The sequence below is a fragment of the Pristis pectinata genome, unplaced genomic scaffold, assembly GCF_009764475.1.
Source record: "Pristis pectinata isolate sPriPec2 unplaced genomic scaffold, sPriPec2.1.pri scaffold_111_arrow_ctg1, whole genome shotgun sequence".
NCBI lineage: Eukaryota > Metazoa > Chordata > Chondrichthyes > Rhinopristiformes > Pristidae > Pristis > Pristis pectinata.
Window position 1 is genome coordinate 1 of NW_026262461.1, and position 107,337 is coordinate 107,337.

General features: G+C 60.7%; 3 protein-coding genes and 1 non-coding gene across 7 annotated transcripts; 1 reads left to right on the forward strand and 3 right to left on the reverse strand.

Annotated features, from left to right (window-relative positions):
- Window positions 1–535: 535 nt before the first annotated feature.
- Window positions 536–14,145, reverse strand: supt16h (SPT16 homolog, facilitates chromatin remodeling subunit). The gene is made up of 12 exons (XM_052009785.1): window positions 13,979–14,145; window positions 10,282–10,374; window positions 9,711–9,881; window positions 7,692–7,844; window positions 6,586–6,732; window positions 5,717–5,868; window positions 3,916–4,088; window positions 3,576–3,666; window positions 2,797–2,870; window positions 2,383–2,495; window positions 2,114–2,179; window positions 536–871 (listed from the first exon to the last, which is right to left on the reverse strand). The coding sequence occupies exons 1-12, from the start codon at window positions 14,042–14,044 to the stop codon at window positions 536–538; spliced, it is 1,635 nt and encodes a 544-aa protein (XP_051865745.1). The 5' UTR covers window positions 14,045–14,145.
- An 8,636-nt stretch (window positions 14,146–22,781) lies between these two features.
- LOC127567106 (chromodomain-helicase-DNA-binding protein 8-like) lies at window positions 22,782–83,497 on the reverse strand. Of its 4 annotated transcripts, XM_052009784.1 has the most exons (39): window positions 83,445–83,497; window positions 66,546–67,787; window positions 65,863–66,207; window positions 62,650–63,005; window positions 61,656–61,773; window positions 60,385–60,546; window positions 58,874–58,942; window positions 56,824–56,879; window positions 55,776–55,893; window positions 55,602–55,685; window positions 54,699–54,836; window positions 54,348–54,469; window positions 53,310–53,553; window positions 52,820–52,996; window positions 50,005–50,148; window positions 49,641–49,896; window positions 49,114–49,324; window positions 48,262–48,457; window positions 47,984–48,151; window positions 47,267–47,446; window positions 47,070–47,180; window positions 45,971–46,167; window positions 43,421–43,620; window positions 42,578–42,737; window positions 42,126–42,215; window positions 41,731–41,834; window positions 40,761–40,890; window positions 40,526–40,601; window positions 39,024–39,099; window positions 38,547–38,751; window positions 37,397–37,605; window positions 36,475–37,029; window positions 35,453–35,616; window positions 33,028–33,288; window positions 32,189–32,617; window positions 29,096–29,290; window positions 25,590–25,709; window positions 24,664–24,768; window positions 22,782–23,795 (listed from the first exon to the last, which is right to left on the reverse strand). In XM_052009784.1, the coding sequence occupies exons 2-39, from the start codon at window positions 67,575–67,577 to the stop codon at window positions 23,193–23,195; spliced, it is 8,166 nt and encodes a 2,721-aa protein (XP_051865744.1). In that variant the 5' UTR covers window positions 67,578–67,787; window positions 83,445–83,497; the 3' UTR covers window positions 22,782–23,192. The 4 variants fall into 4 exon arrangements, with proteins under 4 accessions (XP_051865744.1, XP_051865740.1, XP_051865741.1 ...); XM_052009780.1 differs by lacking the exon at window positions 83,445–83,497 and having other exon boundaries at window positions 38,547–38,745; XM_052009781.1 differs by lacking the exon at window positions 83,445–83,497 and having other exon boundaries at window positions 38,565–38,751.
- On the reverse strand, window positions 39,239–39,356 carry LOC127567108 (small nucleolar RNA U6-53/MBII-28). Its single transcript, XR_007955845.1, has one exon. It is a non-coding gene; the product is annotated as a small nucleolar RNA U6-53/MBII-28 (small nucleolar RNA).
- An 11,527-nt stretch (window positions 83,498–95,024) lies between the features above and the next one.
- tox4b (TOX high mobility group box family member 4 b) lies at window positions 95,025–107,313 on the forward strand. Its single transcript, XM_052009779.1, is given in 9 exon segments — window positions 95,025–95,100; window positions 96,247–96,315; window positions 98,478–98,705; window positions 102,472–102,711; window positions 103,147–103,371; window positions 104,065–104,145; window positions 104,727–105,068; window positions 105,071–105,247; window positions 107,134–107,313. Coding segments are annotated over 9 exon segments (1,548 nt in total). The 5' UTR covers window positions 95,025–95,094.
- The last annotated feature ends 24 nt before the right edge of the window (window positions 107,314–107,337 follow it).

The window sequence follows — 107,337 nt, forward strand, 5'->3', positions numbered from 1 at the left end:
TGGGGGGGGGGGGGGGGGGAGAAGGGTGGAAGGGGGATAGGAGAGGCAATGAGTTTAATGGAGCAAGGATTGAGGTACCGATAAATAGCACAGCATCCCCCCCAACACTGCATCTCCCTCGGTGCACACTGCAGCCACCGTGGGCTGGCGGTGGAGGGATGGGGTGTTTCGGGGGCGGGTGGGGAACTGATCGAGCGGCTGCTCTGTCCTGCGTGGGGTCAGGCTTCTTGGGAGTTGTTGGGGTCACTCCTACCCGGCGGGGAGTGTTCCCTCACACCCCAGGTTTATAGATGGGGGAAGAGGTGATGTGGAGTGCACGGACTAACCCCTCACACCCGGCGGGGAGTGTTCCCTCACACCCCAGGCTTGTAGATGGGGGAAGAGGTGATGTGGCGTGCACGGACTAACCCCTCACACCCGGCGGGGAGTGTTCCCTCACACCCCAGGCTTGTAGATGTGTCAGAAGAGGAGCTACTTGGGGTGTCAGGTGAGTCACTCCCAGCAGGACCCTCACCCTCTGACCTGTAATTGTAGCCTACGGGGTTTCTGAGGCTGGTCTGGTTGAGTTGCTGGTCAGTGGGGAACCCCCCCAGGATGTGAGTGGAGATGGGGTGGGTGAGGGGGAACTGCTGGGTGTCAAGGGGAGATGGTCAGACTCTCCCTTGAGAGAGAGAGAGTCACTGTGTGAGGGAGAGGTGTGGAACTTGACACACACAGCCCTGCCGTGGGCACACACAGTTCTACAGCCCAGGAGTGGGGGGGCTGGAGGGCTCACCCTGGTTCTCTCTGTCAGCAGGCTGGCCTTTGCTCCACGGCCCAGTAAATCTTCGGCCTCGTCCTTCACCTCGTCCTCTTCCTCCTCATCTTCATTCTGGAAGAGAGCCAAATAATGAGGCAGCAACACAGACCCTCCCTCTGCACCGTCCCATCACACACCTTGGGGCCAGACACAGGGTGAAGCTCCCTCCGCACCGTCCCATCACACACCCTCGAGGTCAGACACAAGGTGAAGCTCCCTCCGCACCGTCCCGTCACACACTCCCGGGGTCAGACACAGGGTGAGGCTCCTTCCACACCGTCCCGTCACACACTCCCGGGGTCAGACACGGTGTAGTTCCCTCCGCACCATCCCGTCACACACTCCCGGGATCAGACACAGGGTGAGGCTCCCTCCGCACCGTCCCGTCACACACTCCCGGGGTCAGACACAGGGTGAGGCTCCCTCCACACCGTCCCGTCACACACTCTCGGGGTCAGACACAGGGTGAGGCTCCCTCCGCACTGTCCCGTCACACACTCCCAGGGTCAGACACAGGGTGAGGCTCCCTCCGCACCGTCCCGTCACACACTCCCGGGGTCAGACACAGGGTGAGGCTTCCTCCACACCGTCCCGTCACACACTCCCAGGGTCAGATACGGTGTAGCTCCCTCCGCACCATCCCGTCACACACTCCCGGGATCAGACACAGGGTGAGGCTCCCTCCGCACCGTCCCGGCACACACTCCTGGGGTCAGACACAGGGTGAGGCTCCCTCCGCACCGTCCCGTCACACACTCCCGGGGTCAGACACGGAGTGAAGCTCCCCCTGCACTGTCCTATCACACACTCCTGACAGCGTGTTCCAATTATCAACCACTCTGGGTAAAATAAAAACTTACCCCTCAGGTTCCCTTCAAGTCTCCTTCCTCCAACTTTAAACCTCTGCCCTTTCGTTTCTGATCCCCCGACCCTGGGATAACGATACCAGCCGTCTACTCTATCTATGCCTCTAATCTTCTACCAGGTCTCTCCTCAGCCTCCGCCGCTCCGGAGAAAACAACACAAGTCTGTCCGACCTCTCCTGGTAGCTCACGCCCTCTGATCCAGGCAGCGTCCTGGTGAACCTCTCCTGCACCCTCTCCAAAGCCCCCCCACACCCTTCCTGTAACGGGGCGACCAGAACAGCACACAATGCTCCAAGTGTGGCCTGACCAGAGTTTTATACAGCTGCAACGTGACTTCCCGACTCTGAAACTCAGTGCCCTGACCGACGAAGGCGAGCGTGCTGTACGCCTTCTTTACCACCGTCCGCTTGAGTGGCCACTTTTATATTTCCCGTTCATGCTCCCTCACCTTGAGAAAGATGCCAATGTTTTTGATTTTCTTCTTGACACTGGTGATGATAGTTGCGGCTCCGTCCTGCAGAGAGTTAGCCGAGAGTTACAAGGTGCTCCAGCCCCACTCCATCTCCCTCCACACCGCAGCAGATGTGAGTGACACTGCAGGTACACACCGGGTGTACGTAAAGGTCAAGGGCCCTGTGGAAACAACAGGCTGGGGACAGGGACAGGGCCCCTCCTGTGGGTGGGGGGCCCACAGTCCGGGGAAAGGGGCCGTGTTACCTCGTTGATCTGCACGGTGTCCCCTATGAACAGGGCGTAGGTCTTGGCTTCACTCGTCCGTCCCTCCTTGTTCTCCATGGATGAGAAACCCACATTGATGCTGAACACCATACCTAGGGAGAGGCCGTAGGGTCAGCGAGTCCCTAACACTCCACCCATGATCCCCCCCCAACCCCCGTCTCCGCGACCCCCTCCCTCCCCCGCACCCCTCCACGTCTCCGCAACCACCTCCCTCCCCTACACCGCTCCCTGTCTCTGTCACCCCCTCCCACCCCCACACCCCTCCCCGCCACCCCCCCTCCCCTACACCCCTCCCTCCCCCGCACTGCTCCCTGTCTCCATCACACCCTCCCTCCCCATCTCTTACCCCCACCCCAGCCCCACACCCACCCGTCTCCAACCCCCGGGACATACCTTTCTTCAGCCGGTATTGGTTCTTGGCATTGATGACCAGTGAGCCCTCACGGAATTCGATGCCCATTGCAAACCTGGAAACAAACTCCGTGCTGTCAGCAGACCGGCCCCAGGGCAGAGAAATCAGGTGCCGGAATGGACCACTCGGTCCCTCACACACGTGGTGTCAGACCACAGCTGATCCGGTCACAGAGACTGGGAGGGGTGTAGGGGAGGGAGGGGGTGACAGAGACGGGGAGGGAGGGGTCACATTGATGGGGAGGGGTGTAGGGGAGGAATGGGGTGACGGAGACGGGGAAGGGTGTGAGGGAGGGAGGGCGTCATGGAGATGGGGAGGGGCTGTAGGGGGTGACAGAGACGGGGAGGGGGGGTCAAAGGGATGGGGAGGGAGTCACAGGGATGGGGTCACGAAAACGGGGAGGGGCTGTAGGGGAGGGAGGGGTGACGGAGACGGAGAAGGGTGTGGGGGAGGGCGTCACGGAGACGGGGAAGGGCTGTAGGTGGTCACGGAGACGGGGTCACACGAATAAGTGGGAGGTGTTACATTTTGGGAAGACAAATGAGGGTCGGACTTTCCCAGTGAACGGCAGGGCCCCGGGGAGTGTTGTCGAACAGAGGGACCCAGGGGTACAGGGACACGGTTCCCTGAGAGTGGGGTCACAGGTAGACAGGACGGTGAAGAAGTTGTTTGGCATTGAGACTCTGCTCCCATTGGTGAGGAGGTAGGGAGCGTCGCGGGAGGCTCAGGGCGAGGAGGGAGGGAGGGAGTGCCCCCTTACCCCAGGTTCTTGGTGATCTTTGTCAGGACCTCTGGTTTCTCCTGCTTCACGAAGGCCATCACGTTCTGGTAGACGTCGGCGATCTTGACTCCTGCAACACATTGGAGGTCAGGGAGGGATGGCTGACAGCCAATGAGGCCTCGCGTCCGCCGGTGGGGGGTGGGGGGTGGGGGAGGGAGATGGCTGAGGGAGGCCTCTGCGGCCTGGGAGCTGGTCAGGGTTGGGCCAAGTCCCATGGTAAGTGAAGGGGAGAGTGATTATTCCTGGGGGAGGGAACCCAGGGGTGTGTTCACTGGGTACATCACCCCCTCCCCACCTCCCTCCCTCCCCGCCGGCTCACCGCTCTTCATCTCCTTCAGCAGCTCGTCCTCGACCTCGAGCAGGAAGTTGTAGTTGTCCTGCATCTCCTGAGGTGGGTCCACCATCAGGGTGCGGACGATGTTGGAGCAGTATGACTTGTAGCGGATGCCCATGGCGCAGGTTATGGCCCCAAAGTGCATGTGGTTCTTGTCACTGAGGTAGGGAAGAAGGCACAGGGTTAGTGGGGCACCTCCCCCCCACCGTCACCACACCTCCCACCAGAGTCGGCAGTCACTGTAACCACCCCCGCACTGTCCCGTCCCATCACACACTCTCTGTCAGACACAGGGTAAGGCTCCCTCCGCACCGTCCTGTCACACACTCCCGGGGTCAGACACGGTGAGGCTCCCTCCGCACTGTCCCGTCACACACTCCCGGGGTCAGACACGGTGAGGCTCCCTCCGCACCGTCCCGTCACACACTCCCGGGGTCAGACACGGTGAGGCTCCCTCCGCACCGTCCCGTCACACACTCCCGGGGTCAGACACGGGGTGAGGCTCCCCCCGCACCGTCCCATCACACACTCCCGGGGTCGGACATAGGGTGAGGCTCCATCCGCACCGTCCTGTCACACACTCCCGGGGTCAGACACAGGGTGAGGCTCCCCCCGCACCGTCCCGTCACACGCTCCCGGGGTCAGACACAGGGTGAGGCTCCCTCCGCACCGTCCTGTCACACACTCCCAGGGTCAGACACAGAGTGAAGGAGGCTGAGGGGTGGAGGTTGATAAAACCACGAGGGGCACAGATAAGGTGGACGGTCACAGTCTGTTCCTCAGGGTCAAGGAGTCTATAACCAGAGGGCACAGGTTTAAGGTGAGAGGGGAGAGATTTAAAGGGGACCTGAGGGACAGGTCTTCCCCCCGGAGGGTAGATGGAACGAGCTTCCAGAGAAAGTGGTGGAGGTGGGTACGATTACTACTTTTCGTAGGGCTCGTAGAGTGACTAGCACAGAGACAAGCCCTTCAGCCCAAAAGGTCCGGGCCGACCCAGATTCCCATCAGAGTTGGTCCCACCTGCCCGCGTTTGGCCCATATCCCTCTGAACCTTCCCCGTCCACGGACTTGTCCGAGTGTCTGTTAAACGTTGTTGATGTTCCTGCCTCACCCACTCCCTCTGGCAGCTCGTTCCACACACGGACCACCCTCTGGGTGAAGAAGTTGCCCCTCGGGTCCCCATTAAATCTCCTGCTTGTTATTTAAAAGACAATTGTACGGGTGCAAGGATAGGAAAGGTTGAGAGGGATGTGGGCAGTCAGGACTGGCTCAGGTGGGCAATGAGGCTGGCACGGACAGGTTGGGCCAAAGGGCCTGTTTTTGGGCTGCAAATTGGTGAATTATTGCCCCATGTGCTGCAGTCCAGTGAGAAACCTTGCCCCGTCCATACAGATCATTTCATCACATCAGTGTGCAGAGGTAGTACAAAGGGAAAGACAGCCACAGAATGCAGAGTAAAGTGTCACAGTTACAGAGAAAGTGCAGTGCAGACAGACAATAAGGAAGGGCACAACGAGGTAGATTGTGAGGTCAAGAGTCCATCTTATTGCAATAGGGAACCATTCAATAGTCTTGTAACAGCGGGACAGAAGCTGTCCGTGAGCCTGGTGGTACGTGGTTCCAGGCTTCTGTATCTTCTGCCCGGTGGGAGAAGGGAGGTTAGAGAATGTTCGGGGTGGGTGTAACTCCGTGTTGAAGTGCACCTGCCCCGTTCCGGCCCACGGACTCTGTGCCCGAGCCTCCCGCCCCGCACGATCCCCACACCCGGTGGTGGGCAGCATTGCACCTGACCACGCTGAACTTCAGGTTGTAGTTGCCTCCGCTCTGAATGATGGGCGGGTAGCACATCTCCACGGTGGAAGGGTCGGCGCCCGCCAGATACTTCTTCTCCTCGATTGCCTTCTCCACCGACTCTGCCAGCTTGCTGTGGCGCACTTTCTGCCGAGAGGGAAAACAGGCGGGTGATACGATGATCGAAAGGTGGGGGGTTGGGGGGAACGTGAGGAGATCCTGAAACACAGGAGGCAGGCAGGACCTGGCTCCGGGCAACGGAGCGAGCACAAGGGATCTGTCAGCGAGGATGGGGAAGAGTGATCATAATATCGCCACCAACAACAGGAAGGACACGTGCAAATGTGAGAGGATGGACTCAATTTCCAAGGGAAGGTATAGAGGCCACTGAGGGGTATGGATGGGCCGAGGGAGCGGGGGAGATGGCAGACGGAGTATAATCCGGGCAAAGTGAGGGCACCCACTTCGGAAGGAAGTTGTTTGAAGGGAGCGAGACCACTGGGTGAAACACCGAGGGGTGGTCTGCAGGGTAAGCAGGGTTGATAAGCAGAGGAGATGAGAACGGGAACCATCGGGGAGAGCTGTATGGCAGATGGATCCAGAACAGAAGAGGGGAGCAAGCCTGTGGGTGAAACATGTGGGCAGTGGGTGGATGGAGCCAGGAGGGGGAGGGGGGCGAGCATAAGGAAGGGGATAAACCTGGGAGGACCAGACCATTTGTGCATGGAGGAAGTGTGGGGGGGGGCGGGAAGGTGTGCTGAGGCCATCTGGACCTTACCGGATGGCGGAGAAAGTGGGACCAAGTGTTCCTGAGCCCACCCCAAGCTGGGAGATGCGGGCTGGAGAAAGGAGAAGGTCCTTTACCTCATCAGCGTCCACAATCTCCATCACCCGCTCTTTAAAGAACTTATTGAAGACCTCAGAAGTGATGGAGGCCGCCTTCTTCATGGCGTTAAGCTCCATGTCTTCCTTCACCGCCAGAGTGTAGGCCACCGAGGCACTCATGTCCACCTGGGAGCAGATAGGCACAGGGTGAGGCTCCCTCCGCACCGTCCCGTCCCACACACGGGGTGAGGCTCCCTCCGCACCGTCCCGTCCCACACACAGGGTGAGGCTCCCCACGCACCGTCCCACCACACACACAGGGTGAGGCTTCCCCCGCACCGTCCCGTCACACACTCCCGGGGTCAGACACAGGGTGAGGCTCCCTCCGCACCGTCCCGTCACACACTCCCGGGGTCAGACACAGGGTGAGGCTCCCCCCGCACCGTCCCGTCACACACTCCCGGGGTCAGACACAGGGTGAGGCTCCCCCCGCACCGTCCCGTCACACACTCCCGGGGTCAGACACAGGGTGAGGCTCCCCCCGCACCGTCCCGTCACACACTCCCGGGGTCAGACACAGGGTGAGGCTCCCCCCCGCACCGTCCCGTCACACACTCCCGGGGTCAGACACAGGGTGAGGCTCCCTCCGCACCGTCCCGTCACACACTCCCGGGGTCAGACACAGGGTGAGGCTCCCCCCGCACCGTCCCGTCACACACTCCCGGGGTCAGACACAGGGTGAGGCTCCCCCCACACCGTCCCGTCACACACTCCCGGGGTCAGACACAGGGTGAGGCTCCTCCCGCACCGTCCCGTCACACACTCCCGGGGTCAGACACAGGGTGAGGCTCCCTCCGCACCGCCCCGTCACACACTCCCGGGGTCGGACACAGGGTGAGGCTCCCTCCGCACCGTCCCGTCACACACTCCCGGGGTCAGACACGGTGAGGCTCCCCCCGCACCGTCCCGTCCCACACTCCCGGGGTCGGACACAGGGTGAGGCTCCCTCCGCACCGTCCCGTCACACACTCCCGGGGTCACACACAGGGTGAGGCTCCCCCCGCACCGTCCTGTCACACACAGGGTGAGGCTCCCCCCGCACTGTCCCGTCACACAGGGAGAACATGGGGACCAGCTGCTCCCACCTTCTCCAGTCCCTCCTTGTTGAGGCTGTCATTCCAGCTCTTCATGAACTCTCCGGGAAACTTGTCCTTGCTGAAAACGCCGATCACCTTCCCGCCCTTGCTGCTCTTGATGGCCTCGATCATCTTGTCGAAATTTGCCTTGTTGCTCTCGTTCTGGGGAGGGCGGAGGGGGGGTGGAATGAAGGCGGGGGGTCCCGACTGACCAGATCCCTTCCACACCCAAATTCTGCCCCCCCAGCCATGACCAGAATCCCCCTCTCTCCAACCTGGGACTCCCTGCTCACCGACCCACCCCCCACCCTCTCTCCTGTCCTATGGTCAATAGAACAGAGCCACTGCCCCTGAGCTCTGGAGACCCAGGTTCTATCCCGATCTCCAGCGTGTGTGTGTGGAGTCTGCACATTCTCCCTGCGACCGCGTGGGTTTCCCCCGGGTGCCCAGGGCCTTCCTCACTGCCTCCTCCAGCTGTGCAGCCACTCAGGGGGAACCATGGACTTGCACTCCCAAGGTCCCACTGTAAGTCTACGCTCCGAATGTTCCTGCCAGCCAAAACCCACTGCCTCGCACATTGGTAAATGAAGTATAACTCGGGCAAAGGTTGAAACGTTGATCTCGGCAGGAAATTTAAAAAGCTTGTGGACAGGAGAGCGGAAAGCTCCAAGACTGAGGGATCTAGGGCCCCGAGTGTTTGATTCACAGGACAGCCAGTCCATGGGTTCAGTAAGTGTTAAGGAAGCTTAGAGTGACTGGGAAGTGACTCGGAGGCTGTGGTGCAGCTGTAAAAATTGGTGAGGGTCAGAGGGGACATGGCAAATTTCTTCAGCCTCCTGAGGAAGAGGCGGCTCTGGTGAGCTTTCTTGGCCGTGGTATCTACGTGGTTGGACCAGGACAGGCTATTGATGACATTCACTCCCTGGAACTTAAAGCTCTTAACCATACACCGACCGCGTGTACAGTGTAGGTCTCATTTAAGGAAGAACATCAACGTGCCGTGAACAGATTAGAGAAGGTTTGATCTGGAACAGGTGGGTGGTCCCATGAGAGAAGATCAGACAAGCAGGGCTTGTGTTAGAAGAAGGGATTAGATCAGAAGGTGTCAGTCCCTGAGGGGACAGGATAGAGTGGGTGTGGAGAGGACGTTTCCCCTTGAGGGAGAATCAATACAGTTATTCAATACCTTTAAGTATGAGGTGATGCAGTTTGGAAAGTCAAACCAACGTAGGGCTTGTACTATGAATGGTGGGGCACTGGAGAGTGTAATGGAACAGAGGGACCTACGACTACAAGTGCGTTGTTCATTGCAGCGTCACAAGTAGACGGGGCGGTGAAGAAGGCGTTCGGCACGCTGGCCTTCACCGGTCAGGGCCCTGAGAACAGGAGTTGGGAGGTGATGTTGCAGTTGTATAGGACGTCAGTGAGGCCGCACTTGGAGAACTGTGTTCAGTTCTGGTCGCTCTGTTGTAGGAAAGATGTCACTGAGCTGGAAAGAGCTCAGAGGGAGACTTACCAGGATGTTGCCCGGACTTGAGGGACTGAGGTATAGGGAGAGGTTGGGTAGGCTCGATCTTCATTCCTTGGAAGGTAGGAGAATGAGCGGCGACCTTATAGAAGTTTAAAATTACGTGAAGCACAGATGAGGTGTACAGTAACAGTCTTTTCCCCAGGGTAGGTGAGCCCAAAACAGGGGGGCAGAGGTTTAGGGTGAGAGGGGAAATATTTAAAAGGGACCTGAGGGGCAACTTCTTCACCCAGAGGGTGGTGAGTGTGTGGAACGAGCTGCCAGAGGAAGTGGGAGAGGCAGGAACAACAGGATCATTTATGGAGCACTGGATGGGTATGTGGCGGGGGGGGGTGGGGGGGGGAACGCAGGAGACTGGAACTAGCTGTGTGGGCACCGTGGCTGGCACGGACTGGTTGGGCCGAAGGGCCTGTATCTGTGCAGTGTTGCTCTATGAACGGGGGGGTGGTGGGGGGAGGTCTCTGGTCAACAACACGAGGCCCTCACTCGCCCCACCTCACCTTCTCCCGGACCAGCAGCGTGACGGTGGGCACTCCGTTGGCGTTCTCACTGCCCTTGGTGTTGGCCACCTGCTTGAGAAACTCCACCTTCTTCTTACTGGCCATGAAGACGATCCGCTCCTCACAGAAGACCATGATGGTGTCCGTCAGCTCGTAGCCCAAGAGCCAGGTCTGGGGGTGGGGGTGGGGGTGGGGTGCACAGCAAGAGGTCAGCAACGGGGTAGGGGGCAATGGGCCCGTCAGCTCAAAGCCAGGTCTGGGACTGGGGAGGGGATTATGGAGGGAATAGGGATGGGAGGGGGTGAAAGCTGGCGGATGGGGGGGGCGAGGGCCGCGGGATTGTGGGGGGGATGGGGGGTGAGGGCCGCAGGGAGGGGGGGCTGCGGGGTGGGGAAGGGGGGCTGCGGGGTGGGGAAGGGGGGGCCGCGGGGTTGGGGGGTAGGGAAGGGGGGGCCGTGGGGTTGGGGGGGGAGGGGGGTAGGGAAGGGGGGGGGCCACGGGGTTTGGGGGGGGAGGGGCGCGGTGTTTGGGGGGATGGGGGGGAGGGCCGTGGGGAGAGGGGGTCTGGTACCTGCAGGGCGGTGGACTTTGCGTACACGATCTCCTCGTCCACACCCACCGCCACAACGATGGCGTCCACCTTGCCGTACTCATCCTCTCCTTTCTAGGGGGTGGGGGGACAGGTCAGCAATGGGGGGACAACACCCGTTCCCCTACCACCCACCCTACCCCACCCTCCCCTCCCCACCCTCATCCCCTGCCCCATCCCTCGGGATCACTTTCCCCTCACCCACCTGCCCAACCCTCCCATTCCCTCCCTCTGCACTCCCGCCACCCCTCCTCCCAACCCACACCCCTCCACCCCCTTCCCACCCCTCCCATCACACCCTCAGATCACCCTTCCTCACCCATCTGCTCCTCCACCCCCTCCCAGACCTCCCCTCCACATTCCTTCCCTCTCCTCCCTCACCCGATTCCCCCACCTTCTTCCCTCCCCCCACACAGCACCCTCGAGTAACTCTCCCCTCCGCCACGCGCCTCCGTCCTCCCCAACCCTCCCCTCCATCCCTCTCGCATCACTCCCCTCCCCCCCACCATCCCCACCTTCCCCCAACCCTCCCGCATCCCTCCCCTCTCCCTCACCATCCTCCCCCTCGCGCCTCCACCCCATCACATTTACCCGTCCCTCAGCCCCACCACCTCCCACTCATACCACACTCCCTCACCCCACCTCCTCCCCATCCACCCACCGCCCCCACATCACCACCCCCTCCCTCACCCCCCTGCCCCATTACGTTCACCCCTTGCATCACACCCTCCCCAACTCCCTCTCCCTTACCTCGTACCCCCTCAGATCATACTCCCTCACCCCATCACTCCCCCCTCCCTCACCCCCTCTGCCCCACTACATTCACCACCTTCCATCACTCCCAACCCCTCCCCCACCACCTCCCATCTCCCTCACACCCCTCCAGATCACTCCCCCTCCCTCAAACACCTCCCCCCTCCACCACCCCAGATCACCCCCACCTCCTCCCCATCACTCCCCTCCCTCACCTCATTCCCCTCAAATACCTCCCCCCACCTCCTCCCCATCACTCCCCTCCCTCACCCCATTACATTCACCCCCACCCATCAGTCCCTCCCTTTCCCCCACCACCTCCCCTCTCCCCCAAACACCTCCCCCTGCCTCACCCCACCCCCTCTCAGATCCCCTCCATCACCCTCCACCTCCCCCTCCCTCTCCTCATGCCCCCAGATCACACTCCCTCACTCACACCTCCCCCTCCCCCCACCACCACCTCATCCCCCAGATCATCTCCCCCCTCACCTCACATCACTGCCCCTCCCTCACCCCTACCTCTGCCCCATTAGATTCACCCCATCACTCCCTCCCCCTCCCTTACCTCAGACCCACTCAGATCACACTCCCTCACTGCACCCCCCTCGGATCACCCCCCATCCATCTCCCCCCCTCATCTCACCTCCTCTTCAAACACCTCTTCTCTTCCCCCACCAGATCACCCCCTCCCTCACCCCACCACCCCATCCCCCGGCCACCACCCCCTCCATCACCCTTGCCTCCGCCTCCCCTCTGCCTCACAGACGCCTCCAGATCACCCTCACTCACCCCCACCCCCCACATCATACTCCCTCACCTCCACCTCCCCTCTCCCTACCCCATCCCCCTCAAATACCTCCCCCCACCAGATCACCCTCCACCTCCCCCTCCCTCAACCCCCCTACCCTCTCAGATCACACACCCTCACCTCCCCTCCCTCACCCCCACCTCTGCCCCATTACCTTCACCCCTCCCATCACTCCCTCCCCCTCCCTACCACCTCCGCTCTCCCTCACGTACCCCGCAGATCACTCTCCCTCCCTCACCCCCCTCTACCCCCTCAGATCCCCTCCCCCATCACCCTCACCTCCACCTCCTCTCCCTCAGACCCCTCCAGATCACCCTCACTCACCCACACCCTCCCTCCTCAGATCACCCTCCCCCTCCCTCACATTCCACCTCCCCCCTCAGATAACACACCCTCACCTCTCCCTCCCTCCCCCACCCCCCTCAGATCACTCTCCACCTCCCCCTCACCACCTCCCCTCTCCCTCACAGACCCCTCCAAATCACCCTCACTCACCCACACCTCCCTCCTCAGATCACCCTCCACCTCACCCCCACCTGCTCAGATTACACATCCTCACCCACACCTCCCCCTCCTTCCCCCACCCCCTCAGATCACCCTCCACCTCCCCCTCCCTCACCCCCACCTCACCCTCCCTACCCCATCCCCCTCAACACCCCCACCACCTCACCCCCCAAATTACCCTCCACCTCCCCCAACCCCCTCATCCACACCTCACCCTCCCTCCCCAGATCACCCTCCCCCCCACCCCCTCAGATCACACTCCCTCACTCACACCTCCCCCTCCTTCACCCACCCCACTCAGATCACCCTCCACCTCCCCCTCCTCACCCCCACCTCCCTCTCTCCCCAGATCACCCTTCCCCTCTCTCACCCCACCTCTAATCACACTCCCTCACCCACACCACCCCCTCCCTCTCCAGATCACTCTCACTCACCCTCCACCTCCCCTCTCCCTCACGTACCCCCAGATCACTCTCCCGCACCCCCAACCCACCCCCCCACATCATACTCCCTCACCCCCACCTATCCCTCCCTACCCCATTCCCCCTCAAACACCACCACCTCACCCCCAGATCACCCTCCCCTCCACCTCTACCCCCTCAGATCACACACCACAACCCACACCTCCCCCTCCTTCCCCCACCCCTTCAGATCACTCTCCACCTCCCGCTCACCCACCCCCTCCCTCCCCCCTCTACCCCCCCACCCACACCTCACCCTCCCTCCCCAGATCACCCTCCACCTCATCCTCCCACCTCCCTCACCTCAGATCCCCCTCATCCACCCCCTCCCTCAACCCCCTCTACCCCCTCCCTCACCCTCCACCTCCCCCTCTAACCCCTCAGATCCCCTCCACCTCCCCCTCCCTCACTCCCCTCGCCCCCCCTCCACCTCCCCCTCAGATCCCCCTCACCCACCCCCTCTCTCACCCTCCCTCAACCTCCCCCTCACCACCACCCCCTCCCTTACCCTCCACCTCCCCCCTCAGATCCCCCTCACCCACCCCCTACCTCCCCCCTCTACCCCCTCAGATCCCCTCCACCTCCCCCTCCCTTACCCTCCACCTCCCCCCTCAGATACCCCTCACCCACCCCCCTACCTCCCCTACCCCCTCAGATCCCCTCCACCTCCCCCCTCAGATCCCCCTCACCCACCCCCTCCCTCACCCCCTCAACCTCCCCCTCACCACCACCCCCCCCTCACCCTCCACCTCCCCCTTAGATCCCCCTCACCCACCCCCCTACCTCCCCCCTCTACCCCCTCAGATCCCCTCCCTCACCGTCCTCTACCCCCTCAGATCCTCTCCACCTCCCCCTCAGATCCCCCTCACCCACCCCCTCCCTCACCCTCCACCTCCCCCTCTACCCCCTCAGATCCCCTCCACCTCCCCCCTCAGATCCCCCTCACCCACCCCCTCCCTCACCCTCCACGTCCCCCCTCTACCCCCTCAGATCCCCTCCACCTCTCCCTCCCTCACCCCCCTCAGATCCCCTCCACCTCCCCCCTCAGATCCCCTCCCTCACCCTCCCCCCGATCCCCCTCAACCTCCCCCCACATCCGTCCCCCCCCCAGGCCTCAGGCGGCGGCCCCCGCTCCCCCCGCCGGGCGCCGCACCTTCCAGTGGCCGTAGAGGCGCTTGAGCCGCCGGTAATAGGCCTCCTTGTCCAGGCTGACGGCCATGATCCGCCGCCGGGGCCTCCGGTCGCTGCAGCGGCAAATGGCGGCGGCGCCGGTCCCGGTCCCCGCCCCGCGCAGGCGCGCCCGGCCTCCCGCCGGCACCCCGCCTGCGCACTCCGCCCGCCGCCGGCACCCCACCTGCGCACTCCGCCGGCCGCCGGCACCCCACCTGCGCACTCCGCCGGCCACCCGCGCTCCCGCCGGCACCCCGCCTGCGCACTCCTCCCGCCGCCGGCACCGACCCGGCAACCCCGCCTGCGCACTCCGCCCGCCACCCGTACCCACCCCCGCCGGCACCCCGCCTGCGCAGTCCGCACACGGCCGGCTCCCCCGCCTGGGCTGGGAGCATGCGCAGATGCCGGCCGCCGGCCGCTAAGCCAAGGCGCAGGCGCCTCCCGCTAGGAGAGGGGCGGGGCCAGCTGCCGGCCCCGCCCCCTCCGGGCCGAGCGGCGGGAACCGGGAGCCGTCAATCACCCACGGCGCCGGCCCCGCCCACCGGCCGGGTGCACTGCGATCGCTATTGACGGGCTGCTCCCCCTCGGCCGGGACCATCCCAGCCCATTCGGCCCCTCACGTCCCTGCTGGCCACCGAGCACCCGCCCACACTCCACCCCGCTCCCCGGCGGGGTGAGAGGGGTCGTCGCCGTGTCGGCCCTGCCCGGCTGACCTCTCCGGCCGCCTCTCGAGGGGTGGGCAGGGCGGCGGAGGAGGCAGCCGGTCACACCGGCCTCCGCGGGTGGGGGCACCGAGGGCAGGAGTGGGGCGGCGCCACCGCAGCTGGACGGGACGCGGGGCGAGGATGCGGCTGGAGCGGGGACTCCCTCGCCCGCTCTTCCCTGCCCACCGGTCACCCCACTCCCCCTCACCGGCACTGACCCCCCCTCCCGCCCCACTTGTCACCCCCCTCCCTCCCCACCGGTCACCCCACTCCCCCTCCCCGGCACTGACCCCCCTCCCGCCCCACTGGTCACCCCCTCCCTCCCCACGGTCACCCCACTCCCCCTCCCCAGGCACTGACCCCCCTCCCTCCCCACCGGTCTCCCCACTCCCCCTCCCCCCCCAGGCACTGACCCCTGCAGCTGCACCCCCTCCCTCCCCACCGTTCGGGGCCCCAGGTGGGGCAGCGCTTCCCCCGTGAGTCCGAGGGGGCCACTTACCGCATCCAGTGCTGCCTCCTCTACGTGGGTGAGACCCGACGCCGGTTGGGCGACCGCTTCGTCGAGCACCTTCGCTCCCTCCGCCGCAGCAGCCGGGACCTCCCGGTGGCCGCCCACCTCAATCCCACATCCCACCCCCACACCGACATGTCCGTCCGCGGCCTCCTCTACTGCCACGTTGAGGCCAGGCGCAGGTTGGAGGAACAACACCTCGTATTCCGCCTTGGGAGTCTCCAACCTGACGGCCTCAACATCAGTTTCTCGGACTTCTGGTAACCCCAACCCTCCTTTGTCTGCCCTTATTCCTGTGGCTCCCTCCCCCGGCTTGATGACCTGCCCATCTCCTCTCCTCCCCTCCTCCATCCTACCGGATCCACGGTCCACTGCCCTCTCCTACCGGATTCCTCCTTCTTCAGCCCTTGGCCTCTTCTACCCATCACCTCTCAGCTTATTACATCTTCTCCACCTCCCCCCACCCACCTACCTTCCCCCCTCACCTGGAGTCACCTCTCCCCTGCCTGTGTGTGCTCCTCCCTCTCCCCCCACCTTATTCTGGCTTCTGCCCTCTTCCTTTCCAATTCTGATGAAGGGTCTCAGCCCGAAATGTCGACTGTTTATTTCCCTCCACGGACACTGCCTAACCCGCTGAGTTCCTCCAGCACCTCATGCATTGCTCCAGATCCCAGCATCCGCAGAACATCTTGTGTCACTGACAGGGTGAACGCGCATGGTCTTTTTCCAAGGGTTGAATCATGAACTAGAGGGCACAGGTTTAAGGTGCGAGGTGTTGCGTTTTGGGAAGACAAATGAGGGTCGGACTTTCCCAGTGAGCGGCAGGGCCCCAGGGAGTGTCGTAGAACAGAGGGACCAGGGGTACAGGGACACGGTTCCCCAAGAGTGGGGTCACAGGTAGACGGGGCGGTGAAGAAGGCGTTGGGCACGCTGGCCTTCACCGGTCAGGGCACTGAGGACAGGAGTCGGGAGGTGATGTTGCAGTTGTACAGGACGTCGGTGAGGCCGCACTTGGAGAACTGTGTTCAGTTCCGGTCGCCCAGCGACAGGGAGGGTGAGATTCAGCAGGAAAGGTTCACCAGGACGTTCCCAGGACCAGAGGGCTGGAGTTAAAGGGAGAGACTGGACAGGCCGGGACTATTTTCCCCGGAGTGAAGGAGGCTGAGGGGGGACCTTACAGAGGTGTATAAACCCACGAGGGCATCGGTAGGGTGAATGCGCACAGTCTGTTCCCCAGGGTTGGGGAATCAAGAACCAGGGGGCACAGGTTTAAGGTGAGAGGGGGGAGATTTAATGGGGACCCGAGGGGCAACTTCCTCACCCAGAGGGTGGTCCGTGTGTGGAACGAGCTGCCAGAGGGAGTGGGTGAGGCAGGAACATCAACAACGTTTAACAGACACTCGGACAGGTCCGTGGACGGGGAAGGTTCAGGGGGATACGGGCCAAACGCGGGCAGGTGGGACCAGCTCAGATGGGGATCTGGGTCGGCACAGACAAGTTGGGCCAAAGGGCCTGTTTCCGTGCAGTGTGGCCCTTGTGAATCTGAATGTTCTGAAGGTCCCCTCCTTCTCTCGTCCCTCAGGCGGTGCCCTCCAGCCCCCCTAACCTGCCCCACCACTGACCCCAACTCCCCTCCTGCCCCGGAACCCTGTCACCCTCAGTCCCCCATCTCCACCTCAGGTCCCCCAGTGATCCACCCCCAAGGGCAGAGAATCCCAGCCATTTCCCCTCCTAGGGAAGACATTTGCCCCCCCCAGTGTTAAATGACCACCCCTTCACCCTGTAAACTCTGACCCACCGTCGGTAACTCTCAACGTACCACCGAAACATCCCAACATCTGCCCAGGGTCTGAGACGCGTGGACAAGGTCACACCCCTCTGTCTGACCCCCCCCCCCCCCCCCCCGACGGTCTATCTATCTGCCTCCATCCGCCAGGTTAACGAACACGGTGGGGACTGATGGGCTGCAGTGCATTTATTTCAATGCAGAGCACCACAGGTAGGGCTGATGAACTTGGAGCCTGGGTCAGTACGTGGTACCATGAGACTATGGCCATTACAGAGACTTGGTTGAGAGGGGCAGGACTGGGGGCTGCGTTCCATGACAGACAGGACAGAGGTGGGCGAGTTGCACTACCGATGAGGGAGAATGTCACAGATGCACTCGGAGAGGATGTACTGGGGGGGGGATAGGTGGGGCTCATCCGCCGGGGCAGTGTGGGTGGGGATTGGGAATAGGAAAGATGCCAGCGACTTGGGTTCGATTCCGGCCGCTGTCTGTGAGGAGTTTGTACGTTCTCCCCGTGTCTGCGTGGGTTTCCTCCGGGCGCTCCGGTTTCCTCCCACATTCCAAAGACGTACGGGTTAGGAAGTTGTGGGCGTGCTATGTTGGCGCCAGAAGCGTGGCGACACTTGCGGGCTGCACCCAGAACACTCGACGCAAAAGATGCATTTCACTGTGTGTTTCGATGTACATGTGACTAAAGATATCTTATCACTGGTGGGGTTGTCCTGCAGACCTCCCAGTAGCCAGCGGCTGACAGAGGAACAGATGTGCAGACAGATTGTGGGAATATATGAGTACGTTGATGGTGGGTCAGTAAGTTTGCAGATGATACCAAGATTGGTGGAGTTGTGAATAGTGTAGAAGACTGGCGACGGACACAGTGTGACGTAGATCAGCTGCAGATGTGGGCAGAGAAATGGCAGATGGAGTTTAACCCGGATAAATGTGAGGTGCTGCACCTTGCTAGGACTAATGTCAAGAGGCAGTACATTCTGAAGGGCAAGACCCTTAACAGTGTTGAAGAGCAGAGAGACCTTGGGGTGCAAGTCCATGATTCAGTGAAAGTGGCTACACAGGTAGACAGGGTGGTTAAGAAGGCTTATGGAAAGCTTGCTTTCATTAATCGGGGTATTGAGTACAGGGGTCAGGAAGTTGTGATGCATCTCTATAGAACTCTGGTTAGGCTGCATTTAGAGTATTGCATGCAGTTCTGGTCACCTCACTATAGGAAGGATGTCGAGGCTTTAGAGAGGGTGCAGAGGAGGTTTACCAGGACGCTGCCTGGATTAGAGGGCATGTGCTATCAGGAGAGGCCGGACAAACTTGGGCTGTTTTCTCTGGAGCGGCAGAGGCTGAGGGGTGATCTGCTGGAGGTGTGTAAAATGATGAGGGGCACAGACAGGGTGGACAAGCAATATCTTTTTCCCATTATTGAGCGATCCAATACCAGAGGGCATGCATTGAAGGTGAGAGGGGTAGGTTCAGAACAGACGTGAGGGGTATGTTTTTTACTGAGAGAGTGGTGGATGCCTGGAATGTGTTGCCTGATGGGGTGGTGAAGGCAGATTCATTGGGGGCTTTTAAGAGGGGCTTGGATGGGCACATGAACGAGAGGAGACTGGAGGGATATGGGTATTCTGTAGGTAGGAGGGAATAGCTGTCAGCACAACATTGTGGGCCGAAGGGCCTGTTCTGTGCTGTACTACTCTATTGACCTGGGCTGAAGGCCGAGGTGGGGCAGAACTTGTTCTGTGCATCCAGGAGGGCTGCTGGACACAGTGTGTAGATAATCCAACCAGGAAGGGGCCGTATCAGACCCTGTGCTGGGAAACGAGCCTGGCCAGGTGATCGGGGTTTCAGTGGGAGAACATTTAGGGAACAGTGATCATAACTCTGCAAGTTTTCAGGTAGTTATGGTCAAGGGTAGGACTGGAGCTCAGGGGGAAAGTGCCGAATTGGGGAAAGTCAATGACAATATTGAGACAACAGGTGGTTCTGTGGATACCGGAATCTGGGGCAACACACACACAAAGTGCTGAAGGAACTTGGCAGGTCAGGCAGCATCTGTGGAGGGAACTAAATGTTCCTTCTTCTTCAGCCCTCTGCCTCTTTTTATCACCTCTCCCCCCTCCTCCTACCTTCCCCCCTCACCTGGACTCATCTGTCACCTCCACCCATTTATTCTGGCTTCTGCCCTCTTCCTCTCCAGTCCTGATGAAGGGTCTCGACCCGAAATGCTGACTGTTTATTTCCCTCCACGGATGCTGCCTGACCCGCTGAGTCCCTCCAGCGTTCCGCGTGTGCTGACAACGGTATGAGGCAGGAGCCGGGGAGGGTAGTTTGGGAGCGGCTGTTATTGGTTAAGTCCACATCTGACATGAGGGAACTGTCCAAAGGCAGCCGGTCAGAATCCAGGACCAACATGTCCCATGGGGAAGGGAGACCAGGACAGGGAGGTCAGGGATCCTTGGGTAACCAGGGATGTTGCAGATTGAGTCAGGAGGGAAGTGCACGTGAAGTCTGACAGGGCCCTGGAGGAACACGAAGGAGGAGAGAACATCAACAGGGAACCAGGAGGCACGAGGTGTCCTTGCTGAGTGGGATGGAAGAGAATCCCGAGGTGTTTTACGAGAGGGTGATGAGGGAGAAGGTAGGACCACTTGAGGGGATTTCTGGCTGGGGCCGGAGAGTGGGTACTCGTTGACCTAGGAGAGGGACATGGAGGATGCTGAGACCAGGGAGGGGTGTGCTGATATTCTAGGGCACCAGGAGCTGGTGTTGGGTCTATTGAAGAGCATTGGGCTGGGCAAGTCCCCAGGGCCAGATGAGATCTATCCCAGGTTATCGGGAGAGATCACTGGGGCCTTGACCGAGACCTTCGTGTCCTCACCAGCCACAGGCGAGGTCCCAGAGGACTGGAGCGGGGCCAGTGTTGTTCCTCTGTTCGAGGGCAATGGGGACAAACCAGGGAATGAATGGCTGGTGGGCATCACATCGGGGAGATTATTGGAGAGGGTTCGTGGGATTGGATCTACTCAGCTGGAAAAGTATGGATTAGGGACAGTCAGCATGGCTGTGTGTGTGTGGAGGCAACGTCTTACTAACTTGTTTTTTTGAGGTGCTGACAAGGGTGATTGATGGGGTTTGGTGGTGGACGTTGACCACAGTAGGGTGTCTGACAACGTCCCCCACGGCAGGCTGAGCCAGATTGAGGCACATGGGATCCATGGTAGATCGGATTCAGTACTGGCTCAGCCACAGTGGAGGGGTGCTCCTCTGGCTGGTGGGGTGGGGGTGGGTCAATGACCAGTAGTCTTCCCCAGGGATCCGTGCTGGGACTTCCGCTGTCTGTGATGTATAGAAATGACCTGGCTGGAAATGTAGCAGGCTGTTCAGGAAGTTTGCAGACGATACAACAATCGGTGGTGTTGTGGACAAGGTAGAAGGTTGCCCAAGGATACAGTGGGCTATGGATCAGTTACAGATACGGCCGGAGAAATGGCAGATGGAGTTTAATCTGGGCAAGTGTGAGGTCTTGCATTTTGGGAGGTCAAATGTAAAGGGGACAGGACACAGTTAATGGCAGGACCCTTAACGGTGTTGGTGTACAGAGGGATCCTGAGGTCCACGTCCACAGCTCCCTGAAAGTGGCCGCACAGGTGGTAAAGTTGGCGTAGGGCACACTTACACGGAGACACAGAATCCTGCAGATGTTGCAACCCGGAGCAAAACACACAAAGTGCTGGAGAAACCCAGCAGGTCAGGCAGCATCTGTGGGGGACAACGAACAGTCGACGTTTCGGGCCGAGACCCTTCAGCGGGACTGCTGAGCGCAGAGGGAAAGTTGGTGAATCTGACGAGCTCAGCACGAGTGCAGGAAGTAGCCCCAGTGCAGTCAATGTAGCAGAGCAAGCGTTTGGGGGGCGGTACCAGTGTAGGCTTGGAACACAGCCCGTTCCACATAGCCGATGAAGTCAGCCATAGCTGGCGCCCAGGCGAGTGCCCAAAGCTACATCTTTGGTCTGGAGAAAGTGGGATGAACCAAGAGTTGTTGAGGGTGAGTCCCAGATGGAGGAGGGAGGCGGTGGAGGGGAACTGGCTGGGTCTGTTGCCCAGAAGGAAGCGGCAAGCCCTGCATCCTTCCTGATGGGGACCTGTCGGGTCCCTCCAGCAGGAGAGGTTCACAACACACACGGTGCTGGAGGGACTCAGCGGGTCAGAAGGGAAACAGACAGTCGATGTTTCGGGTCAAGACTGGAATAGTGAAGGGGTGGGGCCAGCTGAGGAGGGCAGGGTGGGAATGGGGAAGTGGGGAGGACAGATGAGAACAGTAGGGTGAGGGGGACCCAGTGGGTGCAGGGCAGGTAGAGGAGGGGAGAGGGTGATGGGGGTCTGGGCTGGCTAGGAGGAACTGGGTAGATCAGGAGAGAGAGGGTTGTAGACCACCCAGGAGGGGATATGAGGAGCCTCTCCCTGGTGGTGGGGGTTCTGAGGGCGGACAGCTGGATGTGGGGAACAGGGAGGGGGAATTAAAACGTCCAGCCACCGGGATCTGGGGACGGCCACAGCGGAGGTGCCCGTCTGTGTCCGGTCTCCGAAATGGAGAGGCCACGTTGGGAGCACCGGATGCAGCGGGAGGGGGTTGGAGGAGGGGAGGGGCTTATCAGGTCCCCAGGTGGTGGTGGGGGAAGGAGGTGTAGGGACAGGGGTTCCACCTCCCGCTGTTACGGGGGTGGGGGGGGGGGAGGGCAGAGAGAGTTGCCAGTGTGAACCCCGTGGGTGCAGGACAAAGGGAGAGCCAGAAACGTTACTACAGGAAAAAAAGCCCTGGATCTTTCCTCTGTTTATTTACACATCTCCAGTGAAAATGATAAGGATCTGTAGGTACACTGGAACAGGACACATTGTGCTCACATCCATTGCAGTTAAATATACACCTTGCCCTGTCACAAATTCATGAAATAATTTAAACCTCGTCTCCTCGCTCTGTGTGTGTGTGTGTGTGTGTGTGTGTGTGTGTGTGTGTGTGTGGATGTGTGTGTGTGCACACGCGTATATACGCGTGCCGTCCGTGTCACACACGCGCGACTATTTCAGTCCCAACACATCACTTTTTCTTTAAAAAAAAGTCGTTCCTCCCTCCCACCCCAAAAGTTTTTTTCTCCTTTTTTTTCCCTGGAATTTTATTATTAAAGTTCCTTTCCTCGGCTCCAGCGGTGTGGGAGCGATTCCCCCGACTCCTCGGAACGCAGCCTGGTCGGATGTGGAATTCCCTGGCCGAGGACTTCGGTGCCGCCGGACACTGGGTGAGATCGGTTCTCCCCGGGCAACAGTTCCTTTCCCTTGCTGCCCCGGGGGCCAGGGAGCAGGCGCAGGGAGCGGGAGGGGGTCTCACGAGCAGCAGCCACAGGTACCCAGACCGGGCACTGGTACAGGGTGGGGAGCAGCGGATGGGGACTGGTACAGGGTTGGGGGGCAGTTCAGAAGGGACCAAGGGACACCAGTGTACAGATATCCCATAGGAGAGAGGGGAGGCAGAGAGAGAGCGAGAGAGAGAGAGGGGAGGCAGAGAGAGAGCGAGAGAGAGAGAGGGGAGGCAGAGAGAGAGCGAGAGAGAGAGAGGGGAGGCAGAGAGAGAGAGAGGGGAGGCAGAGAGAGAGAGAGGGGAGGCAGAGAGAGAGAGAGAGGGGAGGCAGAGAGAGAGAGAGGGGAGGCAGAGAGAGAGGCAAATAGAGACAAGAGGCAAATAGAGACAGAGAGACACAGATAGAAACACAGAGCGAGAGACACAGACAGACAGAGAGTGAGAGAGAGAGACACCAGTCCCCAGAGGGTAGAGTCCCGTGATGCTGCTGACTGTGGGGGTCAGAGGAACATGTCTGGGGTTCAGGCGAAGGTGGGATGGTCTGGGGTCTCCCTGCCCTGGTCCCTGCAGCACTCCCTGAATTCAGACACCGCCCGTCCCCCACCCCAGGAACAGGGCGGATCACTGGCTTGGCACTGCTCCCAGCTCCAAGAGAGAGGGAGGAAGGGAGGGACCCCCCCTTTGAGTCCAACCCCGGCCTCAAGAGAGCACCGAACCCAGGCGCGTCTCCTGCTCCTGCCCCGGTCCTGGGGGTTGGAGGAATGAGGGGGGAGAGGGGAGGGGAGGAGAGGAGAGGAAGGGGGGAGCCCCCAGCCCACATGCCAGCCAGCCTCAGTCATCGCCGCTCAGGTCAGAGTTGGTGGGCATCATGGGGTCGTCGATGAGGGAGTGGCAGAAGTCGGTCTTGTCGTCGGTGCTGTCGTAACCCTGAGAGAGATCGTCGGCCGCCTCCGCCGGGTGTCCCCCGGCCGGGAACGGGCTCCCGCGCGCCCCCAGAGTCTTGGCCTGCTCCAGGCCGCCCAAAGTCAGCTCGGGCACGCCCACCCCGAAGCCCTGGGGTAGGTACATCCCCCCGCCGTACATCCCCGACAGCACCAGGGGACTGAGAGTCAGGGCGCTGCCCGGGGAGGGCTCCTGGGGCCCGGCCTGGCTCTCGGCAGCAGCAGGGGCCGCACTAGGGCCCAGGGGCAGGCCCGACCCCGGATCACCGGCCTGCCCCGCCCCCGGGTAACCCATCAGCCCAGCCAGCTGCAGGGAGTGCAGGTTCTTCTGCAGGCTCTGCAAGCTTCCCGCATCCAGCACGCCGCTGGCCAGCAGCGAGTTCACCTGCATGGCCGCCGCCAGGTGCTTGGGTCTCCGGCCCCTCTTCCGGCCCTCCTCTGGCACCACCGGGCCCGTCAGGATACGGTCGAACATGTCCTCGGCGAGGTAGCCCTGTGGGAGGGGAGGGACGAGGGCAGGGAGGGGCAGGACAAGGAGACCGCATCAGAGAGTGGTGAGTCCATCCCTACTGCACCGTCCTGTCACACACACAGGGCGAGGCTCCCCCCGCACCGTCCCGTCATACACTCCCGGGGTCACACACAGGGTGAGGCTCCCCCCGCACCATCCCGTCACACACTCCCGGGGTCACACACAGTGCGAGGCTCCCCCCGCACCGTCCCGTTACACACTCCCGGCATCAGACACAGGGCGAGGCTCCCCCCGCACTGTCCCGTCACACACTCCCGGGGTCACACACAGGGCGAGGCTCCCCCCGCACCGTCCCGTTACACACTCCCGGCATCAGACACAGGGCAAGGCTCCCCCCGCACCGTCCCGTCACACACTCCCGGCATCAGACACAGGGCGAGGCTCCCCCCCCGCACCGTCCCATCACACACACAGGGTGAGGCTCCCCCCGCACCGTCCCGTTACACACTCCCGGCACCAGACACAGGGCGAGGCTCCCCCCGCACCGTCCCATCACACACTCCCGGGGTCAGACACAGGGCAAGGCTCCCCCCGCACCATCCCGTCACACACACAGGGCGAGGCTCCCCCCGCACCGTCCCGTCACACACTCCCGGGGTCAGACACAGGGTGAGGCTCCCCCCGCACCGTCCCGTCACACACTCCCGGGGTCAGACACAGGGTGAGGCTCCCCCCGCACCGTCCCGTCACACACTCCCGGGGTCACACACAGGGTGAGGCTCCCCCCGCACCGTCCCGTCATACACTCCCGGGGTCACACACAGGGTGAGGCTCCCCCTGCACCGTCCCGTCACACACTCCCGGGGAGGGGGAAGCCCCACAAACGCACCGACTGTTTGATGACGTCGGCCCACTCCTGCGCGACTCCGTATTCAGTGTTTTCCTGCAGCCATTTCTGAAGATCTCTGATCGGTGGAGCGAATCCCCCTCCCAGCTGAAACACAGGGGGCAATTGCAGCATGACTCATACTCCACCGACCCCAGGTAGGGTAAGTCACTGTCCCCACACGCCCCACTGACCCCAGGAGGGGTAAATCACTGTCCCCACATCCCCACTGACCCCAGGAGAGGTAAATCTCTGTCCCCACACCCCACTGACCCCAGGAGGGGTAAATCACTGTCCCCACATCCCCACCGACCCCAGGAGGGGTAAATCTCTGTCCCCACATCCCCACTGACCCCAGAAGGGGTAAATCTCTGTCCCCACACCCCACTGAGCCCAGGAGGGGTAAATCTCTGCACCCACCCCACTGACCCCAGGAGAGGTAAATTTCTGTTCCCACACCCCACCAACCCCAGGAGGAGTAAATCTCTGTCCCCACATCCCCACTGACCCCAGGAGAGGTAAATCTCTGTCCCCACACCCCACTGACCCCAGGAGGGGTAAATCTCTGCACCCACCCCACTGACCCCAGGAGAGGTAAATTTGTCCCCACATGCACCACTGACCCCCAGGTGGGGTAAATCACCGCCCCCACCCTTCACTGACCCCAGGTGGGGTAAGTCACTGCCCCGACACCTCACCGACCCCAGGCGGGGTAAATCACTGACCCCACCCCACTGACCACCCCAGGTGGGATAAGTCACTGCCCCCGCCCCCATGGACCCCAGGTGGGGTAAATCACTGCCCCGACACCTCACTGACCCCAGGTGGGGTAAATCACTGACCCTCCTGCCCCTTGGTGCTGTGCGAAGTTGATACCCCCTCCTGCCCGCGCGGACCCCGGATTCTCCCCCCACCCCCACGGGGCTCACCTTCTTGCCGTTCCGCCGGTTGATGACGGGGACCCTCTCGTCTCCAGTCAGCGCGTTGACATCCAGCTTGTGGGGATTTCGGCAGCGATGTCGCTTCTGCTTTGGCCTGTCCTCCACGAACTGCAAAGCGACAGAGCCCGGCTCAGTCCCCGTCCCGCCCCAGCAGAGGGGGGAGGGCCCCACCCCCACCAATCCTGCCCCCCCACTGTTCCATACTGATCCACCCCAGACCCCATCGCCTCTCCTGTGGCAAACCACACCCCCCCCCCCCCCCAAGGGGCAGAGAATCAGAACTCCAGAGATTCCCCACCCCACAGCTCTGAGAGAAGTTCCTACACACCCAGGTTTAAGTGAGTGCTCCCACCAGTGGGAACATCTCCCGTTGCCCCCTCCCCTCAGATCACACTGCTCTCTTCCGGCGATGGGGACAGACTTTTCATCCTGGTGAACCTCTTGTGGTTTACGCGGAATATACAACAGTACAGCTCAGGGACAGGCCCTTCAGCCCACACCATCTGTGCCGACCTTGATGCCAACAGAACAAACCCCTTCTCCCTGCACAGCGTCCATCTCCCTCCATTCCCCGCACATCCCTGTGTCTGTCTAACAGCCTCTCAAACCCCTCCATCGTATCTGCCTCCACCCCCACCCCTGGCAGCATATTCCAGGCACCCACCGCTCTCTGTGCAAAAAACCCGCCCTGCACATCTCCCCCCCCACCCCCACCTTAAACCCACGCCCTCCGGTATCGGACATTTCCACCCTGGGGAAAAGATCCCGGCTGTCTGCTCTCTCTGTGCCTCTCGTCATCTTATAAACCTCCATCAGGCCTCCCCTCAGCCTCTGCCGCTCCAGAGAAAACAACCCAAGTCTGTCTGACCTCTTCTTATAGCTCCTGCTCTCTAATCCAGTGAACCTCTCCTGCACCCCCTCCAAAGCCCCCGCACCCTTCCTGTAAACGGGGCGACCAGAACTGCAGACGATACTCCAGATGTGGCCTAACTGCAGTTTTATAAAGCTGCAACATGACTTCCCGACTGTTATACATAGCACCCTGAGCAATGAAGGCATGACGTACACCTTCCTCAGCACCATCCCCGCCAACACCAGTAGACCCGTTGTTAATGCCAGTGCGCAGGTACAGCCTCACCAACGTCCTGTACAACTGGACTGATCCTTCCTGATTTCTGATTTCCAGCCGTCTTGTACTCAAGGCCAACCTGTCATTTGCCTTCCTAACCACTGATGCACTGGTGTAGAGGGCCCTGGGGGCACAAGTCCACCATTTGCAGAAAGTCTGAGACACAGATGGGGAGGGTGGAAGGTGTGTGGAACGCTTGCCTTCATCAGTCGACGAATTGGGAGGTCACGTTGTAGCTATACAAAACATTGGTGGGACTGCACCTGGAGAACCATGCGCAACTCTGGTCACCGCACTATAGGAAGGACGTGGGAGCAATAGGGAGATTTACGAGGATGTTGCCGGGACTCGAGGGACTGAGTTACGGAGAGAGGTCAGGCAGGTTGGAGGAGATTGCTGAACCGCTGGTAAGGATCTTTGAGTCCTTGTTGTCACGGGGATGGTGCCGGAGGATTGGAGGGTGGCGAATGTTGTCCCCTTGTTCAAAAAAGGTAGTAGGGATAGTCCAGGGAATTACAGACCAGTGAGCCTTACGTCTGTGGTGGGTAAGCTGTTAGAAAGGATTCTAAGAGATAGGATCTATGAGCATTTAGAGAATCATGGACTGATTAGGGACAGCCAGCATGGCTTTGTGAAGGGAAGATCTTGCCTCACAAGCCTGATAGAGTTCTTTGAGGTGACGAGGAGGATTGATGAGGGTAGTGCGGTGGATGTGGTCTATATGGATTTTAGTAAGGCGTTTGATAAGGTTCCTCATGGTAGGCTTCTTCAGAAGGTCAGAGGCCAAGGGATCCAGGGAAGCTTGGCTGTGTGGATTAGGAATTGGCTTGCCTGTAGAAAGCAGAGGGTTGTGGTGGAAGGAGTGCCCTCGGATTGGAAGGCAGTGACTAGTGGTGTCCCGCAGGGATCGGTTCTGGGACCTCTACTTTTTGTGATATTTATAGATGACTTAGATGAGGGGGTGGAGGGCTGGGTTAGTAAGTTTGTGGGCGACACTGAGATAGGCGGTGTTGTGGATAGTGTGGAGGGCTGTCGGAACTTACAGAGGGATATTGATAGGATGCAGAGCTGGGCTGACAAGTGGCAGATGGAGTTCAATCCGGAGAAGTGTGAGGTGGGACACTTTGGAAGGACAAACTCCAGGGCAGAGTACTGGGTAAATGGCAAGGTACTTGGCAGTGTGGAGGAGCAGAGGGATCTGGGGGTTCATATTCACAGTTCACTGAAAGTTGCCTCACAGATGGAAAGAGCAGTTAAGAAGGCCAATGGGATGTTGGCTTTCATAAATTGTGGGATTGAGTTTAAGAGCCGCGAAGTGACGATGCAGCTCTACAAAACTCTAGTTAGGTCACACTTAAGAGTACTGTGTTCAGTTCTGGTAGCCGCATTATAGGAAGGATGTGGAGGCGTTGGAGAGGGTGCAGAGGAGATTTACTAGGATGCTGCCTGGATTAGAGCGTATGGAATATGAGGAAAGGCTTAAGGTGCTAGGGCTTTATTCACTGGAAAGGAGGAGGATGAGAGGAGACATGATAGAGGTGTATAAAATATTGAGAGGAATAGATAGAGTAGACAGCCAGCACCTCCTTCCCAGGGCACCAATGCTCAAGACGAGAGGGCATGGCTTTAAGGTTATGGGTGGGAGGTTCAGAGGAGATGTCGGGGGAGGTTTTTCACCCAGAGAGTGGTTGGTGCATGGAATGCACCGCCTGGGGTGGTGGTGGAGGCAGCTACATTGGACAGGTTCAAGAGCTTGTTGGATGGGCACATGGAGGAATGTGAGATGGGGGGATATGCGGGAGGAAAGGGTGAGGTAGTGTGAGGGTGGTTTGATGGACGGCACAACATGGTGGGCTGAAGGGCCTGTTTTGTGCTGTATGGTTCTATGGTTTTATTCCTTGGAGTGTGAGGGGCGACCTTATAGAGGTGTATAAACCCACGAGGGGCATCGATAGGGTGGGCGGTCACAGTCTGTTCCCCAGGGTTGGGGAATCGAGAACCAGAGGGCACAGGTTTAAGGTGAGAGGGGGGAGATTTAATGGGGACCCGAGGGGCAACTTCCTCACCCAGAGGGTGGTCCGTGTGTGGAACGAGCTGCCAGTGGAAGGGTCCGTGGGTGGGGAAAGTTCAGAGGGATACGGGCCAAACACGAGTAGGTGGGACTGGCTCAGACGGGGATCTGGGTCAGCACGGACCAGTTGCGCCGAAGGGTCTGTCTCCGTGCTGAGCTGTTCGACGACCTCACTTGTCCCCACCTCATATATTTGCCAAGGGTTTCTCTCGCTGCCTCGCCGCACCACACCTCCCCCCAGGAGTCTGATCCCACAGCCCCTCCCCTCCCGCCCGGAGTCCAATCCCGACTCACCGCCAGGCAGCTGGGGTCGACAGCGAAGTCCGGGTGCAGCTTGAGCCAGTGGTCGAGCTCGCGGCGCCGGGGGGCTTCGTCGCCTGCCAGCACCGTGCCGTCCAGCTTACTGACCACAGGGATCCTCGTGTCCATGTCCAGCTCCGCCCGGCGGGGCTGGGGGTCCTCCAGAGTCCGCTCCCCCTCCCCGTTCGCCTGTTGGGGGGGGGGGGGAAACAGGTAGACCGGTCACTGCACCGTCCCAGTCGGAGCAGACCCTGCACCCTCTCCGCAGTCCGTCCCCCTCCCTCCCACCGGTCACTCTCCCTCCACCCTTCCTCCCTCCAGTTCCACTCCCCTCCCTCCTCCAGGATCTTCTCCCTCCTCCCCATTCACCTGTGGGTGGGGCAGAAACAGGGAGACCGGTCACTGCACCGACCCAGTCACAGAGCAGACACCCTGCCCCGTCTCTCCCTTCAGTTTCCCTCCCTCACCCACCAGTCCCCCTCACTTCCTCCCTCCTCCTGCCCCTCAGGTCCCCCTCCCTCCCATCCCCCCACCACCTGCTGGTCCCGCACCCTCCTCCCTCCCCCCCTTGTCTCCCCTCCCTCCCCACTTCCCCCTCCCACACTCCTCTGCACCTGGACCCTCCCTCCCTCCGCCCCTAGTCGCCCTACCTAACTCCCTCACTCCTCATCTCTGGTCCCAATTCCCCCCCTCCCCCAACCCCGGGACACCCACGGTACACAGCCCCCGGCCCCAGGACACCCACGGTACAGAGCCCCCGGCCCCGGGACACCCACGGTACACAGCCGGTATACAGCCCCTGACCCCTGGACACACACAGTACACAGGCCCCAACCCCGGGACACTCAAGGTACACAGCCAATACACAGCCCCACGGCCCCGGGACACTCAAGGTACACAGCCAATACACAGCCCCACGGCCCCGGGACACTCAAGGTACACAGCCAATATACAGCCCCTGACCCGGGGACACACACGGTACACAGGGCCCGACCCCCTCTCCCTCCCCCTGACCCCGGGACGCTCACAGTACACAGCCCCCGACCCCGGAACACTCATGGTACACAGCCAGTACACAGCCCCACGACCCCGGGACACACAGTACACAGCCCCACGGCCCCGGGACACTCATGGTACACAGCCAGTACACAGCCCCACGACCCCGGGACACACAGTACACAGCCCCACAGCCCCGGAACACTCATGGTACACAGCCAGTACACAGCCCCACGGCCCCGGGACACTTACAGTACACAGCCCCCGGCCCCCTCTCCTTCCCCCCAACCCCGGGACCCTCACGGTACACAGCCCCCGACCCCCTCACCCTCCCCCTGACCCCGGGAGGCTCACGGTACACAGCCCCCGACCCTGGGACGCTCACGGTACACAGCCCCACGACCCCGGGACACACGGTACACGGCCCCTGACACCCTCACCCTCCCCCCAACCCCGGGACACTCACGGTACACAGCTCGACGGCCCCGGGACACTCACGGTACACGGCCCCCAACCCCCTCACCCTCCCCCCTACCCTGGGACACTCACGGTACACGGCCCCCGACCCCCTCACCCTCCCCCCGACCCCGGGACACTCACGGTACACAGCTCCACGGCCCCAGGACACTCACAGTACACAGCCCCACAGCCCCAGGACACTCATAGTACACAGCCCCACGGCCCCAGGACACTCACGGTACAAGGCCCCCGACACCCTCACCCTCCCCCTGACCCCGGGACACTCACGGTACACAGCCCCCGACCCCCTCTCCCTCCCCCGACCCCGGGACACTCACAGTAAACAGCCCCACGGCCCCAGGACACTCACGGTACACGGCCCCCGACCCCCTCACCCTCCCCCCGACCCCGGGACACTCACGGTACACAGCCCCTGACCCCCTCACCCTCCCCCCGACCCCAGGACACTCACGGTACACAGCTCCACGGCCCCGGGACACTCACTGTACACGGCCCCCGACCCCTTCACCCTCCCCTCTACCCCAGGACACTCACGGTACACGGCCCTCGACCCCGGGACACTCACGGTACACGGCCCCCGACCCCGGGACACTCACGGTACACGGCCCCCGACCCCGGGACACTCACGGTACACGGCCCCCGACCCCGGGACACTCACGGTACACGGCCCCCGACCCCGGGACACTCACGGTACACGGCCCCCTACGCCCTCTCCCTCCCCCTGACCCCGGGACACTCACGGTAAACAGCCCCACGGCACAAGGACACTCACGGTACACGGCCCCCGACCCCCTCACCCTCCCCCCGACCCCGGGACACTCATACACGGCCCCCGACCCGGGACACTCACGGTACACGGCCCCCGACCCCGGGACACTCACGGTACACGGCCCCCTACGCCCTCTCCCTCCCCCTGACCCCGGGACACTCACGGTAAACAGCCCCACGGCACCAGGACACTCACGGTACACGGCCCCCGACCCCCTCACCCTCCCCCCGACCCCGGGACACTCACGGTACACGGCCCCCGACCCCGGGACACTCACGGTACACAGCCCCACGGCCCCAGGAGACTCACGGTACACGGCCCCCGACCCCCTCTCCCTCCCCCTGACCCCGGGACACTCACGGTAAACAGCCCCACGGCCCCAGGACACTCACGGTACACGGCCCCCGACCCCCTCACCCTCCCCCCGACCCCGGGACACTCACGGTACACGGCCCCCGACCCCCTCACCCTCCCCCCGACCCCGGGACACTCACGGTACACGGCCCCCGACCCCCTCACCCTCCCCCCGACCCCGGGACACTCACGGTACACGGCCCCCGACCCCGGGACACTCACGGTACACGGCCCCCGACCCCCTCACCCTCCCCCCGACCCCGGGACACTCACGGTACACGGCCCCCGACCCCCTCACCCTCCCCCCGACCCCGGGATACTCACGGTACACGGCCCCCGACCCCGGGACACTCACGGTACACAGCCCCCGACCCCCTCACCCTCCCCCCGACCCCGGGACACTCACGGTACACGGCCCCCGACCCCCTCACCCTCCCCTCTACCCTGGGACACTCACGGTACACGGCCCCCGACCCCGGGAAACTCACGGTACACAGCCCCTGGCCCGGACTCTGCTGCATCAGCTCGATCCGGTCCACATTCTTCTGCCGGCCCCGCCGTTTCTTGCCGAGGTTGTGCGCGCCGGCCAGCTGCCCGTTGACCGAGTGCCTCCAGAGGGGGCTGTTGCCAGCGCTCAGCACCGCGTCCAGCTGGCAGCGGATGGTGTGGGGGTTGGGGCTGCCCCCCTCCCGCTCCCCCGGCCCCTTCAGGGGGAAGCCGTGGTCCAGCAGGGCAGAGGGGGTAAGGGGGGCGGTGCGGGGACACTCTGCCCCCGTCTCTGGGCCGCTGTCCGAGGCCGACTGGCTGTCGCGCAGGCCAGGAGCCAGCGGGCGCCCCCGGGACCCCTCGTCCCCCATATCCAGCCGCCGGCGACGCCTCCGGTGCTGCTTGTGGAAGGTCAGCTTCAGACCGTCCTCCTGGGGGGGCGGGGGGGGGAGCAGGGGGAGGTGGGCGCGGGGAAGAGGAGGGGAGGGGGGGTGGAGGGTGGGGAAGAGACAGAATGATTACCAAACAGTAGGGGTGGGAATCCCGAGCACTCCTCCCTGCCCTACTGTCCGACTGCTGGAGGGCACGGCCGTCCTCTCTTCCCCCTGCAGCAGTTAGAATGACTCCAGACCCTCTGCCTCACTCCCTCACCACCCCAGACCCCCCTCCCAGAGCACCCAACACAGGGAGAAAGGGACGTTTTCACCCACCCAAGGGTGCTGAGAGAGAAGAGAGAGAGCGAAGAGAGAGAGAGGAGAGAGAGAGAGGAGAGAAGCCTGGACAGAGGCGAGGGTGAGGGTGACAGTCCTGGGGTCTCTGATCCAGGCGCCGCGGTACGTACATTGTTAATTTTGACCGTGAACTCCTTCTCGCGGATGTGTTTCTTCACCTTGGTGAACTGGGCGGAGGCGGTGTCCTCGTCGATGGTCAGGCTGCCTGGCGTGGGCACCGGGGATTCCCCAGGGCTCTCCATCAGCGAGGGGGTGTCAGGGCAGGCCGGCAGGCGCACGGCGGGCTCGCACTGTGCCCTCCGCGGGGTGGGCCAGCAGCCAGTCAGCACCGTGTGGCACACCATGTCGATGCGGTTGATCAGCACTCGGTCCTGGGGGAGGTGAGAGAGCTTCAGAGAGAGAGGGGAGGGAGGGAGACAGGGAGACAGGGTCCACACATTGTGTCTCTGTGTCTGTGTATTCATTCATGTGTGAGAGAGAAACACAGGACGGGATCTGTGTGAGACACAAGATATGGGGGTGTTTGTGTGCGAGTGCATGCGGGGGGCGGTGGGGGGTTGGTGGTGGAACACAGGACGGGGACGGTCAGGAAGTGAAGTGTTTACCTCCCATTTAAGAAAGGATATGGTAGGCTAATGGAGGGGGTGGAGTCTGCCCAAACTTCTGCCTCCTTATTTGAAGGCGCCCTAATTACTGCCCCTTTAATTGAAGGGGGTATTTACCCTAATTTACAGGGCCCATTTCATATGAGGGGTGTGACCTCCGCCCTGTGTGACACGGACACACGGAGGGACACAGATGGGCTGGGGGGGGTTACAAATGTCAGAAAAGGTGAGGGCGCCCACTTTGGCAGGAAGGAAGGGGTGACGTGGGGAGGGGGCTTGGGCAGGAGACTCACTGGAGTTGGGGAGATCAAGGGGACGCAGAACAGTCCAGCACAGGAACCGGCCCACCATATCTGGACTGAACACAATGCAGAATTAAACTAATCCCATATCCCTGCACAAGATCCATCTCCCTCCAACCCCTGCATATCCCTGTGTCTAACAGCCTTTTAAACCCCTCCATCGTATCTGCCTCCACCCCCAACCCTGGCAGCACATTCCAGGCACCCACCGCTCTCTGTGCTAAAAACAAAACCTGCCCCGCACATCTCCTGTGAACTTTCCCCCTCTCACCTTAAACCCACGCCCTCCAGTATCTGACATTGTCACCCTATCTACCTTATCTGTGCCTCTCATAATAAAACCTCCATCAGGTCTCCCCACAGCCTCTGCCGCTCCAGAGAAAACAACCCAAGTCTGTCCAACCTCTCCTTATAGCTCCTGCCCTCTAATCCAGGCAGCATCCTGGTGAACCTCTCCCGCACCCTCTCCAAAGTCCCTGCACCCTTCCTGTAACAGGGCAACCAGAACTGCACACAATGATCCAAGTGCGGTCTGACCAGAGTTTTATACAGCTGTAACACGACTTCCTGACTCTTGTACTCGACGCCCCGACCGATGAAGGCGAGCGTGCCGTACGCCTTCTTTACCGCCCTGTCGACCTATGCAGCCACTTTCAGGGAACTGTGGGCGTGGACCCCAGGATCCCTCTGTACACCAACACCGTTAAGGGTCCTGCCATTAACTGTGTCCTGTCCCTGTACATCTGACCTCCCAAAGTGCAACACCTCACACTTGCCCGGATTAAACTCCATCTGCCATTTCTTCGGCCATATCTGTAACTGATCCATATCCCGCTGTATCCTTGGGCAACCTTCTACACCGTCCACAACACCACCGATCGTTGTATCATCTGCGAACTTACCACCCCACCCATCCACGTTTTCATCCAGGTCATTTCCATACATCACAGACAGCAGAGGTCCCAGTACAGATCCCCGCAGAACACCACTGCCCACTGGCCTCCAGCCAAACACCCCTCCACTACTCCCCTGTCTTCAACCGGCAAGCCAGCTTTAGATCCAACCTACCAACTCTCCACAAATCCCAGTGACCTTAATTTTCTGGGTTAGCCTACCATGAGGGAGCTTGGCTTAACTCAACTCCACATAGACAGCAGCCATTGCCCTGCTCTCATAAATCACCTTCGTCACCTCCTCAGAACAGAGGGAGGTCTTTTGATGGGGCAAGGATGGTGGTGGTGAGAGAGTGGTCCCCCAATGGGGTATCTGGGACTGGTGGCGCCTGAGAGGGAGATGAGCAGACAGGCAGGAGAGGACCAGACACGGCTTCACAGAGCAGAGCACGGGGGCTGCCTCCTCCTGACCTGTCACCCTGTCCCCAACCCACACTTGGAACCTGCCCCCTCCAACCCCACCCCTCCCCTGACTGTCGAGCCGCCAACTGTGGTAGTTTAGTCAATGGTGGCGATATTATGATCACTCTTCCCCACATGCCCCTTGGGTGACAGGTCCCTAGTGCTCGCTCTGTTATCCGGAACCAGATCCTCCCTGTGGCTCGGGAATTCCCCGCCCCACTGAGGGGGGTGGGGGAACGTGGAGAGGGTGGGAGGGGATGGGGACTGCCCTACCTTGGGCCAGCCGGGCGCCGGGAGCTGCTGCTTGTCCTGCAGGAGGTCACCCAGGCCGGTCTCCAGCTCATCATTGAGGAAACAGTCCAGCGTCTCGTCTCTGGAGGTGTTGACTGAGATCATGCTCTCCTCGTCGTAGGTCTTCGAGTGTGACGGAGCCTCGGCTGGAGGAGAGGGCAGGGTTAATGGGGGGGGGGGGGGTGGGGGCAGGAGGGCAAGCAGTGGAATGCTGAGGGGGTCCCGGAGGGCGGAGAGGCGGGCGGGGAGGTGGGCGGGGCGGGGAGGGGGGTCCCGGAGAGCGGGGAGGCGGGCGGGGCGGGGAGGGGGGTCCCGGAGAGCGGGGAGGCGGGCGGGGCGGGGAGGGGGGTCCCGGAGAGCGGGGAGGCGGGTCCCGGAGAGCGGGGAGGCGGGTCCCGGAGAGCGGGGAGGCGGGCGGGGCGGGGAGGGGGGTCCCGGAGAGCGGGGAGGCGGGCGGGGCGGGGAGGGGGGTCCCGGAGAGCGGGGAGGCGGGCGGGGCGGGGAGGGGGGTCCCGGAGAGCGGGGAGGCGGGCGGGGCGGGGAGGGGGGTCCCGGAGAGCGGGGAGGCGGGCGGGGCGGGGAGGGGGGTCCCGGAGAGCGGGGAGGCGGGCGGGGCGGGGAGGGGGGTCCCGGAGAGCGGGGAGGCGGGCGGGGCGGGGAGGGGGGTCCCGGAGAGCGGGGAGGCGGGCGGGGCGGGGAGGGGGGTCCCGGAGAGCGGGGAGGCGGGCGGGGCGGGGCGGGGAGGGGGGTCCCGGAGAGCGGGGAGGCGGGCGGGGCGGGGCGGGGAGGGGGGTCCCGGAGAGCGGGGAGGCGGGCGGGGCGGGGCGGGGAGGGGGGTCCCGGAGAGCGGGGAGGCGGGCGGGGCGGGGCGGGGAGGGGGGTCCCGGAGAGCGGGGAGGCGGGCGGGGCGGGGCGGGGAGGGGGGTCCCGGAGAGCGGGGAGGCGGGCGGGGCGGGGAGGGGGGTCCCGGAGAGCGGGGAGGCGGGCAGCTGATGCATACTCACAGCAGGGCTTGTCGTCCGGGTCTTTGTCTCCATCGCTCTCCTCGGAGGAGCTGGGGCAGGAGTCGGCCAGGGAGGACTTGTCCAGCTCGGAGTCGGACTCCCGCTCCCAGTCTCCGGGACCGGCCGGCCCCTTCCCAAAGAGGGAGCCGGGCCGGAAGGGGCTGCAGTCGCCCCGGCCCTCGGCCCCCGCCCCCGAGCAGCAGGCGGGGGGCGGGCGCAGGGGCGAGGGGGGGTGGGAGGGGGTAGAGCAGCGGGAGCCGGGCTGCTGGGACCGGCGGCAGGCGCGGAAGGAGAGGCGGGGATCGGTCAGCAGGTGGGCGTCGGTGCGGCTGAGGCCGTGCCTGGCCACCCCCTGCAGCAGCTCCAGGTCGTGCCGGCCACACTCCCACCAGTCGGGCAGCTCGGGCGAGGGCTGGCACAGCCGCAGGTGCTCCTGCAGCTGGGGGTGGCACAGCACCTCCTCCCGCACCCGGCGTAGCAGCTCGATGCGGTACAGGGTGCGGGTTGCGCGCTCCTCTGTCACCTGCTTCACCAGCAGGCTCATGTCCGGGTACTCTGTGGGGAGAGGAGAGAGATAACCAGTTAGTTCACCACTGTGCAGCAGCAGGATCACCTCACCCACCCCTGCACGTCCTGTGCTCCTAGTTTGAGCTGTTGGTTGGTGTTTACCACAGCCCTGGCACAAGTGCGCACAAACGGATTGACACACACATTGACCCACACACACCCTCTGCCGTACCTTCCCCCTCCTCGAGGGGCAGCCCACACACCCCGACACACACACCCTCTGCCGTACCTTCCCCCTCCTCGAGGGGCAGCCCACACACCCACCAACCCACACACGCACCCTCTGCCGTACCTTCCCCCTCCTCGAGGGGCAGCCCACACACCCACCAACCCACACACACACCCTCTGCCGTACCTTCCCCCTCCTCGAGGGGCAGCCCACACACCCTGCGACACATGGCCATGAACATCTGCAGGTACCGGGTGAGGGTCTCGTCCGTCTTCCTCTCCAGGTGGGCGATGGCGCGGAAGCGGTCCCACTGGTAGCGCCGGGTGTGGGGGTCGAACTCCACACCGAAGGTGGACACCACCCGGTAGAAGTCCGACTCCTCCCTGCCTGTCCACCTGTGGGGAGGGAGAGGGTGAACAGTTCAGACCCCTCCTTCCCCACACACCGGCGCCGTGACGGGGAGACGGCTCCCGAGTGTCCACCAGCCCTCGGGGGGAGGGCGGGAGAGAATACTGATCCCCCGGGGGGTGGGGAGACTGACCCTCGGACCCTGACCCTCTGACCCACCCCAGTGCTCCCCATCTCCTGTCCCCAAACACTTCTCCCTCAGCCTGCGCTTGCCCCCTGCTCACCCCCCTCACCCAGCCCTCCGTCCCTCCACTGTCACACCCCCCACCCACCGTACCCTCTCACCCTTCCCTCCCCCTACCCGTCCACATCCCGATCCTGCACTCCCTCTCACCTGCCTCCTCCCCCTCGCCTACCTCCTCCCTCCCCGCCCCTCGCCTACCACCTCCCTCCCCGCCCCTCGCCTACCTCCTCCCTCCCCGCCTCTCGCCTACCTCCCCCTCGCCCACCACCTCCCGCCCCTCGCCTACCACCTCCCGCCCCGCCCCTCGCCTACCACCTCCCGCCCCTCGCCTACCTCCCCCTCGCCCACCACCTCCCTCCCCTCGCCTACCTCCTCCCCCTCCCCGCCCCTCGCCTACCTCCTCCCCCTCCCCTCGCCTACCTCCTCCCCCTCCCGCCCCTCGCCTACCTCCTCCCCCTCCCGCCCCTCGCCTACCTCCTCCCTCTCCCGCCCCTCGCCTACCTCCTCCCTCTCCCCGCCCCTCGCCTACCTCCTCCCTCCCCCGCCCCTCGCCTACCTCCTCCCTCCCCTCGCCTACCTCCCCCTCGCCCCTCGCCTACCTCCATCCCCGCCCCTCGCCTACCACCTCCCTCCCCTCGCCTACCTCCTCCCCGCCCATCGCCTACCTCCTCCCCCTCCTGCCCCTCGCCTACCTCCTCCCTCCCCGCCCCTCGCCTACCTCCTCCCCCCTCACCGCGCGCTTACTTTTGCTGCCTTTCTCGCCTTGCGATTTCTTTCAGCTTGAAGGCCGCCTCACAGCGCCGCCTCTTGCGGTCGCCCTTCTCAGCCGCCTCCATCTTCTGCTGCTCCTGCTTGTAGCTGCGCTGGTAGGCGGTCACCAGGCGCCGCAGCCGCGCCGTCAGCACCGAGGGCGTGGGCCAGTAACGGCACTGGCTGTGGAAGCCTGCTCCTGGGGGTGACGCAGAGGCAGAGGGTGAGGGGGGGCACTGGAGGGCAGTCCTCACCGTGGGACAGGGAGTGGGGGGTGGTCCGGGGACCGACATGGGGCTGTGGGGAGGGAGCGAGGAAGTGGGATCGGTGCGGGGAGGGAGCGGGGCAGCGGGATCGGTGCGGGGACTAACACGGAGCTGTGGGGAGGGAGCAGGGCAGTGGGATCAGTGTGGGGACCGACACGGGGCCATGGAGCCATGGGTTATGACGGTGAATCGCGGACACACTCACCCATTAAGACATCTTTGCGTGTCTCCCCATCGTCCCCATCCACCGAGATATCTTCGTCCATCGCCATCCCGTCAGCCTGAGCAAAGAACGGACATCCTAGCGAGGGGCCAACCGTGACAGAGGAGGGTCCACCCTCACTCAGGGTCACTGCAGGGACCACTGCTTGCCCCCACCCACCCCTCCACCCCCAGTAATTAACCGGCCTCGAGTTCTCTCTGCCTCAGCTCTCCACACACCGTGTCGAGAAGGAGTGTTCAACGCACCTACACCCAGAGCTGATGGCAAAGAGCCAGCCTGGTGTATCGGTATTAGCATGGCAACTCATCATCGGCAGATCCCAGGAGCAGCTCAACTCCCACCCACACAGGGCAGACCAGCAAGGGGGAGTGTCTCTCCCCTCCGAACACACAAACAGCTCCCTCAGGGGGAGATCTGTACACTGACCGGTGTCCCTCAGTCCCTCTCCCTCAGGGGGAGATCTGTACACTGACCGGTGTCCCTCAGTCCCTCTCCCTCAGGGGGAGATCTGTACACTGACCGGTGTCTCTCAGTCCACCTCTCTCAGGGGGAGATCTGTACACTGACCGGTGTCCCTCAGGGGGAGATCTGTACACTGACCGGTGTCGCTCAGACCCTCTCTCTCTCAGGAGGAGATCTGTACACTGACCGGTGTCCCTCAGTCCCTCTCCCTCAGGGGGAGATCTGTACACTGACCGGTGTCCCTCAGTCCCTCTCTCTCTCTCAGGAGGAGATCTGTACACTGACCGGTGTCCCTCAGTCCCTCTCCCTCAGGGGGAGATCTGTACACTGACCCGTGTCCCTCAGTCCCTCTCCCTCAAGGGGTGATCTGTACACTGACCAGTGTGTCTCAGTCCCTCTCCCTCAGGGGGAGATCTGTACACTGACCGGTGTCCCTCAGGGGGAGATCTGTACACTGACCGGTGTCCCTCAGACCCTCTCTCTCTCAGGAGGAGATCTGTACACTGACCGGTGTCCCTCAGTCCCTCTCCCTCAGGGGGAGATCTGTACACTGACCGGTGTCCCTCAGTCCCTCTCTCTCTCAGGAGGAGATCTGTACACTGACCGGTGTCCCTCAGTCCCTCTCCCTCAGGGGGAGATCTGTACACTGACCCGTGTCCCTCAGTCCACCTCTCCCTCAAGGGGTGATCTGTACACTGACCAGTGTCTCTCAGTCCCTCTCCCTCAGGGGTAGATCTGTACACTGACCGGTGTGTCTCAGTCCCTCTCTCTCAGGGGGAGATCTGTACACTGACCAGTGTCTCTCAGTCCCTCTCTCTCAGGAGGAGATCTGTACACTGACCGGTGTCCCTCAGTCCCTCTCCCTCAGGGGGAGATCTGTACACTGACCCGTGTCCCTCAGTCCCTCTCTCTCGGGGAGACCCCTGTACACTGACCAGTGTCTCATGGTCCACTCCAGCTGGCTGTCACTCCCTCCCAGCCCTGCCCCACCCCCCCAGCTGCAAGTGGGGGCCAGAACTCACGTCGTCCTCGCGATGCTCCCTCCCCAGAATGATGGGCTTGTACTCCGGATCCTCCAAGTCCCTGTCGAAGTCTCCGCTGGAAGAAACAACACCGACCTGAGCCAGGCTGGGATCTCACGGACACTCGGACTCCGAGTGAACTGGAGTGACAGGATCTGGGGCGGGGGAGAGGAGGGCGGTGGGGGGACGGGCAGGGGACTGGGTGGAGGCCTGGGGTCACTCGTGGGTTCCCTACCCGTCACCGAGGTCGCCAAACATGTCGGTCCCCCTCTGCTCCGCAGCGATGGCTTTCTCATCTGGGCGCCCCACCTGCTCCAGGAAGCAGAGGGCAGGGTCAGCTCGCATGGTGTTGTACTTCTCGTAACCTGGGGGAGAGAGAGTGAGGGAGGGGGGGGGGGGAGAGAGAGTGAGGGAGGGGGGGGGAGAGAGAGTGAGGGGGGGGGAGGAGAGAGTGAGGGGGGGGAGAGAGAGTGAGGGGGGGGGAGAGAGAGTGAGGGGGGGGAGAGAGAGTGAGGGGGGGGAGAGAGAGTGGGGGGGGAGAGAGAGTGAGGGGGGGGAGAGAGAGTGAGGGGGGGAGAGAGAGTGAGGGGGGGAGAGAGAGTGAGGGGGGGAGAGAGAGTGAGGGGGGGAGAGAGAGTGAGGGGGGGAGAGAGAGTGAGGGGGGGAGAGAGAGTGAGGGGGGGAGAGAGAGTGAGGGGGGGAGAGAGAGTGAGGGGGGGAGAGAGAGTGAGGGGGGGAGAGAGAGTGAGGGGGGGAGAGAGAGTGAGGGGGGGAGAGAGAGTGAGGGGGGGAGAGAGAGTGAGGGGGGGGAGAGAGAGTGAGGGGGGGGAGAGAGAGTGAGGGGGGAGAGAGAGAGTGAGGGGGGGAGAGAGAGTGAGGGGGGAGAGAGAGTGAGGGGGGGAGAGAGAGTGAGGGGGGGAGAGAGAGTGAGGGGGGAGAGTGAGGGGGGAGAGAGAGACGGAGTTGGGAGGGGGGAGGGGGGAGAGAGAGGGGGAGGGGATTGGGTATGATGAGCACAATTACTCGCAGTGCCGTGCTCCCTCCTCCTGGCGCTCCCTCCTTCCGCGCCACCTCCCCTTGTTGCAGAGCTGTGCCCGGGCAGCTGAAGGGACACCCTGTAACAGTGCAGCTACGGGGCAGGAATCAGAAATGGTGGAACGGATAAATCTCAGGGACGTGGGGGAGGGGGGGGGGCCGTCACTCACCGTGTTTGAAGACCCCGATCAGCAGCGATTTGTCTGCCTCCACGTCCCACCACTCAGCAGGGACCTCCATCCCGTCCACCTCTGGGATCCACACATCGATGTCACTGCGGCAGAGGGAGAGAGAGTGGTGAGGGGTGGTCCTCAGCAGAGAGGGGGAGAGCGCGAGGGTGTCTTGGCTGGGCAGGGGTCCCATCAAAGAGTGGGGGGGTGGTAGCACAGGGGGAGAGAGAGCAAGGGTGTCTTGGCAGGGAAGGGGTTCCACTGAAGAGCAGAGGGTGGTCTCAGCAGATGGGGGGGGGGGGGTAAGGATGGGGGTGTTTTGTCGTCGGAGGGTTGGTCTCGGAGAGGGAGGGAGTCTCAGCCGAGGAGAGGGAGGGGGAAGAGGTGGGACTCACTTGGTGTCCGCTCCATCCAGCACCCTGTCTGACTGGTCCCCGATCACCTCCTGCTTCAGGTAGTAGAGCATTCGGACCCTGAGCAGCACCCTGCGGAAACAAGGCAGTAGGGAGAGGGGTCAGAGAGGGGGGAGAGAGAGGTGAGGGGGGAGGGAGTAGGGAGAGAGGGAGGAGGGGGGAGAGAGGGGTGAGAGGGGAGGGGGTAGGGAGAGAGGGAGGAGGGGGGAGAGAGGGGAGGGGTTAGGGAGAGAGGGAGGAGGGGGGAGAGAGGAGTGAGAGAGTGAGGGGGGAGAGAGCCAGACAGGGAGGGGGCAGAGAGGGGGGATGGAGGTGGAGGGAGAGGGAGGAGTGGGAGGGGGCCAGGGAGGAGAGGGAGGGGGCCAGACAGAGGTCAGACTGATGTGCAGGCCCTGCCCTCCCACAGCCCCGCAGGGTCCCCACCCCTGGCCTACTTGTTGCAGTGGTGTTTGAGATGCTTCTTGTAGCTGTCGTCCTGGAGGAGGATATCGGGGTTACACTTGCGGATCCAGTCAGCCTTCTGCACATCGAACGAGCTGCTCTGGCTCTTGACCTTCTTCCCCTTCCGACCCCGGGGAACAGGGGCCGACAGCCCTGGGGACAGAAGGGGGGGTGATTCCCAGCGTCAGTACATCACTCACAGTCCCCAGTAAAGAACCAGCACCTCCCAGTCGGACTGTGCCGCACACCTCTCCCAGTGTGGGTCTGACCCAGGGACAGGGAGATGGGAACCATGCACGGTGCTCCCAGTGTGGGTCTGACCCAAGGACAGGGAGATGGGAACCGTGCACGGTGCTCCCGGTGTGGGTCTGACCCGGGGTGGGGGGGGGGGGGGGAAATACGGAGATGGGAACCATGCACAGTGCTCCCGGTGTTGGTCTGACCTGGTGTAGGTGTGACCCAGGGATACGGAGACGGGAACTGTGCACGGTGCTCCCGGTGTTGGTCTGACCCAGGGTGGAAAATACGGAGAAGGGAACCGTGCACGGTGCTCCTGGTGTGGGTCTGACCCAGGGATAGGGAGACGGGAGCCGTGCACGGTGCTCCTGGTGTGGGTCTGACCCAGGGATAGGGAGATGGGAACCGTGCACGGTGCTCCTGGTGTGGGTCTGACCCAGGGATAGGGAGACGGGAACCGTGCACGGTGCTCCCGGTGTTGGTCTGTCCCCGGGATACGGAGACGGGAACCGTGCACGGTGCTCCCGGTGTGGGTCTGAGCCAGGGACAGGGAGACGGGAACCATGCGCAGTGCTCCTGGTGTGGGTCTGACCAAGTACCGGAGTGGTTCTGCAGCTCCTTGGTCTGTCCGTTCTCGGTGGGCGTGATGAGGTCCCAGATGAAGCCCTTGATCTTCTCGTCCCCGCGGTAGTGCAGCAGGCAGTAGACCAGGATGGTGCGGCAGATCACCTCCACGTCTCTCTCCATCATCCGCCGTTTGAAACGCCCATGGGCCAGGATGTCCTTCCACCGACCCCAGCTGCAGGAGGAGGAGGGGGAGAAACAAGGTCACCACGCTGCTCGAGAGCTCCCCGCTGCCCCTCCCCACACCCCCAGCGAAGGAGCCAGACCACCGCAACTGAGGAAACTGTACTCAATGCTCCCAGTCAAGTGCACCCACCCCCCTGCTGGTCAAAGACCTCTGATCTTTGGAGGGACATGGAACGTAGAACTGTACAGCACAGGAATAGTGCTGGATTTACGCTAATCACACCAAATCCCTTCTCCCTGCACGGTGTCTGTCTCCCTCCATTCCCTGCACATCCACGTGCCTACCCAACAGCCTCTCAAACCTCTCTATCATATCTGCCTCCACCCACACCCCTGGCAGCACATTCCAGGCACCCACCGCTCTGTGTAAAAAAAACCTGCCCCACACATCTCCTGTCAATTTTCCCCCCTCACCTTAAACCCACGCCCTCTGGCATCGGACATTTCCACCCTGGGGAAAAGATACCGGCTGTCTACTCTCTCTGTGCCTCTCGTCATCTTATAAACCTCCATCAGATCTCCCCTCAGCCTCCGCCGCTCCAGAGAAAACAACCCAAGTTTGTCCTTATAGATAATACTCTCCAATCCTGGCAGCATCCTGGTGAACCTCTTCTGCACCCTCTCCAAAGCTCCCGCACCCTTCCTGTAACGGGGCAACCAGAACTGAAAACTCTGGTCAGATGCTGCAACATAGCTTCCTGACTCTTGAACTCATTGCCTTGACTAATAAAGGCGAGCGGGCCGTACGCCTTCTTTACTGCCCCGTCGACCTGTGCGGCCACTTTCAGGGAGCTGTGGTTGTGGACCCCAGGATCCCTCTGCACACCAAAACTGTTAAGGGTCCTGTCATTAACTGTGTCCTGTCCCCTTTACATCTGACCTCCCAAAGTGCAACACCTCACACTTGCCCGGATTAAACTCCATCTGCCGTTTCTCTGCCCGTATCTGTAACTGATCCATATCCCGCTGTATCCTTGGGCAACCTTCTACACCGTCCACAACACCACCGATCGTTGTATCGTCTGTGAACTTACCACCCCACCCATCCACGTTTTCATCCAGGTCATTTCCATACATCACAGACAGCAGAGGTCCCAGTACAGATCCCCGCAGAACACCACTGCCCACTGGCCTCCAGCCAGAATAAGTCCCATCGACCACCACCCTTTGTCTTCTGTGGACAAACCAGTTCTGGATCCAAACGGCCAAGTCACTGTGGATCCCATCATCTTCATCTTCTGGATGAGCCTCCCACATGGGACCTTGTCAAACACCTTACTGAAATCCACAGCTCTACCTTCGCCAATCACCCTCGTCATCCCCTCGAAAATCTCCGTCGTTAGTAAGGCACAATGAAAAACACTATGATGCTGGAGGAACACAGCAGGCTAGGCAGCATCCGTGGAGAAAAACAGGTGGTCAACGTTTTGGGTCAGGACCCTTTCTCTAGTAAGACAACTTGCCCTGCACAAAGCCATGCTGACTGTCCCTAATTAGGCCAAGGTTTTCCAAATGCTCATTGCTGCATGGACTGAATTTAAGAGCAGGGAGGTTATGTTGCAACTGTACAGGGTACTGGTGATGCTGCACCTGGAGTACTGCGTGCAGTTCTGGTCTCCTTACTTGAAAGATATACTGGCTTTGGAGGCGGTGCAGAGGAGATTCACCAGGTTGACTCCGGAGATGAGGGGGTTAGCCTATGAGGAGAGGTTGCGTCGCCTGGGACTATGTTTGCTAAAATTCAGAATGAGAGGGGACCTTATCTATCCCTTTCATAATTTCTATAAGATAGAGGCATGAAGATTGTTTCCACTGGTAGGTGAGACTAGAACTAGGAGACATAGCCTCAAGATTTGAGGGAGCAAATTTAGGACGGAGATGAGGCGAAACTGCTTTTCCCAGAGAGTGGTAAATCTGTGGAATTTTCTGCCCGGGGAAGCAGTAGAAGCTACCTCATTAAATATATTTAAAACACAGTTGGATAGATTTTTTGCAGAGTAGGGGAATTAAGGGTTATGGGGAAAAGGCAGGTAAGTGGATCTGAGTCCACAGCCAGATCAGCCATGATCTTATTGAATGGAGGAGCAGGCTCGATGGGCCAGATGGCCGACTCCTGCTCCCATTTCCCATGTTCTTATGAATCCTGTGGTCAAGAATTCTCTGCACCAATTTCCCTACCACTGACACGAGTCTCTCTGGTCTATAGCTCCCAGGACTATCCCCATTTCCCCTCTTGACCAAAGGGACAGAGGACATGGCTTTGCAATACAATCTGAAAGATGGCCCTCCCTCCCGCGTTGTTCCCTCCTCCTCGGGCGAGGAGGACGTCACAGGCTCACCCATAGACCAGCAGGTTCTTCTCCACCCTGAAGCACTCGGTGCGCCCGTAACCGTGCCGGCGCTCATGGGACCTGCGGGACTTAGGGCGCTCATCGCTGTCACTGTCCATCTCCGAGAACTCCACGTCGTCGTCCTTGGTGGTGTTGAAGGGCCGGGTCTGCTTGCGGACGCGCGGAGTGTCGATCACCAGGTTGTTCTGCGGAGGTGACGGGAGGGGCGCCAGTCATGGAGAGAGATCTCGGTAGATTTACGAGGATGCTGCCAGGACTTATAGGGACAGGTTGGAACTTTATTCCCTGGAGCATAGGAGACTGAGGGGGGACCCTACAGAGGTATATAAACCCACGAGGGGCATCGATAGGGTGAATGCGCACAGTCTGTTCCCCAGGGTCGGGGAATCAAGAACTAGAGGGCACAGGTTTAAGGTAAGAGGGGAGAGATTTAATGGGGACCTGAGGGGCAACTTCCTCACCCAGAGAGTGGTCCGTTTGTGGAACAAGCTGCCAGAGGGAGTGAGTGAGGCAGGAACATCAACAACATTTAACAGACACTCAGACAGGTCCGTGGATGGGGAAGGTTCAGAGGGATACAGGCCAAACGTGGGCAGATGGGACTGACTTAGATGGGAATCTTGGCTGGCACGGACTGGTTGGGCCCGCTTCCCTGCTGGGTGACTCTACGATATGGCAGAGGGGGATGGATTATGGAAGAGAAGGGATGAAAGGTTACCGGGGGTTGGCGGGAAGGGGGAAAATCGGGGGTTACAGTCGGCTCAGCCACGTTCGCGTGAGACGGTAGAGCAAGCTCCGGCAGGTTAGTCCTCGTCGCCCTGCTCAGCATCTGCACGTTGGTGGGCCAGTCTGGTACGGGAAGGGTGCTCAGGCAACCAATTGTGGAGGGAGGGAGGGAGTTCCAGAGCTCGGGGTCTGGGCAGCTGAAGGCACAGTAGCCAGTGGCAGAGCCAAGGGAATGGGGAGAGGACGACAAAGCGTTGGGAATCGGGGGGGGGGGGGGGGGGGTTGGTGGGGGGGCAGCAGAGACCTCCGAGGGTGGTGTGAGTGAGGGAGGATATAGGACGGGACCGACCGCGACCCTCACCCTGCGGTTGACCATGTCCAGGTCGATGTCGGCCTTCTTGGCCCACTTCTGCCAGAAGTTGGGGTCGTCCAAGGAGATGTCCGTCCTGTTCCCGGTGGCCACGAAGCTGGCCTGCAACAGAACGGGCAGCAACAGGTGAAGAGCGCGCCAAGGGACAGTAACAGCGGGGCCCTGGAGATCCTGAGGCCAGTGCTCACCTTGGCGAACGTGGAGCCCTTGCCCTCCGTCTCGATGGTGATGGTGGTGGTCCTACGCGACAGGATCTGGTCAATGTCCTCCTCACAGAACTTGGAGCCCTCGTCCTCCTCGTCCATGATGGCGCCATACGCACCCTTGCGCAGGAGGTCCTCGATCTCCTTCTTGGAGAACTGCTGGATCTGTGGGGAAGGGACGGGAGGCTGAGAGTGGGGAGGAGATGGCCAGCTGACGTCCGTCCACCCTAGCACATCTCTCTGCCACCCTCACATCCTGAAGACAATCAGGACCTCAAACCTGCTCCCCACGTCCACGTCCGAGCTAACCCAGGGACTCTGCTCCCACCTCCCTCCCAGGGACTCCAGCCCCCACCTCCCTCTGACCCGGGAACTCTACTCCCACCTCCCTGTGAGAAAGAGGGTTCCAGAGACTCCAGGAAACATCTCCCCTCACTTCCGTCTGAAACGGACGTCCCCGTGTGGTTGACTAGTGACCCCTGGTTCTAGGTTCTCCCACATCCTCTCCACACCCACCCTGTCCCGTCCCCTCAGGGACAGGCACCTTCCCATCTGGTCCCCTCTCCCTCTTCGAACACAAGCCCAGCCTGTCCGACCCTTCCCCATGGGACCACCCACCCACTCCAGGTCTGGGTCCCGTAAACCTTCTCCAAACATCTCCCAATGCGTTAACCATTAGCACAGGAGCGGGGACGGACTCACCCCATTGACGTTGTTCTCTCGGCCACTCATTGACTGCAGCACTGCCTTGTCCAGGCCCAGCTTCAGGCTGGCCTTGTCGAACATCTCCCTCTCGTAGGAGTTACGGGTGATGAGGCGGTACACCTTCACCGCCTTGCTCTGTCCAATCCGATGACAGCGAGCCTGGGCCTGAAGCAGGGGAGGGAGAGGGTGAGAGACGGGGCGGACAGAGGCGCGCGCGGACACCACCCCTCCCAAGGGGCCCTGCCATCCCCTCCCTCCCCTCCGCGCTGCACTACCTGCAGGTCGTTCTGGGGGTTCCAGTCGGAGTCAAAGATGATGCAGGTGTCGGCAGCGGTCAGGTTGATGCCCAGACCGCCTGCCCGCGTGCACAGCAGGAACACGAAGCGGTCCGAGTCTGGCTTGCTGAACCGGTCGATGGCGGCCTGCCGCAGGTTCCCCCTCACCCGCCCGTCGATCCGCTCGTACAGGTACCTGGGGAGGGAGGCAAGGTGGGGGTGGTGAGGGTCACCGCCTGGGTGGGGTGGGGTGGGGTGGGTTGGGGGGGGGGGGCGGAAGGCTACACCCCTCCCCATCTCCGACCCCCTCTAGCCACCACACCCCTCCCTCTCCCCACCACGTCCTCCCCTTGGCATAACCCACCTCACCCATCCCTCTTCCTGCCACTCCCCCTCCCCGTGACCCCACACCCCTCCCTCTCCCCGCCACCACTCCCACTCTGTAATCCACCGTGCCCCTCCCTCTCCCCGTGATCCCACCTCCCTTTCCATGACCCCACACAGCCCCCTCTCCCCGTGACCCCCACCCCCTTTCCACGACCCCCACACACACTCCCGCTCTATGACACCCCCCACACCCTCCCTCTCCCCGCATCCCCACGCCCCTCCTCCCCATGACCCCCCTCACCTCCTCCCTCCCTCTCTGCAGCTCCCAATCCTGCCACACCGCCCAGGCCCTGTCACTCCATCTGTCTGCCGCCTCAGTGACTGACCCACTCCAACCCCTTCAACACACCCCCCTCACCCTGGCTTCGCCCCAGAGAGCAGAGGGGCCCCGCATGAGGCAGCGCCCTGGGGCCGCTCAGGGGCTGGGACACAGGCGGCGGGACCCTGGGCGGGAAGTCCCCTCACCTCTTCTGGATGAGGTAGTCCTCGAGGATGTCGAGGCAGCGCACCATCTGGGAGAAGATGAGCACCTTGTGGCCGCCGGCCTTCAGCTTGGGCAGCAGCTTGTCGATCAGCACCAGCTTCCCCGCCGACTGGATCATGGCCTGCAGGTGGAAATCCAGCGCCGTGGGATCGTGGATCTCCCGGAACTCACCCAGGATCTTCTCCTCCGCTCCTGTGGGACAGAGCAGGGTGTGAGTAACATCAGGGACAGCTCGCTCCAACCCCAGCCCGTAACCCACCCCCGGAGACCTGACCCCAGCCCGTAACCCACCCCCGGAGACCCAACCCCAGCCCGTAACCCACCCCCGGAGACCCAACCCCAGCCCGTAACCCACCCCCAGAGACCCGACCCCAGCCCATAACCCACTGATATACAAGCCCCCCGAGCCCTGGATCAGATTCCAGCCTGTAGTCCACTCCCGGGGGTCTGTTATCCGATATACAAGCCTCCCGAGCCCCTGGCCCTCCCCTCGCTCCCCTCCACCCACCGTTGATGAGGTAGGGGTGGTTGCAACACTTGCGCAGTTCCATCATGGTGTTGAGAAGGTTGGGCACGTTGGCCTGGCCCGCGCCCTTGGCCAGGAAGGTGAAGTTGCGCTCCAGGATGGCCCGGTAGTACTTCTTCTGGATGTTGGTCAGCTCCACCTCGATGATGGTCTCCTCCTTGGGCGCCAGGTTCTTCTCCACGTCTTCCTTCAGGCGCCGCAACATCATGGGCTTGAGCAGGGCCTGGAGCTTCTGCACCTGTCGGGGGAAGGGGATAAGGCAGGGCGGTGAGCCGGGTGGTGGGGTTGTGGGCAGGGGACGATCGCCCCACGCGCGCCCGCGTTTCCCTCTCCTCCTCCTCCCTACCTGCTCCTCTGTCTTCAGGTCCCCGAACTCCTGCAGGAAGGCCGACTCCAGCGGGAACTGCGAGGGCTCCAGAAAGTTCAGCAGGCTGAAGAGCTCCTCCACTGTGTTCTGCAGGGGCGTCCCGGTCAGGAGGACCTTGTGCTCCTGTGGGTTGGACCAACACAGCCTCAGCAACAGTGCAACCAGTCACAAGCGCCATCGCAGTCCGGAACAGTGATTCCAATGTACAGGAACACGAGAAGCTGCAGAGAGCAGTAGACCCAGCCCAATACATCATGGGCACATCCCTCCCCACCATCAGGAGTATCTACTGGAGGCACTGCCTCAGGAAGGCAACGTCCACCATCAGAGACCCCCACCATCCGGGCCGTTCCATCCTCTCGCAGCTCCCACCGGGCAGGAGGTACAGAAGCCTTAAGTCCCCACACCACCAGGTTCAGGGACAACAACTTCCCTTCACCCATTCAGTTCTTGAACCAACCGGCACAACCCTTGATCACTGCCTCAGTGCAGCAACACTGGGACCACTTTGTATTGCAGTGGGCTTTATGTTTTTTGGTTCTAATTGTGTTCTTTCTTGTAAAAATTGTGTGTAACTTTTGTTTTTTTGCAAATGCTGCTTATCTGATGCTCTGTGCCTGTGATGCTGCTGCAGGTAAGTTTTTCATTGCACCTGTGCACACATGGACTTGTGCACATAACAATGAACTTGACTTTGACTCAAGAAGCTCGACACCATCCAGGACACAGCAGCCCACCTGACAGGCCCCCCATCCACACCCACTCACTCACCCCACCACCCACACACAGCAGCAGTGTGGACCATCTACAGGATGCACTGCAGCAACTCACCGAGACTCCTCAGGCAGCACCTTCCAACCCCACCCCCTCTACCAGTAGGACAAGGGCAGCAAAGGCACGGGGAACACCCCCCCTGGAGGTTCCCCTCCGAGCCCCACACTCGGAGATACATAGAAACATAGAAAACCTACAGCACAATTCAGGCCCTTCGGCCCACAAAGCTGTGCCGAACATGTCCCTACCCTAGAAATTACTAGGCTTACCCATAGCCCTCTATTTTACTCAGCTCCATGTACCTATCCAACAGTCTCTTAAACGACCCTATCATATCCGCCTCCACCACCGTTGCCGGCAGCCCGTTCCACGCACTCACCACTCTCTGAGTAAAAAACTCACCCCTGACATCTCCTCTATGTCTACTCCCCAGCACCTTAAACCTGTGTCCTCTTGTGGCAACCATTTCAGCCCTGAGGAAAAGCCTCTGACTATCCACATGATCAATGCCTCTCATCATCTTATACACCTCTATCAGGTCCCCCCTCATCCTCCGTCGCTCCAAGGAGGAAAGGCCGAGTTCACTCAACCTGTTTTCATAAGGCATGTTCCCCAATCCAGGCAACATCCTTGTAAATCTCCTCTGCACCCTCTCTATGGCTTCCACATCCTTCCTGTAGTGAGGCGACCAGAACTGAGCACAGTACTCCAAGTGGGGTCTGACCAGGGTCCTATATAGCTGCAACAATACCTCTCGGCTCCTAAATTCAATTCCACGATTGATGAAGGACAATACACCATATGCCTTCTTCATACATCGCCGTTCCTTCACCGTCACTGGGTCAAAGTCCTAGAACTCCCTAACAGCACTGGGGGTGCACCCACATCTCAAGGGCTGCAGCGGTTCGAGAAGGCAGCTCACCACCACCTTCTCAGGGCACTGATAGAAGTTTGTAAAATTATGAGAGGCATAGATAGACAGACAGTACCTTTTTCCCCCATGTCATAGACGGCATGCATTTCTGGTGAGAGGGGGTAAGTCCAAAGGAGATGTGCGGGGCAGGTTGTTTTTACACAGAGAGTGGTGGGTGCCTGGAATGTGCTGCCAGGGGTGGGGGTGGAGGCAGATACAATAGAGGGGTTTAAGAGGCTGATAGACAGGCCCATGGATGTGTAAGGAGTGGAGGGAGATGGACCATGTGCAGGCAGAAGGGATGAGTTGAATTTGGCATCGTGTTCGGCTAAAGGGCCTGTTCCTGTGTTCTAACTAAGGTTGGGAAATTAAAGGTGAGCTACGCTTGCAAAGCCCACATCCCCAGAACAAGTGTGAAAAGCAGTGGAGGTCAGTACCAGGCCTCATGGGAGGAAGCCCATTGTCTCTGCCCCCGTGGCCCGTCACCACCAGGCACCCAAGGGTCACACGTACCCGCCTCCACACTGGCTACAAGTCGGGAGGTTGTGCTCTGGTTATGCCAGGAGCTGGTGAGACCACATCAAGATAACGCGGACAGAATCGGTCTCCTTCTTTAAGGAAGGATGCATGCGTTGGAAAATGTTCACAGGTGACTTACGGGACCTACAACTGGAGTGGGTGGGATGTCCCACGGGGAAGGTCGGACAGGCTGGGCTTATGTTCAAAGAGGGAGAGGGGAACGGATGGGAAGGTGCCCGTCCCCAGGGGGACGAGTAAGGGTGGGTGTGGAGAGGATGTGGGAGAACCTAGAACCAGGGGTCACTGGTCAACCACACGGGGACGTCCATTTCAGATGGAAACAAGGGTAGATGTTTCCTGTTAAGTCTCTGGAACCCTCTTCCTCACAGGGAGGTGGGGGGCAAAGTCCCCAGGTTGGAGAGCAGAGGGAGGTGGGGGCAGAGTCCCCGGGTGTTAAGTCAGAGTCATAAATGTACAGCACAGAACAAGGCCCTTCAGCCCATCATGTCCATGCGACCTTTATGCCTTTTTCCACGGGACCACAGTCCCCTCCCTGGCATTGGGAGCGGGTCAGCAGGCAGCCCCTACCAGCTCCATCAGCTTCAGGCCCTCCAGCAGCTTGCAGTTACGGTTCTTGAGCCTGTGAGCCTCGTCGATGATCACACAGCGCCAGGCGATCTCCCGCAGCTCCGGGCAGTCCGACAGGATCATCTCGAAGGTGGTGATCAGTGCGTCGAAGCGGTAAGCCCCCGGGATGAAGTGGCCCTGGGGCAGGAGGGAGAGGAAGAGTTATGGACACCGGCAAAAAGAGACCCTTGGGGGGTTGGTGGGGGGGGGGGGGGGGAATGGAGGAGGAAAGGAGGAGCGTGGAGGGCGGGGGAGAGGGGAGGATCATGGAGGGTGAGGGGAGGTGGTAAGATGGGCGAGGGGGGAGTGGGGGGGGCAAGGGGGCGAGAGGGGAGCAGGGGACGAGGGGGAAGCGGGGGGGAGGGGGCAGAGGGGAGGGCGAGGGAGAGCAAGGGGGGGCAGGGGGGAGGGCGGGGGGGCGGAGGGGGGGCGTGGGGGAGAAATCGGGTACCTTGGAGTCACGGAAGTACATCTCGTACTGCTGGATCATCTGCCGGCTCACCAGGCTGCCGTGGTAGACGATGGCGTTCATGTCTGTCCAGGTGCTGAACTCCCTCTCCCAGTTGGTGATGGTGGAGAGGGGGGCGATGACCAGGAAGGGGCCCTGGATCCCGGCGGAGTACACCTCCTCCAGGAACGTGATGGACTGGATGGTCTTCCCCAGGCCCATCTCGTCAGCCAGGATGCAGTTCTGTCTGTGGTGGGGCAGGGTGGGATCGTCAGCACCAGAGTCTCTCCCCAACCCCCTCACCCCTCCCCATCACCCCCTCCCTCCCCCGCACACCGCCCCGTCACTCCCCGACACCGCACCCCTGCCCGTCACCCCCTCCCCCACACCACACCCCTCTCCTTCAGCCCCTCCGTCCCCTGCACCCCTCCCCGTCACCCCCTCCCTCCCCCACACCCACCCATCACCCCCACCCGTCACCCCCTCCCTCCCCAACACCCCTCCCCGTCACCACCCTCCCTCCCCAACACCACTCTCCTCCCCATCACCCCCTCCCTCACCTACACCCCTCCCCGTCACCCCCCCTCCCCCACACCTGCCCGTCACCCCCTCCCTCCCCCACACCTCTCCGTCTCCGTGACCCCTTCCCACCCCCACACCCCTCCCCATCTCCGTCACCCTCCCCTACACCCCTCCCCATCACCCCCTCCCACCCCTCCCTGGCACCCCCTCCCTCCCCCCCCCACATCCCTCCCCATCACCCCCTCCCATACCCCTCCCCTGCACCGTCTCTGTGACCCCCTCCCCTACACCCCGCCCTGTCTCCGTGACCCCCTCCCTCCCCTACACCCCCCACTGTCTCCGTCACCCCCTCCGGCTCCCACACTGTACCCATCACCCACTCCCTCCTCTACACTCCTCCCCATCTCCGTCACCCCCTCCCTCCTCTGCCCCCCTCCGTCTCCGTCACCCCGTCCGGCCCCCACACCGCTTCATGTTGCGGAGGGGTCGCACTTCCCGGGCTCCCTCCCACCCACCCACCTGTTGTACCAGTTGAAGAGCAGCCAGTTGACGCCCTCGAGCTGGTACTCGCGGAGCTGGTTGTTGTTCTTGTACTCCCGGAACAGGTCCAGCTTCTTCCACGCCTTGGCTGGTGGGCGCTCCTGCGGGGCAGTGAACGGAGGGTCGGAGGAGGCTCAGCCCGAGGGGTGGGGAGGGGGGGGTCAGGAGGACATTCAGCCCGAGGGGAGCGGAGGGGAGGGGTGGGGGTGGGAGTCTCAGCCCAAGGGGAGGCGAGGGGTTGGAGGAGTGTGGGGGGGGGGGGGGGTGGTGGGGGGTGGGTCAGGAGGACGCTCAGCCCAAGGGGAGGGGGGGGGTGCACAGAATGCTCACCACATGGGCCAGCCTGGGCTTCCGTGCCTGCAGCCGCTCGAACTCCTCGATCTTGGCCTCGTCCACGTCCTCCTTCAGCTCCCAGGTGCTGTCCTCGTAGGGTAGGGAGCACCACTTCACCAGGTAGTAGACCACTGGCTGTGGAGGGAGCAGGGCATCAGGAGAGGGCGCAGACCCCTCCCCGCAACGCGGGCCCCCCTCCCTCCTCACACCCCCCTCCCCACAGCGCGGCACTCACTGCTCACCCACTTCCTCTGGCAGCTCGTTCCACACACGGACCACCCTCTGGATGAGGAAGTTGCCCCTCGGGTCCCCATTAAATCTCCCCCCCTCACCTTAAACCCGTGCCCTCTGGTTCTTGATTCCCCGACCCTGAGGAACAGACTGTGTGCATTCACCCTATCGATGCCCCTCGTGGGTTTATACACCTCTGTAAGGTCCCCCCTCACACTCCAGGGAATAAAGTCCCAACCTGCCCGACCTCTCTCCGTAACTCAGTCCCTCGAGTCCCGGCAACATCCTCGTAAATCTCCCTCTGTGCTCTTTCCCAGCTCGACGGCATCTTCCCCACAGCAGGGCGACCAGAACTGAACGCAGTTCTCCAAGTGCGGCCTCACCGACGTCCTGTACAACTGCGACGTCACCTCCCGACTCCTGTCCTCAGTGCCCTGACCGGTGAAGGCCAGCGTGCCGAACGCCTTCTTCACCGCCCTGTCCACCTGTGACCCCACTCTCAAGGGACCATGTACTTGTACTGCTCTCTGCCCCTTCCCACAACTTGCCCCTGCCCCCCACACCCTCCTCGCTGCCCCTCCCGCAGCCCAGAGAAAGCCTTGAACTGCCTTCGTTCTCGACAGCAGACTTCCCGCTCCCTTCCTGTAACCCCCTCCCGCGTCTCCTCACCTCCCCATTATCCTTGTCCACGCTGTGCGACTCCTCCAGCAGGCGATCGACCTCGATGTAGTCTGGGTTGAAGGGGTCCTCATCCTGGGGGGAGAGAGGGAGGGTTGGGAGTGAGAGAGATCGGCGGGAGGGAGGGGGCCGGGGAGTAGGGAGCGGGCAGCTGGAGGTACCCACCTCGTGGAAGATGTGCCTCATCTGAGCCATCTTGGCCTTGAAGCGTTTGATCTTCTGGTGAATCCGCTTGTCCTTCTCCAGCTGCTGCAGGTTGGCCCACTCACAGTGCAGGTAAGAGCTGGAACACAGGCACCAGCTGAGGAACTGGCCGCACTGGGGAGAGGGGGGTGCCGCGGGAGGGTGCGGCAAGGACAGAGGGAGGGGGCGGGCCACTCACAGTGCAGGCAGGAGCTGGAACACAGGCACCGGCTGAGGAACTGGCCGCACCGGGGAGAGGGGGGTGCCACGGGAGGGTGCAGCAAGGACAGAGGGAGGGGGCGGCCCACTCACAGTGCAGGTAAGAGCTGGAACACAGGCTCCGGCTGAGGAACTGGCTGCACCGGGGATAGTGCGCGCTGTTGGGGGGGGGGGGGAACCACAGGAGGAAGAACTGTGGTAGGAGGGGCAGCAAGGGCAGAGGGAGGGAGTGGCGCAGGACTGAGGGAGCGGCGCAGGACTGAGGGAGCGCCGTGCTGTGTGAGGGAGCACCACGTTGGGGGAGGGACGGTGAGGAGGGAGGGAGTGAGGGAGCACCGTGAGGGAGCGCCATGTTGGGGGAGGGACGGTGAGGAGGGAGGGAGTGAGGGAGCACCATGCTGTGTGAGGGAGTGCCACATTGGGGGAGGGACGGTGAGGAGGGAGGGAGGGAGTGAGGGAGCACCATGCTGTGTGAGGGAGCACCACGTTGGGGGAGGGACGGTGAGGAGGGAGGGAGTGAGGGAGCACCATGCTGTGTGAGGGAGTGCCACATTGGGGGAGGGACGGTGAGGAGGGAGGGAGGGAGTGAGGGAGCACCATGCTGTGTGAGGGAGCACCACGCTGTGTGAGGGAGCACCACGTTGGGGGAGGGACTGAGGGAGCGCCATGCTGTGAGGAAGCGCCGTGCTGTGTGAGGGAGCGCCACGTTGGGGGAGGGACTGAGGGAGCGCCATGCTGTGATGAAGCGCCGTGCTGTGTGAGGGAGCGCCACGTTGGGGGAGGGACAGTGAGAAGGGAGGGAGGGACTCACTAGTTCTTGTACTTGACGTAGAACTCCTCCACCTCCACATACTGGCCCGCATACACCTGCGGGAAGTAAAGGGTCACAGTTAGCCACCGTCTCCCGGAGTGGTGCTGGGAAGCAGGCAGGGAGGAAGCACACACTTCCCTGCAGAGCCCAACCCTTGGGACACTCCCAAACCTTGAGACACCCCCAAACCTCTGCCGGCCAGCTGGGCCGGTGAGATCCCACCGAGCCGAGCTCACCTCTGGACGACGAACAATCATCACGGCCTTGAAGACGCAGTGCTCCTGCTTTTGAAGACTATTTTGTGTACGGTGCATAACGCGGCCACCGTGGGCCGGTGCTGGAGGGAGGGGGTGTTTCGGGGGCGGGTGGGGTACCAATCGAGCGGCTGCTCTGTCCTGCAAATTGTTGGGGTCACTCCCACCCAGCAGGAGGTGTTCCCTCACACCTCGAGCTTGTAGATGGGGGAAGGGGTAATGTGGTGGATGTGGAGTGCACGGACTAACCCCACACACCTGGTGGGGAGTGTTCCCTCACACCCCAGACGTGGAAGAGCCTTGTGGTGTTAGGAGCTGATAGCCAGCACCCCACCGCCTCGCTGCCCCCCCCCCCCAAACCAGGATGCTAACTGCAGGGAACTCGTCGGGAGGCAGTCAGGCTCTCTCCAGTTGGAGATATCTCACTGCCTGGCATGTTTGAGACACAGACGTTCCTTGCCACCGATCAGGCCGTGCCGGAATGTTGCCCAGGTCTGTCTGCACGGTCTAGTCCGCCGGCTGCTTCATTTGCTGAAAAGGTGCAAGTGGAGTTGAACTGTTCTGTCACCCCCACCCCTGACCCTCTGACAGAAGGACGGTCACCGATGAAGCAGCTGGAGATGGTTGGGCCCAGGACACTGCCCTGAGGAACTCCTGTAGGGATGCCCTGGCGCTCAGGGTGATCGACCTCCAACCACCTTCCTCGAAGGCCTGACTCCAGCTTCGAGAGTGTTTTCCCCTCGATGCCCACTGATGTTCTTCTAGAGGTCTTACATGCTCACTGAACCATGAGGTCAGTTCACAGGCAGAATTACCCCGCTATTGTCAGTAGAAGATTCTGCGGTTTGGGGCGCAGGCTGGGGGAGTTGCCCCGCTATTGTCGGTAGAAGATTCTGCGGTTTGGGGCGCAGGCTGGGGGAGTTGCCCCGCTATTGTCGGTAGAAGATTCTGCGGTTTGGGGCGCAGGCTGGGGGAGTTGCCCCGCTATTGTCAGTAGAAGATTCTGCGGTTTGGGGCGCAGGCTGGGGGAGTTGCCCCGCTATTGTCGGTAGAAGATTCTGCGGTTTGGGGCGCAGGCTGGGGGAGTTGCCCCGCTATTGTCAGTAGAAGATTCTGCGGTTTGGGGCGCAGGCTGGGGGAGTTGCCCCGCTATTGTCAGTAGAAGATTCTGCGGTTTGGGGCGCAGGCTGGGGGAGTTGCCCCGCTATTGTCAGTAGAAGATTCTGCGGTTTGGGGCGCAGGCTGGGGGAGTTGCCCCGCTATTGTCAGTAGAAGATTCTGCGGTTTGGGGCGCAGGCTGGGGGAGTTGCCCCGCTATTGTCGGTAGAAGATTCTGCGGTTTGGGGCGCAGGCTGGGGGAGTTGCCCCGCTATTGTCAGTAGAAGATTCTGCGGTTTGGGGCGCAGGCTGGGGGAGTTGCCCCGCTATTGTCAGTAGAAGATTCTGCGGTTTGGGGCGCAGGCTGGGGGAGTTGCCCCGTTATTGTCGGTAGAAGATTCTGCGGTTTGGGGCGCAGGCTGGGGGAGTTGCCCCGTTATTGTCAGTAGACGATTCTGCGGTTTGGGGCGCAGGCTGGGGGAGTTGCCCCGTTATTGTCGGTAGAAGATTCTGCGGTTTCTGTGCTGGAGAGGGCAGTGAAAAGCATATCTATGGGCAAGGGTACTTGATTAAAAACCCAAGCAGGAAAAAAAAACCTGAGGCGGGGTTGTCTAACTGACCCTTTCCTCGTGGCTGGATGATCGCCTCTCTGCCTAGATAGTAGCACTGCAGTGAACCAGGTAACGAGACACACCCACCTCTTTCTTTGCCACTCTGAACGAGAGGATCTTATCCACGATGGCAGCGTCTTCCTCACTGGGGTTTTCCTGACAGAGAGGGACGAGATGGCACTTCAGTGGAAAACCTGTCGCGTTGAGCGAATTCACTTCCCCCACCCCCTCCTGACGGTCCACCAAGCGTCGGGTCATAGGATGGTACAGCACGGGGACAGGCTCTTCAGCCCACCTAATCCATGCTGGCCGGGATGCCTCTCTACGTCATTCCCATCTGCCCGAATTAGGCCTGAACACCTCTGCGCTTCTCCTAGCCCAGTATCGAGGCCAGCAGGTGGGAGGTGGAAGCAGACAAAAGGTAGATGGTGGCAGGAGAGGGGAGGTGGAGACAGAGGCAGGAGGGAGGGAGGTAAGCAGCAAGGACTCTTGATAAGGAGGTGAGACCAGGAGTCGTTAGGGAGGAGGTTTATGGCAGGTGGATGGAAAATGGGTGATGGGGGCTGGAAACAGGATCAGTGGGGGGGAGAGAAAGAGGAGATGGACTGAGGGTGGGCTGTTGGGCTGAATATCCCATGTCAGAGTCATACAGCACAGACACAGGCCCTTCGGCCCAACTGGTCCATGTCAACCCCAAGGTCCCCATCCACACCAATCCCACTTCCAGGCACCGAGTCCGTAGCCTTCTCTGCCTCAGTGATTCAGGTGCTCACCCAAACGTTGCGAGAGTCTCTCTGCCTCCTCCACTCCCTCAGGCAGTGCACTCCAGGCACCTACCACTCTCTGCATGAGGAAAGCATGATCTCTGGTATTGGACATTTCCACCCGGGGGTAAGAGACTGACCGTCCACCCTATCCATGCCTCTCACAATTCTATAAACCTCCATCAGGTCTCCCCTCGGCCTCCACCGCTCCAGAGGAAACACCCCTAGTTTGTCCAACCTCTGCTTACAGCACATACCCTCCAATCCGTTCAAACGCTGCAATCGTTCCTGCCTCCACCACCTCCCCCAGCAGCTCGTCCCAGATACCCACCACCCTCTGTGTGGACCACCCACCCCTCAGATCTCCTTTAACACCCTCCCCTCTCACCTTAAACCTACGCCCTCGACTTCTACACTCCCCTGCCCTGGGGAAGAGAGACTCCACCTTGCACCCCTCATAATTTTATGAAGCCTGCGTTCCACTGAGAACAAACGCAGCCGATCCAACCTCTGCAGCCCTCCATTCCTGGGGGACCTCCTCCGCACCGGCGGTGTGGTGACCGGAACTGCACGCAGTCCTCCAGCGGTGCTCTGACCAATGTCTCGTAACGCTGCACCATCGCCTCCCTGCTCTGACGTTCGATGCCCTGGGCAACAAAGGAAAATGTCCTGCACGCCTCCTTATCCACCTGCACTGCCGTCTTCAGGGATACGACAGCTACAGCCTGTGTTCCTCAATACTCCCGTGTGATGCCCGGGACTGTACACAACTCTTAACCCTACCCCACAGAGGCGCCACCTCCCACCCACGCGAGGGCACGTGGCCACGCTCACCACAAACAGCTGCATGGTCTGCAGGCTGGTGTCCACATCTATGATGGGCGGCATCTTCACCGGGCCCATCACGTCCACCTCCTCGTCCTCGTCGTCCGTGATCTTCAGGTCCAGGTCTTCTGTGTACTTCTTCCTCTTCACCTGCCTGTTGGAACGCCGCTTCTGAAACCCAGAGACAGGAAGGTAGGGCTGGCGTACAGCAGTTGGGGGAGGCGAGGGGCCAAGGGCTGGAGAGGGCCAGGGTTAGCACGACGTACGGAGCCAGGTCAACCATCGAGAGATGCTGCCTGACCCGCAGAGGACGGAGAACCTTCCCTCCTCTCAATAAACTCCACTTTGACTTTCCAATATATTTAATATAAAACAACAGGAGCTAAGGAGCAGGTTACAGACTGGGATCTAACCCAGGGGTTCGGGGGGGTTTATATATAGAATAACAGGTCCCCGGGAGTGGGTTACAGGCTGGAATCTGACCCAGGGGTTCGGGGGGGGGGTTTATATATAGAATAACAGGTCCCCGGGAGCGGGTTACAGGCTGGAATCTGACCCAGGTGTTCATTGGGGTTTATATAGAGAATAACAGGTCCCCGGGAGTGGGTTACAGGCTGAGATCTGACCCAGGGGTTCGGGGGGTTTATATAGAGAATAACAGGTCCCCGGGAGGGGGTTACAGGCTGGGATCTGATCCAGTGGTTCGGGGGGTTTATATAGAGAATAACAGGTCCCGGGAGTGGGTTACAGAGTGGGATCTAACCCAGGGGTTCGGGGGGGTTTATATATAGAATAACAAGTCCCCGGGAGTGGGTTACAGGCTGGAATCTGACCCAGGGGTTCAGTGGGGTTTATATAGAGAATAACAGGTCCTCGGGAGTGGGTTACAGACTGGGATCTGACCCAGGGGTTCGGGGGGGTTTATATATAGAATAACAGGTCCCCGGGAGCGGGTTACAGGCTGGGATCTGATCCAGGGGTTCGGGGGGTTTATATATAGAATAACAGGTCCCCGGGAGTGGGTTACAGGCTGGGATCTGATCCAGGGGTTCGGGGGGTTTATATATAGAATAACAGATCCCCAGGAGTGGGTTACAGGCTGGGATCTGATCCAGGGGTTTGGGGGGGGGGGGGGGGGGTGGGGCTTGTATATGGAATCATTGCATTACAGGGACAGAGAGAAGGTGACGTTAGCCTGGAGAAAACTGCCCAGCCCCTTCCCTCCTCTGGGCTGTGGGCCGTGTTTCCCCGAACGATAACCCACCCCCCCCCCACCCCACCTGAGTGGCAGTCTCCTCGTCGTCCTTCGAGGACTGCGCCGGTGAGCGCTCCACGTCCGAGTTCTCCTCCGACGATCCGGTCTTTTTCCGCTTCTTGCCAATCACGGGCGTGATGGTGCTGGAGGGGACAGGGGGTGCAACTGGTCAGCACTGGACTGTACGATCTATGCCTGACCCACTCTCTGCCATCAAACCACGATGGCAGGGAGGGAGGGAGGGAGGGAGAGAGGGGAGACAGCCGGCGCGAGAGGCGGGCTAGTCCACTCCAGCTCCCATTTTATAGTCGCAGTGTCATACAGCATGGAAACAGGCCCTTCAGCCCAACAGGTCCATGCCGACCCGAGCTAGTTCCACCTGCCCGCGTTTGGCCCGTACCTCTCTGAACCTTCCCCACCCACGGACCTGTCCCTGCCTCACCCACTCCCTCTGGCAGCTCGTTCCACACACGGACCACCCTCTGAGTGAAGGAGTTGCCCCTTTTAAATCTTTCCCCTCTCATCTTAAACCTCTGCCCCCTGGTTTTTGGTTCCCTTTCCCTGGGGAACAGGCTGTGCGAATTCACCCAATCGATGCCCCTTGTCATTTTATACACCTCCGTAAGGTCACCCCTCAGTCTCCCGCACTCCAAGGAATAAAGTCCCAACCTCTCTCCGTAACTCAGTCCCTCGAGTCCCGGCAACATCCTCGTAAATCTCCCTCTGTGCTCTTTCCCAGCTCGACGGCATCTTTCCCACAGCAGGGCGACCAGAACTGAACACAGTTCTCCAAGTGCGGCCTCACCGACGTCCTGTACAACTGCGACATCACCTCCCGACTCCTGTCCTCAGTGCCCTGACCGGTGAAGGCCAGCGTGCCGAACGCCTTCTTCACCGCCCTGTCTACCTGTGACCCCACTTTCGGGGAACAGTGACCCTGTACCCCTTGAGGGAGTGTCGCGGACGCGGAGAGGTGAACAGGAGCAGGAGTGGGACGGGAAGACAGGAAGTGCCCTCACCTGAGCTTGGACTTGCCCTTGCCCTTGGCGGACGAGGAGGAGCCGGCTTTGGAGGAAGAGGAGGACCTGGACTTCTTGCCGTCGGCTTCCTTGGGGCGGGAGGCTGCCTTCTTCTTCCTCTTCTTGTCCTCGGCCTCGGAGCCCAGGGCCTTGCCACTCAGTTCTCCATGGGCCAGCACCCGCGGGATGTTCTGCTCCCCACGGGCCTTGGCCCGGGCGATGGCCTCCGCCACGATGCGGTTGGCTTTCTCCTGCTTCTTCTGGTGCTCCAGCTTGCGTTGCTGCTCGTTCACCACCCCGGTCACCTGGGCCGTCACCACCGACACCGTGGGCACCGAGACCTGGGGCTGCACCGGCTGCAAACACGGGGAGAGAAGGCTTCAGCACAGGAAGGGAACAGTGGGGTCTGATCCAGGGGGTTTATATATAGAATAACAGCTCCCCGGGAGCGGGTTACAGGCTGGGGTCTGATCCAAGGGTTCGGGGGGTTTATATTTAGAATAACAGGTCCCCGGGAGTGGATTACAAGCTGGGATCTGATCCAGGGGTTCAGGGGTTTATATATAGAACAACAGCTCCCCGGGAGTGGGTTACAGGCTGGGATCTGATCCAGGGGTTTGCGGGGTTTATATATAGAATAACAGGTCCCTGGGAGTGGGTTACAGGCTGGGATCTGATCCAGGGGTTCGGGGGGTTTATATATAGAATAACAGGTCCCCGGGAGTGGGTTACAGGCTGGGGTCTGATCCAGGGGTTCGGGGGGCTTATATATAGAATAACAGGTCCCTGGGAGTGGGTCACAGGCTGGGGTCTGATCCAGCGGTTCGGGGGGTTTATATATAGAATAACAGGTCCCCGGGAGCGGGTTACAGGCTGGGATCTGATCCAGGGGTTCAGGGGTTTATATATAGAACAACAGCTCCCCGGGAGTGGGTTACAGGCTGGGATCTGATCCAGGGGTTTGCGGGGTTTATATATAGAATAACAGGTCCCTGGGAGTGGGTTACAGGCTGGGGTCTGATCCAGGGGTTCGGGGGGTTTATATATAGAATAACAGGTCCCTGGGAGTGGGTCACAGGCTGGGGTCTGATCCAGCGGTTCGGGGGGTTTATATATAGAATAACAGGTAGGTCCCTGGGAGTGGGTCACAGGCTGGGATCTGATCCAGGGGTTCAGGAGGTTTATATACAGAATAACAGGTCCCCGGGAGTGGGTTACAGGCTGGGATCTGATCCAGGGGTTCGGGGAGTTTATATATAGAATAACAGGTCCCCGGGAGTGGGTCTCAGGCTGGGATCTGATCCAGGGGTTCGGGGGGTTTATATATAGAATAACAGGTCCCCGGGAGTGGGTTACAGGCTGGGGTCTGATCCAGGGGTTCGGGGGGTTTATATATAGAATAACAGGTCCCCGGGAGTGGGTTACAGGCTGGGGTCTGATCCAGGGGTTCGGGGGGTTTATATATAGAATAACAGGTCCCCGGGAGTGGGTTACAGGCTGGGGTCTGATCCAGGGGGTTCGGAGGGTTTATATATAGAATAACAGGTCCCCGGGAGTGGGTTACAGGCTGGGGTCTGATCCAGGGGGTTCGGAGGGTTTATATATAGAATAACAGGTCCCGGGAGTGCCAGTTCCTTCCACCCCAGTTACTCCCATTTCACTTGTTACTCTGGCGATAGAGACGGTTTTACCTTCCCTCCCCCCATCACTGCAGCCCCTCAACTGTTACTGGGCTGTGGAACGGCACAGCAAGGAACAGGCCCTTCAGCCCACATCATCTGCGCCGACCATGAGGTCAAATGAAACTGCCCGCACGTGGTCCGTGTCCGCCCACTCCCTGCCTCTTCACGCGCCTGTCTAAATGCCTGATAAACATCACGACCACATCTGCTTCCAACACCCTCCCTGGCAGCCTATTGCAGGGACGCCCAGTCTGTGTCAAAACAAAATAACTTGCCCTAAGCATCGTGTTGAAACTTTCAATTTAAGCCCATGCCTTCCAATATTTAACATTTCCACCCCGGGAAAGAGACTCCTGACTCCGACCACTCACTCTCTCTGTGCTTCTCATTATCTTATAAACTCCTATCAGGTCTCCCCTCAGCCTCCGCCGCTCCAGAGGGAACAACCCAAATCTGTCCAACCTCTCCTTATAGCTCACGCCCTCTAATCCGGGCAGCGTCTTGGTGAACCTCTCCCACACCCTCTCCAAAGTCCCCGCACCCTTCCTGTAACGGGGCGACCAGAACTGCACACAATGCTCCAAGTGCGACCTGACCAGAGTTTTATACAGCTGCAACGTGACTTCCCGACTCTTGTACTCGACGCCCCGACCAATGAAAGCAAGCGGGTCATGCACCTTCTTTACCGCCCTGTCAACCTGTACGGCCACTTTCAGGGAGCTGTGGACTTGGACCCCAAGATCCCTCTGTACTCCAACACTGTTAAGGGTCCTGCCATTAACTGTGTCCTGTCCCCTTACATCTGACCTCCCAAAGTGCAACACCTCACACTCGCCCGGATTAAACTCCATCTGCCGTTTCTCTGCCCGTATCTGTAACTGATCCATATCCTGCTGTATCCTTGGGCAACCTTCTACACCGTCCACAACACCACCGATCGTTGTATCGTCTGTGAACTTACCACCCCACCCATCCAAGTTTCCATCCAGGTCATTTCTATACATCACAGACAGCAAAGGTCCCAGTACAGATCCCTGTGGAACACCACTGGTCACCGACCTCCAGCCAGAATAAGCCCCTGCACGATTAGACGGACTCTTGACCTCACAGTCTACCTTGTTTAACTTTGCACCTTTTTGTTTGTCTGCCTGCACTGCACTTCCCTGTAGCTGTGACACTACTCTGCATTCTGTCGTTGTTTTTACCCTGTGCTATCTCGATGTTCTGTGTAATGAATTGATCTGTACGAACCACGCGCAAGACAAGTTTTTCACTCTACCTCGGTACAATTGACAATAATAAACCAATCACAATCGACAACTACCCTCTGTTTTCGATGGACAAGCCAATTCTGATTCCAAACTACCACATTTAAGTGACACAAATTCCCGACTCTTGAACTCACTGCCCCAACCAACAAAGGCGAGCGTGCCGTACACCTCCTTTACCACCCTGTCGACCTGTGCGGCCACTTTTGCGGACTTGGACCCCAAGAAGCTGCCCTCCGGTCCACCCCGGACAGTGGAATTACCTGCTGCAGGGAGACCTGCAGAGGGACAGTCAGCCTCTGGCCCTGCGGCTGCTGGCGAACTGCCTGGGGCTGCGGCTGCGTGGCAGCGGTGGTAGCCACAGCCACCGGCTGCTGCAGGAACATCTGGCAGGGCTGCAGCTTCTGCTGCGGGTTCTGCAGCTGCAGCTGGATGGTCACCACCTTGCCGGCCTGGCCCTTGGCCGCCTGCCCGTGGGCCAGAGCCGTCAGCTGCTGGCCCTGGATCAGGATCTTGCCCGGGAGGGTCCGCATCATGACATGTCGCTGGCCCGGCTGGGCCGATCCGGGCGGCTGCTGCAACACCAGCGTGATCCGCTTCGGGTCGCCCTGGAAAAGAGGAGTGAGCGGCGGGAGTGAGAGCGGCCAACACGCGGAAAACCGGCCTGGGACAGGCGGAGGGGGGTTATGTGTACGCGTGGCGGGACGGCGCGGGGAGACGGTGTTGGGGGGAGCTTCACTATGTGTGCCTGTGTGGTGGGATCTACACTGTGTGTGTGTGGCGGGACGGTGTGGGGGGAGCATCGCCCTGCGTGTGCAAGACGGGACGGTGTGGGGGGACCGTCCCCCTGCCTGATGGGACGGCGTGGGGGGGAGCGTCCCCATGCATGTGTGCGAGACGGGATGGTGCCCCCTTTACCCCAGTGCCTGCCCACACCCATCCTTACCTGAGAGACCGGCGAGGGCGCGATGGTGACGTTGGGCTTGACCGAGGTGAGGGTGGCGGTGGTGAAGCTGGCCGCACTCTGCTGTGCCGTGACAGGCTGCAGGAGCACCTGTCCGAGGGGCGTCCCGTTGGACTGGCTCTCCTGGGGCTGGCTGACGCCGGTGGCCGTGGTGAAGATGGTGCTGCCGGGGAGGTACGACACCGCCTGGCTGCTGGCCAGCACGGTGCCCTGGGGGATGACCACCCCTCCGTTGGGCACAGACTGCCCGGGGAGGGTGTACCGGATGTTGTACTGCACCGGGGACGAAGAGGACGAGACGGGCTGCTGGCCTGGGGCGGGGAAGCTGGCCGAGGTCTGAGGCTGGGCCGTCTCGAGGCCCTGGGCTGTGGCCTCGACAGGCACGGAGGTGGTGGTGGTGGTGGAGGAGGGGGAGGGGGAGGGGAGAGGGGCAGGAAGAGTGGGAGGAGGAGGAGGAGGTGGAGGAGGGGGGAGGCTTTTATTGACAGCAGCCGGGGACTGCTGCTGGGAATCGTGGACCCCCATGAAGGGGTTGCCCTGACTGATGGGCTCTGGGGCCTGGGAGAAGGGGTGGAGGGCAGGCTGGGCAGGGGAGGGAGAGGGAGAGGAGGGGGGTGAGGGGGCTGGGGCAGGGGTCTCCTGCTCGCTCTGCTGCAGGGCATAGTCGTGGTGGACTAGGTACTCGGGCTCCTGAGCAGCGGCGGGCTGCGTGATGGACTCCTCAGGAGGCGGCTGGGCCCAGAGGGGACTGTGGCCGTCGAAGGTGCGCACCGGGGACTTGAGGCCGGGGAAGATGGCATAGGGGGTCTGCTGGGGGGTGCCGTCAGAGGGGGTCTGCTGGAAGGGGGGCAGCCCGTCAAAGGAGTGTGCCTTGGAGAGCTCAGGCCCCGGCTCCAGGGTCTCGAAGCCGTCGCCCAGGTCCAGGTCGTCAGCGATGGAGCCCGCCGTCAGCGAGTCCAGGCCCTCGGCGAAGAGGCCGGGGTCGTCAAACAGGTCCATGATGGGGTCCGCCATGGCAGCTGGGTCAGTGCGGGAGAGGTGGGGGGAAGTCTCCCCCCACCCCGTGAGCAGGGGGGGCTTCTCTCTCCTGCTGGCCGGGCAGGAGGTCACTCGCGCATCCTCGCGCCCGCTCACTGGCGGCACGAAACGCTCGGGCAGACAGCGGGGGGTGGGGGGCGGGGGATGTTTCCGGTCGACTTGTCTTCTCAGCACTGGGAGGAACTTCTGTCGGCAGGGGGAGAGGGGAGAAGGAAGGGTCAGTCTCTCTCCAGCCAGTCAACACAGACCCTGCCCACAGCATGGCGCTCCCCCCTCACTGCCCCCCCCAATAGTGTGACACACCCTCCTCCCCTCCCCACCCACAGCGGGGCAATCCCTCCTTCACGTTTTATATAATACATTTATTAATTAAAAACACTGCAAAAGGCGACAGATATCAAATGTATACATCTAATACAGGAAGGATCATCTAATCAACTAGAATTTCAGAAATTATTGCAAACTGACATCAGCGAAAGCACAGGGCGATCCCTCCTCCCATAGTGTGACACTCCCTCCTCTCCTCCCCTCCCCACCCACAGCAGGGAGCTCCCCCCCTCGCTGCCCATCCCATAGTGTGACACACCCTCCTCCCCTCCCCTCTCACAGCACAGCGCTCCCTCCTCCCCTCCCCTAGCGGGGCGCTACCCCCTTGCTGCCCCCCCCATAGTGCGACACACCCTCCTCCCCGCCCACAGCACAGCGCAGCGCTACCTTCTCCTACAGAGGGGCGCTCCCTCCCCCCCTCCCCTCCTACAGAGGGGCACTCCCTCCCCCCCTCCCCTCCCACAGTGGAGCGCTCCCTCTCCCGCCCCCCCCCCCCCACAGCAGGGCGCTCCCTCCCCCCCCCGACACATCTGCTTGAGCCAAAAGCCCGCTCAGCCCTCACTCCCTCCGTCACCACCGATCCATCCACCCTCCCCCTCCTTGCAATCAACTCTCCCATCTCCTCCACCCAGCCCCCGCCCCAACCACCTGCCTCCTCATCCCTTCTCCCCGCCTCCCCCTCACACCATCCTTCCCCACTCACCCTGCTCCCCACCCCTCTCCTCATTGTGCCCAGCACCCACCCTGAATCCCGCCCCCCCATTTCTGCCAGACCCTCAGAAATGACCTGCTCCGCACCCCCCCAACACCACTCACCCACAGACCACAACTTGTCCCTTCCGTAGACCCACACCTCCCACCCAAGCCCCCCACTCCTCAACCCTGTCTCCCACTGACCACTCCCCCACCCCCAAAGTCCTGGCCACACACGATCGCCCTGCAGCCCACCCCATCTTACCCCTCCCCTCACACAACCAGCCCACCCTGCACTCTCCAGCCCACCCCCTACCTATCCCTCCTCACCCACCCCTCCCCTCCTCACCCTGTGGCCCACCTACCTATCCCTCCTCCCCCACCTATCCTCATCATCACCCACTTCTCCCTCTCGCTCGCACCAGACCACCCAACCCAATCCCTCTCCCCTCTCCCACCACACTTCCTACAAGATATAGGAGTGGAACCAGGCCATTCGGCCCAACCACTCTGCTCCAACATTCAAACGTGGCTTATTTTTTTAACCCCCCTCCCCCCGTTACCAAAGCAGAACCTATCAATCTCTGCCTCAAACACCCACAGTGACTTGGCCTCCACAGCCCTCTGTGGCAACGAATCCCACAGTTTCACCTCCCTCTGGCTGAAGAAATTCCTCCTCATCCCAGTTCTAAAGCGACGTCCCTTTATTCTGAGGCTGTGCCCTCGGATCCCGGACTCTTCCGCTGATGGAAACATCCTCTCCACGTCCGCTCTATCCAGTCTTTTCAGTATCTGGTAGTTTCAGTGAGATCCCCCCTTCTGAACTCCAGTGAGTACAGGCCCAAAGACATCAAACGCTCCTCACACATTAAACCTTTCATCCCCAGGGTCGTTCTTGTGAACCTCCTCTGGACCCTCTCCAGGGCCAGCACATCCTTCCTCAGATACAGGGCCCAAAGCTGCTCACAATACTGCAGATGCGGTCTGAGCAACACCACATAAAGCCTCAGCTCCACCAATCTCTCTCTCGCCTGACAGCCTTCAGCCCACCCAATTCCACCTTAGCTCCCCTCTCCCTCTATACCCCACCCATCCAGTCACTCTCTCACCTACCCCACCCCATCCCTCCCTAACCTCCACCCCATGTCCTGCCCTGGTGTTCTCCCACTACACCTTCCAATCCCTGGCACTTCTGCGACCACACCTCCTTCCAACGTCCCTGGGGCCCCATTCTAACACAGCGACCACTTTCTGTGTCTCCTAATACACGACTCCACCTCACCAAACCCCTCACCACCCCTACCCATTCTGCTCCCTGACCCACCCACCCCTCACACCCATCCAACCCTCATCATCTCACCCTCCCTACCTCTTCGTCATCACCGACTAACCCCTCCCCACCCGTTCCTTCCTTACCCACTCCCATCCATCTCCCTCCCCTCCACGACCCACCCACCCCTCCCTCACACACCCTACACCATCCCTACTGACCACTCTTGCCCCCTCACCCCATCCCTTCCTCCCACACCCACCTACAGACACCTCATCCCTCCAGGACACCCATTCACCCTCCCTCCACCTCCCGCACACCTACGCCCTTCCACCCCCAACTCCTCCCTCCAACCTACTCCTTCCCCTCCCTCCCTCACACTGTCCTACCCATTTCCCGGCCCCTCTCTCCCACTCATCCCCTATTATCTACTTCCTTTCCCTTCCACCCACCTTCCTACCCCCTTCTCCAGCTCCCTCCCCACCCACACCCCTTCTCCATCCCTCTCCCCAGCACACCCACTCCCCCCTTCCAGTCACTCTCCCCTCACGTATCTCCCTCCCACTCACCCCTTCCCCTCCCTCCACCCACTTCCCCATCCCTCCACCCCCCCAATATCTCTCCCAATCCCTCTCCCCCCTGCAAACCCACTCTCCCCCTGCACACCCACTCTCCCCTCCCTCTCTGCACCCCCATATCTCCCCCACACTCACCCCTTCCCCTCCCTCCACCCACTTCCCCATCCCTCCACCCCCCCACTATCTCTCCCAATCCCTCTTCCCCCCTGCACACCCACTCTCCCCTCCCTCTCTGCACCCACATATCGCCCCCCACTCACCCCTTCCCCTCCCTCCAACCCCTCCTCATCCCTTCCCCCTCCCTCTCTCCCCCACCCACCTCCCCCTCCCCCCAACCCTCCAACCCCTCCTCATCCCTTCCCCCCTCCCTCTCTCCCCCCACCCACCTCCCCCTCCGTTAGCCCCCTTCTGATGCCTCCGCACAACACATGCCCTTCCTCTCCCCCCTCCCCACCACCCCCCAGCAGCAGCAGTGCCGGTGAAATCGAGCCCCAGGTCTGTGGCCGGCGCTAGGCCGCAGGCCCGGCCGGCCGTGCGGCGCGGGAGCGGAGGGGAGGGAGGGAGGGGGTGGTGGTGGCGGCGGCGCCGGGCTGCGGGCCCCCGCCGTGCCCGGGCCTCCCCTGCCGTGCCCCCCGGGCCTCCCCTCCCCTCCACTCACTCTCTCTCTCTCTCTCTCCGGGGCTGCCGGGCCGCCGCACGCCGGGGGGACGGCCCCGGCCGCACCGCCAGGCGATCCGCCGAACAGGCAGCGCCCGCCCCCGCCGCCGCCGCCCATTGGCTGGAGGACCGGCCGGAGCCGCCCGCCATTGGCCGGCGCCGCCGCGTCAATCAGCCGCCCCGGAAGCGGCGGGAGGCGGGGCGTTAACGCCGCGCAGCGAGGCGGCCGCACGGCCTGGGCGCAGCCTCGCCGGGGGGGGGGATCCGGGGGGGGGGATCCGGGGGGGGGGATCCGGGGGGTGGAGAGGGGGGGGGGGGATCCGGGGGGTGGAGAGGGGGGGGGGGGAATCCGGGGGGTGGAGAGGGGGGGGGGGAATCCGGGGGGTGGAGAGGGGGGGGGGGGAATCCGGGGGGTGGAGAGGGGGGGGGGGGAATCCGGGGGGTGGAGAGGGGGGGGGGGATCCGGGGGGTGGAGAGGGGGGGGGGGGATCCGGGGGGTGGAGAGGGGGGGGGGATCCGGGGGGTGGAGAGGGGGGGGGGATCCGGGGGGTGGAGAGGGGGGGGGGATCCGGGGGGTGGAGAGGGGGGGGGATCCGGGGGGTGGAGAGGGGGGGGGATCCGGGGGGTGGAGAGGGGGGGGGGATCCGGGGGGTGGAGAGGGGGGGGGATCCGTGGGGGGGGGGATCCGGGGGGTGGAGAGGGGGGGGGATCCGTGGGGGGGGGGATCCGGGGGGTGGAGAGGGGGGGGGAGAGGGGGGGGATCCGGGGGGTGGAGAGGGGGGGGGATCCGGGGGGTGGAGAGGGGGGGGGATCCGGGGGGTGGAGAGGGGGGGGGAGAGGGGGGGTAGAGAGGGGGGGGGATCCGGGGGGTGGAGAGGAGGGGGGGGGATCCGGGGGGTGGAGAGGAGGGGGGGGGATCCGGGGGGTGGAGAGGAGGGGGGGGTGGAGAGGAGGGGGGGGATCCGGGGGGTGGAGAGGAGGGGGGGGATCCGGGGGGTGGGGGGGGGATCCGGGGGTGGAGAGGGGGGGGGATCCGGGGGGTGGAGAGGGGGGGGGGATCCGGGGGGTGGAGAGGAGGGGGGGGGATCCGGGGGGTGGAGAGGAGGGGGGGGGATCCGGGGGGTGGAGAGGAGGGGGGGGGATCCGGGGGGTGGAGAGGGGGGGGGAGAGGGGGGTGGAGAGGGGGGGGGGATCCGGGGGGTGGAGAGGAGGGGGGGGTGGAGAGGAGGGGGGGGGATCCGGGGGGTGGAGAGGAGGGGGGGGGATCCGGGGGGTGGGGGGGGGATCCGGGGGGTGGAGAGGAGGGGGGGGGATCCGGGGGGTGGAGAGGAGGGGGGGGGATCCGGGGGGTGGAGAGGAGGGGGGGGATCCGGGGGGTGGAGAGGAGGGGGGGGGATCCGGGGGGTGGAGAGGGGGGGGGATCCGGGGGGTGGAGAGGGGGGGGGGGGATCCGGGGGGTGGAGAGGAGGGGGGGGGGATCCGGGGGGTGGAGAGGGGGGGGGGATCCGGGGGGTGGAATCTGGGGGGTGGAGGGGGGGGATCCGGGGGGTGGAGAGGGGTGGAGGGGGGGGGATCCGGGGGGTGGAGGGGGGGGGATCCGGGGGGTGGAGAGGGGGGGATCCGGGGGGTGGAGAGGGGTGGAGGGGGGGGGTGGAGGGGGGGGGATCCGGGGGGTGGGGAGAGGGGGGGATCCGGGGGGTGGAGAGAGGGGGGGAGGGGGGGGGATCCGGGGGGTGGAGAGAGGGGGGGAGAGGGGGGGGATCCGGGGGGTGGAGAGAGGGGGGGGGGATCCGGGGGGTGGAGAGAGGGGGGGGGGATCCGGGGGGTGGAGAGAGGGGGGGGGATCCGGGGGGTGGAGAGAGGGGGGGGATCCGGGGGGTGGAGAGAGGGGGGGGGATCCGGGGGGTGGAGAGAGGGGGGGGGGATCCGGGGGGTGGAGAGAGGGGGGGAGAGGGGGGGGGATCCGGGGGGTGGAGAGGGGGGGGATCCGGGGGGTGGAGAGGGGGGGGGGATCCGGGGGGTGGAGAGGGGGGGGGATCCGGGGGGTGGAGAGGGGGGGGGGGATCCGGGGGGTGGAGAGGGGGGGGGGGGATCCGGGGGGTGGAGAGGGGGGGGGGGATCCGGGGGGTGGAGAGGGGGGGGGGATCCGGGGGGTGGAGAGGGGGGGGGATCCGGGGGGTGGAGAGGGGGGGGGATCCGGGGGGTGGAGAGAGGTGGGGGATCCGGGGGTGGAGAGAGGTGGGGGGATCCAGGGGGGTGGGGGGTGGAGAGGGGGGGGGATCCGGGGGGGGTGGAGAGGGGGGGAATCCGGGGGGGGGGTGGAGAGAGGGGGGGGATCCGGGGGGGGGTGGAGAGAGGGGGGGGATCCGGGGGGGGTGGAGAGAGGGGGGGATCCTGGGGGGGAGGGTGGAGAGGGGTGGGGGGATTGGAGGGGGGGGAGATCCAGGGGTGTGGAAGGGGGGGGATCCGGGGGGTGGAGGATCCAAGGGGGAGAGCGGGGCATTTGGGGAGGAGGGGGGAGGGGGGATTTGGGGAGGAGGGGGAGGGAGGATTGGGGAGGAGGGGGAGGGGAGATCGGGGGGGAGATGGAGGGGGGATTGGGAGGGGGGAGGAGGGGAGATCGGAGGGGGATATAGTGGGGTGGGGGGAGATAGGGGGTGGATCAGGGGGAGATGGGGAAATCGGGGAGGGGAGATGGGGGTTGGGGGAGATAGGGGGGTGGATCTGGGGAGATGGGGAAATCGGGGAGGGGAGATAGATGGCGTTGGGGGAGGGAATGAGGGGGATCTGGGGGAGTTTGGTGGGGATGGGGAGTAGATTGGGGGGATTGGGAGGAGGAGGGATTGCGGGGAGACCTGGGGGAGATTGGGAGTAGATTAAGGGGGAATTGGGGGGAGATTGGTAGATTGGGGAGGGAGAATTGGGGGAGATTGGGATTGGGGGAGATTGGGAGGATTAGGGGGAGGGGAGGAGAGGAGGATTGGGGGAGATCTGGGGGAGGGGGAATTGGGGGGATCTGGGGAGGGGGAATTGGGGGAAGGTGGAATTGGGGAGCTCTGGGGGAGACGGAGTAGATTGGGGGAAGGGGGAATTGGGGGGAGATTGGGAGTAGATTGAGGCAGGGGGAATTGGGGGGAGATTGGATTGGGGAGGGGGAATTTGGGGGAGATCTTGGGGAGATTGAGAGTAGATTGGGGAAGGGGGAGATCTGGGGGAGTCTGGGAGTAGATTGGGGGAAGGGGGAATTGGGAGTAGATTGGGGGAGATCTTGGGGAGGGAGCAGATTGGGGGAAGGGGGAATAGACTGGGGAAGCGGGAATTGGGGGAGATTGGGAGTAGATTGGGGGAGGAGGGATTGGGGAGATCTGGGGGAGTTTGGGAGCAGATTGCAGAGGGGGATGGGGGGATTGAGATTGGGAGTATGAGGGGAGGGGAGATTGGGAGTAGATTGGGGGAGATCTGGGGGTACGATTTGGGGGGCTGGTATGGGGAGGGGGATGGGGGGCTGGGATGGGGGATTCTGGGGGAATTGGGGGAGGGAGAGTGGTGATGGGAGGGGGATTTGTGGTGGAGAGGAGGGGGAATGGTGAGAGAGATTGGGGGGAGGGGATTGGGGAGGGGGGATTGAGGGCAGGGGGAGTTGGATGGGTGGTGGGAAGGGCCTGGGGGTGGAGATGGATGGATGGATGGAGGAGGGGGAGAGGATGGGGAGGGCGTACTGTACCCCAGTATTAGACAGCGACAGACCCGTCCCCGCCGGTACCGTACCCCGGTGTTATACAGCGACAGACCCGTCCCCTCCAGTACGGTACCCCGGTGTTATACAGCGACGGACCCGTCCCCTCCAGTACCGTACCCCGGTGTTATACAGCGACGGACCCGTCCCCACCGGTACCGTACCCCGGTGTTATACAGCGACGGACCCGTCCCCTCCGGTACCGTACCCCGGTGTTATACAGCGACGGACCCGTCCCCGCCGGTACCGTACGCCGGTGTTATACAGCGACGGACCCGTCCCCGCCGGTACCGTACGCCGGTGTTACACAGCGACGGACCCGCCCCGCCGGTACCGTACCCCGGTGTTACACAGCGACGGACCCGTCCCCGCCGGTACCGTACCCCGGTGTTACACAGCGACGGACCCGTCCCCTCCGGTACCGTACCCCGGTGTTACACAGCGACGGACCCGTCCCCTCCGGTACCGTACCCCGGTGTTACACAGCGACGGACCCGTCCCCTCCGGTACCGTACCCCGGTGTTACACAGCGACGGACCCGTCCCCGCCGGTACCGTACCCCGGTGTTACACAGCGACGGACCCGTCCCCGCCGGTACCGTACCCCGGTGTTACACAGCGACGGACCCGCCCCGCCGGTACCGTACCCCGGTGTTACACAGCGACGGACCCGTCCCCGCCGGTACCGTACCCCGGTGTTACACAGCGACGGACCCGCCCCGCCGGTACCGTACCCCGGTGTTACACAGCGACGGACCCGTCCCCTCCCGGTACCGTACCCCGGTGTTACACAGCGACGGACCCGTCCCCTCCGGTACCGTACCCCGGTGTTACACAGCGACGGACCCGTCCCCGCCGGTACCGTACCCCGGTGTTATACAGCGACGGACCCGCCCTGCTGGTACCGTACCCCGGTGTTACACAGCGACGGACCCGCCCTGCTGGTACCGTACCCCGGTGTTACACAGCGACAGACCCGTCCCCTCCAGTACTGTACCCCGGTGTTATACAGCGACAGACCCGTCCCCTCCAGTACTGTACCCCGGTGTTATACAGCGACAGACCCATCCCCTCCAGTACCGTACCCCGGTGTTACACAGCGACAGACCCGTCCCCTCCAGTACTGTACCCCGGTGTTATACAGCGACAGACCCGTCCCCACCGGGACTGTACTCCTAACCCCTTCCTGTTCACTCCCACCGCCCACACTCCCGATGGAACCCCACCCCTCCCCTCCCCGTTCACTCCCATCGTCCACACTTATTCCCTCCCAGTGTAACAACTGGCATTGTGTTGTCAAACATTCTGTGTCCTTCATAAGTACCGATACAAGAAACAGGACCAGGAAAAGGCCATTCAGTCCCTCCATCCAGTTCCTCATTCATCAGGCTGATCACGACCTCAGCCCCACTTTCCTGCACTCTCCCACCTCCCTCTCTCCCCTCAACGTCCGAACAACTCTCCGTCTCCGAACCCGGGGACTGGGGCTCTGGGATGAGAATTCCACTGCTCCATCCCCCTCTGGGTGACAGCACCCCTCCCCGTCTCCACCCTGCGTGGCCCACCATGACCCCCCGGTCCTCAGCCGAGAGAAACACCCTCCCTGCCTCCAGCCTGCCGAGTCCAATTGGAGTCTCTGCAGCATCCCCTCTCGTTGTTGTAAACCCCAGAGAATACAACGAGGACCTGCTCACTCTCCACACCCGCCGTCCCTGTACCACCCTGGTGACTGCACTCCCTCTGGGACAAGTCCCTCCTTCCTCAGCTGGAGAGTCCGGACCCGTCCACAACACCCCTGGTGCCGTCTCCGCAGGGCCCTGTATGATTGCAGTGAGGTTCCACAGAACCATACAGCACAAAACAGGCCCTTCGACCCACCATGTTGTGCTGTCCATCAAACCACCCTTACACTACCTAACCTTTTCCTCCCGCATATCCCCCCATCCCACACTCCCCCATATGCCTATCCAACAAGCTCTTGAACCTGTTCAATGTATCTGCCTCCACCACCACCCCAGGCAGCGCATTCCATGCACCAACCACTCTCTGGGTGAAAAACCTCCCCCTGACATCTCCCCTGAACCTCCCACCCATAACCTTAAAGCCATGCCCTCTTGTCTTGAGCATTGGTGCCCTGGGAAGGAGGCGCTGACTGTCTACTTTATCTATTCCTCTCAGTATTTTATATACCTCTATCATGTCTCCTCTCATCCTTCTCCTTTCCAGTGAATAAAGCCCTAGCACCTTAACCCTCTCCTCATATTCCATACGCTCTAATCCAGGCAGCATCCTGGTAAATCTCCTCTGCACCAACGCCTCCACATCCTTCCTATAATGAGGCGACCAGAACTGAACACAGTACTCTAAGTCTGGTCCAGCTAGAGTTTTGTAAAGCTGCATCATCACCTCGCGGCTCTTAAACTCAATCCCACGATTTATGAAAGCCAACATCCCATTGGCCTTCTTAACTGCTCTTTCCACCTGTGAGGCAACTTTCAGTGAACTGTGAATATGAACCCCCAGATCCCTCTGCTCCTCCACACTGCCAAGTACCTTGCCATTCACCCAGTACTCTGCCCTGGAGTTTGTCCTTCCAGAGTGTACCACCTCACACTTCTCCGGATTGAACTCCATCTGCCACTTGTCAGCCCAGCTCTGCATCCTATCAATATCCCTCTGTAACCTCCGACAGCCCTCCACACTATCCACAACACCGCCTATCTCAGTGTCGCCCACAAACTTACTAACCCAGCCCTCCACCCCCTCATCTAAGTCATCTATAAATATCACAAATATCCCGAGACCCAGGGACCAATCTGTCATCCTCGTCGCCCGCTGCCCTGCACGTTGTCCTTAGTGACCGGTGAACAGGGACACCCGGGAAAAGGCCATTTCCCATCCTGCACAGAGTGTTGTCTGCATGAAGTCAGCTGTCCTGGTCCAACCACATAGACACTATGACCGGGAAAGCTCACCAGCACCTCGAGTTCCTCAGGAGGCTGAAGAAATTCACCACATTCCCGATGACCCTCACCAACTTTGATCGATGCCCCACAGAAAGCATCCTATGCAGATACATCCCGGCTTGGTACGGCAACTGCTCTGCCCGGGACCGCAAGAAACCGCAGAGAGTTGTGGACACAGCCCAGCGCGTCACGGACACCAGCCTCCCCTCCATGGACTCTGTCTACACTTCCCGCTGCCTTCGGAAAGCAGCCGACATAATCATGGACCCCTCCCACCCCGGACATTCTCTCTTCTCCCCTCTCCCATCGGGTAGAAGATACAAAAGCCTGAAAGCACGTACCAGCAGGCTCAAGGACAGCTTCTACCCTGTTGTTATAAGACTTTTGAACAGACCTCTTGTACATTAAAGAACGACTCCTAACCTCACAATCTCCCTGGTCATGGCCCTTGCCCCTTATTGTCTGCCTGCACTGCGCTTTCTCTGGAACTGGGACACTTTACTCTGCATTCTGTTATTGTTTATCCCTCGTACAACCTCATGTTTTGAAACGGGCTTGCAGAACCCAAGTTTTTCTCGGTACGTGTGACAACAAAAAACCAATTGCCAAGTGGGTGACCTGACACTTCTCTCCACATCATTCTCCAATTGCCCCGCCCTCCCACTCAACCATCCCGTCCATAGCCCCCTCCGAACCCCCTCTGTTCCTGCTCCCAACAGAATGGCGAGACAGGGGCAAAGCTTCCTCAAAGAGCGCGTCCGGCCCAACACTAACCAAGTCCCGCGAGCAAACCTCAGGCAATGGAGCTGACTCGGAGAGCAGGCATTCAGTTGATTTCCAAAGCCGAACTGGGACCCCATTGCCAGAGGTTCTCCCCACAGCTGGGAGCCCCATTGCCAGGGGTTCCCGCAGCTGGGAGCCCCATTGCCAGGGGTTCCCACAGCTGGAGCCCCATTGCCAGAGGTTCCCACAGCTGGAGCCCCATTGCCAGAGGTTCCCACAGCCAGAGCCCCATTGCCAGAGGTTCTCCCCACAGCCGAGGGCCCATTGCCAGAGGTTCTCCCCACAGCCAGAGCCCCATTGCCAGGGGTTCCCACAGCTGGAGCCCCATTGCCAGAGGTTCCCACAGCCAGAGCCCCATTGCCAGAGGTTCTCCCCACAGCCGAGGCCCCATTGCCAGAGGTTCTCCCCACAGCCGAGGCCCCATTGCCAGAGGTTCTCCCCACAGCCAGAGCCCCATTGCCAGAGGTTCTCCCCACAGCCAGAGCCCCATTGCCAGAGGTTCTCCCCACAGCCGAGGCCCCATTGCCAGAGGTTCTCCCCACAGCCAAGGCCCCATTGCCAGAGGTTCTCCCCACAGCTGATGGGGGGGGGTGGGGGTGACTTCAGCAAACCCTTCAGTGCTGGGGGGAAAATTGGGATGGGGGGTGGGGACAACAGGGTGGAACAAAAACTGTGCCTTTAAAGATCTGAGCCCCCAATTTCCGAGCCTTTAATTCCAAATAATTGGCTCTAACCAGTTACAACATGGATGACAATTTGTTGTCTGATTGCTGGGTGGGAAAATTAAACTGTCATTCCAGGGGTAGACCTGTAATTAAAGGGTGGAAACTATGGGGCAGTTCCTCTCACCCCTTGAGTTGAAGGCCCAGGAGCGTCATCTGGGATCCAGACTTGGCACCAACACCTCGCCCACCCCCACCTCCCTATCAACCTCCACCATTCCCTCACCACCCGGGACATGCCCTCTTCTCATTACTACCATCGGGGAGGAGGTACAGGAGCCTGAAGACCCACACTCAACGATTCAGGAACAGCTTCTTCCCCCTGCTGTCAGATCTCTGAACGGACTGTGAACACTACCTCGTTTTTCCTTCGTTTATGCACTATTTATATGCTTTTGCAATTTATAATAAGTAGATGGAGACTGTGGAGGGGATGCAGGAGAGGTTCACCAGGACGCTGCCTGGATTAGAGGGCAGGAGCTACAAGGAGAGGTCAGACAGACTTGGGTTGTTTTCTCTGGAGCGGCAGAGGCTGAGGGGAGACCTGATGGAGGTTTATAAGATTATGAGTGGCACAGAGAGAGTAGACAGCCGGTATCTTTCTGCCCCAGGATGGAAATGTCCAATACCAGAGGGCGTGGGTTTAAGGTTGCAGGATGGGGGGGGTGAAGTTTAAAGGCGATGTGAGGGGTGTTTTTTAAATGCAGAGAGTGGTGGGTGCCTGGAATGGGTCAGCAGGGGTAGTGGTGGAGGCAGCCAGTTTGGTGGAGATTAAAAGGCTTTTAGATTGACACATGAATATCAAGGGAATGGAGGAATATGAATGATAGATAGCAAGAGAACGTTTAGTATAAATCGGTCCCAAGATTGGTACAACATGGTGGATAGGGTAGTTAAGAAAGCTTATGGGATGTTAGCTTTCTTAAGTAGTGGGATTGAGTTTAAGAGCCACGAGGTAATGATACAGCTCTACAAAACTCTGGTTAGACCACACTTAGAGTACTGTGTCCAGTTCTGGTCGCCTCATTATAGGAAGGATGTGGAGGCATTGGAAAGGGTGCAGAGGAGATTTACCAGGATGTTGCCTGGATTAGAGAGTATGCATTATGAGGAGAGACTAAGGGAGCTAGGGCTTTACTCTTTGGAGAGGAGACATGATAGAGGTGTACAAAATATTAAGGGGAATAGATAGAGTGGACAGCCAGCGCCTCTTTCCCAAGGTACCAATGCTCAATACAAGAGGTCATGGCTTTAAGGTGATGGGTGGGAAGTTCAAGGGAGATATCAGAGGGAGGTTTTTCACCCAGAGAGTGGTTGGGGCATGGAATGTGCTGCCTGGGGCAGGGGTGGAGGCAGGTACATCGGTCAAATTCAAGAAATTATTAGATAAGCATATGGAGGAATTTAAAATAGAGGGATATGTGGGAGGAAGGGGTTAGATAGTCTTAGGCAAGGTTTAAAGGTCGGCACAACATTGTGGGCCGAAGGGCCTGTATTGTGCTATACTATGTTCTACAAATGGCCTGTTTCTGTGCTGGACTGTTCTATGTTCTGCATTATAGTAACCTTACATCTTTACACTGCTACCGCAAACAACAAACTTCCCATTATACAGGTCAGCGATGATAACCCTGACTCTGTCTCCCAACCTGCACTCTGGGGGGGAGCGCGGGAGAGAATTCCAGAGATTCCCCACCCTCAGAGAGAGGAGATTCACTGTCTTTCAGTAAGACCCCCCCACCTCCCCAACTCCAGTGAGCCTCCTGCCCAATCCCCCTTTCCCACATCACCCCCTCCGTCCCAGGAACCCACCCGGCGAACCAGCTCCAAGGCGGACATGGCCTCCCTCAGGTACGCAGCCCGGAACCGCGCGCGGCACCCCAGCTGTGGCCCTCGCCCACCTCCCGTACCGTCCTTCCCCTTGCCCCAACCTTCCCTGCTGTTCCTGCAGACCAGCCCTCAGTGTCTCACCCCCGGATCCCTCCCCCCCCCCATCATATGCCCACTGTTTGTGGTCTCGCTCCCTTTAAACCATCTCCTTCCTCGCCCTTCCTTCCTTCCGAAGTGGACGCCCTCACCTTTTCCGACGTTATACTCTGCGCCCACACCCGCCCCCCAACCCACCCGTGTCCCTCCGTGTGTCTGTGTCACACGGGGTGGAGGTCACACCCTCGTACTAAATGGGCCCCGGAAATTAGGGTAAATACCCCCTGCAATTAAAGGGGCAGTAATTGGGGTAAATACCCTCTTCAACTAAAGGGGTAGTAATTAGGGCAAATATCCCCCTTCAATTAAAGGGGTAGTAATTAGGGTAAATACCCCCTTCAATTAAAGGGATGTTGATCAGGGCAAATACCCTCCAATTAAAGGGGTCATAATGAGGGCAAATACCCTCCAATTAAAGGGGCCATAATCAGGGCAAATACCTCCAATTAAAGGGGCCATAATTAGTGTAAATACCCCTTCAATTAAAGGGGCACTAATTGGGGCAAATAACCTGTCAATTAAATGGTTAGAAGTTAGGGCAAATCCCCACTCCTTCAATCAAAGAGGCAGGAATGAGGCAGAGACAAACTCCTTCAAAAACGAATCCTAAATTAGGGCAAATATTCAACCCCTTGAATTAAAGGCTCAGAAATTTGGGCAATAAAACCCCTTGAATTAGAAGATCAAGATTTGGAGCAAACGAACTGCTCCTTCAGTTAAAGGGGTGGTAAATTGAACGTGAACTCAACCTGCTGAATCAAAGGGGCAAATACTCAAAGACTGGATTATAGGTGCAAGAAATTAGGGCAAATGTCAACCCTCAAAATTAAAAGAGCAGAAATTAGGCTAAAAATCAACTCCTTAATCATTTTAATCAAGACAAATGACTAAGCCCCCCAAATTAAATGGGTAGGAATTAAGGCAAACATCAAATCTACAGAATTAAAGAGGCAGATTTGGGGCAAAAAAAAAAATCGGCTTCTTGAATTAAAGGGGCAGAAATTGCGGCAAACGAGGGCTCGATAACTGAATTAAAGGGGCAGGCAATTAGGGCAAATATCAACCGCTTCAATTAAAGGGTCAGAAATGGAGTCAAAATCAACACCATGAATTAAGGGGGCAGATTTGGGGCAAATGTCAACCGCTTCTGAACTAAAGGGTCAGAAATCGTGGCAAATACAATCCCCTTCAATTGAAAGGGGTGATATTGCAGCAAATATCAACTCCATGAGTTAAAGCATCAAAGGTTGTGGCAAACCCCAAATTAAAGGGGCCGGAAATCAGGGCAAATATAAATTAAAGGGGCAGATTTTGGACAAATATCAACCACTTGAATAAAAGGGTCAGAAACTGTGGCAAAAAACCAACACCCCCGAATTAAAAGGGCAGGAAGTAGGGCAAACATCAACCCCCTTGAATTAAAGGGTCAGAAATTGAGGCAAGTACCCAACCCCCAAATTAAAGGGGCAGGAAATCAGGACAAATATCAACCCCTTGAATTAAAGGGGCAGAAAATGTGACAAAAAAACCAACACCCCTGAATTAAAGGGGCAGAAAATAGGACAACTATCATCCCCCTGAATTAAAGGGCCAGTAATTGAGGCAACTATGAAGCTCCTGAATTAAAGGGTCAGGAAATAGGGCAAACATCAAGCCCCTGAATTAAGGGGTCAGAAATACAACCACTTGAATTAAAGGTGCATTTAGGGCAAATATCAAAAAACCCCCCCATGAATTAAAGGGGCAGTAAATGGGGCGAATATCAACCCCTTGAATTAAAGGGGCAGCAACTGAGGCAAACAACCAACTCCATGAATTAAAGGGGCAGGAAATAGGGCAAATATCAAGCCCCTGAATTAAAGGAGCAGAAATCCAAACGCCCCCCCCTTTAAATTAAAGGGTCAGAAGTTGTGCCAAATATCCGACCCCCCCCCTCCCCAACCAACGAATTAAAGGGGCAGGGATTTGGGCCAATCTCACCCCTCGAGTTAAAGGGGCGGGAATTGGGGGCCAAGCCGGAAGGGAGCCTTTAATTAAAGGGGCAGCGGTGAGTCAGGTCCCTCCTCCCCGCCCTCATTCCCCTCCCTCACCCCCTCCGTCCCTCCCTCATCCCGTCCCTCACTCACCGCGCTCCGCCGCTCCCGCTCCGCCCTCCGCCCGCCGCCATTTTAAGATCGCCAACAACAACAACAACATCGCCCCGCCCCCCTCCGCCCACCATTGGGCGCCGCGCCCCGCTCCCGCGCCCCCATTGGCCAGCGGCCCGTCCATCAGCCGCCGGCTTCCCCTTCCCGCCCTTCCGCCGGCAGGGACTTGAGGCCGGCGCCGCCGCTCCGCGTCTTCATTGGCTGAGTTACCTGTCCATCATTTGCGCCGCGCGAACTGCTTCCCGCCCTTTCGGCTATCGCCACTCCTATTGGTTAAAGGTGCTGTCAATCGCCGTCTTCAACTCCTACTGGTTAGGGTAGCTGTCAATCAGGAAACCCGCACAATGGTTCCACCCCTCTCCGCCACAACACGTCATTGGCTGCCCTTGCCGCCAATCAACCAACAGGGACCCGCCTCCGCCACCGCCCCGCCTTTCCCCTCGGCTGCCAATCAGACCCGCAGCCGCTGATGGTAAACTTCGAATCTATTGGTTAGAATGACCGTCAATCGCCCAACGGCGGACAGGTCTTGTATCTGATTGGCTAAGCTGGCCGTCAGTTTGCCCATCTGCCGCCCTGTCCCCGCCTTTCCATGCGGCCGCTCGCTCGCCCCCTCTGTTGGCGAAGGGAGGTTCTGCAGGAGCCGGAGCCCCAGGGACCTGACTGTACACAACCCTGCAGCCTTGCACAACCCTGAAGCCTTGCACAACGGGGCAGTCTTGCACAACCCTGAAGCCTTGCACAACTGGGCAGCCTTGCACAACCGTGCAGCCTTGCACAACCATGCAATAAACTGCAGACCGCAGATAATATGCAGTCCCCATCCACTGAGCAAAAAGCGCCGGCTGTGGATTAATTGGTGTTAGTTTATTATTCTCCCATGCACCAGGGTACAACCATGGAACCGACTGTGGACGTCAGGGAGGGGAGGTCAGGAGAACACACACCGGTCCTCACTGAGGGTCAGCGGTGGGAAGGGGGAGCAGCTTCAAGTTCCTGGGCGTCAACATCTCAGAGGATCTGTCCCGGGCCCAACACATCGATGCAGTCACGAAGAAGGCACGGCAGCAGCTACACTTCATTAGGAGTTTGAGGAGATTCGGTCCATCACCAAAGGCTCTTGCAAATTTCCACAGATGTACGGTGAGGAGCATCCTGACCGGTTGCATCACCGCCTGGTACGGAGGCTCCAATGCACAGGAACACGAGAGGGTTCTAGACTCAGCCAGCTCCATCACGGGCACAATCCTCCCCACCATCGAGGACATCTTCAAGAGGTGGTGCCTCAAGAAGGCAGCATCCATCACTAAGAACCCTCACCACCCGGGACGTGCCCTCTTCTCGTTACTGCCATCGGGGAGGAGGTACAGGAGCTGAAATTGAGTGAAAAAGCAAATTGTGCAGAGGATGCAGAGAGTCTGTAGAGAGATATAGACAGGTTAAGTGAGTGGGCAAGGGTCTGGCAGATGGAGTACAATGTTGGTAAATGCAAGATCATCCACTTTGGAAGGAAAAGTAGAAGATCAGATTATTGAAATGGTGAAAGATTGCAGCATGCTGTTGTGCAGAGGGAGCTGGGAGAGCCTGTGCATGAATTGCAAAAGGCTGGTTTGCAGCTGCAACAGGTTATCAAGAAGGCAAATGGAACGTTGGCCTTCATTGCTGGAAGGAGTGAATTTAAGAGCAGGGAGGTTATGCTGCAACTGTACAGGGTACTGGTGAGGCCACACCTGGAGTACTGCAGGCAGTTCTGGTCTCCTTACTTGAGGAAAGATATACTGGTTTTGGAGGCGGTGCAGAGGAGGTTCACCAGGTTGATTCTGGAGATGAGGGGGTTAGGCTATGAGGAGAGATTGAGTCACCTGGGACTATACTTGCTGGAATTCAGAAGAATGAGAGGGGATCTTATAGAAACATATAAAATGATGAAACGGAGAGATAAGATAGAGGCAGGAAGGTTGTTTCCACTGGTAGGTGAGACTAGAACTAGGGGACATGGCCTCAAGATTGGGGGGAATAGATTTAGGACGGAGATGAGGAGAAACTGCTTTTCCCAGAGAGTAGTGAATCTGTGGAATTCTCTGCCCAGGGAAGCAGTAGAGGCTGCCTCATTAAATATATTTAAGACACAGTTGGATAGATTTTTGCAGAGTAGGGGGATTAAGGGTTACGGGGAAAAGGCAGGTAGGTGGATCTGAGTCCACGGCCAGATCAGCCATGATCTTATTGAATGGCGGAGCAGGCTCGACGGGCCAGGTGGCCTCCTCCTGCTCCTACTTCTTATGTTCTTGGACCCACACTCAACGATTCAGGAACAGCTTCTTCCCCTCCGCCGTCAGATCTCTGAACGGTCCGTGAACCCGTGAACACCACCTCGTTATCCCTTCTTTCTACTGTATCTGCTCATTTCTGTAACTTGTACTAATTTTTATGTCTTGCACTGTACGGCTGCCGCCAGACAACACACTTCACATTGCCTGCGTCAGTGGTAATAAACCTGCTTCTGTGTCTGATTCTGATAAACCTTATTTCGCTTGCCATCCATGCAGACGGTTCCTTACATCAGTGCACCAAGGTCGTAAGAAGAAAATAGAATGCAGAATAAAGTGTCCCAGCCGCAGAGAAAGTGCAGTGCAGGCAGACAATAAGGTGCAAGGGCCACGGTGAGGTAGATCGTGAGTCCTTCTCTCTGCCTCAGTAAAGCAGCCGACATAATCACAGACCCCGCCCACCCCGGACATTCTCTCTTCTCCCCCCTCCCATCGGGCAGCAGGTACAACAGCCTGAAAGCGCGTACCCCCAGGCTCAAGGACAGCTTCTACCCCGCCGTTATAAGACTATTGAACAGTTCCCTAGATAAGATAAGATCTTTATTAGTCACATGTACATCGAAACACACAGTGAAATGCATCTTTTGCGTAGAGTGTTCTGGGGGCAGCCTGCAGGTGTCGTCATGCTTCCGGCGCCAACATAGCATGTCCACAACTTCCTAACCCTTACGTCTTTGGAATGTGGGAGGAAACCAGAGCACCCGGAGGAAACCCACACAGACACGGGGAGAACGTACAAACTCCTTACAGACAGCGGCAGGAATTGAACCGGGGTCGCTGGTGCTGTAATAGCGTTACACTAACCACTGCACTACTGTGTCTAGTACGATAAGATGGACTCTTGACCTCACGATCTACCTCGTTGTGACCTTGCACCTTATTGTCTGCCTGCACTGCACTTTCTCTGTACCTGGGACACTTTATCCTGCATTCTGTATTGTTTTCCCCCTGGAGTTTAACCCGTATAAATGTGAGGTGCTGCACCTTGCTAGGACTAATGTCAAGAGGCGGTACATTCTGAAGGGCAAGACCCTTAACAGTGTTGAAGAGCAGAGAGACCTTGGGGTGCAAGTCCATGGCTCAGTGAAAGTGGCTACACAGGTAGACAGGGTGGTTAAGAAGGCTTATGGAAAGCTTGCTTTCATTAATCGGGGTATTGAGTATAGGGGTCAGGAAGTTGTGATGCATCTCTATAGAACTCTGGTTAGGCTGCATTTAGAGTATTGCGTGCAGTTCTGGTCACCTCACTGTAGGAAGGATGTCAAGGCTTTAGAGAGGGTGCAGAGGAGGTTTACCAGGACGCTGCCTGGATTAGAGGGCATGTGCTATCAGGAGAGGCTGGACAAACTTGGGCTCTTTTCTCTGGAGCGGCAGAGGCTGAGGGGTGATCTGTTGGAGGTGTGTAAAATGATGAGGGGCATAGAGAGGGTGGACAAGCAATATCTTTTTCCCATTATTGAGCGATCCAATACCAGAGGGCATGCATTGAAGGTGAGAGGGGTAGGATCGGAACAGACGTGAAGGGTATGTTTTTTACTGAGAGAGTGGTGGATGCCTGGAATGTGTTGCCTGATGGGGTGGTGAAGGCAGATTCATTGGGGGCTCTTAAGAGGGGCTTGGATGGGCACATGAACGAGAGGAGACTGGAGGGATATGGGTATTCTGTAGGTAGGAGGGAATAGCTGGGTCGGCACAACACTGTGGGCCGAAGGGCCTGTTCTGTGCTGTCCTGTTCTATGTTCTATGTTCAGTGCAGATGTTGCTGGTAAGGTCAGCACTTACCACCTGTCCTAAATTACCCCTGTGGTGGTAAACCAGATTCTTGAACTATTGTGGTGCAGAATTTTATTCCAACGTTTAGACCCCACAACAACGATGTACTCCGTATCGATCAAGCGAACTATAAAAACCTAAAAACAGGCAAAATTATTGTCTTGCAATGTAAAGAGGAAAAGATTAGTCAAGACTCGATCTTATCATACTAGGGGGCTGTTCAGTAGTCTTAGAAGAGCCAGGTCGAAGCTGTCCTTGAGCCTGTCGGTACGCGCTTTCAGGCTGTGGTATCTTTTGCCTGATGGGTGGGTGGGATGTTTGTTTATGCTGGCTGCTTTACCGAGGCAGTGAGAAGTGCAGACAGGGTCCATGGAGGGAGGAAACACAGAGGTTCCTAGAAGGAACACATGAATGATTGAGAAATGGAGGGCTATGTGGGAGGGAAGGGTTAGATAGATCTCAGAGCAGGATAAAATGTCGGCACAACATTGTGGGCCGAAGGGCCCGTACTGTACTATCTCAATGCACTGTGTAATGAATTGACCTGTACGATCAGTGTGCAGGACAAATGTTTCACTGGACCTCGGTACAAGTGACAGTAATAAACCAATTACCAAGTCAAAGTCGAGTTTATTGTCATCTGCACAAGTCTATGTCCACACCAGGGCAATGAAGGACTTCCCTACAGCAGCATCACAGCATCAGACACACAACAGTCACAAGAAAAGCATCAGTTACATGAGAAAGAACACAGAACAACAAAAAACAAGTCCACAGTCAAAGTACAGAGGGATCTCAGGGTCCGCGCCCACGGCTCCCTGAAGGTGGCCACACAGGTCGACAGGGCGGTGAGGAAGGCGTACGGCCCGCTCGCCTTCACCGGTCGGGGCGTGGAGTACAAGAGTCGGGAAGTCGTGTTGCAGCTGTATAAAACTCTGGTCAGGCCGCATCTGCATTCAGTTCTGGTCGTCCCGTTACAGGAGGGGTGCGGGGGCTTTGGAGGGGGTGCAGGAGAGGTTCACCAGGACGCTGCCCGGAGGGCAGGAGCTATAAGGAGAGGTCGGACAGACTTGGGTTGTTCTCTCTGGAGCGGCAGAGGCTGAGGGGAGAGGTTTATAAGATGACAAGAGGTACAGAGAGAGCAGACGGCCGGTATCTTTCCCCCCCAGGGTGGAAATGTCCAACACCAGAGGGCGTGGGTTTAAGGTGAGGGGGGAAAGTTCACAGGAGGTGTGTGGGGCAGGTGTTTTACACAGAGAGCGGTGGGTGCCTGGAATGTGCTGCCGGGGGTGGGGGTGGAGGCAGGTACGGTGGAGGGGTTTGAGAGGGACATGAACAAGCCAGGGATAGAGGGAGGGAGATGGACCAGGTACAGGCGGCTGGGACATAATCAGCAGACACACAATGGGCTGAAGAGCCTGTTCCTGTGCTCCAGGGTCTATGACACCCCCCCAGGGGTGAGGAACAGTGAAGGAACGATCACCCTGTACATTGGGAACCTGGGGTGGAGGGAGCTGCACCGGGCGGTGCCCTGCAACCATTTCCCCAGCTGGCTCATCGACACCCCGGCCACCCGTCAGTCCCGCGGCCGGGAGGAGACGGTGTACCACGCGTACGCGGACTGCGAGAGGTTGCGGCCCCTCTTTGCGTATCTGAAGGGGCTGCTGCTCTAGTTCTGGCCGCACTTCAGCCCCGACGCTGCTGATCTACGGTCACCCGGTGCGGCGCGGGCGGGGGATGTCCTGGTGGGTCTTCCGCTGGGCCCGGCCAAGCCGGCCATCCACGGGTCGCGGCGGCGGGCGGCCGAGGGTTCCGACCGGTCCGCCTGCCTGCCCCATCTGCGCACGGGTCTGTTTGGAGAGGGAGCGCGCGGTCTCCGCGGGCATCCTGGTTGAGTTCCGCGCTCGGTGGGGCCCTCAGGGGATCGCGTGTGTCCTGGACGGTGAGAATGAGATTCTCCTCTGAAGTGTTTGTAAAAGTAAAAGAAAGGGTCTTTGATTATGTCGGCTGCTTTCCCGAGGCAGCGGGAAGTGTAGACAGAGTCCACGGAGGGGAGGCTGGTGTCCATGATGTGCTGGGCTGTGTCCACAACTCTCTGCGGTTTCTTGTGGTCCCGGGCAGAGCAGTTGCCGTCCCAAGCCGTGATACATCCGGATAGGATGCTTTCTGTGGAGCATCGGTAAAGTCGGTGAGGGTCAGAGGGGACGTGCCGAATTTCTTCAGCCTCCTGAGGAAGCAGAGGCGCCGGTGAGCTTTCCCGGCCGTGGGGTCTCCGTGGTTGGACCGGGATAGGCGGTTGGTGATGGTGACTCCCAGGAACTGAAGCTCTCGACCCTCTCGGCCTCAGCACCCTTGACGTAGACAGGACCGTGTGCACCGCCCCCCTCCCTGACGTCAGTGACCTGCTCCGTTGTTTTGCTGTCACGACACCGGGTCACTAAGCTCCTCCCTGCCGTCAGATTCCCCGTCGACCTGCTAATTCTTGTTTTGAAGGTGTTGCTGCCCGCACCACTGACCCTGGCGCAGCGTGTGTCCCCGCAGGAGATGCACTGAGAGGGGTATCGCAGGGTCACAGAGTCACACCGCACGGAATCAGGCCCTTCAGCCCAACCTGTCCCTGCCGACCTGGATCCCCATCCTAGCTGGTCCCATTTAGAACCTAGTACAGTACAATACAGAACAGGCCCTTCGGCCCACAGTGTTGTGTCGACCCAGCTATTCCCTCCTACCTACAGAATACCCATATCCCTCCATTCTCCTCTCATTCAGGTGCCCATCCAAGCCCTTCTTAAAAGTCCCCAATGAATCTGGTCCACCCACCCTATCAGGCAACACATTCCAGGCATCCACCACTCTCTCAGTAAAAAACATACCCCTCACGTCTGTTCCGATCCTACCCCTCTCACCTTCAATGCATGCCCTCTGGTATTGGATCGCTCAGTAATGGAACATAGAAAACCTACAGCACAATTCAGGCCCTTCGGCCCACAAAGCTGTGCTGAACATGTCCCTACCCTAGAAATTACTAGGCTTACCCATAGCCCTCTATTTTACTCAGCTCCATGTACCTATCCAACAGTCTCTTGAAAGACCCTATCGTATCCGCCTCCACCACCGTTGCCGGCAGCCCATTCCACGCACTCACCACTCTCTGAGTAAAAAAACTTACCCCTGACATCTCCTCTGTACCTGCTCCCCAGCACCTTAAACCTATGTCCTCTTGTGGCCACCATTTCAGCCCTGGGGAGAAATCTCTGACTATCTACCCGATCAATGCCTCTCATCATCATATACACCTCTATCAGGTCCCCCCTCATCCTCCGTCGCTCCAAGGAGAAAAGGCCGAGTTCACTCAACCTGCTTTCATAAGGCATGATCTGCATCCCAGGCAGCATCCTTGTAAATCTCCTCTGCACCATCTCTATGGCTTCCACATCCTTCCTGTAGTGAGGCGACCAGAACTGAGCACAGTACTCCAAGTGGGGTCTGACCAGGGTCCTATATAGCTGCAACAATACCTCTCGGCTCCTAAATTCAATTCCCCAATTGCTGAAGGACAATACACCATATGCCTTCTTAACCACAGAGTCAACCTGCGCAGCCGCTTTGAGCGTCCTATGGACTCGGACCCCAAGATCCCTCTGATCCTCCACACTGCCAAGAGTCCTACCATTAGTACTATATTCCGCCAACATATTTGACCTACCAAAATGAACCACTTCACACTTATCTGGGTTGATCTGCATCTGCCACTTCTCAGCCCAACTCTGCATCCTATCTATGTCCCTCTGTAACCTCTGACAGCCCTCCAAACTATCCACAACACCCCCAACCTTCGTGTCATCCACAATGGGAAAAAGATATCACTTGTCCACCCTATCTGTGCCCCTCATCATTTTACACACCTCCAACAGATCAGCCCTCAGCTTCTGCCGCTCCAGAGAAAAGAGCCCAAGTTTGTCCAGCCTCTCCTGATAGCACATGCCCTCTAATCCAGGCAGCGTCCTGGTAAACCTCCTCTGCACCCTCTCTAAAGCCTCGACATCCTTCCTGTAGTGAGGAGACCAGAACTGCACGCAATACTCTAAATGCAGCCTAACCAGAGTTCTATAGAGATGCATCATAACTTCCCGACTCCTGTACTCAATACCCCGATTAATGAAAGCAAGCTTTCCATAAGCCTTCTTAACCACCCTGTCTACCTGTGTAGCCACTTTCACTGAGCCATGGACTTGCACCCCAAGGTCTCTCTGCTCTTCAACAGCTAAGGGACTTGCCTTTCAGAGTGTACTGCCTCTCGACATTAGTCCCAACAAGGTGCAACACATCACATTTATCCGGGTTAAACTCCATCTGCCATTTCTCTGCCCACATCTGCAGTTGATCTACATCACACTGTATCTGTCTGCGTTTGGCCCGTATCCCTCTGAACCTTCCCCGTCCACGGACCTGTCCGAGTGTCTGTTAAACGTTGTTGATGTTCCTGCCTCACCCACTCCCTCTGGCAGCTCGTTCCACACACGGACCACCCTCTGGGTGAGGAAGTTGCCCCTCGGGTCCCCATTAAATCTCCCCCCCCCTCACCTTAAACCTGTGCCCTCTGGTTCTTGATTCCCCGACCCTGGGGAACAGACTGTGCGCATTCACCCTATCGATGCCCCTCGTGGGTTTATACACCTCTGTAAGGTCCCCCCTCACGCTCCAGGGAATAAAGTCCCAACCTGCCCGACCTCTCTCCGTAACTCAGTCCCTCGAGTCCCGGCAACATCCTCGTAAATCTCCCTCTGTGCTCTTTCCCAGCTCGACGGCATCTTCCCCACAGCAGGGCGACCAGAACTGAACGCAGTTCTCCAAGTGCGGCCTCACCGACATCCTGTACAACTGCGACCTCACCTCCCGACTCCTGTCCTCAGTGCCCTGACCGGTGAAGGCCAGCGTGCCGAACGCCTTCTTCACCGCCCCGTCTACCTGTGACCCCACTCTCAGGGGAACCGTGTCCCTGTACCCCTGGGTCCCTCTGTTCTACGACACTCCCCGGGGCCCTGCCGCTCACTGGGAAAGTCCGACCCTCATTTGTCTTCCCAAAACGCAACACCTCGCACTGATCCGTACTAAAGTCCATCTGCTGTTCCTCGGCCCACTGACCCAGCTGATCGAGACCCCCCTGTAAACCCTGATCACCACCTTCACTGTGGACGACACCACCTATTGTGGTGCCGTCTGCAGACTCACTGACCGTGCCTTGTCCATCCACATCGTTGATCCAGATGTCAAACAGCAACGGGCCCAGCACCGAGCCCTGGGGAACACCACTAGTCCCAGGCCCCCAGTCCGAGAGACAACCCTCCACCCTCCCCCTCTGCTTCCTGCCGTCAAGCCCACTATGGGTCCAGTCAGCCAGCTGTCCCTGGGTCCCCTGCGATCCAACCTTCCAGAGCAGCCCACCGTGTGGGACCTCACCAAAGGCCTCACTGAAGTCCACACGGACCACGTCTCCTGCCCCGGCCCCATCCACCTTCTCGGTGACTTCCTCAAAACACTGGGCCAGATCCGTGAGACGGGAAGTCCCGCACACACCGCCGTGCGGACCACCCCTGATCAACCCCCGTCTTCCCAGACGTACGTCCGTCTGATCCCTCAGAATCCCCTCCAGTAACGTCCCCACCACGGACGGGAGACTCGCTGCTCCACGGCTCCCAGGCCACCCTTCTTAGGTGAAGGCACAACGTTCCCCACCCTCCAGCCCATCGGCATCTCCCCCATGGCTAACAGGGGTGCAGGTATCTCAGCCAGGGCTCCCCCAGTACCTTCTCTGGTCCCCCACGGTGTTCTGGGGTTTATCTACCTTCAGACACTTTAAGGGATGCAGCACCTCCTCTGCTCTAACGCCGACTCTCCCCTCTCCCTGGGACCTCCCCATTTACTATCTCAAGGTCCGAAGTCTCCATGTCCTTCCCCGCGGTGAGGACGGGTCCCGGTGGGGGGAGTGGAGAGCAGGGCCCGGGATGGGAAGGCTGGGGGGGGGGGGGCCGAGGGTCCGGACCGGGTCCCCCGGGGTCGTCCGTCCCGTCCCGGTGGGACAGCCCTCCCATCCCGGGGATTTACCCCCCCCCCCAGCCGACAGCCCTCCGCAGCAGCGGGGTCCGAGGCCCCGTCCTCACCTCACTCCCCCTGCCCCACCGGCCAATCAAACCCCCCCCCCCCACTGGATCCCCCCCTCCACAGGCCAATCAAACCCCCCCACTGGATCCCCCCCTCCACCGGCCAATCAACCCCCCCCCACTGGATCCCCCCCTCCACCGGCCAATCAAACCCCCCCCCCCCACTGGATCCCCCCTCCACCGGCCAATCAAACCCCCCCCACTGGATCCCCCCCTCCACCGGCCAATCAACCCCCCCCACTGGATCCCCCCTCCACCGGCCAATCAAACCCCCCCCACTGGATCCCCCCTCCACCGGCCAATCAAAACTCCCCCCACTGGATCCCCACCTCCACCGGCCAATCAAAACCCCCCCCCCCACTGGATCCCCCCTCCACCGGCCAATCAACCCCCCCCCCCCACTGGATCCCCCCCTCCACCGGCCAATCAAACCCCCCCCCACTGGATCCCCCCTCCACCGGCCAATCAAAACTCCCCCCACTGGATCCCCACCTCCACCGGCCAATCAAAACTCCCCCCCACTGGATCGCCCCCTCCATTAACCAATCAAAACCTCTCCCCACTCGATCCCCTCCTCCACCGGCCAATCAAAACCCCTGTTCACCGGATCCACCAATCACCTACCAGAATTGCCCTACTCTGCTCGTTCATTGGCCGTTGGTCGGCGAGATGACCCGCCCCCAGCTCGCATTCGTTCCCCGCAACGCTTGTCACACTCCTACCGTGCTGATTGGTCCATCTGAAGATCACTCAGAAGGCCGCGCTCCCATTGGTCGCCTGAGCCAAGTCCCGCCTCTGGCCGTGATAAACGGCGAAGCGCCCGCCCGCCCGCGATTGGCTGAAGACCGGAAGGCGATGCGCCGGACGTCACTTCCTTCCGCCCGGCGGCTGCTGGTGACGGTGGGTCCCCGGGGCCGCCATCTTGTTGCGGGGCGCCGGCGGGGTCACGGGGGGTTTCCCGGCCCCTGCCGCCGGGTCAGGGGTCGGCTGGAGGCGGGGGCGGCGCCGTGGTGACCCCGGGCCGCGGGCGGGGTCGGTCTCCCGGTGGGGGGGGGCGGCGGGGGGAGGATGGAGGGTCAGCGGGGCGGAGGGGGAGGAAGTGGGGTTGGCGGCCGGTGTGTCGTCACCTCCGGCCGGCGCCGCCATCTTTGTGGCGGCGTGTGACGGGTGCGGGTGGCGCCATCTTTGTTGCTGGCTGACGTCACGTCCGGTGGCCATCTTGGTGAGGGGCGTTCCCCCTCCCATCCACTTCCTTCCCCCGGTGTCAGCCCGCCATCTTGGTGCGGGGCAAGGTGACTTCCGTTTCCGTTGACGGTGACGTCAGGGCCTCCCGGGGGCCCGACATCTTTGTTGGGGGCGTCGTCGATGGAGGTGCCGGAGGGTCGGAGGGTCGGAGGGTCGGGGGGAGGCGGAGGGGCCCCTGGGGGGGCACAGCAAGATCCCAGCGCCTCAGGGGTGGGGGAGAGCCGGGATTGGTCCTCCTGGGGGGGGCACAGCAAGATCCCAGTGGCTCAGGGGTGGGGGAGAGCCGGGATTGGTCCTCCTGGGGGGGCACAGCAAGATCCCAGTTTCTGAGGGGTAGGGGGGAGCTGGGATTGGTCCTCCTGGAGGGGCACAGCAAGATCCCAGTGGCTCAGGTGTGGGGGAGAGCCGGGATTGGTCCTCCTGGGGGAGCACAGCAAGATCCCAGTTTCTAAGGGGTAGGGGGGAGCTGGGATTGGTCCTCCTGGAGGGGCACAGCAAGATCCCTTTGGCTCAGGGGTGGGGGAGAGCCGGGATTGGTCCTCCTGGGGGGGGCACAGCAAGATCCCAGTTTCTGAGGGGTTGGGGGGAGCTGGGATTGGCCCTCCTGGAGGGGCACAGCAAGATCCCAGTGGCTCAGGGGTGGGGGAGAGCCGGGATTGGTCCTCCTGGGGGGCACAGCAAGATCCCAGCACAAGACTGGGGGAGGAGCTGGGATTGGTCCTCCTGGGGGGCACAGCAAGATCCCAGCACAGGGCTGGGGGAGGAGCTGGGATTGGTCCTCCTGGGGGGGGCACAGCAAGATCCCAGCACAGGGCTGGGGGAGGAGCTGGGATTGGTCCTCCTGGGGGGGGCACAGCAAGATCCCAGCGCAGGGCTGGGGGAGGAGCTGGGATTGGTCCTCCTGGGGGGGGCACAGCAAGATCCCAGCGCCTCAGGGCTAGGGGAGAGCCGGGATTGGCCCTCCTGGGGGGGACACAGAAAGCTCCCAGCGGCACGGGTGACCGGTCGTCTCGGAGGCACGGCAAGATCCCAGTTGCCGCTGGAGCTGAGGGGAAGGCTCCTGGGTGTGACGGGGGCTGCAGGTAGCTGGGTTTGGCCTCCCTATGTAGCCGAGAGGTGTGTGGGGGTTGGTGCGGGGAGCGGGGCTGTGTGGGACGCAAGATCCCGCGCTGGGACGAGTGCCAGTTGCTTCCACTGGTGGGATCTTTCCTTGCGCCGCGGGGGTGGGCTAGCAGCCTGGCCCTTCGATCACCCTCTCTCTCCCTCCTCCAGTTCCCGGGCAGTGCCGACACCTTCCTGACCATCAGTGACTCCAGCCACCCTTTCCTGAGCGGTGCGGAGGTGAGGCTGGTGGGGGGATCCGTTGGGGTGCATGACTGCGTGTGTGTGTGTGCAGACCAGGGCAGAGTGCTGCGGATCACCCGGCGTGCGGCCCTTCCGCAGCACCGGATCCCCTTCCTGTCGGGGCACAGCGCAGAAACAGGCCCTTCAGACCTTTACGTCCACACTGACCCAGTCCCGCATCTGCACCTGTCCAGCATCTGCACAGATCCTTTACGTCCACACCTGCGCGGATCCCACGTCCGCACGGATCCCACATTCGGACCATTCTGCCTCATCTCTCTAAATGTCTCCCAGAGGCAGTGACTATATTGGATTCCACTCCCTCCTCTGGCAGGGAGGCCCAGCCACTCTCTGTGGGGGAATCCAACCCCTCAGGTTCCCCTTTAAATCTGCCCCCCCCCCCCCCCCACCTTCAACACACTCCCTCTTGTCTCTGACACCCCGAAAAGACTGTTTTTTCGGTGCCTCTGATGACTTTCTGAGCCCTCGTCCGGTCTCTCCTTGGCCTCCCTCGCTCCAGGGAAGCCGGACCCAGCCTGTCTGGTCTCTCCCCGTTACCGCCGCCCTCCAGGGCAGGCACCGAGCCCTGCCCTCTCCCCAGCACGGTCACACCCTTCCTGGAGTGCGGTGACCAGAATGGTCGGCAGTACTCCAGCTGTGCTCAAACCAGAGTTTTCTACAGCTGAAACGTAATGCCCCGAGGGGTGGAGGCAGGCTTGCCGGACGCCTTCTGCACCACCCTGTCCACCTGGGCGGTCACTGTGGACTCGGGGCCCAAGCTCCCACCGTTCCTCAACACTGCACGTGCCCTGACCCTATCCGTCATCCCGAACGCACCCCATAGTTGGGATGAACCTCCACCTCGCCACACCCCGCCCGGCTTCCCGTCGCTCTACCACCCGCCGCCTCCTGGGACAGCCTTCCTCGCCGTCCGCAATGCCACCAACTCTCAGACCAGCCAGTCTGGCCAACACCGTGGACGACCTCTGCACCGTACCGCGTCCCTCCCACGGCGTGACGACCAGAACCATACAACACGCCTCCAGCTGCGGCCCAACCGGTGTTTTGTAACGTAACGGCCCAGCTCTTGTACTGACTGACACACAGGCCGTACCCCCACCCTCACCACCCGTCCACCAGTGCAGCCTCGTTTGGAGAGCCATGGGCTTGGGCCCCCAACGTCCCTCAGCGCTCCCCACCCTTTACTGTGCATGACCCACGCTGATTGGACTTCCCATCCAACCAGTGTTTGTTCAGACGTTGCCAGTAAATCCAACAGATTCCCCGGGGAAACAGACGTCCTTGAATCAGGAGGTGGGCGTGGTCCACAGTAACTGGATGTGGTCTCTCTCCGGCTCCCGACGGAAGCGTTGGAGGAGAACCCCTGTGTGTTGGATACACCGCGATGTGGCTAGCTCTGATCCCTTCCTATCCCCCCCCCACACTGACCCTTGTGTCAGTCGCATTCTCCGGTGCCCAGATCTGAACGTGACCATGGTTAACAGCCCCTCTCACTGTGGCAGGCGAGGAGGGGGGAGTTTAACGGTTGGGGCGTCCGTCTACAATGGCACGGGAGGTGGGTGAGGTCGCTTCTGGGGTACTGCGCGTGGGTCTGGTGTGTGTGTGTGTGTGTGAGAGAGAGAGAGAGAGAGAGAGAGAGAGACGGGAAGGTGCGGAGGGAGCTTCACCCTGTGTCTGACCCTGGGAGTGTGTGACGGGACGGTGCGGAGGGAGCCTAACCCTGTGTCTGACCCCGGGAGTGTGTGACGGGACGGTGCGGAGGGAGCCTCACCCTGTGTCTGACCCCGGGAGTGTGTGACGGGACGGTGCGGAGGGAGCCTCACCCTGTGTCTGACCCCGGGAGTGTGTGACGGGACGGTGCGGAGGGAGCCTCACCCTGTGTCTGACCCCGGGAGTGTGTGACGGGACGGTGCGGAGGGAGCCTCACCCTGTGTCTGACCCCGGGAGTGTGTGACGGGACGGTGCGGAGGGAGCCTCACCCTGTGTCTGACCCCGGGAGTGTGTGACGGGACGGTGCGGAGGGAGCCTCACCCTGTGTCTGACCCCGGGAGTGTGTGACGGGACAGTGCGGGGGGAGAGGATCACCCTTTGACGGGATGGTCTGTGAGCTTCACCCTGTGTCTGTCCCTCTCCCTCAGACCTTCCACACACCCAGCCTCGGGGATGAAGAATTCGAGATCCCCCCCATCTCGTTGCCCCTGGAAACAGACCCGGATGTAGCCTGCCACTTTGACCTCAATGACCCCGCCAGCTCCCAGGACAATGGCTTCTCCACCCAGTTCAGCTCTGCGCCCCTGGAGCTGTCACTCCCCTTGTCCCAGGGGGTGATGGAGCAGGGGTCCAGCCTGATGGGAAGCCTGAACATGGTAAGTGGTTCCCACCGTCCTCACTGTCCCAGGTCCCCTGAGCTCCGGGGGGATGTGGTCAAACCGGGAAGATTTACTAAGATGTGGCCTTCATTAGTCGGGGGACTGAGTTCAAGAGCCGTGAGGTGATGTTGCAGCTCTGCTCAGTCCACACTTGGAGTATTGTGTTCAGTTCTGGTCGCCTCGTTATAGGGAGGATGTGGAGGCTTTAGGTAAGGTCAGATATCTTTTAGACACATGTACATTGAAACACACAGTGAGATGCATCTTTTGGGGAACGTGTCTTATGAGGAGAGGTTGAGCGAGCTGGGGCTTTTGTCTTTGGAGTGATGCAGGATGAGAGGTGTATAAGATTATGGGGCATAGACAGAGTGGACAGCCAGCACCTTTTCCCCAGGGTGGCAATGGCCAATACCAGAGGATGTCTGTTTAAGGTCAGAGGAGGGAAGTTCAGGGGAGGTGTCAGAGGTAGGTTCTTTACACAGAGAGCGGTGGGTGCCTGGAACGCACTGCCGGGGGTGGTGGGAGAGGCTGATACAACAGGGACATCTGAGAGACTCTTAGATAGCCACATGGGTGTAAGGAAAATGCAGGGTTATGGGCTGTGTAGGAGGGAAGGGTTACACTGAATGTGAAGTAGGTTTATATAGGTCAGCACAACACGGTGGGCCGAAGGGCCTGTACTGTGCTGTAATGGTCTGTGACCAGAGGGCCTGAGTTACAGGGAGAGGTCGGGCAGGCTGGGCCTTTGTTCCTTGGAGTGTAGGAGACTGAGGGGCGACCTTAGAGGTTTATAAAATCATGAGAGACAGAGATAAGGTGGACGGTAAATGTCTTTTCCCCAGGGTCGGGGAGTCCAAAACCAGGGGGCAGAGGTTTAGGATGAGTGGGGAAAGATTTAAAAGGAGCAACTTTTTCCCCCAGAAGATGGTGAGTACAGGGAACGAGCTGCCAGAGGAAGCGGGTGAGGCAGGTACAGTAGAGTCATTTAAGAAGTACTTGGATAGGTACATGGAGGGGCGGGGATTAGAGGGATATGGGCTGAACGCAGGAGATTGGGACTAGCTGGGTGGGCACCGTCAGCAGGGACTGGTTGGGCCGAAGGGCCTGTATCCGTGCTGTGTTGCTCTATGATTCTATACAAGAAAGAACACAATTCGAACCAAAGAAAACAAAGCCCACTGCAGTGCTGTGTGGTCCCAGTGTTGCTGCACTGAGGCAGTGATCAGGGGTGTGTCGGTCGGTTCAAGAACCGAATGGTTGAAGGGAAGTCGCTGTTCCTGAACCTGGTGGTGTGGGGACTTCAGGCTTCTGCACCTCCTGCCCGACGGGAGCTGCGAGGAGACGGCACGGCCCGGATGGTGGGGGTCTCTGATGGTGGACGTTGCCTTCTTGAGGCAGCCCCTCCTGTAGATACTCCCGATGGTGGGGAGGGATGTGCCCCTGATGTGTTGGGCTGGGTCCACTGCTCTTTGCAGCTTCTCACGCTCCTGCACATTCGAATCACCGTCCCAGACCGCGATGCAACTGGTCAGGACACTTCCAACGGGACATCTGTAGAAGTTTGTCAGTGTGTTTGGTGACACTGAACCTCCTTAACCTTGTTGGCTTTGGGTCTGTGTTCCTTGGGGTGGAGGAGAAAGAGGTGACCTGTTGTTCCTCTTTTCAAGAAGGGAGCTGGAGATAATCCTGGAAACTAAAGACTGGTGAGTCTCACGTCAGTGTTAGGGCAGTTACTGGAGAGGATTCTTCAGGATAGGATTTCTGAGCATTTGGAAATCTGTGGCCTGATTGGGGAGAGTCAGCGTGGTTTTGTACAGCGCAAGTCAAGTCCTAGCAACTTGATTGAGATTTTTGAGGGGACGACGAGGGTGATTGACGAAGGTAGAGCTGTGGATTTCAGTCAGGTGTTTGTCAAGGTCCCCCATGGGAGGCTCATCCAGAAGATTAAGATGATGGGATCCACGGTGACTTGGCTGTTTGGATCCAGGACTGGCTTGTCCACAGAAGAGGGTGGTGGTCAATGGGACTTATTCTGGCTGGAGGCCGGTGGGCAGTGGTGTTCCGCAGGGATCCGTACTGGGACCTCTGCTGTCTGTGATGTATGTCGATGACCTGGATGAAAACGTGGATGGGTGGGGTGGTAAGTTCACAGACAATACAACGATCAGTGGTGTTGTGGACGGTGTAGAAGGTTGCCCAAGGATACAGCGGGACGGACTCTTGACCTCACAATCTACCTCATCGTGACCCTGCACCTTACTGTCTGCCTGCACTGCACTTCCTCTGTAACTGTAACACTTTATTCTGCATTCTGTTATTGCTTTTCCCTTGTACTACCTTATTGCACTGTCTAATGAAATGCTCTGTATGAACGGTAGGCAAAACAAAGTATTTCACTGTACCTCAGTACACGTGACAGTAATAAACCAATTTAACAGCATAGATCAGCTGCAGATATGGGCAGAGAAACGGCAGATGGAGTTTAATCTGGGCAAGTGTGAGGTGTTGCACTTTGGGAGGTCAGATGTAAAGGGGACAGGACACAGTTAATGGCAGGACCCTTAACAGTGTTGGTGTGCAGAGGGATCCTGGGGTCCACGCCCACAGTTCCCTGAAAGTGGCCGCACAGGTCGACAGGGCGGTGAGGAAGGCGTACGGCACGCTGGCCTTCATCGGTCGGGGCGTCGAGTACAAGAGTCGGGAAGTCACGTTGCAGCTGTATAAAACTCTGGTCAGACGGCACTTGGAGCATTGTGTGCAGTTCTAGTCACCCCGTTACAGGGAGGGTGCGGGGGCTTTGGAGAGGGTGCGGGAGAGGTTCACCAGGATGCTGCCCTGGATTAGAGAGCAGGAGCTATAAGGAGATGTCGGACAGACTTGGGTTGTTTTCTATGAGGCGGCGGAGGCTGAGGGGAGACCTGATGGAGGTTTATAAGATGACAAGAGGCACAGAGAGAGCAGACAGCCGGGATCTTTTCCCCAGGGTGGAAATGTCCAACACCAGAGGGCGTGGGTTTAAAGTGAGGGGGGGAAAGTTCACAGGAGATGTGCGGAGCAGGGTTTTTACGCAGAGAGCGGTGGGTGCCTGGAATGTGCTGCCAGGGGTGGGGGTGGAGGCAGATACGATGGAGGGGTTTAGAGGCTGTTAGACACGGCGATGAGCAGGGAGGTGGAGGCGTGTGGACACCATGAGGGGAGAAGGGATTAGTTTAATTAGGTGTCATTGGTTTAACTAGTTCAGCACAACATTGTGGGCCGAAGGGCCTGTTCCTGGCCGTACTGTTCTGTGTGGGTCTTTGTCTCAGGAGGTTAGACCTGGGGAGATCCTGTTCCATGGGACAGGATAGCTGAGATCACACCTCGGGTACCGGGCACAGATTTAGTCCCCTTGGTGAAGCAGGGATTCACCAGGGTAAACCTTGGGATGGGAGGGCTGCCCCACCAGGAGAGGACTGACAGTTTGGGTCTGTGATCCTCGGGGTGCGGGAGAACGAGCTGTGACCCTGGAGACGGGGTGACGGAGACAGGGAGGGATGTGGGGGAGGGAGGGGGTGACGGAGACGGGGAGGGGGTGTGGGGGAGGGGGGTCACGGAGACGGGGAAGGGGTGTGAGGGGGGGACGGGGAAGGGCGTGGGGGAGGGAGGGGGTGACGGAGACCGGGGGGTTGTGGGGACTGGAGGGGGTGATGGGGACAGGTTGGGGGGTGTGGGGGATGTGTACCTGCCCCTCCCTTCCCCCTGACCCTCTCACCCTCACCCACAGGACCTGGGACAGGCGGTGGGGACACAGTTCGGGACGGACGCGGCCCTGACCCCCGGCGTGTCTGTGGTCACCCACAACCCGCTGACCACCATCGACCAGTCGGAGCTCAGCAGTCAGCTGGGCCTCAGCCTGGGGGGGCCGGAGATCCTGAGCCCAGCCCCCGCCCCCGGGGACAGGGGCTCCCCCACCCCCTCCCCGGCCAGCTCCACCCACGAAGAGGAGGGCGAGGACTTCCGCAGGGTAGGTACCGCGCCGGGTCCTCCCCCTCCCCTGCTCCCCCACTGCTCCCCCTCCCCCCCTCCTCCCCCGCTCCCCCCTCCACCCGTCTCCCCCTGCAGGGTAGATACCACACACCCCCTCCCCTCCCCTCCCCTGCCCCTCCCTCTCCCCACCTCCACCCCTCCCTGTCTCCCCCCGCCCCACCTCTCCCCTCCAGGGTAGGTACTGCACACCTCCCCCCCCCCCCACCCCCTTTCCCTTCTCCCATCACCCCTCCCCCTCGCCCCCTCCTGTCCTGTGCCCTACATCACTTCCCCCCCCCGTCCCCACCCCTCCTGTGCCCTGCCCCTCGCACTCCCTCACACCCCCCTCACTGACCCTCTCCCTCCACCAATAGGTGCCCGCAGAGACCCCCCCCCCACCCCCTCACTGACATCTCCCCCCCACCCCCCACAGGTGCCCGCGGAGAGACCCCCCCTGCCCGAGGGGGGCCGAAAGGGGAAGGGAAAGCGGCGGCGGAGGAAGGACCCGAACGAGCCGCAGAAGCCGGTCTCGGCCTATGCCCTCTTCTTCCGCGACACCCAGGCCGCCATCAAGGGGCAGAACCCCAGCGCCACCTTCGGCGAGGTCTCCAAGATCGTGGCCTCCATGTGGGACAGCCTGGGCGAGGAGCAGAAACAGGTGGGGGGGGCGGGGGGGAGACCTGTGGGGGGCGGGGAATGTGTGGTTAGGGGTCTGTGGGGGGGGAATGTGTGGTCGGGTCTGTGGGGGTCAGGGGTCTGTGGGGGGGAATGTGTGTTCAGGGGTCTGTGGGGGGGAATGTGTGGTCGGGGGTCTGTGGGGGGGAATGTGTGGTCGGGGGTCTGTGGGGGGGGTCTGTGGTCTGTGGGGGTCAGGGGTCTGGGGGGGGAATGTGTGGTCGGGGGTCTGTGGGGGGGGTCTGTGGTCTGTGGGGGTCGGGGGTCTGGGGGGGGAATGTGTGGTCGGGGGTCTGTGGGGGGGGTCTGTGGTCTGGGGGTCGGGGGTCTGGGGGGGGAATGTGTGGGGTGGTCTGTGCGGGGGAACGGAGTGATGTGAGGGTCAGGATTCTGGGAGGGGAGAGGGAAGGGGGAACGTGGAAGGCAGAATGATGGGGACGGGGGGATGTGTGCAGGGTGGGGTGGATCCGGCACCTGTTGGGAGGGGGACGGTGGGCGGCGTCTCATTGTCATGGGCGGGACTACAGGGGAGAAGTGGGTGGGGTGTAGGGGTGGTTGGGACCTGGATGCATGGGCTCTCTAGGGAAGGCAGGGGTCATTTCTTCTCCCACTGCCCCTCAACTCACCAACCTCTACCCCCCCCCCCCCCCCCCACCCACCCACCACCCACCACCAGATCTACAAACGGAAAACAGAGGCAGCAAAGAAGGAATATCTCAAGGCACTGGCGTCATACAGGGCTGGGCTGGAGTCCAAGGTAGGAGCTTGTCCCTGTGTGTGACCCTGGGAGTGTGTGACGTGCTGGTGTGGGGGGAGCTTGTCCCTCTGTGTGACCCCGGGAGTGTGTGACGGGACGGTGCGGAGGGAGCTTCACCCTGTGTCTGACCCTGGGAGTATGTAACAGGACGGTGTGGGGGGAGCCTCACTCTGTGTCTGACCCGGGAGTGTGTGACGGGACGGTGCGGAGGGAGCTTCACCCTGTGTCTGACCCCGGGAATGTGTGACGGGACGGTGTGGGGGGAGCTTGTCCCTCTGTGTGACCCCGGGAGTGTGTGACGGGACGGTGCGGAGGGAGCTTCACCCTGTGTCTGACCCTGGGAGTATGTAACAGGACGGTGTGGGGGGAGCCTCACTCTGTGTCTGACCCCGGGAGTGTGTGACGGGACGGTGCGGGGGGAGCCTCACCCTGTGTCTGACCCCGGGAGTGTGCGACGGGACGGTGTGGGGGGAGCCTCACCCTGTGTCTGACCCCGGGAGTGTGCGACGGGACGGTGTGGGGGGAGCGTCCCCCTATGTGTGATGGGACCTGACCCTGTGCCTCTCTTCCCCCTCACATAGACGGCAGCAGACTCCAGCGACGCAGAGACACTGCAGGCAGGGGAGGAGACCCTGCCACCCCCAGCACCCCTGCTGGTGACCCCCCCCTCCAGCTCTCCCCCTGCCCCCGGACCCCGGGGGGGGCCGGCCCCCAGCTGCCAGGTGACGGCGGTGGGCCAGGGGCTGGTGACGGTGCTGACCCCCGCCCCACAGCTCCTGCAGCTGCAGCTGCCCCTGCCCGCCGGGCCTCGGCTGCAGCGGCTGCAGCGGCTGCAGGCGCCCCCCCCACTGCAGCCCATGCCCCCACCCCCACTCCAGGCCGTGCCCCCCCGCCCGCCACCCCTGCAGGCCGCTGCCCAGCCCCGCCTCCGCCCTGCCCCCCAGCCCCCGCCTCCGCCCCCCTGCAGGTCCAGATCATTCAGCTGCAGCCGCTGGCCCCCCCTGCCCCACTGCCCCCTCCCGCCACCACCGCCCACCAGCGCAGCTCCGAGACTGCTGCCCTGTCCAGCACTGCAGCCCCTCGCGAGCAGGCGGAGGTCCAGGTGAGTGGGAGGGAGGGGGGGTGAGGGGGAGGGAGGAGGAGGGGTGGGTGATGAGGTGAGCGAGGGAGAGGTGGGGTGGAGAGGGAGGGAGAGGAGGGGTGGGGAGGAAGGGTTGGGGGAGGGAAGGAGGGGTGGGGAGGGGAGGAAGGGTTGGGGAGGGAAGGAAGGGTGGGGAGGAAGGGTTGGGGGAGGGAAGGAGGGGTGGGGAGGGGAGGAAGGGTTGGGGAGGGAAGGAGGGGGTGGGGAGGAAGGGTTGTGGGAGGGAAGGAGGGGTGGGGAGGAAGGGTTGGGGGAGGGAAGGAGGGGTGGGGAGGAAGGGTTGGGGGAGGGAGAGGGAGGGGGTGGGGAGGAAGGGGTGGGGAGGAAGGGTTGGGGGAGGGAAGGAGGGGTGGGGAAGGAGAGGGGTGGGGGAGGGAGAGGGGTGGGGAGGAGGGGTGGGGGGGCGGGAGGAGGAGGAGAGGTGGGGGTGAGGGGAGAGGAGGAGTTGGGGAGACGTGGGAGAGGAGGATTGGTGAGGGGCGGGGAGGAGGAGGGGGTGGGGGTGAGGGAGAGGAGATACTTGCTTCCTCGTTAGACACTGGTGAAGTTCCTGAAGACTGGAAGGTGGCTAATGTTGTTCCGGTTGTTTGAGAAAGGCAGCAAGGACAAGCCAGGGATCTACAGGCTGGTCAGCCTGACGTCAGTGGTGGGGCAGTTACTGGAGGGAATTCTGAGGGACAGGATCTACCAGCGTTTGGATCAACAGAGTCTGATTAGGAGGAGTCAGCAGGGCTTTGTGTGTAGGAAGTTGTGTTTGATGAACCTTAGAGTTTTTGGAAGAGGTGACCGAAAGGGTAGACGAGGGGGAGGGCAGTGGATGTTGTCTATCTGGACTTTAGCAAGGCCTTCGACGAGGTCCCACATGGGAGGCTGGTCTGGAAGGTTGGGTCCTGTGGAATCCAGGGAGAGCTGGTTGGCTGGATTCACAATTGGCTCGGAGGTGTGAAGCAGAGGGAGGTTGTTTCTGGGAATGGAGGCCGGTGAGTAGTGGTGCGCCGCAGGGGTTAGTGTTGGGACCCTTGTTCTTCGTTATTTATGTCAATGACTTGGATGCAAATGCACGAGGCCTGATCGGAAAGTTTGTGGATGACGTGAAATTCAGTGTTGTTGTTGATAGTGAGAAGGTTGTCGTAGATCACGGGGGGATCTGGATCAGTTGGGGAGTGGGGCCGAGGAGTGGCAAATGGATTTCAGTACAGATAACTGTGAGGTGGGGCATTTTGGAAAGTCAAACCGCGAGGGACTTGTACTGTGAATGGCAGGGGCTCCCCCAGGGCAGTGTCGTAGAACAGAGGGACCCAGGGGTACAGGGACACGGTTCCCCGAGAGTGGGGTCACAGGTACACAGGGGCGGTGAAGAAGGCGTTCGGCACGCTGGCCTTCACCGGTCAGGGCACTGAGTACAGGAGTCGGGAGGTGACGTCGCAGTTGTACAGGACGTCGGTGAGGGCCGCACTTGGAGAACTGTGTTCAGTTCTGGTCGCCCTGCTGTGGGGAAGATTGCCGTCGAGCTGGAAAGAGCACAGAGGGAGATTTACCGAGGATGTTGCCGGGACTTGAGGGACCGAGTTACGGAGAAGAGGTCGAGCAGGTTGGGGACTTTATTCCCTGGGAGCGTGAGGGGGGACCTGAGAGAGGTGTTATAAACCCACGAGGGGCATCGGACAGGGTGGACAGTTGGGAAGGGAGGTGGTCCGGGGGGGAGAGGAGGGGAAAGAGTTGGTGACCCTGGGGAAGGGGGGGTGTGACCCTGGGAAGAGGGGGTGTGAGTGATGACAGGGGGAGGGGGGGTATCTTTGATGAGGTGACGGACCCCTGCGTTTCCCCCCCCCCCCCCCCCCCCACAGGTGCGGTCACCCCCGCAGGCCCAGGTGGAGTTGGTGACCAGCTCGCCCCCCCCGCTGACGGCCCCCACCCCGGGCTCGCCGGTGTGTGTGCGCAGTGGCTGCAGCAACTGCCCCGTGCCCAGCACTGACTGGGACAACGAGTATTGCAGCAGCGAGTGTGTGGTGAAGCATTGCAGGTGAGGGGGGGAGCGTTGACGAGGGAGG

Coding starts and splice junctions, on each gene's coding strand:
- supt16h (XM_052009785.1), bottom strand. CDS start 14,044: ATGGCCGTCAGCCTGGACAAGGAGGCCTATTACCGGCGGCTCAAGCGC. Junction 2,871..3,575: donor AAGATCACCAAGAACCTGGG/GTAAGGGGGCAC, acceptor GTTTGTTTCCAG/GTTTGCAATGGGCATCGAAT. Junction 2,180..2,382: donor ACACCGTGCAGATCAACGAG/GTAACACGGCCC, acceptor AACTCTCTGCAG/GACGGAGCCGCAACTATCAT.
- LOC127567106 (XM_052009784.1), bottom strand. CDS start 67,577: ATGGCGGACCCCATCATGGACCTGTTTGACGACCCCGGCCTCTTCGCC. Junction 49,325..49,640: donor CCACCCCTACCTCATCAACG/GTGGGTGGAGGG, acceptor TCTGTCCCACAG/GAGCGGAGGAGAAGATCCTG. Junction 42,216..42,577: donor CTCAAACACCACTGCAACAA/GTAGGCCAGGGG, acceptor TTGTTTCCGCAG/GGTGCTGCTCAGGGTCCGAA.